Here is a 144,179-nt window from a genome sequence, read left to right on the forward strand (position 1 = left end):
TGAACACAGCACATTTTTTGACAGAAAACAGAGGTGTTTTTTGCAAAGTGCCTACCTGTAGATTTTCGCCTCTAGCTCAGCCTGCACCTAGAGAAACCTACCAATCCTGTGCATTTTTTAAAACTAGAGACCTAGGGGAATCCAAGATGGGGTGACTTGTGGGGCTCTGACCAGGTTCTGCTACCCAGAATCCTTTGCAAACCTCAAACTTTGGCTAAAAAAACACATTTTCCTTACATTTCGGTGACAGAAAGTACTGGAATCTGAGAGGAGCCACGAATTTCCTTCCACCCAGCGTTCCCCCAAGTCTCCCGATAAAAATGATACCTCACTTGTGTGGGTATGCCTAGCGCCCGCGACAAGAAATGCCCCAAAACACAACGTGGACACATCACATTTTTTTACAGAAAACAGAGGTGTTTTTTGCAAAGTGCCTACCTGTAGATTTTGGCCTCTAGCTCAGCTGGCACCTAGGGAAACCTACCAAACCTGCACATTTGTGAAAACTAGAGACCTAGGGGAATCGAAGATGGGGTGACTTGTGGGGCTCTGACCATGTTCTGTTACCCAGAATCCTTTGCAAACCTCAAAATTTGGCTAAAAAAACACGTTTTCCTCACATTTCGGTGACCGAAAGTTCTGGAATCTGAGAGGAGCCACAATTTTCCTTCCACCCAGCGTTCCCCCAAGTCTCCCGATACAAATGATACCACACTTGTTTGGGTAGGCCTAGCGCCCGCGACAGGAAATGCCCCTAAACACAATGTGGACACATCACATTTTTTTACAGAAAACAGAGGTGTTTTTTGCAAAGTGCCTACCTGTAGATTTTGGCCTCTAGCTCAGCTGGCACCTAGGGAAACCTACCAAACCTGCACATTTGTGAAAACTAGAGACCTAGGGGAATCGAAGATGGGGTGACTTGTGGGGCTCTGACCATGTTCTGTTACCCAGAATTCTTTGCAAACCTCAAAATTTGGCTAAAAAAACACGTTTTCCTCACATTTCGGTGACAGAAAGTACTGGAATCTGAGAGGAGCCATGAATTTCCTTCCACCCAGCGTTCCCCCAAGTCTCCCGATAAAAATGATACCTCACTTGTGTGGGTATGCCTAGCGCCCGCGACAAGAAATGCCCCAAAACACAACGTGGACACATCACATTTTTTTACAGAAAACAGAGGTGTTTTTTGCAAAGTGCCTACCTGTAGATTTTGGCCTCTAGCTCAGCTGGCACCTAGGGAAACCTACCAAACCTGCACATTTGTGAAAACTAGAGACCTAGGGGAATCGAAGATGGGGTGACTTGTGGGGCTCTGACCATGTTCTGTTACCCAGAATCCTTTGCAAACCTCAAAATTTGGCTAAAAAAAACACGTTTTCCTCACATTTCGGTGACCGAAAGTTCTGGAATCTGAGAGGAGCCACAAATTTCCTTCCACCCAGCGTTCCCCCAAGTCTCCCGATACAAATGATACCACACTTGTTTGGGTAGGCCTAGCGCCCGCGACAGGAAATGCCCCTAAACACAATGTGGACACATCACATTTTTTTACAGAAAACAGAGGTGTTTTTTGCAAAGTGCCTACCTGTAGATTTTGGCCTCTAGCTCAGCTGGCACCTAGGGAAACCTACCAAACCTGCACATTTGTGAAAACTAGAGACCTAGGGGAATCGAAGATGGGGTGACTTGTGGGGCTCTGACCATGTTCTGTTACCCAGAATCCTTTGCAAACCTCAAAATTTGGCTAAAAAAACACGTTTTCCTCACATTTCGGTGACAGAAAGTACTGGAATCTGAGAGGAGCCACGAATTTCCTTCCACCCAGCGTTCCCCCAAGTCTCCCGATAAAAATGATACCTCACTTGTGTGGGTATGCCTAGCGCCCGCGACAAGAAATGCCCCAAAACACAACGTGGACACATCACATTTTTTTACAGAAAACAGAGGTGTTTTTTGCAAAGTGCCTACCTGTAGATTTTGGCCTCTAGCTCAGCTGGCACCTAGGGAAACCTACCAAACCTGCACATTTGTGAAAACTAGAGACCTAGGGGAATCGAAGATGGGGTGACTGGTGGGGCTCTGACCATGTTCTGTTACCCAGAATCCTTTGCAAACCTCAAAATTTGGCTAAAAAAACACGTTTTCCTCACATTTCGGTGACCGAAAGTTCTGGAATCTGAGAGGAGCCACAAATTTCCTTCCACCCAGCGTTCCCCCAAGTCTCCCGATACAAATGATACCACACTTGTTTGGGTAGGCCTAGCGCCCGCGACAGGAAATGCCCCTAAACACAATGTGGACACATCCCATTTTTTGACAGAAAACAGAGGTGTTTTTTGCAAAGTGCCTGCCTGTAGATTTTGGCCACTTGCTCAGCCGGAACCTAGGGAAACCTACCAAACCTGTGCATTTTTTAAAACTAGAGACATAGGGGAATCCAAGATGGGGTGACTTGTGGGGCTCTGCCCAGGTTCTGTTACCCAGAATCCTTTGCAAACCTCAAAATGTGTCTAAAAAACACGTTTTCCTCACATTTCGGTGACAGAAAGTTCAGGAATCTGAGAGGAGCCACAAATTTCCTTCCACCCAGCGTTCCCCCAAGTCTCCTGATAAAAATGATACCTCACTTGAGTGGGTAGGCCTAGCGCCCGCGGCAGGAAATGCCCGAAAACACAACGTGAACACAGCACCTTTTTTGACAGAAAACAGAGGTGTTTTTTGCAAAGTTCCTACCTGTAGATTTTGGCCTCTAGCTCAGCCGGAACCTAAGGAAACCTACCAAACCTGTGTATTTTTTAAAACTAGAGACCTAGGGGAATCCAAGGTGGGGTGACTTGTGGGGCTCTGACCAGGTTCTGCTACCCAGAATTCTTTGCAAACCTCAAAGTTTGGCTAAAAAAACACATTTTCCTTACATTTCGGTGACAGAACGTTCTGGAATCTGAGAGGAGCCACAAATTTCCTTCCACCCAGCGTTCCCCCAAGTCTCTCGATGATACCTCACTTGTGTGGGTATGCCTAGCGCCCGCGACAGGAAATGCCCCAAAACACAACGTGGACACATCACATTTTTTTACAGAAAACAGAGGTGTTTTTTGCAAAGTGCCTACCTGTAGATTTTGGCCTCTAGCTCAGCTGGCACCCAGGTAAACCTACCAACCCTGCGCATTTGTGAAAACTAGAGACCTAGGGGAATCTACAATGGGGTGACATGTGGGGCTGTGACCAGGTTCTGTTACCCAGAATCCTTTGCAAACCTCAAAATTTGCCTAAAAATACATGTTTTCCTCACATTTCAGTGACAGAAAGTTCTGGAATCTGAGAGGAGCCACAAATTTCCTTCCACCCAGCGTTCCCCCAAGTCTCCTGATACAAATGATACCACACTTGTGTGGGTAGGCCTAGCGCCCGCGAAAGGAAATGCCCCAAAACACAACGTGGACACATCCCATTTTTTGACAGAAAACAGAGGTGTTTTTTGCAAAGTGCCTACCTGTAGATTTTGGCCACTAGCTCAGCCGGAACCTAGGGAAACCTACCAAACCTGTGCATTTTTTAAAACTAGAGACCTAGGGGAATCCAAGATGGGGTGACTTGTGGGGCTCTGCCCAGGTTCTGTTACCCAGAATCCTTTGCAAACCTCAAAATTTGTCTAAAAAACACGTTTTCCTCACATTTCGGTGACAGAAAGTTCTGGAATCTGAGAGGAGCCACAAATTTCCTTCCACCCAGCGTTCCCCCAAGTCTCCCGATAAAAATGATACCTCACTTGTGTGGGTAGGACTAGTGCCCGCGACAGGAAATGCCCGAAAACACAACGTGAACACACCACATTTTTTTACAGAAAACAGAGGTGTTTTTTGCAAAGTGCCTACCTGTAGATTTTGGCCTCTAGCTCAGCCTGCACCTAGAGAAACCTACCAATCCTGTGCATTTTTTAAAACTAAAGACCTAGGGGAATCCAAGATGGGGTGACTTGTGGGGCTCTGACCATGTTCTGTTACCCAGAATCCTTTGCAAACCTCAAAATTTGGCTAAAAAAACACGTTTTCCGCACATTTCGGTGACAGAAAGTTCTGGAATCTGAGAGGAGCCACAAATTTCCTTCCACCCAGCGTTCCCCCAAGTCTCCCGATACAAATGATACCACACTTGTGTGGGTAGGCCTAGCGCCCGCGAAAGGAAATGCCCCAAAACACAACTTGGACACATCCCATTTTTTGACAGAAAATAGAGGTGTTTTTTGCAAAGTGCCTACCTGTAGATTTTGGCCACTAGCTCAGCCGGAACCTAGGGAAACCTACCAAACCTGTGCATTTTTCAAAACTAGAGACCTAGGGGAATCCAAGATGGGGTGACTTGTGGGGCTCTGCCCAGGTTCTGTTACCCAGAATCCTTTGCAAACCTCAAAATTTGTCTAAAAAACACGTTTCCTCACATTTCGGTGACAGAAAGTTCTGGAATCTGAGAGGAGCCACAAATTTCCTTCCACCCAGCGTTCCCCCAAGTCTCCCGATAAAAATGATACCTCACTTGTGTGGGTAGGACAAGCGCCCGCAACAGGAAATGCCCGAAATAACAACGTGAACACAGCACATTTTTTGCCAGAAAACAGAGGTGTTTTTTGCAAAGTTCCTACCTGTAGATTTTGGCCTCTAGCTCAACCTGCACCTAGAGAAACCTACCAATCCTGTGCATTTTTTAAAACTAGAGACCTAGGGGAATCCAAGGTGGGGTGACTTGTGGGGCTCTGACCAGGTTCTGCTACCCAGAATCCTTTCCAAACCTCAAACTTTGGCTAAAAAAACACATTTTCCTTACATTTCGGTGACAGAAAGTTCTGGAATCTGAGAGGAGCCACACATTTCCTTCCACCCAGCATTCCCCCAAGTCTCCCGATACAAATGATACCAGACTTGTGTGGGTAGGCCTAGCGCCCGCGACAGGAAATGCCCCAAAACACAACGTGGACACATCCCATTTTTTGACAGAAAACAGAGGTGTTTTTTGCAAAGTGCCTACCTGCAGATTTTGGCCTCTAGCTCAGCCTGCACCTAGAGAAACCTACCAATCCTGTGTTTTTTTTTAAACTAGAGACCTAGGGGAATCCAAGATGGGGTGACTTGTGGGGCTCTGACCATGTTCTGCTACCCAGAATCCTTTGCAAACCTCAAACTTTGGCTAAAAAAACACATTTTCCTTACATTTCGGTGACAGAAAGTTCTGGAATCTGAGAGGAGCCACAAATATCCTTCCACCCAGCGTTCCCCCAAGTCTCCCGATAAAAATGATACCTCACTTGTGTGTGTATGTCTAGCGCCCGCGACAGGAGATGCCCCAAAACACAACGTGGACACATCAAATTTTTTTTACAGAAAACAGAGGTGTTTTTTGCAAAGGGCCTACCTGTAGATTTTGGCCTCTAGCTCAGCCTGCACCTAGAGAAACCTACCAATCCTGTGCCTTTTTTAAAACTAGAGACCTAGGGGAATCCAAGATGGGGTGACTTGTGGGGCTCTGACCAGGTTCTGCTACCCAGAATCCTTTGCAAACCTCAAACTTTGGTTAAAAAAACACATTTTCCTTACATTTCGGTGACAGAAAGTTCTGCAATCTGAGAGGAGTCACAAATTTCCTTCCACCCAGCGTTCCCCCAAGTCTCCCGATACAAATGATACCACACTTGTGTGGGTAGGCCTAGCGCCCGCGAAACGAATTGCCCCAAAACACAACGTGGACACATCCCATTTTTTTACAGAAAACAGAGGTGTTTTTTGCAAAGTGCCTACCTGTAGATTTTGGCCACTAGCTCAGCCGGAACCTAGGGAAACCTACCAAACCTGTGCATTTTTTAAAACTAGCGACCTAGGGGAATCCAAGATGGGGTGACTTGTGGGGCTTTGACCAGGTTCTGTTACCCAGAATCCTTTGCAAACCTCAAAATTTGGCTAAAAAAACACGTTTTCCTCACATTTCGGTGACAGAAAGTTCTGGAATCTGAGAGGAGCCACAAATTTCCTTCCACCCAGCGTTCCCCCAAGCCTCCCGAAACAAATGATACCTCACTTGTGTGGGTAGGCCTAGCGCCCTCGACAGGAAATGCCCGAAAACACAACGTGAACACAGCACATTTTTTGACAGAAAACAGAGGTGTTTTTTGCAAAGTGCCTACCTGTAGATTTTGGCCTCTAGCTCAGCCTGCACCTAGAGAAACCTACCAATCCTGTGCATTTTTTAAAACTAGAGACCTAGGGGAATCCAAGATGGGGTGACTTGTGGGGCTCTGACCAGGTTCTGCTACCCAGAATCCTTTGCAAACCTCAAACATTGGCTAAAAAAACACATTTTCCTTACATTTCGGTGACAGAAAGTACTGGAATCTGAGAGGAGCCACGAATTTCCTTCCACCCAGCGTTCCCCCAAGTCTCCCGATAAAAATGATACCTCACTTGTGTGGGTATGCCTAGCGCCCACGACAGGAAATGCCCTAAAACACAACGTGGACACATCACATTTTTTTACAGAAAACAGAGGTGTTTTTTGTAAAGTGCCTACCTGTAGATTTTGGCCTCTAGCTCAGCTGGCACCTAGGGAAACCTACCAAACCTGCACATTTGTGAAAACTAGAGACCTAGGGGAATCCAAGATGGGGTGACTTGTGGGGCTCTGACCATGTTCTGTTACCCAGAATCCTTTGCAAACCTCAAAATTTGGCTAAAAAAACAAGTTTTCCTCACATTTCAGTGACAGAAAATTCTGGAATCTGAGAGGAGCCACAAATTTCCTTCCACCCAGCGTTCCCCCAAGTCTCCCGATACAAATGATACCACACTTGTTTGGGTAGGCCTAGCGCCCGCGACAGGAAATGCCCCAAAACACAATGTGGACACATCCCATTTTTTGACAGAAAACAGAGGTGTTTTTTGCAAAGTGCCTACCTGTAGATTTTGGCCACTAGCTCAGCCGGAACCTAGGGAAACCTACCAAACCTGTGCATTTTTTAAAACTAGAGACCTAGGGGAATCCAAGATGGGGTGACTTGTGGGGCTCTGCCCAGGTTCTGTTACCCAGAATCCTTTGCAAACCTCAAAATTTGTCTAAAAAACAAGTTTTCCTCACATTTCGGTGACAGAAAGTTCTGGAATCTGAGAGGAGCCACAAATTTCCTTCCACCCAGCGTTCCCCCAAGTCTCCCGATAAAAATGATACCTCACTTGTGTGGTTAGGACTAGCGCCCGCGACAGGAAATGCCCGAAAACACAACGTGAACACAGCACATTTTTTGACAGAAAACAGAGGTGTTTTTTGCAAAGTGCCTACCTGTAGATTTTGGCCTCTAGCTCAGCCTGCACCTAGTGAAACCTACCAATTCTGTGCATTTTTTAAAACTAGAGACCTAGGGGAATCCAAGGTGGGGTGACTTGTGGGGCTCTGACCAGGTTCTGCTACCCAGAATCCTTTGCAAACCTCAAAGTTTGGCTAAAAAAACACATTTTCCTTACATTTCGGTGACAGAAAGTTCTGGAATCTGAGAGGAGCCACAAATTTCCTTCTACCCAGCGTTCCCCCAAGTCTCCCGATACAAATGATACCACACTTGTGTGGGTAGGCCTAGCGCCCGCGACAGGAAATGCCCCAAAACACAACGTGGACACATCCCATTTTTTGACAGAAAACAGAGGTGTTTTTTGCAAAGTGCCTACCTGTAGATTTTGGCCTCTAGCTCAGCCTGCACCTAGAGAAACCTACCAATCCTGTGCATTTTTTAAAACTAGCGACCTAGGGGAATCCAATATGGGGTGACTTGTGGGGCTCTGACCAGGTTCTGCTACCCAGAATCCTTTGCAAACCTCAAAATTTGGCTAAAAAACCACATTTCACTTACATTTCGGTGACAGAACGTTCTGGAATCTGAGAGGAGCCACAAATTTCCTTCCACCCAGCGTTCCCCCAAGTCTCTCGATGATACCTCACTTGTGTGGGTATGCCTAGCGCCCGCGACAGGAAATGCCCCAAAACACAACGTGGACACATCACATTTTTTTACAGAAAACAGAGGTGTTTTTTGCAAAGTGCCTACCTGTAGATTTTGGCCTCTAGCTCAGCTGGCACCCAGGTAAACCTACCAACCCTGCGCATTTGTGAAAACTAGAGACCTAGGGGAATCTACAATGGGGTGACATGTGGGGCTGTGACCAGGTTCTGTTACCCAGAATCCTTTGCAAACCTCAAAATTTGCCTAAAAAAACACGTTTTCCTCACATTTCAGTGACAGAAAGTTCTGGAATCTGAGAGGAGCCACAAATTTCCTTCCACCCAGCGTTCCCCCAAGTCTCCTGATACAAATGATACCACACTTGTGTGGGTAGGCCTAGCGCCCGCGAAAGGAAATGCCCCAAAACACGTGGACACATCCCATTTTTTGACAGAAAACAGAGGTGTTTTTTGCAAAGTGCCTACCTGTAGATTTTGGCCACTAGCTCAGCCGGAACCTAGGGAAACCTACCAAACCTGTGCATTTTTTAAAACTAGAGACCTAGGGGAATCCAAGATGGGGTGACTTGTGGGGCTCTGCCCAGGTTCTGTTACCCAGAATCCTTTGCAAACCTCAAAATTTGTCTAAAAAACACGTTTTCCTCACATTTCGGTGACAGAAAGTTCTGGAATCTGAGAGGAGCCACAAATTTCTTTCCACCCAGCGTTCCCCCAAGTCTCCCGATAAAAATGATACCTCACTTGTGTGGGTAGGACTAGCGCCCGCGACAGGAAATGCCCGAAAACACAACGTGAACACACCACATTTTTTTACAGAAAACAGAGGTGTTTTTTGCAAAGTGCCTACCTGTAGATTTTGGCCTCTAGCTCAGCCTGCACCTAGAGAAACCTACCAATCCTGTGCATTTTTTAAAACTAGCGACCTAGGGGAATCCAAGATGGGGTGACTTGTGGGGCTCTGACCAGGTTCTGTTACCCAGAATCCTTTGCAAACCTCAAAATTTGGCTAAAAAAACACGTTTTCCTCACATTTCGGTGACAGAAAGTTCTGGAATCTGAGAGGAGCCACAAATTTCCTTTAACCCAGCGTTCCCCCAAGCCTCTCGAAAGAAATGATACCTCACTTGTGTGGAAAGGCCTAGCGCCCGCGACAGGAAATGCCCCAAAACACAACGTGAACACATCACATTTTTTTACAGAAAACAGAGGTGTTTTTTGCAAAGTGCCTACCTGTAGATTTTGGCCTCTAGCTCAGCCTGCACCTAGAGAAACCTACCAATCCTGTGCATTTTTTAAAACTAGAGACCTAGGGGAATCCAAGATGGGGTGACTTGTGGGGCTCTGACCATGTTCTGTTACCCAGAATCCTTTGCAAACCTCAAAATTTGGCTAAAAAAACACGTTTTCCGCACATTTCGGTGACAGAAAGTTCTGGAATCTGAGAGGAGCCACAAATTTCCTTCCACCCATCGTTCCCCCAAGTCTCCCGATACAAATGATACCACACTTGTTTGGGTAGGCCTAGCGCCCGCGACAGGAAATGCCCCAAAACACAATGTGGACACATCCCATTTTTTGACAGAAAACAGAGTTGTTTTTTGCAAAGTGCCTACCTGTAGATTTTGACCACTAGCTCAGCCGGAACCTAGGGAAACCTACCAAACCTGTGCATTTTTTAAAACTAGAGACCTAGGGGAATCCAAGATGGGGTGACTTGTGGGGCTCTGCCCAGGTTCTGTTACCCAGAATCCTTTGCAAACCTCAAAATTTGTCTAAAAAACACGTTTTCCTCACATTTCGGTGACAGAAAGTTCTGGAATCTGAGAGGAGCCACAAATTTCCTTCCACCCAGCGTTCCCCCAAGTCTCCCGATAAAAATGATACCTCACTTGTGTGGGTAGGCCTAGCGCCCGCGGCAGGAAATGCCCGAAAACACAACGTGAACACAGCACATTTTTTGACAGAAAACAGAGGTGTTTTTTGCAAAGTGCCTACCTGTAGATTTTCGCCTCTAGCTCAGCCTGCACCTAGAGAAACCTACCAATCCTGTGCATTTTTTAAAACTAGAGACCTAGGGGAATCCAAGATGGGGTGACTTGTGGGGCTCTGACCAGGTTCTGTTACCCAGAATCCTTTGCAAACCTCAAAATTTGACTAAAAAACACGTTTTCCTCACATTTCGGTGACAGAAAGTTCTGGAATCTGAGAGGAGCCACACATTTCCTTCCACCCAGCGTTCCCCCAAGTCTCCCGATAAAAATGATACCTCACTTGTGTGGGTAGGACTAGCGCCCGCGACAGGAAATGCCCGAAAACACAACGTGAACACACCACATTTTTTTACAGAAAACAGAGGTGTTTTTTGCAAAGTGCCTACCTGTAGATTTTGGCCTCTAGCTCAGCCTGCACCTAGAGAAACCTACCAATCCTGTGCATTTTTTAAAACTAGCGACCTAGGGGAATCCAAGATGGGGTGACTTGTGGGGCTCTGACCAGGTTCTGTTACCCAGAATCCTTTGCAAACCTCAAAATTTGGCTAAAAAAACACGTTTTCCTCACATTTCGGTGACAGAAAGTTCTGGAATCTGAGAGGAGCCACAAATTTCCTTTAACCCAGCGTTCCCCCAAGCCTCTCGAAAGAAATGATACCTCACTTGTGTGGGAAGGCCTAGCGCCCGCGACAGGAAATTCCCCAAAACACAACGTGAACACATCACATTTTTTTACAGAAAACAGAGGTGTTTTTTGCAAAGTGCCTACCTGTAGATTTTGTCCTCTAGCTCAGCCTGCACCTAGAGAAACCTACCAATCCTGTGCATTTTTTAAAACTAGAGACCTAGGGGAATCCAGGATGGGGTGACTTGTGGGGCTCTGACCATGTTCTGTTACCCAGAATCCTTTGCAAACCTCAAAATTTGTCTAAAAAACACGTTTTCCTCACATTTCGGTGATAGAAAGTTCTGGAATCTGAGAGGAGCCACAAATTTCCTTCCACCCAGCGTTCCCCCAAGTCTCCCGATAAAAATGATACCTCACTTGTGTGGGTATGCCTAGCGCCCGCGGCAGGAAATGCCCGAAAACACAACGTGAACACAGCACATTTTTTGACAGAAAACAGAGGTGTTTTTTGCAAAGTGCCTACCTGTAGATTTTCGCCTCTAGCTCAGCCTGCACCTAGAGAAACCTACCAATCCTGTGCATTTTTTAAAACTAGAGACCTAGGGGAATCCAAGATGGGGTGACTTGTGGGGCTCTGACCAGGTTCTGCTACCCAGAATCCTTTGCAAACCTCAAACTTTGGCTAAAAAAACACATTTTCCTTACATTTCGGTGACAGAAAGTACTGGAATCTGAGAGGAGCCACGAATTTCCTTCCACCCAGCGTTCCCCCAAGTCTCCCGATAAAAATGATACCTCACTTGTGTGGGTAGGCCTAGCGCCCGCGGCAGGAAATGCCCGAAAACACAACGTGAACACAGCACATTTTTTGACAGAAAACAGAGGTGTTTTTTGCAAAGTGCCTACCTGTAGATTTTCGCCTCTAGCTCAGCCTGCACCTAGAGAAACCTACCAATCCTGTGCATTTTTTAAAACTAGAGACCTAGGGGAATCCAAGATGGGGTGACTTGTGGGGCTCTGACCAGGTTCTGTTACCCAGAATCCTTTGCAAACCTCAAAATTTGACTAAAAAACACGTTTTCCTCACATTTCGGTGACAGAAAGTTCTGGAATCTGAGAGGAGCCACAAATTTCCTTCCACCCAGCGTTCCCCCAAGTCTCCCGATAAAAATGATACCTCACTTGTGTGGGTAGGACTAGCGCCCGCGACAGGAAATGCCCGAAAACACAACGTGAACACACCACATTTTTTTACAGAAAACAGAGGTGTTTTTTGCAAAGTGCCTACCTGTAGATTTTGGCCTCTAGCTCAGCCTGCACCTAGAGAAACCTACCAATCCTGTGCATTTTTTAAAACTAGCGACCTAGGGGAATCCAAGATGGGGTGACTTGTGGGGCTCTGACCAGGTTCTGTTACCCAGAATCCTTTGCAAACCTCAAAATTTGGCTAAAAAAACACGTTTTCCTCACATTTCGGTGACAGAAAGTTCTGGAATCTGAGAGGAGCCACAAATTTCCTTTAACCCAGCGTTCCCCCAAGCCTCTCGAAAGAAATGATACCTCACTTGTGTGGGAAGGCCTAGCGCTCGCGACAGGAAATTCCCCAAAACACAACGTGAACACATCACATTTTTTTACAGAAAACAGAGGTGTTTTTTGCAAAGTGCCTACCTGTAGATTTTGGCCTCTAGCTCAGCCTGCACCTAGAGAAACCTACCAATCCTGTGCATTTTTTAAAACTAGAGACCTAGGGGAATCCAGGATGGGGTGACTTGTGGGGCTCTGACCATGTTCTGTTACCCAGAATCCTTTGCAAACCTCAAAATTTGTCTAAAAAACACGTTTTCCTCACATTTCGGTGATAGAAAGTTCTGGAATCTGAGAGGAGCCACAAATTTCCTTCCACCCAGCGTTCCCCCAAGTCTCCTGATAAAAATGATACCTCACTTGTGTGGGTATGCCTAGCGCCCGCGGCAGGAAATGCCCGAAAACACAACGTGAACACAGCACATTTTTTGACAGAAAACAGAGGTGTTTTTTGCAAAGTGCCTACCTGTAGATTTTCGCCTCTAGCTCAGCCTGCACCTAGAGAAACCTACCAATCCTGTGCATTTTTTAAAACTAGAGACCTAGGGGAATCCAAGATGGGGTGACTTGTGGGGCTCTGACCAGGTTCTGCTACCCAGAATCCTTTGCAAACCTCAAACTTTGGCTAAAAAAACACATTTTCCTTACATTTCGGTGACAGAAAGTACTGGAATCTGAGAGGAGCCACGAATTTCCTTCCACCCAGCGTTCCCCCAAGTCTCCCGATAAAAATGATACCTCACTTGTGTTGGTATGCCTAGCGCCCGCGACAAGAAATGCCCCAAAACACAACGTGGACACATCACATTTTTTTACAGAAAACAGAGGTGTTTTTTGCAAAGTGCCTACCTGTAGATTTTGGCCTCTAGCTCAGCTGGCACCTAGGGAAACCTACCAAACCTGCACATTTGTGAAAACTAGAGACCTAGGGGAATCGAAGATGGGGTGACTTGTGGGGCTCTGACCATGTTCTGTTACCCAGAATCCTTTGCAAACCTCAAAATTTGGCTAAAAAAACACGTTTTCCTCACATTTCGGTGACCGAAAGTTCTGGAATCTGAGAGGAGCCACAAATTTCCTTCCACCCAGCGTTCCCCCAAGTCTCCCGATACAAATGATACCACACTTGTTTGGGTAGGCCTAGCGCCCGCGACAGGAAATGCCCCGAAACACAACTTGGACACATCCCATTTTTTGACAGAAAACAGAGGTGTTTTTTGCAAAGTGCCTACCTGTAGATTTTGGCCACTAGCTCAGCCGGAACCTAGGGAAACCTACCAAACCTGTGCATTTTTTAAAACTAGAGACATAGGGGAATCCAAGATGGGGTGACTTGTGGGGCTCTGCCCAGGTTCTGTTACCCAGAATCCTTTGCAAACCTCAAAATTTGTCTAAAAAACACGTTTTCCTCACATTTCGGTGACAGAAAGTTCAGGACCCTGAGAGGAGCCACAAATTTCCTTCCACCCAGCGTTCCCCCAAGTCTCCCGATAAAAATGATACCTCACTTGTGTGGGTAGGCCTAGCGCCCGCGGCAGGAAATGCCCGAAAACACAACGTGAACACAGCACATTTTTTGACAGAAAACAGAGGTGTTTTTTGCAAAGTGCCTACCTGTAGATTTTGGCCTCTAGCTCAGCCTGCACCTAGAGAAACCTACCAATCCTGTGCATTTTTTAAAACTAGAGACCTAGGGGAATCCAAGATGGGGTGACTTGTGGGGCTCTGACCAGGTTCTGCTACCCAGAATCCTTTGCAAACCTCAAACTTTGGCTAAAAAAACACATTTTCCTTACATTTCGGTGACAGAAAGTACTGGAATCTGAGAGGAGCCACGAATTTCCTTCCACCCAGCGTTCCCCCAAGTCTCCCGATAAAAAGGATACCTCACTTGTGTGGGTATGCCTAGCGCCCGCGACAGGAAATGCCCCAAAACACAACGTGGACACATCACATTTTTTTTACAGAAAACAGAGGTGTTTTTTGCAAAGTGCCTACCTGTAGATTTTGGCCTCTAGCTCAGCTGGCACCTAGGGAAACCTACCAAACCTGCACATTTGTGAAAACTAGAGACCTAGGGGAATCCAAGATGGGGTGACTTGTGGGGCTCTGACCATGTTCTGTTACCCAGAATCCTTTGCAAACCTCAAAATTTGGCTAAAAAAACACGTTTTCCTCACATTTCGGTGACAGAAAGTTCTGGAATCTGAGAGGAGCCACAAATTTCCTTCCACCCAGCGTTCCCCCAAGTCTCCCGATGAAAATGATACCTCACTTGTGTGGGTAGGCCTAGCGCCCGCGGCAGGAAATGCCCGAAAACACAACGTGAACACAGCACATTTTTTGACAGAAAACAGAGGTGTTTTTTGCAAAGTGCCTACCTGTAGATTTTGGCCTCTAGCTCAGCCTGCACCTAGAGAAACCTACCAATCCTGTGCATTTTTTAAAACTAGAGACCTAGGGGAATCCAAGATGGGGTGACTTGTGGGGCTCTGACCAGGTTCTGCTACCCAAAATCCTTTGCAAACCTCAAACTTTGGCTAAAAAAACACATTTTCCTTACATTTCGGTGACAGAAAGTACTGGAATCTGAGAGGAGCCACGAATTTCCTTCCACCCAGCGTTCCCCCAAGTCTCCCGATAAAAATGATACCTCACTTGTGTGGGTATGCCTAGCGCCCGCAACAGGAAATGCCCCAAAACACAACGTGGACACATCACATTTTTTGACAGAAAACAGAGGTGTTTTTTGCAAAGTGCCTACCTGTAGATTTTGGCCTCTAGCTCAGCTGGCACCTAGGGAAACCTACCAAACCTGCACATTTGTGAAAACTAGAGACCTAGGGGAATCCAAGATGGGGTGACTTTTGGGGCTCTGACCATGTTCTGTTACCCAGAATCCTTTGCAAACCTCAAAATTTGGCAAAAAAAACACGTTTTCTTCACATTTCGGTGACAGAAAGTTCTGGAATCTGAGAGGAGCCACAAATTTCCTTCCACCCAGCGTTCCCCCAAGTCTCCCGATACAAATGATACCACACTTGTTTGGGTAGGCCTAGCGCCCGCGACAGGAAATGCCCCAAAACACAATGTGGACACATCCCATTTTTTGACAGAAAACAGAGGTGTTTTTTGCAAAGTGCCTACCTGTAGATTTTGGCCACTAGCTCAGCCGGAACCTAGGGAAACCTACCAAACCTGTGCATTTTTTTAAACTAGAGACCTAGGGGAATCCAAGATGGGGTGACTTGTGGGGCTCTGACCAGGTTCTGTTACCCAGAATCCTTTGCAAACCTCAAAATTTGTCTAAAAAACACGTTTTCCTCACATTTCGGTGACAGAAAGTTCTGGAATCTGAGAGGAGCCACAAATTTCCTTCCACCCAGCGTTCCCCCAAGTCTCCCGATAAAAATGATACCTCACTTGTGTGGGTAGGACTAGCGCCCGCGACAGGAAATGCCCGAAAACACAACGTGAACACAGCACATTTTTTGACAGAAAACAGAGGTGTTTTTTGCAAAGTGCCTACCTGTAGATTTTGGCCTCTAGCTCAGCCTGCACCTAGAGAAACCTACCAATCCTGTGCATTTTTTAAAACTAGAGACCTAGGGGAATCCAAGGTGGGGTGACTTGTGGGGCTCTGACCAGGTTCTGCTACCCAGAATCCTTTGCAAACCTCAAAGTTTGGCTAAAAAAAACACATTTTCCTTACATTTCGGTGACAGAAAGTTCTGGAATCTGAGAGGAGCCACAAATTTCCTTCTACCCAGCGTTCCCCCAAGTCTCCCGATACAAATGATACCACACTTGTGTGGGTAGGCCTAGCGCCCGCGACAGGAAATGCCCCAAAACACAACGTGGACACATCCCATTTTTTGACAGAAAACAGAGGTGTTTTTTGCAAATTGCCTACCTGTAGATTTTGGCCTCTAGCTCAGCCTGCACCTAGAGAAACCTACCAATCCTGTGCATTTTTTAAAACTAGAGACCTAGGGGAATCCAATATGGGGTGACTTGTGGGGCTCTGACCAGGTTCTGCTACCCAGAATCCTTTGCAAACCTCAAAATGTGGCTAAAAAAACACATTTCACTTACATTTCGGTGACAGAACGTTCTGGAATCTGAGAGGAGCCACAAATTTCATTCCACCCAGCGTTCCCCCAAGTCTCTCGATGATACCTCACTTGTGTGGGTATGCCTAGCGCCCGCGACAGGAAATGCCCCAAAACACAACGTGGACACATCACATTTTTTTACAGAAAACAGAGGTGTTTTTTGCAAAGTGCCTACCTGTAGATTTTGGCCTCTAGCTCAGCTGGCACCCAGGTAAACCTACCAACCCTGCGCATTTGTGAAAACTAGAGACCTAGGGGAATCTACAATGGGGTGACATGTGGGGCTGTGACCAGGTTCTGTTACCCAGAATCCTTTGCAAACCTCAAAATTTGCCTAAAAAAACACGTTTTCCTCACATTTCAGTGACAGAAAGTTCTGGAATCTGAGAGGAGCCACAAATTTCCTTCCACCCAGCGTTCCCCCAAGTCTCCTGATACAAATGATACCACACTTGTGTGGGTAGGCCTAGCGCCCGCGAAAGAGAATGCCCCAAAACACAACGTGGACACATCCCATTTTTAGACAGAAAACAGAGGTGTTTTTTGCAAAGTGCCTACCTGTAGATTTTGGCCACTAGCTCAGCCGGAACCTAGGGAAACCTACCAAACCTGTGCATTTTTTAAAACTAGAGACCTAGGGGAATCCAAGATGGGGTGACTTGTGGGGCTCTGCCCAGGTTCTGTTACCCAGAATCCTTTGCAAACCTCAAAATTTGTCTAAAAAAACACATTTTCCTCACATTTCGGTGACAGAAAGTTCTGGAATCTGAGAGGAGCCACAAATTTCCTTCCACCCAGCGTTCCCCCAAGTCTCCCGATACAAATGATACCACACTTGTTTGGGTAGGCCTAGCGCCCGCGACAGGAAATGCCCCAAAACACAATGTGGACACATCCCATTTTTTGACAGAAAACAGAGGTGTTTTTTGCAAAGTGCCTACCTGTAGATTTTGGCCACTAGCTCAGCCGGAACCTAGGGAAACCTACCAAACCTGTGCATTTTTTTAAACTAGAGACCTAGGGGAATCCAAGATGGGGTGACTTGTGGGGCTCTGACCAGGTTCTGTTACCCAGAATCCTTTGCAAACCTCAAAATTTGTCTAAAAAACACGTTTTCCTCACATTTCGGTGACAGAAAGTTCTGGAATCTGAGAGGAGCCACAAATTTCCTTCCACCCAGCGTTCCCCCAAGTCTCCCGATAAAAATGATACCTCACTTGTGTGGGTAGGACTAGCGCCCGCGACAGGAAATGCCCGAAAACACAACGTGAACACAGCACATTTTTTGACAGAAAACAGAGGTGTTTTTTGCAAAGTGCCTACCTGTAGATTTTGGCCTCTAGCTCAGCCTGCACCTAGAGAAACCTACCAATCCTGTGCATTTTTTAAAACTAGAGACCTAGGGGAATCCAAGGTGGGGTGACTTGTGGGGCTCTGACCAGGTTCTTATACCTAGAATCCTTTGCAAACCTCAAAGTTTGGCTAAAAAAACACATTTTCCTTACATTTCGGTGACAGAAAGTTCTGGAATCTGAGAGGAGCCACAAATTTCCTTCTACCCAGCGTTCCCCCAAGTCTCCCGATACAAATGATACCACACTTGTGTGGGTAGGCCTAGCGCCCGCGACAGGAAATGCCCCAAAAACACAACGTGGACACATCCCATTTTTTGACAGAAAACAGAGGTGTTTTTTGCAAAGTGCCTACCTGTAGATTTTGGCCTCTAGCTCAGCCTGCACCTAGAGAAACCTACCAATCCTGTGCATTTTTAAAACTAGAGACCTAGGGGAATCCAATATGGGGTGACTTGTGGGGCTCTGACCAGGTTCTGCTACCCAGAATCCTTTGCAAACCTCAAAATTTGGCTAAAAAAACACATTTCACTTACATTTCGGTGACAGAACGTTCTGGAATCTGAGAGGAGCCACAAATTTCCTTCCACCCAGCGTTCCCCCAAGTCTCTCGATGATACCTCACTTGTGTGGGTATGCCTAGCGCCCGCGACAGGAAATGCCCCAAAACACAACGTGGACACATCACATTTTTTTACAGAAAACAGAGGTGTTTTTTGCAAAGTGCCTACCTGTAGATTTTGGCCTCTAGCTCAGCTGGCACCCAGGTAAACCTACCAACCCTGCGCATTTGTGAAAACTAGAGACCTAGGGGAATCTACAATGGGGTGACATGTGGGGCTGTGACCAGGTTCTGTTACCCAGAATCCTTTGCAAACCTCAAAATTTGCCTAAAAAAACACGTTTTCCTCACATTTCAGTGACAGAAAGTTCTGGAATCTGAGAGGAGCCACAAATTTCCTTCCACCCAGCGTTCCCCCAAGTCTCCTGATACAAATGATACCACACTTGTGTGGGTAGGCCTAGCGCCCGCGAAAGGAAATGCCCCAAAACACAACGTGGACACATCCCATTTTTTGACAGAAAACAGAGGTGTTTTTTGCAAAGTGCCTACCTGTAGATTTTGGCCACTAGCTCAGCCGGAACCTAGGGAAACCTACCAAACCTGTGCATTTTTTAAAACTAGAGACCTAGGGGAATCCAAGATGGGGTGACTTGTGGGACTCTGCCCAGGTTCTGTTACCCAGAATCCTTTGCAAACCTCAAAATTTGTCTAAAAAACACATTTTCCTCACATTTCGGTGACAGAAAGTTCTGGAATCGGAGAGGAGCCACAAATTTCCTTCCACCCAGCGTTCCCCCAAGTCTCCCGATAAAAATGATACCTCACTTGTGTGGGTAGGACTAGCGCCCGCGACAGGAAATGCCCGAAAACACAACGTGAACACAGCACATTTTTTGACAGAAAACAGAGGTGTTTTTTGCAAAGTGCCTACCTGTAGATTTTGGCCTCTAGCTCAGCCTGCACCTAGAGAAACCTACCAATCCTGTGCATTTTTTAAAACTAGAGACCTAGGGGAATTCAAGGTGGGGTGACTTGTGGGGCTCTGACCAGGTTCTGCTACCCAGAATCCTTTGCAAACCTCAAACTTTGGCTAAAAAAACACATTTTCCTTACATTTCGGTGACAGAAAGTTCTGGAATCTGAGAGGAACCACAAATTTCCTTCCACCCAGCGTTCCCCCAAGTCTCCAGATACAAATGATACCACACTTGTGTGGGTAGGCCTAGCGCCCGCGACAGGAAATGCCCCAAAACACAACGTGGACACATCCCATTTTTTGACAGAAAACAGAGGTGTTTTTTGCAAAGGGCCTACCTGTAGATTTTGGCCTCTAGCTCAGCCTGCACCTAGAGAAACCTACCAATCCTGTGCATTTTTTAAAACTAGAGACCTAGGGGAATCCAATATGGGGTGACTTGTGGGGCTCTGACCAGGTTCTGCTACCCAGAATCCTTTGCAAACCTCAAAATTTGGCTAAAAAAAACACATTTCACTTACATTTCGGTGACAGAACGTTCTGGAATCTGAGAGGAGCCACAAATTTCCTTCCACCCAGCGTTCCCCCAAGTCTCTTGATGATACCTCACTTGTGTGGGTATGCCTAGCGCCCGCGACAGGAAATGCCCCAAAACAGAACGTGGACACATCACATTTTTTTACAGAAAACAGAGGTGTTTTTTGCAAAGTGCCTACCTGTAGATTTTGGCCTCTAGCTCAGCTGGCACCCAGGTAAACCTACCAACCCTGCGCATTTGTGAAAACTAGAGTCCTAGGGGAATCTAAAATGGGGTGACTTGTGGGGCTGTGACCAGGTTCTGTTACCCAGAATCCTTTGCAAACCTCAAAATGTGCCTAAAAAAACACGTTTTCCTCACATTTCAGTGACAGAAAGTTCTGGAATCTGAGAGGAGCCACAAATTTCCTTCCACCCAGCGTTCCCCCAAGTCTCCCGATAAAAATGATACCTCAGTTGTGTGGGTAGGACTAGCGCCCGCGACAGGAAATGCCCGAAAACACAACGTGAACACACCACATTTTTTTACAGAAAACAGAGGTGTTTTTTGCAAAGTGCCTACCTGTAGATTTTGGCCTCTAGCTCAGCCTGCACCTAGAGAAACCTACCAATCCTGTGCATTTTTTAAAAATAGAGACCTAGGGGAATCCAAGGTGGGGTGACTTGTGGGGCTCTGACCAGGTTCTGCTACCCAGAATCCTTTGCAAACCTCAAACTTTGGCTAAAAAAACAAATTTTCCTTACATTTCGGTGACAGAAAGTTCTGGAATCTGAGAGGAGCCACAAATTTCCTTCCACCCAGCGTTCCCCCCAAGTCTCCCGATACAAATGATACCACACTTGTGTGGGAAGGCCTAGCGCCCGCGACAGGAAATGCCCCAAAACACAACGTGGACACATCCCATTTTTTGACAGAAAACAGAGGTGTTTTTTGCAAAGTGCCTACCTGTAGATTTTGGCCTCTAGCTCAGCCTGCACCTAGAGAAACCTACCAATCCTGTGCATTTTTTAAAACTAGAGACCTAGGGGAATCCAATATGGGGTGACTTGTGGGGCTCTGACCAGGTTCTGCTACCCAGAATCCTTTGCAAACCTCAAAATTTGGCAAAAAAAACACATTTCACTTACATTTCGGTGACAGAACGTTCTGGAATCTGAGAGGAGCCACAAATTTCCTTCCACCCAGCGTTCCCCCAAGTCTCTTGATGATACCTCACTTGTGTGGGTATGCCTAGCGCCCGCGACAGGAAATGCCCCAAAACAGAACGTGGACACATCACATTTTTTTACAGAAAACAGAGTTGTTTTTTGCAAAGTGCCTACCTGTAGATTTTGGCCTCTAGCTCAGCTGGCACCCAGGTAAACCTACCAACCCTGCGCATTTGTGACAACTAGAGACCTAGGGGAATCTAAAATGGGGTGACTTGTGGGGCTGTGACCAGGTTCTGTTACCCAGAATCCTTTGCAAACCTCAAAATGTGCCTAAAAAAACACGTTTTCCTCACATTTCAGTGACAGAAAGTTCTGGAATCTGAGAGGAGCCACAAATTTCCTTCCACCCAGCGTTCCCCCAAGTCTCCCGATAAAAATGATACCTCACTTGTGTGTGTATGTCTAGCGCCCGCGACAGGAGATGCCCCAAAACACAACGTGGACACATCAAATTTTTTTTACAGAAAACAGAGGTGTTTTTTGCAAAGTGCCTACCTGTAGATTTTGACCACTAGCTCAGCCGGAACCTAGGGAAACCTACCAAACCTGTGCATTTTTTAAAACTAGAGACCTAGGGGAATCCAAGATGGGGTGACTTGTGGGGCTCTGCCCAGGTTCTGTTACCCAGAATCCTTTGCAAACCTCAAAATTTGACTAAAAAACAAGTTTTCCTCACATTTCGGTGACAGAAAGTTCTGGAATCTGAGAGGAGCCACAAATTTCCTTCCACCCAGCGTTCCCCCAAGTCTCCCGATAAAAATGATACCTCACTTGTGTGGGTAGGCCTAGCGCCCGCGGCAGGAAATGCCCGAAAACACAACGTGAACACAGCACATTTTTTTACAGAAAACAGAGGTGTTTTTTGCAAAGTGCCTACCTGTAGATTTTGGCCTCTAGCTCAGCCTGCACCTAGAGAAACCTACCAATCCTGTGTTTTTTTTAAAACTAGAGACCTAGGGGAATTCAAGATGGGGTGACTTGTGGGGCTCTGACCATGTTCTGCTACCCAGAATCCTTTGCAAACCTCAAACTTTGGCTAAAAAAACACATTTTCCTTACATTTCGGTGACAGAAAGTTCTGCAATCTGAGAGGAGCCACAAATTTCCTTCCACACAGCGTTCCCCCAAGTCTCCCGATAAAAATGATGCCTCACTTGTGTGGGTATGTCTAGCGCTCGCGACAGGAGATGCCCCAAAACACAACGTGGACACATCACATTTTTTTTACAGAAAACAGAGGTGTTTTTAGCAAAGTGCCTACCTGTAGATTTTGGCCACTAGCTCAGCCGGAACCTAGGGAAACCTACCAAACCTGTGCATTTTTTAAAACTAGCGACCTAGGGGAATCCAAGATGGGGTGACTTGTGGGGCTCTGACCAGGTTCTGTTACCCAGAAAGCTTTGCAAACCTCAAAATTTGGCTAAAAAAACACGTTTTCCTCACATTTCGGTGACAGAAAGTTCTGGAATCTAAAAGGAGCCACAAATTTCCTTCCACCCAGCGTTCCCCAAAGCCTCCCGAAAAAAATGATACCTCACTTGTGTGGGTAGACCTAGCGCCCGCGACAGGAAATGCCCGAAAACACAACGTGAACACAGCACATTTTTTTACAGAAAACAGAGGTGTTTTTTGCAAAGTGCCTACCTGTAGATTTTGGCCTCTAGCTCAGCTGGCACCTAGGGAAACCTACCAAACCTGCACATTTGTGAAAACTAGAGACCTAGGGGAATCCAAGATGGGGTGACTTGTGGGGCTCTGACCATGTTCTGTTACCCAGAATCCTTTGCAAACCTCAAAATTTGGCTAAAAAAACACGTTTTCCTCACATTTCGGTGACAGAAAGTTCTGGAATCTGAGAGGAGCCACAAATTTCCTTCCACCCAGCGTTCCCCCAAGTCTCCCGATACAAATGATACCACACTTGTTTGGGTAGGCCTAGCGCCCGCGACAGGAAATGCCCCAAAACACAATGTGGACACATCCCATTTTTTTACAGAAAACAGAGGTGTTTTTTGCAAAGTGCCTACCTGTAGATTTTGGCCACTAGCTCAGCCGGAACCTAGGGAAACCTTCCAAACCTGTGCATTTTTTAAAACTAGAGACCTAGGGGAATCCAAGATGGGGTGACTTGTGGGGCTCTGCCCAGGTTCTGTTACCCAGAATCCTTTGCAAACCTCAAAATTTGTCTAAAAAACACGTTTTCCTCACATTTCGGTGACAGAAAGTTCTGGAATCTGAGAGGAGCCACAAATTCCCTTCCACCCAGCGTTCCCCCAAGTCTCCCGATAAAAATGATACCTCACTTGTGTGGGTAGGACTAGCGCCCGCGACAGGAAATGCCCGAAAACACAACGTGAACACAGCACATTTTTTGACAGAAAACAGAGGTGTTTTTTGCAAAGTGCCTACCTGTAGATTTTGGCCTCTAGCTCAGCCTGCACCTAGAGAAACCTACCAATCCTGTGCATTTTTTAAAACTAGAGACCTAGGGGAATCCAAGGTGGGGTGACTTGTGGGGCTCTGACCAGGTTCTGCTACCCAGAATCCTTTGCAAACCTCAAACTTTGGCTAAAAAAACACATTTTCCTTACATTTCGGTGACAGAAAGTTCTGGAATCTGAGAGGAGCCACAAATTTCCTTCCACCCAGCGTTCCCCCAAGTCTCCCGATAAAAATGATACCTCACTTGTGTGGGTAGGACTAGCGCCCGCGACAGGAAATGCCCCAAAACACAATGTGGACACATCCCATTTTTTTACAGAAAACAGAGGTGTTTTTTGCAAAGTGCCTACCTCTAGATTTTGGCCACTAGCTCAGCCGGAACCTAGGGAAACCTACCAAACCTGTGCATTTTTTAAAACTAGAGACCTAGGGGAATCCAAGATGGGGTGACTTGTGGGGCTCTGCCCAGGTTCTGTTACCCAGAATCCTTTGCAAACCTCAAAATTTGTCTAAAAAACACGTTTTCCTCACATTTCGGTGACAGAAAGTTCTGGAATCTGAGAGGAGCCACAAATTTCCTTCCACCCAGCGTTCCCCCAAGTCTCCCGATACAAATGATACCACACTTGTGTGGGTAGGCCTAGCGCCCGCAACAGGAAATGCCCCAAAACACAACGTGGACACATCCCATTTTTTGACAGAAAACAGAGGTGTTTTTTGCAAAGTGCCTACCTGTAGATTTTGGCCACTAGCTCAGCCGGAACCTAGGGAAACCTACCAAACCTGTGCATTTTTTTAAACTAGAGACCTAGGGGAATCCAAGATGGGGTGACTTGTGGGGCTCTGACCAGGTTCTGTTACCCAGAATCCTTTGCAAACCTCAAAATTTGTCTAAAAAACACGTTTTCCTCACATTTCGGTGACAGAAAGTTCTGGAATCTGAGAGGAGCCACAAATTTCCTTCCACCCAGCGTTCCCCCAAGTCTCCCGATAAAAATGATACCTCACTTGTGTGGGTAGGACTAGCGCCCGCGACAGGAAATGCCCGAAAACACAACGTGAACACAGCACATTTTTTGACAGAAAACAGAGGTGTTTTTTGCAAAGTGCCTACCTGTAGATTTTGGCCTCTAGCTCAGCCTGCACCTAGAGAAACCTACCAATCCTGTGCATTTTTTAAAACTAGAGACCTAGGGGAATCCAAGGTGGGGTGACTTGTGGGGCTCTGACCAGGTTCTTATACCTAGAATCCTTTGCAAACCTCAAAGTTTGGCTAAAAAAACACATTTTCCTTACATTTCGGTGACAGAAAGTTCTGGAATCTGAGAGGAGCCACAAATTTCCTTCTACCCAGCGTTCCCCCAAGTCTCCCGATACAAATGATACCACACTTGTGTGGGTAGGCCTAGCGCCCGCGACAGGAAATGCCCCAAAACACAACGTGGACACATCCCATTTTTTGACAGAAAACAGAGGTGTTTTTTGCAAAGTGCCTACCTGTAGATTTTGGCCTCTAGCTCAGCCTGCACCTAGAGAAATCTACCAATCCTGTGCATTTTTTAAAACTAGAGACCTAGGGGAATCCAATATGGGGTGACTTGTGGGGCTCTGACCAGGTTCTGCTACCCAGAATCCTTTGCAAACCTCAAAATTTGGCTAAAAAAACACATTTCACTTACATTTCGGTGACAGAACGTTCTGGAATCTGAGAGGAGCCACAAATTTCCTTCCACCCAGCGTTCCCCCAAGTCTCTCGATGATACCTCACTTGTGTGGGTATGCCTAGCGCCCGCGACAGGAAATGCCCCAAAACACAACGTGGACACATCACATTTTTTTACAGAAAACAGAGGTGTTTTTTGCAAAGTGCCTACCTGTAGATTTTGGCCTCTAGCTCAGCTGGCACCCAGGTAAACCTACCAACCCTGCGCATTTGTGAAAACTAGAGACCTAGGGGAATCTACAATGGGGTGACATGTGGGGCTGTGACCAGGTTCTGTTACCCAGAATCCTTTGCAAACCTCAAAATTTGCCTAAAAAAACACGTTTTCCTCACATTTCAGTGACAGAAAGTTCTGGAATCTGAGAGGAGCCACAAATTTCCTTCCACCCAGCGTTCCCCCAAGTCTCCTGATACAAATGATACCACACTTGTGTGGGTAGGCCTAGCGCCCGCGAAAGGAAATGCCCCAAAACACAACGTGGACACATCCCATTTTTTGACAGAAAACAGAGGTGTTTTTTGCAAAGTGCCTACCTGTAGATTTTGGCCACTAGCTCAGCCGGAACCTAGGGAAACCTACCAAACCTGTGCATTTTTTAAAACTAGAGACCTAGGGGAATCCAAGATGGGGTGACTTGTGGGGCTCTGCCCAGGTTCTGTTACCCAGAATCCTTTGCAAACCTCAAAATTTGTCTAAAAAACACATTTTCCTCACATTTCGGTGACAGAAAGTTCTGGAATCGGAGAGGAGCCACAAATTTCCTTCCACCCAGCGTTCCCCCAAGTCTCCCGATAAAAATGATACCTCACTTGTGTGGGTAGGACTAGCGCCCGCGACAGGAAATGCCCGAAAACACAACGTGAACACAGCACATTTTTTGACAGAAAACAGAGGTGTTTTTTGCAAAGTGCCTACCTGTAGATTTTGGCCTCTAGCTCAGCCTGCACCTAGAGAAACCTACCAATCCTGTGCATTTTTTAAAACTAGAGACCTAGGGGAATTCAAGGTGGGGTGACTTGTGGGGCTCTGACCAGGTTCTGCTACCCAGAATCCTTTGCAAACCTCAAACTTTGGCTAAAAAAACACATTTTCCTTACATTTCGGTGACAGAAAGTTCTGGAATCTGAGAGGAACCACAAATTTCCTTCCACCCAGCGTTCCCCCAAGTCTCCCGATACAAATGATACCACACTTGTGTGGGTAGGCCTAGCGCCCGCGACAGGAAATGCCCCAAAACACAACGTGGACACATCCCATTTTTTGACAGAAAACAGAGGTGTTTTTTGCAAAGGGCCTACCTGTAGATTTTGGCCTCTAGCTCAGCCTGCACCTAGAGAAACCTACCAATCCTGTGCATTTTTTAAAACTAGAGACCTAGGGGAATCCAATATGGGGTGACTTGTGGGGCTCTGACCAGGTTCTGCTACCCAGAATCCTTTGCAAACCTCAAAATTTGGCTAAAAAAACACATTTCACTTACATTTCGGTGACAGAACGTTCTGGAATCTGAGAGGAGCCACAAATTTCCTTCCACCCAGCGTTCCCCCAAGTCTCTTGATGATACCTCACTTGTGTGGGTATGCCTAGCGCCCGCGACAGGAAATGCCCCAAAACAGAACGTGGACACATCACATTTTTTTACAGAAAACAGAGGTGTTTTTTGCAAAGTGCCTACCTGTAGATTTTGGCCTCTAGCTCAGCTGGCACCCAGGTAAACCTACCAACCCTGCGCATTTGTGAAAACTAGAGTCCTAGGGGAATCTAAAATGGGGTGACTTGTGGGGCTGTGACCAGGTTCTGTTACCCAGAATCCTTTGCAAACCTCAAAATGTGCCTAAAAAAACACGTTTTCCTCACATTTCAGTGACAGAAAGTTCTGGAATCTGAGAGGAGCCACAAATTTCCTTCCACCCAGCGTTCCCCCAAGTCTCCCGATAAAAATGATACCTCAGTTGTGTGGGTAGGACTAGCGCCCGCGACAGGAAATGCCCGAAAACACAACGTGAACACACCACATTTTTTTACAGAAAACAGAGGTGTTTTTTGCAAAGTGCCTACCTGTAGATTTTGGCCTCTAGCTCAGCCTGCACCTAGAGAAACCTACCAATCCTGTGCATTTTTTAAAACTAGAGACCTAGGGGAATCCAAGGTGGGGTGACTTGTGGGGCTCTGACCAGGTTCTGCTACCCAGAATCCTTTGCAAACCTCAAACTTTGGCTAAAAAAACAAATTTTCCTTACATTTCGGTGACAGAAAGTTCTGGAATCTGAGAGGAGCCACAAATTTCCTTCCACCCAGCGTTCCCCCAAGTCTCCCGATACAAATGATACCACACTTGTGTGGGAAGGCCTAGCGCCCGCGACAGGAAATGCCCCAAAACACAACGTGGACACATCCCATTTTTTGACAGAAAACAGAGGTGTTTTTTGCAAAGTGCCTACCTGTAGATTTTGGCCTCTAGCTCAGCCTGCACCTAGAGAAACCTACCAATCCTGTGCATTTTTTAAAACTAGAGACCTAGGGGAATCCAATATGGGGTGACTTGTGGGGCTCTGACCAGGTTCTGCTACCCAGAATCCTTTGCAAACCTCAAAATTTGGCAAAAAAAACACATTTCACTTACATTTCGGTGACAGAACGTTCTGGAATCTGAGAGGAGCCACAAATTTCCTTCCACCCAGCGTTCCCCCAAGTCTCTTGATGATACCTCACTTGTGTGGGTATGCCTAGCGCCCGCGACAGGAAATGCCCCAAAACAGAACGTGGACACATCACATTTTTTTACAGAAAACAGAGTTGTTTTTTGCAAAGTGCCTACCTGTAGATTTTGGCCTCTAGCTCAGCTGGCACCCAGGTAAACCTACCAACCCTGCGCATTTGTGACAACTAGAGACCTAGGGGAATCTAAAATGGGGTGACTTGTGGGGCTGTGACCAGGTTCTGTTACCCAGAATCCTTTGCAAACCTCAAAATGTGCCTAAAAAAACACGTTTTCCTCACATTTCAGTGACAGAAAGTTCTGGAATCTGAGAGGAGCCACAAATTTCCTTCCACCCAGCGTTCCCCCAAGTCTCCCGATAAAAATGATACCTCACTTGTGTGTGTATGTCTAGCGCCCGCGACAGGAGATGCCCCAAAACACAACGTGGACACATCAAATTTTTTTTACAGAAAACAGAGGTGTTTTTTGCAAAGTGCCTACCTGTAGATTTTGACCACTAGCTCAGCCGGAACCTAGGGAAACCTACCAAACCTGTGCATTTTTTAAAACTAGAGACCTAGGGGAATCCAAGATGGGGTGACTTGTGGGGCTCTGCCCAGGTTCTGTTACCCAGAATCCTTTGCAAACCTCAAAATTTGACTAAAAAACAAGTTTTCCTCACATTTCGGTGACAGAAAGTTCTGGAATCTGAGAGGAGCCACAAATTTCCTTCCACCCAGCGTTCCCCCAAGTCTCCCGATAAAAATGATACCTCACTTGTGTGGGTAGGCCTAGCGCCCGCGGCAGGAAATGCCCGAAAACACAACGTGAACACAGCACATTTTTTTACAGAAAACAGAGGTGTTTTTTGCAAAGTGCCTACCTGTAGATTTTGGCCTCTAGCTCAGCCTGCACCTAGAGAAACCTACCAATCCTGTGTTTTTTTTAAAACTAGAGACCTAGGGGAATTCAAGATGGGGTGACTTGTGGGGCTCTGACCATGTTCTGCTACCCAGAATCCTTTGCAAACCTCAAACTTTGGCTAAAAAAACACATTTTCCTTACATTTCGGTGACAGAAAGTTCTGCAATCTGAGAGGAGCCACAAATTTCCTTCCACACAGCGTTCCCCCAAGTCTCCCGATAAAAATGATGCCTCACTTGTGTGGGTATGTCTAGCGCCCGCGACAGGAGATGCCCCAAAACACAACGTGGACACATCACATTTTTTTTACAGAAAACAGAGGTGTTTTTTGCAAAGAGCCTACCTGTAGATTTTGGCCTCTAGCTCAGCCTGCACCTAGAGAAACCTACCAATCCTGTGTTTTTTTTAAAACTAGAGACCTAGGGGAATCCAAGATGGGGTGACTTGTGGGGCTCTGACAAGGTTCTGCTACCCAGAATCCTTTGCAAACCTCAAACTTTGGTTAAAAAAAACACATTTTCCTTACATTTCGGTGACAGAAAGTTCTGGAATCTGAGAGGAGCCACAAATTTCCTTCCACCCAGCGTTCCCCCAAGTCTCCCGATACAAATGATACCACACTTGTGTGGGTAGGCCTAGCGCCCGCGAAAGGAAATGCCCCAAAACACAACGTGGACACATCCCATTTTTTGACAGAAAACAGAGGTGTTTTTAGCAAAGTGCCTACCTGTAGATTTTGGCCACTAGCTCAGCCGGAACCTAGGGAAACCTACCAAACCTGTGCATTTTTTAAAACTAGCGACCTAGGGGAATCCAAGATGGGGTGACTTGTGGGGCTCTGACCAGGTTCTGTTACCCAGAAAGCTTTGCAAACCTCAAAATTTGGCTAAAAAAACACGTTTTCCTCACATTTCGGTGACAGAAAGTTCTGGAATCTGAGAGGAGCCACAAATTTCCTTCCACCCAGCGTTCCCCAAAGCCTCCCGAAAAAAATGATACCTCACTTGTGTGGGTAGACCTAGCGCCCGCGACAGGAAATGCCCGAAAACACAACGTGAACACAGCACATTTTTTTACAGAAAACAGAGGTGTTTTTTGCAAAGTGCCTACCTGTAGATTTTGGCCTCTAGCTCAGCTGGCACCTAGGGAAACCTACCAAACCTGCACATTTGTGAAAACTAGAGACCTAGGGGAATCCAAGATGGGGTGACTTGTGGGGCTCTGACCATGTTCTGTTACCCAGAATCCTTTGCAAACCTCAAAATTTGGCTAAAAAAACACGTTTTCCTCACATTTCGGTGACAGAAAGTTCTGGAATCTGAGAGGAGCCACAAATTTCCTTCCATCCAGCGTTCCCCCAAGTCTCCCGATACAAATGATACCACACTTGTTTGGGTAGGCCTAGCGCCCGCGACAGGAAATGCCCCAAAACACAATGTGGACACATCCCATTTTTTTACAGAAAACAGAGGTGTTTTTTGCAAAGTGCCTACCTGTAGATTTTGGCCACTAGCTCAGCCGGAACCTAGGGAAACCTTCCAAACCTGTGCATTTTTTAAAACTAGAGACCTAGGGGAATCCAAGATGGGGTGACTTGTGGGGCTCTGCCCAGGTTCTGTTACCCAGAATCCTTTGCAAACCTCAAAATTTGTCTAAAAAACACGTTTTCCTCACATTTCGGTGACAGAAAGTTCTGGAATCTGAGAGGAGCCACAAATTCCCTTCCACCCAGCGTTCCCCCAAGTCTCCCGATAAAAATGATACCTCACTTGTGTGGGTAGGACTAGCGCCCGCGACAGGAAATGCCCGAAAACACAACGTGAACACAGCACATTTTTTGACAGAAAACAGAGGTGTTTTTTGCAAAGTGCCTACCTGTAGATTTTGGCCTCTAGCTCAGCCTGCACCTAGAGAAACCTACCAATCCTGTGCATTTTTTAAAACTAGAGACCTAGGGGAATCCAAGGTGGGGTGACTTGTGGGGCTCTGACCAGGTTCTGCTACCCAGAATCCTTTGCAAACCTCAAACTTTGGCTAAAAAAACACATTTTCCTTACATTTCGGTGACAGAAAGTTCTGGAATCTGAGAGGAGCCACAAATTTCCTTCCACCCAGCGTTCCCCCAAGTCTCCCGATAAAAATGATACCTCACTTGTGTGGGTAGGACTAGCGCCCGCGACAGGAAATGCCCCAAAACACAATGTGGACACATCCCATTTTTTTACAGAAAACAGAGGTGTTTTTTGCAAAGTGCCTACCTCTAGATTTTGGCCACTAGCTCAGCCGGAACCTAGGGAAACCTACCAAACCTGTGCATTTTTTAAAACTAGAGACCTAGGGGAATCCAAGATGGGGTGACTTGTGGGGCTCTGCCCAGGTTCTGTTACCCAGAATCCTTTGCAAACCTCAAAATTTGTCTAAAAAACACGTTTTCCTCACATTTCGGTGACAGAAAGTTCTGGAATCTGAGAGGAGCCACAAATTTCCTTCCACCCAGCGTTCCCCCAAGTCTCCCGATACAAATGATACCACACTTGTGTGGGTAGGCCTAGCGCCCGCAACAGGAAATGCCCCAAAACACAACGTGGACACATCCCATTTTTTGACAGAAAACAGAGGTGTTTTTTGCAAAGTGCCTACCTGTAGATTTTGGCCTCTAGCTCAGCTGGCACCCAGGTAAACCTACCAACCCTGCGCATTTGTGAAAACTAGAGACCTAGGGGAATCTAAAATGGGGTGACATGTGGGGCTGTGACCAGGTTCTGTTACCCAGAATCCTTTGCAAACCTCAAAATTTGCCTAAAAAAACACGTTTTCCTCACATTTCAGTGACAGAAAGTTCTGGAATCTGAGATGAGCCTCAAATTTCCTTCCACCCAGCGTTCCCCCAAGTCTCCCGATACAAATGATACCACACTTGTGTGGGTAGGCCTACCGTCCGTGAAAGGAAATGCCCCAAAACACAACGTGAACACACCACATTTTTTGACAGAAAACAGAGGTGTTTTTTGCAAAGTGCCTACCTGTAGATTTTGGCCACTAGCTGAGCCGGAACCTAGGGAAACCTACCAAACCTGTGCATTTTTTAAAACTAGAGACCTAGGGGAATCCAAGATGGGGTGACTTGTGGGGCTCTGCCCAGGTTCTGTTACCCAGAATCCTTTGCAAACCTCAAAATTTGTCTAAAAAACACGTTTTCCTCACATTTCGGTGACAGAAAGTTCTGGAATCTGAGAGGAGCCACAAATTTCCTTCCACCCAGCGTTCCCCCAAGTCCCCCGATAAAAATGATACCTCACTTGTGTGGGTAGGACTAGCGCTCGCGACAGGAAATGCCCGAAAACACAACGTGAACACACCACATTTTTTTACAGAAAACAGAGGTGTTTTTTGCAAAGTGCCTACCTGTAGATTTTGGCCTCTAGCTCAGCCTGCACCTAGAGAAACCTACCAATCCTGTGCATTTTTTAAAACTAGCGACCTTGGGGAATCCAAGATGGGGTGACTTGTGGGGCTCTGACCAGGTTCTGTTATCCAGAATCCTTTGCAAACCTCAAAATTTGGCTACAAAAACACGTTTTCCTCACATTTCGGTGACAGAAAGTTCTGGAATCTGAGAGGAGCCACAAATTTCCTTCCACCCAGCGTTCCCCCAAGCCTCTCGAAAAAAATGATACCTCACTTGTGTGGGTAGGCCTAGCGCCCGCGACAGGAAATGCCCGAAAACACAACGTGAACACAGCACATTTTTTGACAGAAAACAGAGGTGTTTTTTGCAAAGTGCCTACCTGTAGATTTTGGCCTCTAGCTCAGCCTGCACCTAGAGAAACCTACCAGTTCTGTGCATTTTTTAAAACTAGAGACCTAGGGGAATCCAAGATGGGGTGACTTGTGGGGCTCTGACCAGGTTCTGCTACCCAGAATCCTTTGCAAACCTCAAACTTTGGCGAAAAAAAAAATTTTTTACTTACATTTCGGTGACAGAAAGTACTGGAATCTGAGAGGAGCCACAAATTTCCTTCCACCCAGCGTTCCCCCAAGTCTCCCGATAAAAATGATACCTCACTTGAGTGGGTATGCCTAGCGCCCGCGACAGGAAATGCCCCAAAACACAACGTGGACACATCACATTTTTTTACAGAAAACAGAGGTGTTTTTTGCAAAGTGCCTACCTGTAGATTTTGGCCTCTAGCTCAGCTGGCACCTAGGGAAACCTACCAAACCTGCACATTTGTGAAAACTAGAGACCTAGGGGAATCCAAGATGGGGTGACTTGTGGGGCTCTGACCATGTTCTGTTACCCAGAATCCTTTGCAAACCTCAACATTTGGCTAAAAAAAACACGTTTTCCTCACATTTCGGTGACAGAAAGTTCTGGAATCTGAGAGGAGCTACAAATTTCCTTCCACCCAGCGTTCCCCCAAGTCTCCCGATACAAATGATACCACACTTGTTTGGGTAGGCCTAGCGCCCGCGACAGGAAATGCCCCAAAACACAATGTGGACACATCCCATTTTTTGACAGAAAACAGAGGTGTTTTTTGCAAAGTGCCTACCTGTAGATTTTGGCCACTAGCTCAGCCGGAACCTAGGGAAACCTACCAAACCTGTGCATTTTTTAAAACTAGAGACCTAGGGGAATCCAAGATGGGGTGACTTGTGGGGCTCTGCCCAGGTTCTGTTACCCAGAATGCTTTGCAAACTTCAAAATGTGTCTAAAAAACACGTTTTCCTCACATTTCGGTGACAGAAAGTTCTGGAATCTGAGAGGAGCCACAAATTTCCTTCCACCCAGCGTTCCCCCAATCCTCCCGAAAAAAATGATACCTCACTTGTGTGAGTAGGCCTAGCGCCCGCGACAGGAAATGCCCGAAAACACAACGTGAACACAGCACATTTTTTGACAGAAAACAGAGGTGTTTTTTGCAAAGTGCCTACCTGTAGATTTTGGCCTCTAGCTCAGCCTGCACCTAGAGAAACCTACCAATCCTGTGCATTTTTTAAAACTAGAGACCTAGGGGAATCCAAGATGGGGTGACTTGTGGGGCTCTGACCAGGTTCTGCTACCCAGAAACCTTTGCAAACCTCAAACTTTGGCTAAAAAAACACATTTTCCTTACATTTCGGTGACAGAAAGTACTGGAATCTGAGAGGACCCACGAATTTCCTTCCACCCAGCGTTCCCCCAAGCCTCCCGAAAAAAATGATACCTCACTTGTGTGGGTAGACCTAGCGCCCGCGACAGGAAATGCCCGAAAACACAACGTGAACACAGCACATTTTTTGACAGAAAACAGAGGTGTTTTTTGCAAAGTGCCTACCTGTAGATTTTGGCCTCTAGCTCAGCTGGCACCTAGGGAAACCTACCACACCTGCACATTTGTGAAAACTAGAGACCTAGGGGAATCCAAGATGGGGTGACTTGTGGGGCTCTGACCATGTTCTGTTACCCAGAATCCTTTGCAAACCTCAAAATTTGGCTAAAAAAACACGTTTTCCTCACATTTCGGTGACAGAAAGTTCTGGAATCTGAGAGGAGCCACAAAAATCCTTCCACCCAGCGTTCCCCCAAGTCTCCCGATACAAATGATACCACACTTGTTTGGGTAGGCCTAGCGCCCGCGACAGGAAATGCCCCAAAACACAATGTGGACACATCCCATTTTTTTACAGAAAACAGAGGTGTTTTTTGCAAAGTGCCTACCTGTAGATTTTGGCCACTAGCTCAGCCGGAACCTAGGGAAACCTACCAAACCTGTGCATTTTATAAAACTAGAGACCTAGGGGAATCCAAGATGGGGTGACTTGTGGGGCTCTGCCCAGGTTCTGTTACCCAGAATCCTTTGCAAACCTCAAAATGTGTCTAAAAAACACGTTTTCCTCACATTTCGGTGACAGAAAGTTCTGGAATCTGAGAGGAGCCACAAATTTCCTTCCACCCAGCGTTCCCCCAAGCCTCCCGAAAAAAATGATACCTCACTTGTGTGGGTAGGCCTAGCGCCCGCGACAGGAAATGCCCGAAAACACAACGTGAACACAGCACATTTTTTGACAGAAAACAGAGGTGTTTTTTGCAAAGTGCCTACCTGTAGATTTTGGCCTCTAGCTCAGCCTGCACCTAGAGAAACCTACCAATCCTGTGCATTTTTTAAAACTAGAGACCTAGGGGAATCCAAGATGGGGTGACTTGTGGGGCTCTGACCAGGTTCTGCTACCCAGAATCCTTTGCAAACCTCAAACTTTGGCTAAAAAAACACATTTTCCTCACATTTCGGTGACAGAAAGTACTGGAATCTGAGAGGACCCACGAATTTCCTTCCACCCAGCGTTCCCCCAAGTCTCCCGATAAAAATGATACCTCACTTGTGTGGGTATGCCTAGCGCCCGCGACAGGAAATGCCCCAAAACACAACGTGGACACATCACATTTTTTTACAGAAAACAGAGGTGTTTTTTTCAAAGTGCCTACCTGTAGATTTTGGCCTCTAGCTCAGCTGGCACCTAGGGAAACCTACCAAACCTGCACATTTGTGAAAACTAGAGACCTAGGGGAATCCAAGATGGGGTGACTTGTGGGGCTCTGACCATGTTCTGTTACCCAGAATCCTTTGCAAACCTCAAAATTTGGCAAAAAAACATGTTTTCCTCACATTTCGGTGACAGAAAGTTCTGGAATCTGAGAGGAGCCACAAATTTCCTTCCACCCAGCGTTCCCCCAAGTCTCCCGATACAAATGATACCACACTTGTTTGGGTAGGCCTAGCACCCGCGACAGGAAATGCCCCAAAACACAATGTGGACACATCCCATTTTTTGACAGAAAACAGAGGTGTTTTTAGCAAAGTGCCTACCTGTAGATTTTGGCCACTAGCTCAGCCGGAACCTAGGGAAACCTACCAAACCTGTGCATTTTTTAAAACTAGCGACCTAGGGGAATCCAAGATGGGGTGACTTGTGGGGCTCTGACCAGGTTCTGTTACCCAGAATCCTTTGCAAACCTCAAAATTTGGCTAAAAAAACACGTTTTCCTCACATTTCGGTGACAGAAAGTTCTGGAATCTGAGAGGAGCCACAAATTTCCTTCCACCCAGCGTTCCCCCAAGCCTCCCGAAAAAAATGATACCTCACTTGTGTGGGTAGACCTAGCGCCCGCGACAGGAAATGCCCGAAAACACAACGTGAACACAGCACATTTTTTGACAGAAAACAGAGGTGTTTTTTGCAAAGTGCCTACCTGTAGATTTTGGCCTCTAGCTCAGCTGGCACCTAGGGAAACCTACCAAACCTGCACATTTGTGAAAACTAGAGACCTAGGGGAATCCAAGATGGGGTGACTTGTGGGGCTCTGACCATGTTCTGTTACCCAGAATCCTTTGCAAACCTCAAAATGTGGCTAAAAAAACACGTTTTCCTCACATTTCGGTGACAGAAAGTTCTGGAATCTGAGAGGAGCCACAAATTTCCTTCCACCCAGCGTTCCCCCAAGTCTCCCGATACAAATGATACCACACTTGTTTGGGTAGGCCTAGCGCCCGCGACAGGAAATGCCCCAAAACACAATGTGGACACATCACATTTTTTTACAGAAAACAGAGGTGTTTTTTGCAAAGTGCCTACCTGTAGATTTTGGCCACTAGCTCAGCCGGAACCTAGGGAAACCTACCAAACCTGTGCATTTTTTAAAACTAGAGACCTAGGGGAATCCAAGATGGGGTGACTTGTGGGGCTCTGCCCAGGTTCTGTTACCCAGAATCCTTTGCAAACCTCAAAATTTGTCTAAAAAACACGTTTTCCTCACATTTCGGTGACAGAAAGTTCTAGAATCTGAGAGGAGCCACAAATTTCCTTCCACCCAGCGTTCCCCCAAGTCTCCTGATAAAAATGATACCTCACTTGTGTGGGTAGGACTAGCGCCCGCGACAGGAAATGCCCCCAAAACACAATGTGGACACATCCCATTTTTTTACAGAAAACAGAGGTGTTTTTAGCAAAGTGCCTACCTGTAGATTTTGGCCACTAGCTCAGCTGGCGCCTAGGGAAACCTACCAAACCTGCACATTTGTGAAAACTAGAGACCTAGGGGAATCCAAGATGGGGTGACTTGTGGGGCTCTGACCATGTTCTGTTACCCAGAATCCTTTGCAAACCTCAAAATTTGGCTAAAAAAACATGTTTTCCTCACATTTCGGTGACAGAAAGTTCTGGAATCTGAGAGGAGCCACAAATTTCCTTCCACCCAGCGTTCCCCCAAGTCTCCCGATACAAATGATACCACACTTGTTTGGGTAGGCCTAGCGCCCGCGACAGGAAATGCCCCAAAACACAATGTGGACACATCCCATTTTTTGACAGAAAACACAGGTGTTTTTAGCAAAGTGCCTACCTGTAGATTTTGGCCACTAGCTCAGCCGGAACCTAGGGAAACCTACCAAACCTGTGCATTTTTTAAAACTAGCGACCTAGGGGAATCCAAGATGGGGTGACTTGTGGGGCTCTGACCAGGTTCTGTTACCCAGAATCCTTTGCAAACCTCAAAATTTGGCTAAAAAAACACGTTTTCCTCACATTTCGGTGACAGAAAGTTCTGGAATCTGAGAGGAGCAACAAATTTCCTTCCACCCAGCGTTCCCCCAAGCCTCCCGAAAAAAATGATACCTCACTTGTGTGGGTAGACCTAGCGCCCGCGACAGGAAATGCCTGAAAACACAACGTGAACACAGCACATTTTTTGACAGAAAACAGAGGTGTTTTTTGCAAAGTGCCTACCTGTAGATTTTGGCCTCTAGCTCAGCTGGCACCTAGGGAAACCTACCAAACCTGCACATTTGTGAAAACTAGAGACCTAGGGGAATCCAAGATGGGGTGACTTGTGGGGCTCTGACCATGTTCTGTTACCCAGAATCCTTTGCAAACCTCAAAATTTGGCTAAAAAAACACGTTTTCCTCACATTTCGGTGACAGAAAGTTCTGGAATCTGAGAGGAGCCACAAATTTCCTTCCACCCAGCGTTCACCCAAGTCTCCCGATACAAATGATACCACACTTGTTTGGGTAGGCCTACGCCCGCGACAGGAAATGCCCCAAAACACAATGTGGACACATCCCATTTTTTGACAGAAAACAGAGGTGTTTTTTGCAAAGTGCCTACCTGTATATTTTGGCCACTAGCTCAGCCGGAACCTAGGGAAACCTACCAAACCTTTGCATTTTTTAAAACTAGAGACCTAGGGGAATCCAAGATGGGGTGACTTGTGGGGCTCTGCCCAGGTTCTGTTACCCAGAATCCTTTGCAAACCTCAAAATGTGTCTAAAAAACAAGTTTTCCTCACATTTCGGTGACAGAAAGTTCTGGAATCTGAGAGGAGCCACAAATTTCCTTCCACCCAGCGTTCCCCCAAGCCTCCCGAAAAAAATGATACCTCACTTGTGTGGGTAGGCCTAGCGCCCGCGACAGGAAATGCCCGAAAACACAACGTGAACACAGCACATTTTTTGACAGAAAACAGAGGTGTTTTTTGCAAAGTGCCTACCTGTAGATTTTGGCCTCTAGCTCAGCCTGCACCTAGAGAAACCTACCAATCCTGTGCATTTTTTAAAACTAAAGACCTAGGGGAATCCAAGATGGGGTGACTTGTGGGGCTCTGACCAGGTTCTGCTACCCAGAATCCTTTGCTAACCTCAAACTTTGGCTAAAAAAACACATTTTCCTTACATTTCGGTGACAGAAAGTACTGGAATCTGAGAGGACCCACGAATTTCCTTCCACCCAGCGTTCCCCCAAGTCTCCCGATAAAAATGATACCTCACTTGTGTGGGTATGCCTAGTGCCCGCGACAGGAAATGCCCCAAAACACAACGTGGACACATCACATTTTTTTACAGAAAACAGAGGTGTTTTTTGCAAAGTGCCTACCTGTAGATTTTGGCCTCTAGCTCAGCTGGCACCTAGGGAAACCTACCAAACCTGCCCATTTGTGAAAACTAGAGACCTAGGGGAATCCAAGATGGGGTGACTTGTGGGGCTCTGACCATGTTCTGTTACCCAGAATCCTTTGCAAACCTCAAAATTTGGCTAAAAAAACATGTTTTCCTCACATTTCGGTGACAGAAAGTTCTGGAATCTGAGAGGAGCCACAAATTTCCTTCCACCCAGCGTTCCCCCAAGTCTCCCGATACAAATGATACCACACTTGTTTGGGTAGGCCTAGCGCCCGCGACAGGAAATGCCCCAAAACACAATGTGGACACATCCCATTTTTTGACAGAAAACACAGGTGTTTTTAGCAAAGTGCCTACCTGTAGATTTTGGCCACTAGCTCAGCCGGAACCTAGGGAAACCTACCAAACCTGTGCATTTTTTAAAACTAGCGACCTAGGGGAATCCAAGATGGGGTGACTTGTGGGGCTCTGACCAGGTTCTGTTACCCAGAATCCTTTGCAAACCTCAAAATTTGGCTAAAAAAACACGTTTTCCTCACATTTCGGTGACAGATAGTTCTGGAATCTGAGAGGAGCCACAAATTTCCTTCCACCCAGCGTTCCCCCAAGCCTCCCGAAAAAAATGATACCTCACTTGTGTGGGTAGACCTAGCGCCCGAGACAGGAAATGCCCGAAAACACAACGTGAACACAGCACATTTTTTGACAGAAAACAGAGGTGTTTTTTGCAAAGTGCCTACCTGTAGATTTTGGCCTCTAGCTCAGCTGGCACCTAGGGAAACCTACCAAACCTGCACATTTGTGAAAACTAGAGACCTAGGGGAATCCAAGATGGGGTGACATGTGGGGCTCTGACCATGTTCTGTTACCCAGAATCCTTTGCAAACCTCAAAATTTGGCTAAAAAAACACGTTTTCCTCACATTTCGGTGACAGAAAGTTCTGGAATCTGAGAGGAGCCACAAATTTCCTTCCACCCAGCGTTCCCCCAAGTCTCCCGATACAAATGATACCACACTTGTTTGGGTAGGCCTAGCGCCCGCGACAGGAAATGCCCCAAAACACAATGTGGACACATCCCATTTTTTTACAGAAAACAGAGGTGTTTTTTGCAAAGTGCCTACCTGTAGATTTTGGCCACTAGCTCAGCCGGAACCTAGGGAAACCTACCAAACCTGTGCATTTTTTAAAACTAGAGACCTAGGGGAATCCAAGATGGGGTGACTTGTGGGGCTCTGCCCAGGTTCTGTTACCCAGAATCCTTTGCAAACCTCAAAATTTGTCTAAAAAACAAGTTTTCCTCACATTTCGGTGACAGAAAGTTCTAGAATCTGAGAGGAGCCACAAATTTCCTTCCACCCAGCGTTCCCCCAAGTCTCCCGATAAAAATGATACCTCACTTGTGTGGGTAGGACTAGCGCTCGCGACAGGAAATGCCCGAAAACACAACGTGAACACAGCAAATTTTTTGACAGAAAACAGAGGTGTTTTTTGCAAAGTGCCTACCTGTAGATTTTGGCCTCTAGCTCAGCCTGCACCTAGAGAAACCTACCAATCCTGTGCATTTTTTAAAATTAGAGACCTAGGGGAATCCAAGGTGGGGTGACTTGTGGGGCTCTGACCAGGTTCTGCTACGCAGAATCCTTTGCAAACCTCAAACTTTGGCTAAAAAAACACATTTTCCTTACATTTCGGTGACAGAAAGTTCTGGAATCTGAGAGGAGCCACAAATTTCCTTCCACCCAGCGTTCCCCCAAGTCTCCCGATACAAATGATACCACACTTGAGTGGGTAGGCCTAGCGCCCGCGACAGGAAATGCCCCAAAACACAACGTGGACACATCCCATTTTTTGCCAGAAAACAGAGGTGTTTTTTGCAAAGTGCCTACCTGTAGATTTTGGCCTCTAGCTCAGCTGGCACCCAGGTAAACCTACCAACCCTGCGCATTTGTGAAAACTAGAGACCTAGGGGAATCTAAAATGGGGTGACATGTGGGGCTGTGACCAGGTTCTGTTACCCAGAATCCTTTGCAAACCTCAAAATTTGCCTAAAAAAACACGTTTTCCTCACATTTCAGTGACAGAAAGTTCTGGAATCTGAGAGGAGCCACAAATTTCCTTCCACCCAGCGTTCCCCCAAGTCTCCCGATACAAATGATACCACACTTGTATGGGTAGGCCTAGCGTCCGTGAAAGGAAATGCCCCAAAACACAACGTGGACACATCCCATTTTTTGACAGAAAACAGAGGTGTTTTTTGCAAAGTGCCTACCTGTAGATTTTGGCCACTAGCTCAGCCGGAACCTAGGGAAACCTACCAAACCTGTGCATTTTTTAAAACTAGAGACCTAGGGGAATCCAAGATGGGGTGACTTGTGGGGCTCTGCCCAGGTTCTGTTACCAAGAATCCTTTGCAAACCTCAAAATTTGTCTAAAAAACACGTTTTCCTCACATTTCGGTGACAGAAAGTTCTGGAATCTGAGAGGAGCCACAAATTTCCTTCCACCCAGCGTTCCCCCAAGTCTCCCGATAAAAATGATACCTCACTTGTGTGGGTAGGACTAGCGCTCGCGACAGGAAATGCCCGAAAACACAACGTGAACAGACCACATTTTTTTACAGAAAACAGAGGTGTTTTTTGCAAAGTGCCTACCTGTAGATTTTGGCCTCTAGCTCAGCCTGCACCTAGAGAAACCTACCAATCCTGTGCATTTTTTAAAACTAGCGACCTAGGGGAATCCAAGGTGGGGTGACTTGTGGGGCTCTGACCAGGTTCTGCTACCCAGAATCCTTTGCAAACCTCAAACTTTGGCTAAAAAAACAAATTTTCCTCACATTTCGGTGACAGAAAGTTCTGGAATCTGAGAGGAGCCACAGATTTCCTTCCACCCAGCGTTCCCCCAAGTCTCCCGATACAAATGATACCACACTTGTGTGGGTAGGCCTAGCGCCCGCGACAGGAAATGCCCCCAAAACACAACGTGGACACATCCCATTTTTTGACAGAAAACAGAGGTGTTTTTTGCAAAGTGCCTACCTGTAGATTTTGGCCTCTAGCTCAGCTGGCACCCAGGTAAACCTACCAACCCTGCGCATTTGTGAAAACTAGAGACCTAGGGGAATCTAAAATGGGGTGACATGTGGGGCTGTGACCAGGTTCTGTTACCCAGAATCCTTTGCAAACCTCAAAATTTGCCTAAAAAAACACGTTTTCCTCACATTTCAGTGACAGAAAGTTCTGGAATCTGAGAGGAGCCACAAATTTCCTTCCACCCAGCGTTCCCCCAAGTCTCCCGATACAAATGATACCACACTTGTGTGGGTAGGCCTAGCGTCCGTGAAAGGAAATGCCCCAAAACACAACGTGGACACATCCCATTTTTTGACTGAAAACAGAGGTGTTTTTTGCAAAGTGCCTACCTGTAGATTTTGGCCACTAGCTCAGCCGGAACCTAGGGAAACCTACCAAACCTGTGCATTTTTTAAAACTAGAGACCTAGGGGAATCCAAGATGGGGTGACTTGTGGGGCTCTGCCCAGGTTCTGTTACCCAGAATCCTTTGCAAACCTCAAAATTTGTCTAAAAAACACGTTTTCCTCACATTTCGGTGACAGAAAGTTCTGGAATCTGAGAGGAGCCACAAATTTCCTTCCACCCAGCGTTCCCCCAAGTCTCCCGATAAAAATGATACCTCACTTGTGTGGGTAGGACTAGCGCTCGCGACAGGAAATGCCCGAAAACACAATGTGAACACACCACATTTTTTTACAGAAAACAGAGGTGTTTTTTGCAAAGTGCCTACCTGTAGATTTTGGCCTCTAGCTCAGCCTGCACCTAGAGAAACCTACCAATCCTGTGCATTTTTTAAAACTAGCGACCTAGTGGAATCCAAGATGGGGTGACTTGTGGGGCTCTGACCAGGTTCTGTTACCCAGAATCCTTTGCAAACCTCAACATTTGGCTAAAAAAACACGTTTTCCTCACATTTCGGTGACAGATAGTTCTGGAATCTGAGAGGAGCCACAAATTTCCTTCCACCCAGCGTTCCCCCAAGCCTCCCGAAAAAAATGATACCTCACTTGTGTGGGTAGACCTAGCGCCCGAGACAGGAAATGCCCGAAAACACAACGTGAACACAGCACATTTTTTGACAGAAAACAGAGGTGTTTTTTGCAAAGTGCCTACCTGTAGATTTTGGCCTCTAGCTCAGCTGGCACCTAGGGAAACCTACCAAACCTGCACATTTGTGAAAACTAGAGACCTAGGGGAATCCAAGATGGGGTGACATGTGGGGCTCTGACCATGTTCTGTTACCCAGAATCCTTTGCAAACCTCAAAATTTGGCTAAAAAAACACGTTTTCCTCACATTTCGGTGACAGAAAGTTCTGGAATCTGAGAGGAGCCACAAATTTCCTTCCACCCAGCGTTCCCCCAAGTCTCCCGATACAAATGATACCACACTTGTTTGGGTAGGCCTAGCGCCCGCGACAGGAAATGCCCCAAAACACAATGTGGACACATCCCATTTTTTTACAGAAAACAGAGGTGTTTTTTGCAAAGTGCCTACCTGTAGATTTTGGCCACTAGCTCAGCCGGAACCTAGGGAAACCTACCAAACCTGTGCATTTTTTAAAACTAGAGACCTAGGGGAATCCAAGATGGGGTGACTTGTGGGGCTCTGCCCAGGTTCTGTTACCCAGAATCCTTTGCAAACCTCAAAATTTGTCTAAAAAACACGTTTTCCTCACATTTCGGTGACAGAAAGTTCTAGAATCTGAGAGGAGCCACAAATTTCCTTCCACCCAGCGTTCCCCCAAGTCTCCCGATAAAAATGATACCTCACTTGTGTGGGTAGGACTAGCGCTCGCGACAGGAAATGCCCGAAAACACAACGTGAACACAGCAAATTTTTTGACAGAAAACAGAGGTGTTTTTTGCAAAGTGCCTACCTGTAGATTTTGGCCTCTAGCTCAGCCTGCACCTAGAGAAACCTACCAATCCTGTGCATTTTTTAAAATTAGAGACCTAGGGGAATCCAAGGTGGGGTGACTTGTGGGGCTCTGACCAGGTTCTGCTACGCAGAATCCTTTGCAAACCTCAAACTTTGGCTAAAAAAACACATTTTCCTTACATTTCGGTGACAGAAAGTTCTGGAATCTGAGAGGAGCCACAAATTTCCTTCCACCCAGCGTTCCCCCAAGTCTCCCGATACAAATGATACCACACTTGAGTGGGTAGGCCTAGCGCCCGCGACAGGAAATGCCCCAAAACACAACGTGGACACATCCCATTTTTTGCCAGAAAACAGAGGTGTTTTTTGCAAAGTGCCTACCTGTAGATTTTGGCCTCTAGCTCAGCTGGCACCCAGGTAAACCTACCAACCCTGCGCATTTGTGAAAACTAGAGACCTAGGGGAATCTAAAATGGGGTGACATGTGGGTCTGTGACCAGGTTCTGTTACCCAGAATCCTTTGCAAACCTCAAAATTTGCCTAAAAAAACACGTTTTCCTCACATTTCAGTGACAGAAAGTTCTGGAATCTGAGAGGAGCCACAAATTTCCTTCCACCCAGCGTTCCCCCAAGTCTCCCGATACAAATGATACCACACTTGTGTGGGTAGGCCTAGCGTCCGTGAAAGGAAATGCCCCAAAACACAACGTGGACACATCCCATTTTTTGACAGAAAACAGAGGTGTTTTTTGCAAAGTGCCTACCTGTAGATTTTGGCCACTAGCTCAGCCGGAACCTAGGGAAACCTACCAAACCTGTGCATTTTTTAAAACTAGAGACCTAGGGGAATCCAAGATGGGGTGACTTGTGGGGCTCTGCCCAGGTTCTGTTACCAAGAATCCTTTGCAAACCTCAAAATTTGTCTAAAAAACACGTTTTCCTCACATTTCGGTGACAGAAAGTTCTGGAATCTGAGAGGAGCCACAAATTTCCTTCCACCCAGCGTTCCCCCAAATCTCCCGATAAAAATGATACCTCACTTGTGTGGGTAGGACTAGCGCTCGCGACAGGAAATGCCCGAAAACACAACGTGAACAGACCACATTTTTTTACAGAAAACAGAGGTGTTTTTTGCAAAGTGCCTACCTGTAGATTTTGGCCTCTAGCTCAGCCTGCACCTAGAGAAACCTACCAATCCTGTGCATTTTTTAAAACTAGCGACCTAGGGGAATCCAAGGTGGGGTGACTTGTGGGGCTCTGACCAGGTTCTGCTACCCAGAATCCTTTGCAAACCTCAAACTTTGGCTAAAAAAACAAATTTTCCTCACATTTCGGTGACAGAAAGTTCTGGAATCTGAGAGGAGCCACAGATTTCCTTCCACCCAGCGTTCCCCCAAGTCTCCCGATACAAATGATACCACACTTGTGTGGGTAGGCCTAGCGCCCGCGACAGGAAATGCCCCAAAACACAACGTGGACACATCCCATTTTTTGACAGAAAACAGAGGTGTTTTTTGCAAAGTGCCTACCTGTAGATTTTGGCCTCTAGCTCAGCTGGCACCCAGGTAAACCTACCAACCCTGCGCATTTGTGAAAACTAGAGACCTAGGGGAATCTAAAATGGGGTGACATGTGGGGCTGTGACCAGGTTCTGTTACCCAGAATCCTTTGCAAACCTCAAAATTTGCCTAAAAAAACACGTTTTCCTCACATTTCAGTGACAGAAAGTTCTGGAATCTGAGAGGAGCCACAAATTTCCTTCCACCCAGCGTTCCCCCAAGTCTCCCGATACAAATGATACCACACTTGTGTGGGTAGGCCTAGCGTCCGTGAAAGGAAATGCCCCAAAACACAACGTGGACACATCCCATTTTTTGACTGAAAACAGAGGTGTTTTTTGCAAAGTGCCTACCTGTAGATTTTGGCCACTAGCTCAGCCGGAACCTAGGGAAACCTACCAAACCTGTGCATTTTTTAAAACTAGAGACCTAGGGGAATCCAAGATGGGGTGACTTGTGGGGCTCTGCCCAGGTTCTGTTACCCAGAATCCTTTGCAAACCTCAAAATTTGTCTAAAAAACACGTTTTCCTCACATTTCGGTGACAGAAAGTTCTGGAATCTGAGAGGAGCCACAAATTTCCTTCCACCCAGCGTTCCCCCAAGTCTCCCGATAAAAATGATACCTCACTTGTGTGGGTAGGACTAGCGCTCGCGACAGGAAATGCCCGAAAACACAATGTGAACACACCACATTTTTTTACAGAAAACAGAGGTGTTTTTTGCAAAGTGCCTACCTGTAGATTTTGGCCTCTAGCTCAGCCTGCACCTAGAGAAACCTACCAATCCTGTGCATTTTTTAAAACTAGCGACCTAGTGGAATCCAAGATGGGGTGACTTGTGGGGCTCTGACCAGGTTCTGTTACCCAGAATCCTTTGCAAACCTCAACATTTGGCTAAAAAAACACGTTTTCCTCACATTTCGGTGACAGATAGTTCTGGAATCTGAGAGGAGCCACAAATTTCCTTCCACCCAGCGTTCCCCCAAGCCTCCCGAAAAAAATGATACCTCACTTGTGTGGGTAGACCTAGCGCCCGAGACAGGAAATGCCCGAAAACACAACGTGAACACAGCACATTTTTTGACAGAAAACAGAGGTGTTTTTTGCAAAGTGCCTACCTGTAGATTTTGGCCTCTAGCTCAGCTGGCACCTAGGGAAACCTACCAAACCTGCACATTTGTGAAAACTAGAGACCTAGGGGAATCCAAGATGGGGTGACATGTGGGGCTCTGACCATGTTCTGTTACCCAGAATCCTTTGCAAACCTCAAAATTTGGCTAAAAAAACACGTTTTCCTCACATTTCGGTGACAGAAAGTTCTGGAATCTGAGAGGAGCCACAAATTTCCTTCCACCCAGCGTTCCCCCAAGTCTCCCGATACAAATGATACCACACTTGTTTGGGTAGGCCTAGCGCCCGCGACAGGAAATGCCCCAAAACACAATGTGGACACATCCCATTTTTTTACAGAAAACAGAGGTGTTTTTTGCAAAGTGCCTACCTGTAGATTTTGGCCACTAGCTCAGCCGGAACCTAGGGAAACCTACCAAACCTGTGCATTTTTTAAAACTAGAGACCTAGGGGAATCCAAGATGGGGTGACTTGTGGGGCTCTGCCCAGGTTCTGTTACCCAGAATCCTTTGCAAACCTCAAAATTTGTCTAAAAAACACGTTTTCCTCACATTTCGGTGACAGAAAGTTCTAGAATCTGAGAGGAGCCACAAATTTCCTTCCACCCAGCGTTCCCCCAAGTCTCCCGATAAAAATGATACCTCACTTGTGTGGGTAGGACTAGCGCTCGCGACAGGAAATGCCCGAAAACACAACGTGAACACAGCAAATTTTTTGACAGAAAACAGAGGTGTTTTTTGCAAAGTGCCTACCTGTAGATTTTGGCCTCTAGCTCAGCCTGCACCTAGAGAAACCTACCAATCCTGTGCATTTTTTAAAACTAGCGACCTAGGGGAATCCAAGGTGGGGTGACTTGTGGGGCTCTGACCAGGTTCTGCTACCCAGAATCCTTTGCAAACCTCAAACTTTGGCTAAAAAAACAAATTTTCCTCACATTTCGGTGACAGAAAGTTCTGGAATCTGAGAGGAGCCACAGATTTCCTTCCACCCAGCGTTCCCCCAAGTCTCCCGATACAAATGATACCACACTTGTGTGGGTAGGCCTAGCGCCCGCGACAGGAAATGCCCCAAAACACAACGTGGACACATCCCATTTTTTGACAGAAAACAGAGGTGTTTTTTGCAAAGTGCCTACCTGTAGATTTTGGCCTCTAGCTCAGCTGGCACCCAGGTAAACCTACCAACCCTGCGCATTTGTGAAAACTAGAGACCTAGGGGAATCTAAAATGGGGTGACATGTGGGGCTGTGACCAGGTTCTGTTACCCAGAATCCTTTGCAAACCTCAAAATTTGCCTAAAAAAACACGTTTTCCTCACATTTCAGTGACAGAAAGTTCTGGAATCTGAGAGGAGCCACAAATTTCCTTCCACCCAGCGTTCCCCCAAGTCTCCCGATACAAATGATACCACACTTGTGTGGGTAGGCCTAGCGTCCGTGAAAGGAAATGCCCCAAAACACAACGTGGACACATCCCATTTTTTGACTGAAAACAGAGGTGTTTTTTGCAAAGTGCCTACCTGTAGATTTTGGCCACTAGCTCAGCCGGAACCTAGGGAAACCTACCAAACCTGTGCATTTTTTAAAACTAGAGACCTAGGGGAATCCAAGATGGGGTGACTTGTGGGGCTCTGCCCAGGTTCTGTTACCCAGAATCCTTTGCAAACCTCAAAATTTGTCTAAAAAACACGTTTTCCTCACATTTCGGTGACAGAAAGTTCTGGAATCTGAGAGGAGCCACAAATTTCCTTCCACCCAGCGTTCCCCCAAGTCTCCCGATAAAAATGATACCTCACTTGTGTGGGTAGGACTAGCGCTCGCGACAGGAAATGCCCGAAAACACAATGTGAACACACCACATTTTTTTACAGAAAACAGAGGTGTTTTTTGCAAAGTGCCTACCTGTAGATTTTGGCCTCTAGCTCAGCCTGCACCTAGAGAAACCTACCAATCCTGTGCATTTTTTAAAACTAGCGACCTAGTGGAATCCAAGATGGGGTGACTTGTGGGGCTCTGACCAGGTTCTGTTACCCAGAATCCTTTGCAAACCTCAACATTTGGCTAAAAAAACACGTTTTCCTCACATTTCGGTGACAGATAGTTCTGGAATCTGAGAGGAGCCACAAATTTCCTTCCACCCAGCGTTCCCCCAAGCCTCCCGAAAAAAATGATACCTCACTTGTGTGGGTAGACCTAGCGCCCGAGACAGGAAATGCCCGAAAACACAACGTGAACACAGCACATTTTTTGACAGAAAACAGAGGTGTTTTTTGCAAAGTGCCTACCTGTAGATTTTGGCCTCTAGCTCAGCTGGCACCTAGGGAAACCTACCAAACCTGCACATTTGTGAAAACTAGAGACCTAGGGGAATCCAAGATGGGGTGACATGTGGGGCTCTGACCATGTTCTGTTACCCAGAATCCTTTGCAAACCTCAAAATTTGGCTAAAAAAACACGTTTTCCTCACATTTCGGTGACAGAAAGTTCTGGAATCTGAGAGGAGCCACAAATTTCCTTCCACCCAGCGTTCCCCCAAGTCTCCCGATACAAATGATACCACACTTGTTTGGGTAGGCCTAGCGCCCGCGACAGGAAATGCCCCAAAACACAATGTGGACACATCCCATTTTTTTACAGAAAACAGAGGTGTTTTTTGCAAAGTGCCTACCTGTAGATTTTGGCCACTAGCTCAGCCGGAACCTAGGGAAACCTACCAAACCTGTGCATTTTTTAAAACTAGAGACCTAGGGGAATCCAAGATGGGGTGACTTGTGGGGCTCTGCCCAGGTTCTGTTACCCAGAATCCTTTGCAAACCTCAAAATTTGTCTAAAAAACACGTTTTCCTCACATTTCGGTGACAGAAAGTTCTAGAATCTGAGAGGAGCCACAAATTTCCTTCCACCCAGCGTTCCCCCAAGTCTCCCGATAAAAATGATACCTCACTTGTGTGGGTAGGACTAGCGCTCGCGACAGGAAATGCCCGAAAACACAACGTGAACACAGCAAATTTTTTGACAGAAAACAGAGGTGTTTTTTGCAAAGTGCCTACCTGTAGATTTTGGCCTCTAGCTCAGCCTGCACCTAGAGAAACCTACCAATCCTGTGCATTTTTTAAAATTAGAGACCTAGGGGAATCCAAGGTGGGGTGACTTGTGGGGCTCTGACCAGGTTCTGCTACGCAGAATCCTTTGCAAACCTCAAACTTTGGCTAAAAAAACACATTTTCCTTACATTTCGGTGACAGAAAGTTCTGGAATCTGAGAGGAGCCACAAATTTCCTTCCACCCAGCGTTCCCCCAAGTCTCCCGATACAAATGATACCACACTTGAGTGGGTAGGCCTAGCGCCCGCGACAGGAAATGCCCCAAAACACAACGTGGACACATCCCATTTTTTGCCAGAAAACAGAGGTGTTTTTTGCAAAGTGCCTACCTGTAGATTTTGGCCTCTAGCTCAGCTGGCACCCAGGTAAACCTACCAACCCTGCGCATTTGTGAAAACTAGAGACCTAGGGGAATCTAAAATGGGGTGACATGTGGGGCTGTGACCAGGTTCTGTTACCCAGAATCCTTTGCAAACCTCAAAATTTGCCTAAAAAAACACGTTTTCCTCACATTTCAGTGACAGAAAGTTCTGGAATCTGAGAGGAGCCACAAATTTCCTTCCACCCAGCGTTCCCCCAAGTCTCCCGATACAAATGATACCACACTTGTGTGGGTAGGCCTAGCGTCCGTGAAAGGAAATGCCCCAAAACACAACGTGGACACATCCCATTTTTTGACAGAAAACAGAGGTGTTTTTTGCAAAGTGCCTACCTGTAGATTTTGGCCACTAGCTCAGCCGGAACCTAGGGAAACCTACCAAACCTGTGCATTTTTTAAAACTAGAGACCTAGGGGAATCCAAGATGGGGTGACTTGTGGGGCTCTGCCCAGGTTCTGTTACCAAGAATCCTTTGCAAACCTCAAAATTTGTCTAAAAAACACGTTTTCCTCACATTTCGGTGACAGAAAGTTCTGGAATCTGAGAGGAGCCACAAATTTCCTTCCACCCAGCGTTCCCCCAAATCTCCCGATAAAAATGATACCTCACTTGTGTGGGTAGGACTAGCGCTCGCGACAGGAAATGCCCGAAAACACAACGTGAACAGACCACATTTTTTTACAGAAAACAGAGGTGTTTTTTGCAAAGTGCCTACCTGTAGATTTTGGCCTCTAGCTCAGCCTGCACCTAGAGAAACCTACCAATCCTGTGCATTTTTTAAAACTAGCGACCTAGGGGAATCCAAGGTGGGGTGACTTGTGGGGCTCTGACCAGGTTCTGCTACCCAGAATCCTTTGCAAACCTCAAACTTTGGCTAAAAAAACAAATTTTCCTCACATTTTGGTGACAGAAAGTTCTGGAATCTGAGAGGAGCCACAGATTTCCTTCCACCCAGCGTTCCCCCAAGTCTCCCGATACAAATGATACCACACTTGTGTGGGTAGGCCTAGCGCCCGCGACAGGAAATGCCCCAAAACACAACGTGGACACATCCCATTTTTTGACAGAAAACAGAGGTGTTTTTTGCAAAGTGCCTACCTGTAGATTTTGGCCTCTAGCTCAGCTGGCACCCAGGTAAACCTACCAACCCTGCGCATTTGTGAAAACTAGAGACCTAGGGGAATCTAAAATGGGGTGACATGTGGGGCTGTGACCAGGTTCTGTTACCCAGAATCCTTTGCAAACCTCAAAATTTGCCTAAAAAAACACGTTTTCCTCACATTTCAGTGACAGAAAGTTCTGGAATCTGAGAGGAGCCACAAATTTCCTTCCACCCAGCGTTCCCCCAAGTCTCCCGATACAAATGATACCACACTTGTGTGGGTAGGCCTAGCGTCCGTGAAAGGAAATGCCCCAAAACACAACGTGGACACATCCCATTTTTTGACTGAAAACAGAGGTGTTTTTTGCAAAGTGCCTACCTGTAGATTTTGGCCACTAGCTCAGCCGGAACCTAGGGAAACCTACCAAACCTGTGCATTTTTTAAAACTAGAGACCTAGTGGAATCCAAGATGGGGTGACTTGTGGGGCTCTGCCCAGGTTCTGTTACCCAGAATCCTTTGCAAACCTCAAAATTTGTCTAAAAAACACGTTTTCCTCACATTTCGGTGACAGAAAGTTCTGGAATCTGAGAGGAGCCACAAATTTCCTTCCACCCAGCGTTCCCCCAAGTCTCCCGATAAAAATGATACCTCACTTGTGTGGGTAGGACTAGCGCTCGCGACAGGAAATGCCCGAAAACACAATGTGAACACACCACATTTTTTTACAGAAAACAGAGGTGTTTTTTGCAAAGTGCCTACCTGTAGATTTTGGCCTCTAGCTCAGCCTGCACCTAGAGAAACCTACCAATCCTGTGCATTTTTTAAAACTAGCGACCTAGTGGAATCCAAGATGGGGTGACTTGTGGGGCTCTGACCAGGTTCTGTTACCCAGAATCCTTTGCAAACCTCAACATTTGGCTAAAAAAACACGTTTTCCTCACATTTCGGTGACAGAAAGTTCTGGAATCTGAGAGGAGCCACAAATTTCCTTGCACCCAGCGTTCCCCCAAGCCTCTCGAAAAAAATTATACCTCACTTGTGTGGGTAGGCCTAGCGCCCGCGACAGGAAATGCCCGAAAACACAACGTGAACACAGCACATTTTTTGACAGAAAACAGAGGTGTTTTTTGCAAAGTGCCTACCTGTAGATTTTGGCCTCTAGCTCAGCCTGCACCTAGAGAAACCTACCAATTCTGTGCATTTTTTAAAACTAGAGACCTAGGGGAATCCAAGATGGGGTGAATGGGGGGCTCTGACCAGGTTCTGCTACCTAGAATCCTTTGCAAACCTCAAACTTTGGCTAAAAAAACACATTTTCCTTACATTTCGGTGACAGAAAGTACTGGAATCTGAGAGGAGCCACAAATTTCCTTCCACCCAGCGTTCCCCCAAGTCTCCCGATAAAAATGATACCTCACTTGTGTGGGTATGCCTAGCGCCCGCGACAGGAAATGCCCCAAAACAGAACGTGGACACATCACATTTTTTTACAGAAAACAGAGGTGTTTTTTGCAAAGTGCCTACCTGTAGATTTTGGCCTCTAGCTCAGCTGGCACCCAGGTAAACCTACCAACCCTGCGCATTTGTGACAACTAGAGACCTAGGGGAATCTAAAATGGGGTGACTTGTGGGGCTGTGACTAGGTTCTGTTACCCAGAATCCTTTGCAAACCTCAAAATGTGCCTAAAAAAACACGTTTTCCTCACATTTCAGTGACAGAAAGTTCTGGAATCTGAGAGGAGCCACAAATTTCCTTCCACCCAGCGTTCCCCCAAGTCTCCTGATACAAATGATACCACACTTGTGTGGGTAGGCCTAGCGCCCGCGAAAGGAAATGCCCCAAAACACAACGTGGACACATCCCATTTTTTTACAGAAAACAGAGGTGTTTTTTGCAAAGTGCCTACCTGTAGATTTTGGCCTCTAGCTCAGCTGGCACCTAGGGAAACCTACCAAACCTGCACATTTGTGAAAACTAGAGACCTAGGGGAATCCAAGATGGGGTGACTTGTGGGGCTCTGACCATGTTCTGTTACCCAGAATCCTTTGCAAACCTCAAAATTTGGCTAAAAAAAACACGTTTTCCTCACATTTCGGTGACAGAAAGTTCTGGAATCTGAGAGGAGCTACAAATTTCCTTCCACCCAGCGTTCCCCCAAGTCTCCCGATACAAATGATACCACACTTGTTTGGGTAGGCCTAGCGCCCGCGACAGGAAATGCCCCAAAACACAATGTGGACACATCCCATTTTTTGACAGAAAACAGAGGTGTTTTTTGCAAAGTGCCTACCTGTAGATTTTGGCCACTAGCTCAGCCGGAACCTAGGGAAACCTACCAAACCTGTGCATTTTTTAAAACTAGAGACCTAGGGGAATCCAAGATGGGGTGACTTGTGGGGCTCTGCCCAGGTTCTGTTACCCAGAATCCTTTGCAAACCTCAAAATGTGTCTAAAAAACACGTTTTCCTCACATTTCGGTGACAGAAAGTTCTGGAATCTGAGAGGAGCCACAAATTTCCTTCCACCCAGCGTTCCCCCAAGCCTCCCGAAAAAAATGATACCTCACTTGTGTGGGTAGGCCTAGCGCCCGCGACAGGAAATGCCCGAAAACACAATGTGAACACAGCACATTTTTTGACAGAAAACAGAGGTGTTTTTTGCAAAGTGCCTACCTGTAGATTTTGGCCTCTAGCTCAGCCTGCACCTAGAGAAACCTACCAATCCTGTGCATTTTTTAAAACTAGAGACCTAGGGGAATCCAAGATGGGGTGACTTGTGGGGCTCTGACCAGGTTCTGCTACCCAGAATCCTTTGCAAACCTCAAACTTTGGCTAAAAAAACACATTTTCCTTACATTTCGGTGACAGAAAGTACTGGAATCTGAGAGGACCCACGAATTTCCTTCCACCCAGCGTTCCCCCAAGTCTCCCGATACAAATGATACCACACTTGTGTGGGTAGGCCTAGCGTCCGTGAAAGGAAATGCCCCAAAACACAACGTGGACACATCCCATTTTTTGACAGAAAACAGAGGTGTTTTTTGCAAAGTGCCTACCTGTAGATTTTGGCCACTAGCTCAGCCGGAACCTAGGAAAACCTACCAATCCTGTGCATTTTTTAAAACTAGAGACCTAGGGGAATCCAAGATGGGGTGACTTGTGGGGCTCTGCCCAGGTTCTGTTACCCAGAATCCTTTGCAAACCTCAAAATTTGTCTAAAAAACACGTTTTCCTCACATTTCGGTGACAGAAAGTTCTGGAATCTGAGAGGAGCCACAAATTTCCTTCCACCCAGCGTTCCCCCAAGCCTCCCGAAAAAAATGATACTTCACTTGTGTGGGTAGACCTAGCGCCCGCGACAGGAAATGCCCGAAAACACAACGTGAACACAGCACATTTTTTGACAGAAAACAGAGGTGTTTTTTGCAAAGTGCCTACCTGTAGATTTTGGCCTCTAGCTCAGCCTGCACCTAGAGAAACCTACCAATCCTGTGCATTTTTTAAAACTAGAGACCTAGGGGAATCCAAAATGGGGTGACTTGTGGGGCTCTGACCAGGTTCTGCTACCCAGAATCCTTTGCAAACCTCAAACTTTGGCTAAAAAAACACATTTTCCTTACATTTCGGTGACAGAAAGTACTGGAATCTGAGAGGACCCACGAATTTCCTTCCACCCAGCGTTCCCCCAAGTCTCCCGATACAAATGATACCACACTTGTGTGGGTAGGCCTAGCGTCCGTGAAAGGAAATGCCCCAAAACACAACGTGGACACATCCCATTTTTTGACAGAAAACAGAGGTGTTTTTTGCAAAGTGCCTACCTGTAGATTTTGGCCACTAGCTCAGCCGGAACCTAGGAAAACCTACCAATCCTGTGCATTTTTTTAAACTAGAGACCTAGGGGAATCCAAGATGGGGTGACTTGTGGGGCTCTGCCCAGGTTCTGTTACCCAGAATCCTTTGCAAACCTCAAAATTTGTCTAAAAAACACGTTTTCCTCACATTTCGGTGACAGAAAGTTCTGGAATCTGAGAGGAGCCACAAATTTCCTTCCACCCAGCGTTCCCCCAAGCCTCCCGAAAAAAATGATACTTCACTTGTGTGGGTAGACCTAGCGCCCGCGACAGGAAATGCCCGAAAACACAACGTGAACACAGCACATTTTTTGACAGAAAACAGAGGTGTTTTTTGCAAAGTGCCTACCTGTAGATTTTGGCCTCTAGCTCAGCTGGCACCTAGGGAAACCTACCAAACCTGCACATTTGTGAAAACTAGAGACCTAGGGGAATCCAAGATGGGGTGACTTGTGGGGCTCTGACCATGTTCTGTTACCCAGAATCCTTTGCAAACCTCAAAATTTGGCAAAAAAACATGTTTTCCTCACATTTCGGTGACAGAAAGTTCTGGAATCTGAGAGGAGCCACAAATTTCCTTCCACCCAGCGTTCCCCCAAGTCTCCCGATAAAAATGATACCTCACTTGTGTGGGTATGCCTAGCGCCCGCGACAGGAAATGCCCCAAAACACAACGTGGACACATCACATTTTTTTACAGAAAACAGAGGTGTTTTTTGCAAAGTGCCTACCTGTAGATTTTGGCCTCTAGCTCAGCTGGCACCTAGGGAAACCTACCAAACCTGCACATTTGTGAAAACTAGAGACCTAGGGGAATCTAAGATGGGGTGACTTGTGGGGCTCTGACCATGTTCTGTTACCCAGAATCCTTTGCAAACATCAAAATTTGGCTAAAAATACATGTTTTCCTCCCATTTCGGTGACAGAAAGTTCTGGAATCTGAGAGGAGCCACAAATTTCCTTCCACCCAGCGTTCCCCCAAGTCTCCCGATACAAATGATACCACACTTGTTTGGGTAGGCCTAGCGCCCGCGACAGGAAATGCCCCAAAACACAATGTGGACACATCCCATTTTTTGACAGAAAACAGAGGTGTTTTTAGCAAAGTGCCTACCTGTAGATTTTGGCCACTAGCTCAGCCGGAACCTAGGGAAACCTACCAAACCTGTGCATTTTTTAAAACTAGCGACCTAGGGGAATCCAAGATGGGGTGACTTGTGGGGCTCTGACCAGGTTCTGTTACCCAGAATCCTTTGCAAACCTCAAAATTTGGCTAAAAAAACACGTTTTCCTCACATTTCGGTGACAGAAAGTTCTGGAATCTGAGAGGAGCCACAAATTTCCTTCCACCCAGCGTTCCCCCAAGCCTCCCGAAAAAAATGATACCTCACTTGTGGGGTAGACCTAGCGCCCGCGACAGGAAATGCCCGAAAACACAACGTGAACACAGCACATTTTTTGACAGAAAACAGAGGTGTTTTTTGCAAAGTGCCTACCTGTAGATTTTGGCCTCTAGCTCAGCTGGCACCTAGGGAAACCTACCAAACCTGCACATTTGTGAAAACTAGAGACCTAGGGGAATCCAAGATGGGGTGACTTGTGGGGCTCTGACCATGTTCTGTTACCCAGAATCCTTTGCAAACCTCAAAATTTGGCTAAAAAAACATGTTTTCCTCACATTTCGGTGACAGAAAGTTCTGGAATCTGAGAGGAGCCACAAATTTCCTTCCACCCAGCGTTCCCCCAAGTCTCCCGATACAAATGATACCACACTTGTTTGGGTAGGCCTAGCGCCCGCGACAGGAAATGCCCCAAAACACAATGTGGACACATCCCATTTTTTTACAGAAAACAGAGGTGTTTTTTGCAAAGTGCCTACCTGTAGATTTTGGCCACTAGCTCAGCCGGAACCTAGGGAAACCTACCAAACCTGTGCATTTTTTAAAACTAGAGACCTAGGGGAATCCAAGAAGGGGTGACTTGTGGGGCTCTGCCCAGGTTCTGTTACCCAGAATCCTTTGCAAACCTCAAAATGTGTCTAAAAAACACGTTTTCCTCACATTTCGGTGACAGAAAGTTCTGGAATCTGAGAGGAGCCACAAATTTCCTTCCACCCAGCGTTCCCCCAAGCCTCCCGAAAAAAATGATACCTCACTTGTGTGGGTAGGCCTAGCACCCGCGACAGGAAATGCCCGAAAACACAACGTGAACACAGCACATTTTTTGACAGAAAACAGAGGTGTTTTTTGCAAAGTGCCTACCTGTAGATTTTGGCCTCTAGCTCAGCCTGCACCTAGAGAAACCTACCAATCCTGTGCATTTTTTAAAACTAGAGACCTAGGGGAATCCAAGATGGGGTGACTTGTGGGGCTCTGACCAGGTTCTGCTACCCAGAATCCTTTGCAAACCTCAAACTTTGGCTAAAAAAACACATTTTCCTTACATTTCGGTGACAGAAAGTACTGGAATCTGAGAGGACCCACGAATTTCCTTCCACCCAGCGTTCCCCCAAGTCTCCCGATAAAAATGATACCTCACTTGTGTGGGTATGCCTAGCGCCCGCGACAGGAAATGCCCCAAAACACAACGTGGACACATTACATTTTTTTACAGAAAACAGAGGTGTTTTTTGCAAAGTGCCTACCTGTAGATTTTGGCCTCTAGCTCAGCTGGCACCTAGGGAAACCTACCAAACCTGCACATTTGTGAAAACTAGAGACCTAGGGGAATCTAAGATGGGGTGACTTGTGGGGCTCTGACCATGTTCTGTTACCCAGAATCCTTTGCAAACCTCAAAATTTGGCAAAAAAACATGTTTTCCTCACATTTCGGTGACAGAAAGTTCTGGAATCTGAGAGGAGCCACAAATTTCCTTCCACCCAGCGTTCCCCCAAGTCTCCCGATACAAATGATACCACACTTGTTTGGGTAGGCCTAGCGCCCGCGACAGGAAATGCCCCAAAACACAATGTGGACACATCCCATTTTTTGACAGAAAACAGAGGTGTTTTTAGCAAAGTGCCTACCTGTAGATTTTGGCCACTAGCTCAGCCGGAACCTAGGGAAACCTACCAAACCTGTGCATTTTTTAAAACTAGCGACCTAGGGGAATCCAAGATGGGGTGACTTGTGGGGCTCTGACCAGGTTCTGTTACCCAGAATCCTTTGCAAACCTCAAAATTTGGCTAAAAAAACACGTTTTCCTCACATTTCGGTGACAGAAAGTTCTGGAATCTGAGAGGAGCCACAAATTTCCTTCCACCCAGCGTTCCCCCAAGCCTCCCGAAAAAAATGATACCTCACTTGTGTGGGTAGACCTAGCGCCCGCGACAGGAAATGCCCGAAAACACAACGTGAACACAGCACATTTTTTGACAGAAAACAGAGGTGTTTTTTGCAAAGTGCCTACCTGTAGATTTTGGCCTCTAGCTCAGCTGGCACCTAGGGAAACCTACCAAACCTGCACATTTGTGAAAACTAGAGACCTAGGGGAATCCAAGATGGGGTGACTTGTGGGGCTCTGACCATGTTCTGTTACCCAGAATCCTTTGCAAACCTCAAAATTTGGCTAAAAAACACGTTTTCCTCACATTTCGGTGACAGAAAGTTCTGGAATCTGAGAGGAGACACAAATTTCCTTCCACCCAGCGTTCCCCCAAGTCTCCCGATACAAATGATACCACACTTGTTTGGGTAGGCCTAGCGCCCGCGACAGGAAATGCCCCAAAACACAATGTGGACACATCCCATTTTTTTACAGAAAACAGAGGTGTTTTTTGCAAAGTGCCTACCTGTAGATTTTGGCCACTAGCTCAGCCGGAACCTAGGGAAACCTACCAAACCTGAGCATTTTTTAAAACTAGAGACCTAGGGGAATCCAAGATGGGGTGACTTGTGGGGCTCTGCCCAGGTTCTGTTACCCAGAATCCTTTGCAAACCTCAAAATGTGTCTAAAAAACACGTTTTCCTCACATTTCGGTGACAGAAAGTTCTGGAATCTGAGAGGAGCCACAAATTTCCTTCCACCCAGCGTTCCCCCAAGCCTCCCGAAAAAAATGATACCTCACTTGTGTGGGTAGGCCTAGCGCCCGCGACAGGAAATGCCCGAAAACACAACGTGAACACAGCACATTTTTTGACAGAAAACAGAGGTGTTTTTTGCAAAGTGCCTACCTGTAGATTTTGGCCTCTAGCTCAGCCTGCACCTAGAGAAACCTACCAATCCTGTGCATTTTTTAAAACTAGAGACCTAGGGGAATCCAAGATGGGGTGACTTGTGGGGCTCTGACCAGGTTCTGCTACCCAGAATCCTTTGCAAACCTCAAACTTTGGCTAAAAAAACACATTTTCCTTACATTTCGGTGACAGAAAGTACTGGAATCTGAGAGGACCCACGAATTTCCTTCCACCCAGCGTTCCCCCAAGTCTCCCGATAAAAATGATACCTCACTTGTGTGGGTATGCCTAGCGCCCGCGACAGGAAATGCCCCAAAACACAATGTGGACACATTACATTTTTTTTACAGAAAACAGAGGTGTTTTTTGCAAAGTGCCTACCTGTAGATTTTGGCCTCTAGCTCAGCTGGCACCTAGGGAAACCTACCAAACCTGCACATTTGTGAAAACTAGAGACCTAGGGGAATCCAAGATGGGGTGACTTGTGGGGCTCTGACCATGTTCTGTTACCCAGAATCCTTTGCAAACCTCAAAATTTGGCAAAAAAACATGTTTTCCTCACATTTCGGTGACAGAAAGTTCTGGAATCTGAGAGGAGCCACAAATTTCCTTCCACCCAGCGTTCCCCCAAGTCTCCCGATACAAATGATACCACACTTGTTTGGGTAGGCCTAGCGCCCGCGACAGGAAATGCCCCAAAACACAATGTGGACACATCCCGTTTTTTGACAGAAAACAGAGGTGTTTTTAGCAAAATGCCTACCTGTAGATTTTGGCCACTAGCTCAGCCGGAACCTAGGGAAACCTACCAAACCTGTGCATTTTTTAAAACTAGCGACCTAGGGGAATCCAAGATGGGGTGACTTGTGGGGCTCTGACCAGGTTCTGTTACCCAGAATCCTTTGCAAACCTCAAAATCTGGCTAAAAAAACACGTTTTCCTCACATTTCGGTGACAGAAAGTTCTGGAATCTGAGAGGAGCCACAAATTTCCTTCCACCCAGCGTTCCCCCAATCCTCCCGAAAAAAATGATACCTCACTTGTGTGGGTAGACCTAGCGCCCACGACAGGAAATGCCCGAAAACACAACGTGAACACAGCACATTTTTTGACAGAAAACAGAGGTGTTTTTTGCAAAGTGCCTACCTGTAGATTTTGGCCTCTAGCTCAGCTGGCACCTAGGGAAACCTACCAAACCTGCACATTTGTGAAAACTAGAGACCTAGGGGAATCCAAGATGGGGTGACTTGTGGGGCTCTGACCATGTTCTGTTACCCAGAATCCTTTGCAAACCTCAAAATTTGGCTAAAAAAAACACGTTTTCCTCACATTTCGGTGACAGAAAGTTCTGGAATCTGAGAGGAGCTACAAATTTCCTTCCACCCAGCGTTCCCCCAAGTCTCCCGATACAAATGATACCACACTTGTTTGGGTAGGCCTAGCGCCCGCGACAGGAAATGCCCCAAAACACAATGTGGACACATCCCATTTTTTGACAGAAAACAGAGGTGTTTTTTGCAAAGTGCCTACCTGTAGGTTTTGGCCACTAGCTCAGCCGGAACCTAGGGAAACCTACCAAACCTGTGCATTTTTTAAAACTAGAGACCTAGGGGAATCCAAGATGGGGTGACTTGTGGGGCTCTGCCCAGGTTCTGTTACCCAGAATCCTTTGCAAACCTCAAAATGTGTCTAAAAAACACGTTTTCCTCACATTTCGGTGACAGAAAGTTCTGGAATCTGAGAGGAGCCACAAATTTCCTTCCACCCAGCGTTCCCCCAAGCCTCCCGAAAAAAATGATACCTCACTTGTGTGGGTAGGCCTAGCGCCCGCGACAGGAAATGCCCGAAAACACAACGTGAACACAGCACATTTTTTGACAGAAAACAGAGGTGTTTTTTGCAAAGTGCCTACCTGTAGATTTTGGCCTCTAGCTCAGCTGGCACCTAGGGAAACCTACCAAACCTGCACATTTGTGAAAACTAGAGACCTAGGGGAATCCAAGATGGGGTGACTTGTGGGGCTCTGACCATGTTCTGTTACCCAGAATCCTTTGCAAACCTCAAAATTTGGCAAAAAAACATGTTTTCCTCACATTTCGGTGACAGAAAGTTCTGGAATCTGAGAGGAGCCACAAATTTCCTTCCACCCAGCGTTCCCCCAAGTCTCCCGATAAAAATTATACCTCACTTGTGTGGGTATGCCTAGCGCCCGCGACAGGAAATGCCCCAAAACACAACGTGGACACATCACATTTTTTTACAGAAAACAGAGGTGTTTTTTGCAAAGTGCCTACCTGTAGATTTTGGCCTCTAGCTCAGCTGGCACCTAGGGAAACCTACCAAACCTGCACATTTGTGAAAACTAGAGACCTAGGGGAATCTAAGATGGGGTGACTTGTGGGGCTCTGACCATGTTCTGTTACCCAGAATCCTTTGCAAACATCAAAATTTGGCTAAAAAAACATGTTTTCCTCCCATTTCGGTGACAGAAAGTTCTGGAATCTGAGAGGAGCCACAAATTTCCTTCCACCCAGCGTTCCCCCAAGTCTCCCGATACAAATGATACCACACTTGTTTGGGTAGGCCTAGCGCCCGCGACAGGAAATGCCCCAAAACACAATGTGGACACATCCCATTTTTTGACAGAAAACAGAGGTGTTTTTAGCAAAGTGCCTACCTGTAGATTTTGGCCACTAGCTCAGCCGGAACCTAGGGAAACCTACCAAACCTGTGCATTTTTTAAAACTAGCGACCTAGGGGAATCCAAGATGGGGTGACTTGTGGGGCTCTGACCAGGTTCTGTTACCCAGAATCCTTTGCAAACCTCAAAATTTGGCTAAAAAAACACGTTTTCCTCACATTTCGGTGACAGAAAGTTCTGGAATCTGAGAGGAGCCACAAATTTCCTTCCACCCAGCGTTCCCCCAAGCCTCCCGAAAAAAATGATACCTCACTTGTGTGGGTAGACCTAGCGCCCGCGACAGGAAATGCCCGAAAACACAACGTGAACACAGCACATTTTTTGACAGAAAACAGAGGTGTTTTTTGCAAAGTGCCTACCTGTAGATTTTGGCCTCTAGCTCAGCTGGCACCTAGGGAAACCTACCAAACCTGCACATTTGTGAAAACTAGAGACCTAGGGGAATCCAAGATGGGGTGACTTGTGGGGCTCTGACCATGTTCTGTTACCCAGAATCCTTTGCAAACCTCAAAATTTGGCTAAAAAAACATGTTTTCTTCACATTTCGGTGACAGAAAGTTCTGGAATCTGAGAGGAGCCACAAATTTCCTTCCACCCAGCGTTCCCCCAAGTCTCCCGATACAAATGATACCACACTTGTTTGGGTAGGCCTAGCGCCCGCGACAGGAAATGCCCCAAAACACAATGTGGACACATCCCATTTTTTTACAGAAAACAGAGGTGTTTTTTGCAAAGTGCCTACCTGTAGATTTTGGCCACTAGCTCAGCCGGAACCTAGGGAAACCTACCAAACCTGTGCATTTTTTAAAACTAGAGACCTAGGGGAATCCAAGATGGGGTGACTTGTGGGGCTCTGCCCAGGTTCTGTTACCCAGAATCCTTTGCAAACCTCAAAATGTGTCTAAAAAACACGTTTTCCTCACATTTCGGTGACAGAAAGTTCTGGAATCTGAGAGGAGCCACAAATTTCCTTCCACCCAGCGTTCCCCCAAGCCTCCCGAAAAAAATGATACCTCACTTGTGTGGGTAGGCCTAGCGCCCGCGACAGGAAATGCCCGAAAACACAACGTGAACACAGCACATTTTTTGACAGAAAACAGAGGTGTTTTTTGCAAAGTGCCTACCTGTAGATTTTGGCCTCTAGCTCAGCCTGCACCTAGAGAAACCTACCAATCCTGTGCATTTTTTAAAACTAGAGACCTAGGGGAATCCAAGATGGGGTGACTTGTGGGGCTCTGACCAGGTTCTGCTACCCAGAATCCTTTGCAAACCTCAAACTTTGGCTAAAAAAACACATTTTCCTTACATTTCGGTGACAGAAAGTACTGGAATCTGAGAGGACCCACGAATTTCCTTCCACCCAGCGTTCCCCCAAGTCTCCCGATAAAAATGATACCTCACTTGTGTGGGTATGCCTAGCGCCCGCGACAGGAAATGCCCCAAAACACAACGTGGACACATTACATTTTTTTACAGAAAACAGAGGTGTTTTTTGCAAAGTGCCTACCTGTAGATTTTGGCCTCTAGCTCAGCTGGCACCTAGGGAAACCTACCAAACCTGCACATTTGTGAAAACTAGAGACCTAGGGGAATCCAAGATGGGGTGACTTGTGGGGCTCTGACCATGTTCTGTTACCCAGAATCCTTTGCAAACCTCAAAATTTGGCAAAAAAACATGTTTTCCTCACATTTCGGTGACAGAAAGTTCTGGAATCTGAGAGGAGCCACAAATTTCCTTCCACCCAGCGTTCCCCCAAGTCTCCCGATACAAATGATACCACACTTGTTTGGGTAGGCCTAGCGCCCGCGACAGGAAATGCCCCAAAACACAATGTGGACACATCCCATTTTTTGACAGAAAACAGAGGTGTTTTTAGCAAAGTGCCTACCTGTAGATTTTGGCCACTAGCTCAGCCGGAACCTAGGGAAACCTACCAAACCTGTGCATTTTTTAAAACTAGCGACCTAGGGGAATCCAAGATGGGGTGACTTGTGGGGCTCTGACCAGGTTCTGTTACCCAGAATCCTTTGCAAACCTCAAAATTTGGCTAAAAAAACACGTTTTCCTCACATTTCGGTGACAGAAAGTTCTGGAATCTGAGAGGAGCCACAAATTTCCTTCCACCCAGCGTTCCCCCAAGCCTCCCGAAAAAAATGATACCTCACTTGTGTGGGTAGACCTAGCGCCCGCGACAGGAAATGCCCGAAAACACAACGTGAACACAGCACATTTTTTGACAGAAAACAGAGGTGTTTTTTGCAAAGTGCCTACCTGTAGATTTTGGCCTCTAGCTCAGCTGGCACCTAGGGAAACCTACCAAACCTGCACATTTGTGAAAACTAGAGACCTAGGGGAATCCAAGATGGGGTGACTTGTGGGGCTCTGACCATGTTCTGTTACCCAGAATCCTTTGCAAACCTCAAAATTTGGCTAAAAAAACACGTTTTCCTCACATTTCGGTGACAGAAAGTTCTGGAATCTGAGAGGATCCACAAATTTCCTTCCACCCAGCGTTCCCCCAAGTCTCCCGATACAAATGATACCACACTTGTTTGGGTAGGCCTAGCGCCCGCGACAGGAAATGCCCCAAAACACAATGTGGACACATCACATTTTTTTACAGAAAACAGAGGTGTTTTTTGCAAAGTGCCTACCTGTAGATTTTGGCCACTAGCTCAGCCGGAACCTAGGGAAACCTACCAAACCTGCACATTTGTGAAAACTAGATACCTAGGGGAATCCAAGATGGGGTGACTTGTGGGGCTCTGACCATGTTCTGTTACCCAGAATCCTTTGCAAACCTCAAAATTTGGCTAAAAAAACATGTTTTCCTCTCATTTCGGTGACAGAAAGTTCTGGAATCTGAGAGGAGCCACAAATTTCCTTCCACCCAGCGTTCCCCCAAGTCTCCCGATACAAATGATACCACACTTGTTTGGGTAGGCCTAGCGCCCGCGACAGGAAATGCCCCAAAACACAATGTGGACACATCCCATTTTTTGACAGAAAACAGAGGTGTTTTTAGCAAAGTGCCTACCTGTAGATTTTGGCCACTAGCTCAGCCGGAACCTAGGGAAACCTACCAAACCTGTGCATTTTTTAAAACTAGCGACCTAGGGGAATCCAAGATGGGGTGACTTGTGGGGCTCTGACCAGGTTCTGTTACCCAGAATCCTTTGCAAACCTCAAAATTTGGCTAAAAAAACACGTTTTCCTCACATTTCGGTGACAGAAAGTTCTGGAATCTGAGAGGAGCCACAAATTTCCTTCCACCCAGCGTTCCCCCAAGCCTCCCGAAAAAAATGATACCTCACTTGTGTGGGTAGACCTAGCGCCCGCGACAGGAAATGCCCGAAAACACAACGTGAACACAGCACATTTTTTGACAGAAAACAGAGGTGTTTTTTGCAAAGTGCCTACCTGTAGATTTTGGCCTCTAGCTCAGCTGGCACCTAGGGAAACCTACCAAACCTGCACATTTGTGAAAACTAGAGACCTAGGGGAATCCAAGATGGGGTGACTTGTGGGGCTCTGACCATGTTCTGTTACCCAGAATCCTTTGCAAACCTCAAAATTTGGCTAAAAAACACGTTTTCCTCACATTTCGGTGACAGAAAGTTCTGGAATCTGAGAGGAGACACAAATTTCCTTCCACCCAGCGTTCCCTCAAGTCTCCCGATACAAATGATACCACACTTGTTTGGGTAGGCCTAGCGCCCGCGACAGGAAATGCCCCGAAACACAATGTGGACACATCCCATTTTTTTACAGAAAACAGAGGTGTTTTTTGCAAAGTGCCTACCTGTAGATTTTGGCCACTAGCTCAGCCGGAACCTAGGGAAACCTACCAAACCTGTGCATTTTTTAAAACTAGAGACCTAGGGGAATCCAAGATGGGGTGACTTGTGGGGCTCTGCCCAGGTTCTGTTACCCAGAATCCTTTGCAAACCTCAAAATGTGTCTAAAAAACACGTTTTCCTCACATTTCGGTGACAGAAAGTTCTGGAATCTGAGAGGAGCCACAAATTTCCTTCCACCCAGCGTTCCCCCAAGCCTCCCGAAAAAAATGATACCTCACTTGTGTGGGTAGGCCTAGCGCCCGCGACAGGAAATGCCCGAAAACACAACGTGAACACAGCACATTTTTTGACAGAAAACAGAGGTGTTTTTTGCAAAGTGCCTACCTGTAGATTTTGGCCTCTAGCTCAGCCTGCACCTAGAGAAACCTACCAATCCTGTGCATTTTTTAAAACTAGAGACCTAGGGGAATCCAAGATGGGGTGACTTGTGGGGCTCTGACCAGGTTCTGCTACCTAGAATCCTTTGCAAACCTCAAACTTTGGCTAAAAAAACACATTTTCCTTACATTTCGGTTACAGAAAGTACTGGAATCTGAGAGGACCCACGAATTTCCTTCCACCCAGCGTTCCCCCAAGTCTTCCGATAAAAATGATACCTCACTTGTGTGGGTATGCCTAGCGCCCGCGACAGGAAATGCCCCAAAACACAATGTGGACACATTACATTTTTTTACAGAAAACAGAGGTGTTTTTTGCAAAGTGCCTACCTGTAGATTTTGGCCTCTAGCTCAGCTGGCACCTAGGGAAACCTACCAAACCTGCACATTTGTGAAAACTAGAGACCTAGGGGAATCCAAGATGGGGTGACTTGTGGGGCTCTGACCATGTTCTGTTACCCAGAATCCTTTGCAAACCTCAAAATTTGGCAAAAAAACATGTTTTCCTCACATTTCGGTGACAGAAAGTTCTGGAATCTGAGAGGAGCCACAAATTTCCTTCCATCCAGCGTTCCCCCAAGTCTCCCGATACAAATGATACCACACTTGTTTGGGTAGGCCTAGCGCCCGCGACAGGAAATGCCCCAAAACACAATGTGGACACATCCCGTTTTTTGACAGAAAACAGAGGTGTTTTTAGCAAAATGCCTACCTGTAGATTTTGGCCACTAGCTCAGCCGGAACCTAGGGAAACCTACCAAACCTGTGCATTTTTTAAAACTAGCGACCTAGGGGAATCCAAGATGGGGTGACTTGTGGGGCTCTGACCAGGTTCTGTTACCCAGAATCCTTTGCAAACCTCAAAATTTGGCTAAAAAAACACGTTTTCCTCACATTTCGGTGACAGAAAGTTCTGGAATCTGAGAGGAGCCACAAATTTCCTTCCACCCAGCGTTCCCCCAAGCCTCCCGAAAAAAATGATACCTCACTTGTGTGGGTAGACCTAGCGCCCGCAACAGGAAATGCCCGAAAACACAACGTGAACACAGCACATTTTTTGACAGAAAACAGAGGTGTTTTTTGCAAAGTGCCTACCTGTAGATTTTGGCCTCTAGCTCAGCTGGCACCTAGGGAAACCTACCAAACCTGCACATTTGTGAAAACTAGAGACCTAGGGGAATCCAAGATGGGGTGACTTGTGGGGCTCTGACCATGTTCTGTTACCCAGAATCCTTTGCAAACCTCAAAATTTGGCTAAAAAAACACGTTTTCCTCACATTTCGGTGACAGAAAGTTCTGGAATCTGAGAGGAGCCACAAATTTCCTTCCACCCAGCGTTCCCCCAAGTCTCCCGATACAAATGATACCACACTTGTTTGGGTAGGCCTAGCGCCCGCGACAGGAAATGCCCCAAAACACAATGTGGACACATCACATTTTTTTACAGAAAACAGAGGTGTTTTTTGCAAAGTGCCTACCTGTAGATTTTGGCCACTAGCTCAGCCGGAACCTAGGGAAACCTACCAAACCTGTGCATTTTTAAAACTAGAGACCTAGGGGAATCCAAGATGGGGTGACTTGTGGGGCTCTGCCCAGGTTCTGTTACCCAGAATCCTTTGCAAACCTCAAAATTTGTCTAAAAAACACGTTTTCCTCACATTTCGGTGACAGAAAGTTCTAGAATCTGAGAGGAGCCACAAATTTCCTTTCACCCAGCGTTCCCCCAAGTCTCCCGATAAAAATGATACCTCACTTGTGTGGGTAGGACTAGCGCCCGCGACAGGAAATGCCCCAAAACACAATGTGGACACATCCCATTTTTTTTACAGAAAACAGAGGTGTTTTTAGCAAAGTGCCTACCTGTAGATTTTGGCCACTAGCTCAGCTGGCACCTAGGGAAACCTACCAAACCTGCACATTTGTGAAAACTAGAGACCTAGGGGAATCCAAGATGGGGTGACTTGTGGGGCTCTGACCATGTTCTGTTACCCAGAATCCTTTGCAAACCTCAAAATTTGGCTAAAAAAACATGTTTTCCTCACATTTCGGTGACAGAAAGTTCTGGAATCTGAGAGGAGCCACAAATTTCCTTCCACCCAGCGTTCCCCCAAGTCTCCCGATACAAATGATACCACATTTGTTTGGGTAGGCCTAGCGCCCGCGACAGGAAATGCCCCAAAACACAATGTGGACACATCCCATTTTTTGACAGAAAACAGAGGTGTTTTTAGCAAAGTGCCTACCTGTAGATTTTGGCCACTAGCTCAGCCGGAACCTAGGGAAACCTACCAAACCTGTGCATTTTTTAAAACTAGCGACCTAGGGGAATCCAAGATGGGGTGACTTGTGGGGCTCTGACCAGGTGCTGTTACCCAGAATCCTTTGCAAACCTCAAAATTTGGCTAAAAAAACACGTTTTCCTCACATTTCGGTGACAGAAAGTTCTGGAATCTGAGAGGAGCCACAAATTTCCTTCCACCCAGCGTTCCCCCAAGCCTCCCGAAAAAAATGATACCTCACTTGTGTGGGTAGACCTAGCGCCCGCGACAGGAAATGCCCGAAAACACAACGTGAACACAGCACATTTTTTGACAGAAAACAGAGGTGTTTTTTGCAAAGTGCCTACCTGTAGATTTTGGCCTCTAGCTCAGCTGGCACCTAGGGAAACCTACCAAACCTGCACATTTGTGAAAACTAGAGACCTAGGGGAATCCAAGATGGGGTGACTTGTGGGGCTCTGACCATGTTCTGTTACCCAGAATCCTTTGCAAACCTCAAAATTTGGCTAAAAAAACACGTTTTCCTCACATTTCGGTGACAGAAAGTTCTGGAATCTGAGAGGAGACACAAATTTCCTTCCACCCAGCGTTCCCCCAAGTCTCCCGATACAAATGATACCACACTTGTTTGGGTAGGCCTAGCGCCCGCGACAGGAAATGCCCCAAAACACAATGTGGACACATCCCATTTTTTTACAGAAAACAGAGGTGTTTTTAGCAAAGTGCCTACCTGTAGATTTTGGCCACTAGCTCAGCCGGAACCTAGGGAAACCTACCAAACCTGTGCATTTTTTAAAACTAGAGACCTAGGGGAATCCAAGATGGGGTGACTTGTGGGGCTCTGCCCAGGTTCTGTTACCCAGAATCCTTTGCAAACCTCAAAATGTGTCTAAAAAACACGTTTTCCTCACATTTCGGTGACAGAAAGTTCTGGAATCTGAGAGGAGCCACAAATTTCCTTCCACCCAGCGTTCCCCCAAGCCTCCCGAAAAAAATGATACCTCACTTGTGTGGGTAGGCCTAGCGCCCGCGACAGGAAATGCTCGAAAACACAACGTGAACACAGCACATTTTTTTACAGAAAACAGAGGTGTTTTTTGCAAAGTGCCTACCTGTAGATTTTGGCCTCTAGCTCAGCCTGCACCTAGAGAAACCTACCAATCCTGTGCATTTTTTAAAACTAGAGACCTAGGGGAATCCAAGATGGGGTGACTTGTGGGGCTCTGACCAGGTTCTGCTACCCAGAATCCTTTGCAAACCTCAAACTTTGGCTAAAAAAACACATTTTCCTCACATTTCGGTGACAGAAAGTTCTGGAATCTGAGAGGAGCCACAAATTTCCTTCCACCCAGCGTTCCCCCAAGTCTCCCGATACAAATGATACCACACTTGTGTGGGTAGGCCTAGCGCCCGCGACAGGAAATGCCCCAAAACACAACGTGGACACATCCCATTTTTTGACAGAAAACAGAGGTGTTTTTTGCAAAGTGCCTACCTGTAGATTTTGGCCTCTAGCTCAGCTGGCACCCAGGTAAACCTACCAACCCTGCGCATTTGTGAAAACTAGAGACCTAGGGGAATCTAAAATGGGGTGACATGTGGGGCTGTGACCAGGTTCTGTTACGCAGAATCCTTTGCAAACCTCAAAATTTGCCTAAAAAAACACGTTTTCCTCACATTTCAGTGACAGAAAGTTCTGGAATCTGAGAGGAGCCACAAATTTCCTTCCACCCAGCGTTCCCCCAAGTCTCCCGATACAAATGATACCACACTTGTTTGGGTAGGCCTAGCGCCCGCGACAGGAAATGCCCCAAAACACAATGTGGACACATCCCATTTTTTTACAGAAAACAGAGGTGTTTTTTGCAAAGTGCCTACCTGTAGATTTTGGCCACTAGCTCAGCCGGAACCTAGGGAAACCTACCAAACCTGTGCATTTTTTAAAACTAGAGACCTAGGGGAATCCAAGATGGGGTGACTTGTGGGGCTCTGCCCAGGTTCTGTTACCCAGAATCCTTTGCAAACCTCAAAATGTGTCTAAAAAACACGTTTTCCTCACATTTCGGTGACAGAAAGTTCTGGAATCTGAGAGGAGCCACAAATTTCCTTCCACCCAGCGTTCCCCCAAGCCTCCCGAAAAAAATGATACCTCACTTGTGTGGGTAGGCCTAGCGCCCGCGACAGGAAATGCCCGAAAACACAACGTGAACACAGCACATTTTTTTACAGAAAACAGAGGTGTTTTTTGCAAAGTGCCTACCTGTAGATTTTGGCCTCTAGCTCAGCCTGCACCTAGAGAAACCTACCAATCCTGTGCATTTTTTAAAACTAGAGACCTAGGGGAATCCAAGATGGGGTGACTTGTGGGGCTCTGACCAGGTTCTGCTACCCAGAATCCTTTGCAAACCTCAAACTTTGGCTAAAAAAACACATTTTCCTCACATTTCGGTGACAGAAAGTTCTGGAATCTGAGAGGAGCCACAAATTTCCTTTCAACCAGCGTTCCCCCAAGTCTCCCGATACAAATGATACCACACTTGTGTGGGTAGGCCTAGCGCCCGCGACAGGAAATGCCCCAAAACACAACGTGGACACATCCCATTTTTTGACAGAAAACAGAGGTGTTTTTTGCAAAGTGCCTACCTGTAGATTTTGGCCTCTAGCTCAGCTGGCACCCAGGTAAACCTACCAACCCTGCGCATTTGTGAAAACTAGAGACCTAGGGGAATCTAAAATGGGGTGACATGTGGGGCTGTGACCAGGTTCTGTTACGCAGAATCCTTTGCAAACCTCAAAATTTGCCTAAAAAAACACGTTTTCCTCACATTTCAGTGACAGAAAGTTCTGGAATCTGAGAGGAGCCACAAATTTCCTTCCACCCAGCGTTCCCCCAAGTCTCCCGATACAAATGATACCACACTTGTGTGGGTAGGCCTAGCGTCCGTGAAAGGAAATGCCCCAAAACACAACGTGGACACATCCCATTTTTTGACAGAAAACAGAGGTGTTTTTTGCAAAGTGCCTACCTGTAGATTTTGGCCACTAGCTCAGCTGGAACCTAGGGAAACCTACCAAACCTGTGCATTTTTTAAAACTAGAGACCTAGGGGAATCCAAGATGGGGTGACTTGTGGGGCTCTGCCCAAGTTCTGTTACCCAGAATCCTTTGCAAACCTCAAAATTTGTCTAAAAAACACGTTTTCCTCACATTTCGGTGACAGAAAGTTCTGGAATCTGAGAGGAGCCACAAATTTCCTTCCACCCAGCGTTCCCCCAAGTCTCCCGATAAAAATGATACCTCACTTGTGTGGGTAGGACTAGCGCTCGCGACAGGAAATGCCCGAAAACACAACGTGAACACACCACATTTTTTTACAGAAAACAGAGGAGTTTTTTGCAAAGTGACTACCTGTAGATTTTGACCTCTAGCTCAGCCTGCACCTAGAGAAACCTACCAATCCTGTGCATTTTTTAAAACTAGTGACCTAGGGGAATCCAAGATGGGGTGACTTGTGGGGCTCTGACCAGGTTCTGTTACCCAGAATCCTTTGCAAACCTCAAAATTTGGCTAAAAAAACACGTTTTCCTCACATTTCGGTGACAGAAAGTTCTGGAATCTGAAAGGAGCCACAAATTTCCTTCCACCCAGCGTTCACCCAAGCCTCTCGAAAAAAATGATACCTCACTTGTGTGGGTAGGCCTAGCGCCCGCGACAGGAAATGCCCGAAAACACAACGTGAACACAGCACATTTTTTGACAGAAAACAGAGGTGTTTTTTGCAAAGTGCCTACCTGTAGATTTTGGCCTCTAGCTCAGCCTGCACCTAGAGAAACCTACCAATTCTGTGCATTTTTTAAAACTAGAGACCTAGGGGAATCCAAGATGGGGTGACTTGTGGGGCTCTGACCAGGTTCTGCTACCCAGAATCCTTTGCAAACCTCAAACTTTGGCTAAAAAAACACATTTTCCTTACATTTCGGTGACAGAAAGTACTGGAATCTGAGAGGAGCCACAAATTTCCTTCCACCCAGCGTTCCCCCAAGTCTCCCGATAAAAATGATACCTCACTTGTGTGGGTAGGACTAGCGCCCGCGACAGGAAATGCCCCAAAACACAATGTGGACACATCACATTTTTTTACAGAAAACAGAGGTGTTTTTTGCAAAGTGCCAACCTGTAGATTTTGGCCTCTAGCTCAGCTGGCACCTAGGGAAACCTACCAAACCTGCACATTTGTGAAAACTAGAGACCTAGGGGAATCCAAGATGGGGTGACTTGTGGGGCTCTGCCCAGGTTCTGTTACCCAGAATCCTTTGCAAACCTCAAAATGTGTCTAAAAAACACGTTTTCCTCACATTTCGGTGACAGAAAGTTCTGGAATCTGAGAGGAGCCACAAATGTCCTTCCACCCAGCGTTCCCCCAAGCCTCCCGAAAAAAATGATACCTCACTTGTGTGGGTAGGCCTAGCGCCCGCGACAGGAAATGCCCGAAAACACAACGTGAACACAGCACATTTTTTGACAGAAAACAGAGGTGTTTTTTGCAAAGTGCCTACCTGTAGATTTTGGCCTCTAGCTCAGCCTGCACCTAGAGAAACCTACCAATCCTGTGCATTTTTTAAAACTAGAGACCTAGGGGAATCCAAGATGGGGTGACTTGTGGGGCTCTGACCAGGTTCTGCTACCCAGAATCCTTTGCAAACCTCAAACTTTGGCTAAAAAAACACATTTTCCTTACATTTCGGTGACAGAAAGTACTGGAATCTGAGAGGACCCACGAATTTCCTTCCACCCAGCGTTCCCCCAAGTCTCCCGATAAAAATGATACCTCACTTGTGTGGGTATGCCTAGCGCCCGCGACAGGAAATGCCCCAAAACACAACGTGGACACATCACATTTTTTTACAGAAAACAGAGGTGTTTTTTGCAAAGTGCCTACCTGTAGATTTTGGCCTCTAGCTCAGCTGGCACCTAGGGAAACCTACCAAACCTGCCCATTTGTGAAAACTAGAGACCTAGGGGAATCCAAGATGGGGTGACATGTGGGGCTCTGACCATGTTCTGTTACCCAGAATCCTTTGCAAACCTCAACATTTGGCTAAAAAAACATGTTTTCCTCACATTTCGGTGACAGAAAGTTCTGGAATCTGAGAGGAGCCACAAATTTCCTTCCACCCAGCGTTCCCCCAAGTCTCCCGATACAAATGATACCACACTTCTTTGGGTAGGCCTAGCGCCCGCGACAGGAAATGCCCCAAAACACAATGTGGACACATCCCATTTTTTGACAGAAAACAGAGGTGTTTTTAGCAAAGTGCCTACCTGTAGATTTTGGCCACTAGCTCAGCCGGAACCTAGGGAAACCTACCAAACCTGTGCATTTTTTAAAACTAGCGACCTAGGGGAATCCAAGATGGGGTGACTTGTGGGGCTCTGACCAGGTTCTGTTACCCAGAATCCTTTGCAAACCTCAAAATTTGGCTAAAAAAACACGTTTTCCTCACATTTCGGTGACAGAAAGTTCTGGAATCTGAGAGGAGCCACAAATTTCCTTCCACCCAGCGTTCCCCCAAGCCTCCCGAAAAAAATGATACCTCACTTGTGTGGGTAGACCTAGCGCCCGCGACAAGAAATGCCCGAAAACACAACGTGAACACAGCACATTTTTTGACAGAAAACAGAGGTGTTTTTTGCAAAGTGCCTACCTGTAGATTTTGGCCTCTAGCTCAGCTGGCACCCAGGTAAACCTACCAACCCTGCGCATTCGTGAAAACTAGAGACCTAGGGGAATCTAAAATGGGGTGACATGTGGGGCTGTGACCAGGTTCTGTTACCCAGAATCCTTTGCAAACCTCAAAATTTGCCTAAAAAAACACGTTTTCCTCACATTTCAGTGACAGAAAGTTCTGGAATCTGAGAGGAGCCACACATTTCCTTCCACCCAGCGTTCCCCCAAGTCTCCCGATACAAATGATACCACACTTGTGTGGGTAGGCCTAGCGTCCGTGAAAGGAAATGCCCCAAAACACAACGTGGACACATCCCATTTTTTGACAGAAAACAGAGGTGTTTTTTGCAAAGTGCCTACCTGTAGATTTTGGCCACTAGCTCAGCTGGAACCTAGGGAAACGTACCAAACCTGTGCATTTTTTAAAACTAGAGACCTAGGGGAATCCAAGATGGGGTGACTTGTGGGGCTCTGCCCAGGTTCTGTTACCAGAATCCTTTGCAAACCTCAAAATTTGTCTAAAAAACACGTTTTCCTAACATTTCGGTGACAGAAAGTTCTGGAATCTGAGAGGAGCCACAAATTTCCTTCCACCCAGCGTTCCCCCAAGTCTCCCGATAACAATGATACCTCACTTGTGTGGGTAGGACTAGCGCTTGCGACAGGAAATGCCCGAAAACACAACGTGAACACACCACATTTTTTTACAGAAAACAGAGGTGTTTTTTGCAAAGTGCCTACCTGTAGATTTTGGCCTCTAGCTCAGCCTGCACCTAGAGAAACCTACCAATCCTGTGCATTTTTTAAAACTAGCGACCTAGGGGAATCCAAGGTGGGGTGACTTGTGGGGCTCTGACCAGGTTCTGCTACCCAGAATCCTTTGCAAACCTCAAACTTTGGCTAAAAAAACACATTTTCCTCACATTTCGGTGACAGAAAGTTCTGGAATCTGAGAGGAGCCACAAATTTCCTTCCACCCAGCGTTCCCCCAAGTCTCCCGATACAAATGATACCACACTTGTGTGGGTAGGCCTAGCGCCCGCGATAGGAAGTGCCCCAAAACACAACGTGGACACATCCCATTTTTTGACAGAAAACAGAGGTGTTTTTTGCAAAGTGCCTACCTGTAGATTTTGGCCTCTAGCTCAGCTGGCACCCAGGTAAACCTACCAACCCTGCGCATTTGTTAAAACTAGAGACCTAGGGGAATCTAAAATGGGGTGACATGTGGGGCTGTGACCAGGTTCTGTTACCCAGAATCCTTTGCAAACCTCAAAATTTGCCTAAAAAAACACGTTTTCCTCACATTTCAGTGACAGAAAGTTCTGGAATCTGAGAGGAGCCACAAATTTCCTTCCACCCAGCGTTCCCCCAAGTCTCCCGATACAAATGATACCACACTTGTGTGGGTAGGCCTAGCGTCCGTGAAAGGAAATGCCCCAAAACACAACGTGGACACATCCCATTTTTTGACAGAAAACAGAGGTGTTTTTTGCAAAGTGCCTACCTGTAGATTTTGGCCACTAGCTCAGCCGGAACCTAGGGAAACCTACCAAACCTGTGCATTTTTTAAAACTAGAGACCTAGGGGAATCCAAGATGGGGTGACTTGTGGGGCTCTGCCCAGGTTCTGTTACCCAGAATCCTTTGCAAACCTCAAAATTTGTCTAAAAAACACGTTTTCCTCACATTTCGGTGACAGAAAGTTCTGGAATCTGAGAGGAGCCACAAATTTCCTTCCACCCAGCGTTCCCCCAAGTCTCCCGATAAAAATTATACCTCACTTGTGTGGGTAGGACTAGCGCTCGCGACAGGAAATGCCCGAAAACACAACGTGAACACACCACATTTTTTTACAGAAAACAGAGGAGTTTTTTGCAAAGTGCCTACCTGTAGATTTTGACCTCTAGCTCAGCCTGCACCTAGAGAAACCTACCAATCCTGTGCATTTTTTAAAACTAGCGACCTAGGGGAATCCAAGATGGGGTGACTTGTGGGGCTCTGACCAGGTTCTGTTACCCAGAATCCTTTGCAAACCTCAAAATTTGGCTAAAAAAACACGTTTTCCTCACATTTCGGTGACAGAAAGTTCTGGAATCTGAGAGGAGCCACAAATTTCCTTCCACCCAGCGTTCACCCAAGCCTCTCGAAAAAAATGATACCTCACTTGTGTGGGTAGGCCTAGCGCCCGCGACAGGAAATGCCCGAAAACACAACGTGAACACAGCAAATTTTTTGACAGAAAACAGAGGTGTTTTTTGCAAAGTGCCTACCTGTAGATTTTGGCCTCTAGCTCAGCCTGCACCTAGAGAAACCTACCAATTCTGTGCATTTTTTAAAACTAGAGACCTAGGGGAATCCAAGATGGGGTGACTTGTGGGGCTCTGACCAGGTTCTGCTACCCAGAATCCTTTGCAAACCTCAAACTTTGGCTAAAAAAACACATTTTCCTTACATTTCGGTGACAGAAAGTACTGGAATCTGAGAGGAGCCACAAATTTCCTTCCACCCAGCGTTCCCCCAAGTCTCCCGATAAAAATGATACCTCACTTGTGTGGGTATGCCTAGCGCCCGCGACAGGAAATGCCCCAAAACACAACGTGGACACATCACATTTTTTTACAGAAAACAGAGGTGTTTTTTGCAAAGTGCCAACCTGTAGATTTTGGCCTCTAGCTCAGCTGGCACCTAAGGAAACCTACCAAACCTGCACATTTGTGAAAACTAGAGACCTAGGGGAATCCAAGATGGGGTGACTTGTGGGGCTCTGACCATGTTCTGTTACCCAGAATCCTTTGCAAACCTCAAAATTTGGCTAAAAAAAACACGTTTTCCTCACATTTCGGTGACAGAAAGTTCTGGAATCTGAGAGGAGCTACAAATTTCCTTCCACCCAGCGTTCCCCCAAGTCTCCCGATACAAATGATACCACACTTGTTTGGGTAGGCCTAGCGCCCGCGACAGGAAATGCCCCAAAACACAATGTGGACACATCCCATTTTTTGACAGAAAACAGAGGTGTTTTTTGCAAAGTGCCTACCTGTAGATTTTGGCCTCTAGCTCAGCCTGCACCTAGAGAAACCTACCAATCCTGTGCATTTTTTAAAACTAGCGACCTAGGGGAATCCAAGATAGGGTGACTTGTGGGGCTCTGACCAGGTTCTGTTACCCAGAATCCTTTGCAAACCTCAAAATTTGGCTAAAAAAACACGTTTTCCTCACATTTCGGTGACAGAAAGTTCTGGAATCTGAGAGGAGCCACAAATTTCCTTCCACCTACCGTTCCCCCAAGCCTCTCGAAAAAAATGATACCTCACTTGTGTGGGTAGGCCTAGCGCCCGCGACAGGAAATGCCCGAAAACACAACGTGAACACAGCACATTTTTTGACAGAAAACAGAGGTGTTTTTTGCAAAGTGCCTACCTGTAGATTTTGGCCTCTAGCTCAGCCTGCACCTAGAGAAACCTACCAATTCTGTGCATTTTTTAAAACTAGAGACCTAGGGGAATCCAAGATGGGGTGACTTGTGGGGCTCTGACCAGGTTCTGCTACCCAGAATCCTTTGCAAACCTCAAACTTTGGCTAAAAAAACACATTTTCCTTACATTTCGGTGACAGAAAGTACTGGAATCTGAGAGGAGCCACAAATTTCCTTCCACCCAGCGTTCCCCCAAGTCTCCCGATAAAAATGATACCTCACTTGTGTGGGTATGCCTAGCGCCCGCGACAGGAAATGCCCCAAAACACAACGTGGACACATCACATTTTTTTACAGAAAACAGAGGTGTTTTTTGCAAAGTGCCTACCTGTAGATTTTGGCCTCTAGCTCAGCTGGCACCTAGGGAAACCTACCAAACCTGCACATTTGTGAAAACTAGAGACCTAGGGGAATCCAAGATGGGGTGACTTGTGGGGCTCTGACCATGTTCTGTTACCCAGAATCCTTTGCAAACCTCAAAATTTGGCTAAAAAAAACACGTTTTCCTCACATTTCGGTGACAGAAAGTTCTGGAATCTGAGAGGAGCTACAAATTTCCTTCCACCCAGCGTTCCCCCAAGTCTCCCGATACAAATGATACCACACTTGTTTGGGTAGGCCTAGCGCCCGCGACAGGAAATGCCCCAAAACACAATGTGGACACATCCCATTTTTTGACAGAAAACAGAGGTGTTTTTTGCAAAGTGCCTACCTGTAGATTTTGGCCACTAGCTCAGCCGGAACCTAGGGAAACCTACCAAACCTGTGCATTTTTTAAACTAGAGACCTAGGGGAATCCAAGATGGGGTGACTTGTGGGGCTCTGCCCAGGTTCTGTTACCCAGAATCCTTTGCAAACCTCAAAATGTGTCTAAAAAACACGTTTTCCTCACATTGCGGTGACAGAAAGTTCTGGAATCTGAGAGGAGCCACAAATGTCCTTCCACCCAGCGTTCCCCCAAGCCTCCCGAAAAAAATGATACCTCACTTGTGTGGGTAGGCCTAGCGCCCGCGACAGGAAATGCCCGAAAACACAACGTGAACACAGCACATTTTTTGACAGAAAACAGAGGTGTTTTTTGCAAAGTGCCTACCTGTAGATTTTGGCCTCTAGCTCAGCCTGCACCTAGAGAAACCTACCAATCCTGTGCATTTTTTAAAACTAGAGACCTAGGGGAATCCAAGATGGGGTGACTTGTGGGGCTCTGACCAGGTTCTGCTACCCAGAATCCTTTGCAAACCTCAAACTTTGGCTAAAAAAACACATTTTCCTTACATTTCGGTGACAGAAAGTACTGGAATCTGAGAGGACCCACGAATTTCCTTCCACCCAGCGTTCCCCCAAGTCTCCCGATAAAAATGATACCTCACTTGTTTGGGTAGGCCTAGCGCCCGCGACAGGAAATGCCCCAAAACACAATGTGGACACATCCCATTTTTTGACAGAAAACAGAGGTGTTTTTTGCAAAGTGCCTACCTGTAGATTTTGGCCACTAGCTCAGCCGGAACCTAGGGGGAAACCTACCAAACCTGTGCATTTTTTTAAACTAGAGACCTAAGGGAATCCAAGATGGGGTGACTTGTGGGGCTCTGCCCAGGTTCTGTTATCCAGAATCCTTTGCAAACCTCAAAATTTGTCTAAAAAACAAGTTTCCTCACATTTCGGTGACAGAAAGTTCTGGAATCTGAGAGGAGCCACAAATTTCCTTCCACCCAGCGTTCCCCCAAGTCTCCCGATAAAAATGATACCTCACTTGTGAGGGTAGGACTAGCACCCGCGACAAGAAATGCCGAAAACACAACGTGAACACACCAATTTTTTTTTCAGAAAACAGAGGTGTTTTTTGCAAAGTGCCTACCTTTAGATTTTGGCCTCTAGCTCAGCCTGCACCTAGAGAAACCTACCAATCCTGTGCATTTTTTAAAACTAGAGACCTAGGGGAATCCAAGGTGGGGTGACTTGTGGGGCTCTGACCAGGTTCTGCTACCCAGAATCCTTTGCAAACCTCAAACTTTGGCTAAAAAAACACATTTTCCTCACATTTCGGTGACAGAAAGTTCTGGAATCTGAGAGGAGCCACAAATTTCCTTCCACCCAGCGTTCCCCCAAGTCTCCCGATACAAATGATACCACACTTGTGTGGGTAGGCCTAGCGCCCGCGACAGGAAATGCTCCAAAACACAACGTGGACACATCCCATTTTTTGACAGAAAACAGAGGTGTTTTTTGCAAAGTGCCTACCTGTAGATTTTGGCCTCTAGCTCAGCTGGCACCCAGGTAAACCTACCAACCCTGCGCATTTGTGAAAACTAGAGACCTAGGGGAATCTAAAATGGGGTGACATGTGGGGCTGTGACCAGGTTCTGTTACCCAGAATCCTTTGCAAACCTCAAAATTTGCCTAAAAAAACACGTTTTCCTCACATTTCAGTGACAGAAAGTTCTGGAATCTGAGAGGAGCCACAAATTTCCTTCCACCCAGCGTTCCCCCAAGTCTCCCGATACAAATGATACCACACTTGTGTGGGTAGGCCTAGCGTCCGTGAAAGGAAATGCCCCAAAACACAACGTGGACACATCCCATTTTTTGACAGAAAACAGAGGTGTTTTTTGCAAAGTGCCTACCTGTAGATTTTGGCCACTAGCTCAGCCGGAACCTAGGGAAACCTACCAAACCTGTGCATTTTTTAAAACTAGAGACCTAGGGGAATCCAAGATGGGGTGACTTGTGGGGCTCTGCCCAGGTTCTGTTACCCAGAATCCTTTGCAAACCTCAAAATTTGTCTAAAAAACACGTTTTCCTCACATTTCGGTGACAGAAAGTTCTGGAATCTGAGAGGAGCCACAAATTTCCTTCCACCCAGCGTTCCCCCAAGTCTCCCGATAAAAATGATACCTCACTTGTGTGGGTAGGACTAGCGCTCGCGACAGGAAATGCCCGAAAACACAACGTGAACACACCACATTTTTTTACAGAAAACAGAGGTGTTTTTTGCAAAGTGCCTACCTGTAGATTTTGGCCTCTAGCTCAGCCTGCACCTAGAGAAACCTCCCAATCCTGTGTATTTTTTAAAACTAGCGACCTAGGGGAATCCAAGATGGGGTGACTTGTGGGGCTCTGACCAGGTTCTGTTACCCAGAATCCTTTGCAAACCTCAAAATTTGGCTAAAAAAACACGTTTTCCTCACATTTCGGTGACAGCAAGTTCTGGAATCTGAGAGGAGCCACAAATTTCCTTCCACCCAGCGTTCCCCCAAGCCTCTCGAAAAAAATGATACCTCACTTGTGTGGGTAGGCCTAGCGCCCATGACAGGAAATGCCCGAAAACACAACGTGAACACAGCACATTTTTTGACAGAAAACAGAGGTGTTTTTTGCAAAGTGCCTACCTGTAGATTTTGGCCTCTAGCTCAGCCTGCACCTAGAGAAACCTACCAATTCTGTGCATTTTTTAAAACTAGAGACCTAGGGGAATCCAAGATGGGGTGACTTGTGGGGCTCTGACCAGGTTCTGCTACCCAGAATCCTTTGCAAACCTCAAACTTTGGCTAAAAAAACAAATTTTCCTTACATTTCGGTGACAGAAAGTACTGGAATCTGAGAGGAGCCACAAATTTCCTTCCACCCAGCGTTCCCCCAAGTCTCCCGATAAAAATGATACCTCTCTTGTGTGGGTATGCCTAGCGCCCGCGACAGGAAATGCCCCAAAACACAACGTGGACACATCACATTTTTTTACAGAAAACAGAGGTGTTTTTTGCAAAGTGCCTACCTGTAGATTTTGACCTCTAGCTCAGCTGGCACCTAGGGAAACCTACCAAACCTGCACATTTGTGAAAACTAGAGACCTAGGGGAATCCAAGATGGGGTGACTTGTGGGGCTCTGACCATGTTCTGTTACCCAGAATCCTTTGCAAACCTTAAAATTTGGCTTAAAAAAACACGTTTTCCTCACATTTCGGTGACAGAAAGTTCTGGAATCTGAGAGGAGCTACAAATTTCCTTCCACCCAGCGTTCCCCCAAGTCTCCCGATACAAATGATACCACACTTGTTTGGGTAGGCCTAGCGCCCGCGACAGGAAATGCCCCAAAACACAATGTGGACACATCCCATTTTTTGACAGAAAACAGAGGTGTTTTTTGCAAAGTGCCTACCTGTAGATTTTGGCCTCTAACTCAGCCGGAACCTAGGGAAACCTACCAAACCTGTGCATTTTTTAAAACTAGAGACCTAGGGGAATCCAAGATGGGGTGACTTGTGGGGCTCTGCCCAGGTTCTGTTACCCAGAATCCTTTGCAAACCTCAAAATGTGTCTAAAAAACACGTTTTCCTCACATTTCGGTGACAGAAAGTTCTGGAATCTGAGAGGAGCCACAAATTTCCTTCCACCCAGCGTTCCCCCAAGCCTCCCGAAAAAAATGATACCTCACTTGTGTGGGTAGGCCTAGCGCCCGCGACAGGAAATGCCCGAAAACACAACGTGAACACAGCACATTTTTTGACAGAAAACAGAGGTGTTTTTTGCAAAGTGCCTACCTGTAGATTTTGGCCTCTAGCTCAGCCTGCACCTAGAGAAACCTACCAATCCTGTGCATTTTTTAAAACTAGAGACCTAGGGGAATCCAAGATGGGGTGACTTGTGAGGCTCTGACCATGTTCTGTTACCCAGAATCCTTTGCAAACCTCAAAATTTGGCTAAAAAAACATGTTTTCCTCACATTTCGGTGACAGAAAGTTCTGGAATCTGAGAGGAGCCACAAATTTCCTTCCACCCAGCGTTCCCCCAAGTCTCCCGATACAAATGATACCACACTTGTTTGGGTAGGCCTAGCGCCCGCGACAGGAAATGCCCCAAAACACAATGTGGACACATCCCATTTTTTGACAGAAAACAGAGGTGTTTTTTGCAAAGTGCCTACCTGTAGATTTTGGCCACTAGCTCAGCCGGAACCTAGGGGGAAACCTACCAAACCTGTGCATTTTTTAAAACTAGAGACCTAAGGGAATCCAAGATGGGGTGACTTGTGGGGCTCTGCCCAGGTTCTGTTACCCAGAATCCTTTGCAAACCTCAAAATTTGTCTAAAAAACAAGTTTTCCTCACATTTCGGTGACAGAAAGTTCTGGAATCTGAGAGGAGCCACAAATTTCCTTCCACCCAGCGTTCCCCCAAGTCTCCCGATAAAAATGATACCTCACTTGTGTGGGTAGGACTAGCGCCCGCGACAGGAAATGCCCGAAAACACAACGTGAACACACCACATTTTTTTACAGAAAACAGAGTTGTTTTTTGCAAAGTGCCTACCTTTAGATTTTGGCCTCTAGCTCAGCCTGCACCTAGAGAAACCTACCAATCCTGTGCATTTCTTAAAACTAGAGACCTAGGGGAATCCAAGGTGGGGTGACTTGTCGGGCTCTGACCAGGTTCTGCTACTCAGAATCCTTTGCAAACCTCAAACTTTGGCTAAAAAAACACATTTTCCTTACATTTCGGTGACAGAAAGTTCTGGAATCTGAGAGGGGCCACAAATTTCCTTCCACCCAGCGGTCCCCCAAGTCTCCCGATAAAAATGATACCTCACTTGTGTGGGTATGCCTAGCGCCCGCGACAGGAAATGCCCCAAAACACAACGTGAACACATCACATTTTTTTACAGAAAACAGAGGTGTTTTTTGCAAAGTGCCTACCTGTAGATTTTGGCCTCTATCTCAGCTGGCACCTAGGGAAACCTACCAAACCTGCACATTTGTGAAAACTAGAGACCTAGGGGAATCCAAGATGGGGTGACTTGTGGGGCTCTGACCATGTTCTGTTACCCAGAATCCTTTGCAAACCTCAAAATTTGGCTAAAAAAACACGTTTTCCTCACATTTCGGTGACAGAAAGTTCTGGAATCTGAGAGGAGCCACAAATTTCCTTCCACCCAGCGTTCCCCCAAGTCTCCCGATACAAATGATACCACACTTGTTTGGGTAGGCCTAGCGCCCGCGACAGGAAATGCCCCAAAACACAATGTGGACACATCCCATTTTTTGACAGAAAACTGAGGTGTTTTTTGCAAAGTGCTTACCTGTAGATTTTGGCCACTAGCTCAGCCGGAACCTAGTGAAACCTACCAAACCTGTGCATTTTTTAAAACTAGAGACCTAGGGGAATCCAAGATGGGATGACTTGTGGGGCTCTGCCCAGGTTCTGTTACCCAGAATCCTTTGCAAACCTCAAAATTTGTCTAAAAAACACGTTTTCCTCACATTTCGGTGACAGAAAGTTCTTGAATCTGAGAGGAGCCACAAATTTCCTTCCACCCAGCGTTCCCCCAAGTCTCCCGATAAAAATGATACCTCACTTGTGTGGGTAGGACTAGCGCCCGCGACAGGAAATGCCCGAAAACACAACGTGAACACAGCACATTTTTTGACAGAAAACAGAGGTGTTTTTTGCAAAGTGCCTACCTGTAGATTTTGGCGTCTAGCTCAGCCTGCACCTAGAGAAACCTACCAATCCTGTGCATTTTTTAAAACTAGAGACCTAGGGGAATCCAAGATGGGGTGACTTGTGGGGCTCTGCCCAGGTTCTGTTACCCAGAATCCTTTGCAAACCTCAAAATTTGTCTAAAAAACACATTTTCCTCACATTTCGGTGACAGAAAGTTCTGGAATCTGAGAGGAGCCACAAATTTCCTTCCACCCAGCGTTCCCCCAAGTCTCCCGATACAAATGATACCACACTTGTGTGGGTAGGCCTAGCACCCGCGACAGGAAATGCCCCAAAACACAACGTGGACACATCCCATTTTTTGACAGAAAACAGAGGTGTTTTTTGCAAAGTGCCTACCTGTAGATTTTGGCCTCTAGCTCACCTGGCACCCAGGTAAACCTACCAACCCTGCGCATTTGTGAAAACTAGAGACTTAGGGGAATCTAAAATGGGGTGACATGTGGGGCTGTGACCAGGTTCTGTTACCCAGAATCCTTTGCAAACCTCAAAATTTGCCTAAAAAAACACGTTTTCCTCACATTTCAGTGACAGAAAGTTCTGGAATCTGAGAGGAGCCACAAATTTCCTTCCACCCAGCGTTCCCCCAAGTCTCCCGATACAAATGATACCACACTTGTGTGGGTAGGCCTAGCGTCCGTGAAAGGAAATGCCCCAAAACACAACGTGGACACATCCCATTTTTTGACAGAAAACAGAGGTGTTTTTTGCAAAGTGCCTACCTGTAGATTTTGGCCACTAGCTCAGCCGGAACCTAGGAAAACCTACCAATCCTGTGCATTTTTTAAAACTAGAGACCTAGGGGAATCCAAGATGGGGTGACTTGTGGGGCTCTGCCCAGGTTCTGTTACCCAGAATCCTTTGCAAACCTCAAAATTTGTCTAAAAAACACGTTTTCCTCACATTTCGGTGACAGAAAGTTCTGGAATCTGAGAGGAGCCACAAATTTCCTTCCACCCAGCGTTCCCCCAAGCCTCCCGAAAAAAATGATACCTCACTTGTGTGGGTAGACCTAGCGCCCGCGACAGGAAATGCCCGAAAACACAACGTGAACACAGCACATTTTTTGACAGAAAACAGAGGTGTTTTTTGCAAAGTGCCTACCTGTAGATTTTGGCCTCTAGCTCAGCTGGCACCTAGGGAAACCTACCAAACCTGCACATTTGTGAAAACTAGAGACCTAGGGGAATCCAAGATGGGGTGACTTGTGGGGCTCTGACCATGTTCTGTTACCCAGAATCCTTTGCAAACCTCAAAATTTGGCTAAAAAAACACGTTTTCCTCACATATCGGTGACAGAAAGTTCTGGAATCTGAGAGGAGCCACAAATTTCCTTCCACCCAGCGTTCCCCCAAGTCTCCCGATACAAATGATACCACACTTGTTTGGGTAGGCCTAGCGCCCGCGACAGGAAATGCCCCAAAACACAATGTGGACACATCCCATTTTTTGACAGAAAACAGAGGTGTTTTTTGCAAAGTGCCTACCTGTAGATTTTGGCCTCTAGCTCAGCCTGCACCTAGAGAAACCTACCAATCCTGTGCATTTTTTAAAACTAGAGACCTAGGGGAATCCAAGGTGGGGTGACTTGTGGGGCTCTGACCAGGTTCTGCTACCCAGAATCCTTTGCAAACCTCAAACTTTGGCTAAAAAAACACATTTTCCTTACATTTCGGTGACAGAAAGTTCTGGAATCTGAGAGGAGGCACAAATTTCCTTCCACCCAGCGTTTCCCCAAGTCTCCCGATACAAATGATACCACACTTGTGTGGGTAGGCCTAGCGCCCGCGACAGGAAATGCCCCAAAACACAACGTGGACACATCCCATTTTTTGACAGAAAACAGAGGTGTTTTTTGCAAAGTGCCTACCTGTAGATTTTGGCCTCTAGCTCAGCTGGCACCCAGGTAAACCTACCAACCCTGCGCATTTGTGAAAACTAGAGACCTAGGGGAATCTAAAATGGGGTGACATTTGGGGCTGTGACCAGGTTCTGTTACCCAGAATCCTTTGCAAACCTCAAAATTTGCCTAAAAAAACACGTTTTCCTCACATTTCAGTGACAGAAAGTTCTGGAATCTGAGAGGAGCCACAAATTTCCTTCCACCCAGCGTTCCCCCAAGTCTCCCGATACAAATGATACCACACTTGTGTGGGTAGGCCTAGCGTCCGTGAAAGGAAATGCCCCAAAACACAACGTGGACACATCCCATTTTTTGACAGAAAACAGAGGTGTTTTTTGCAAAGTGCCTACCTGTAGATTTTGGCCTCTAGCTCAGCCTGCACCTTGAGAAACCTACCAATCCTGTGCATTTTTTAAAACTAGCGACCTAGGGGAATCCAAGGTGGGGTGACTTGTGGGGCTCTGACCAGGTTCTGCTACCCAGAATCCTTTGCAAACCTCAAACATTGGCTAAAAAAACACATTTTCCTCACATTTCGGTGACAGAAAGTTCTGGAATCTGAGAGGAGCCACAAATTTCCTTCCACCCAGCGTTCCCCCAAGTCTCCCGATACAAATGATACCACACTTGTGTGGGTAGGCCTAGCGCCCGCGACAGGAAATGCCCCAAAACACAACGTGGACACATCCCATTTTTTGACAGAAAACAGAGGTGTTTTTTGCAAAGTGCCTACCTGTAGATTTTGGCCTCTAGCTCAGCTGGCACCCAGGTAAACCTACCAACCCTGCACATTTGTGAAAACTAGAGACCTAGGGGAATCTAAAATGGGGTGACATGTGGGGCTGTGACCAGGTTCTGTTACCCAGAATCCTTTGCAAACCTCAAAATTTGCCTAAAAAAACACGTTTTCCTCACATTTCAGTGACAGAAAGTTCTGGAATCTGAGAGGAGCCACAAATTTCTTTCCACCCAGCGTTCCCCCAAGTCTCCCGATACAAATGATACCACACTTGTGTGGGTAGGCCTAGCGTCCGTGAAAGGAAATGCCCCAAAACACAACGTGGACACATCCCATTTTTTGACAGAAAACAGAGGTGTTTTTTGCAAAGTGCCTACCTGTAGATTTTGGCCACTAGCTCAGCCGGAACCTAGGAAAACCTACCAATCCTGTGCATTTTTTAAAACTAGAGACCTAGGGGAATCCAAGATGGGGTGACTTGTGGGGCTCTGCCCAGGTTCTGTTACCCAGAATCCTTTGCAAACCTCAAAATTTGTCTAAAAAACACGTTTTCCTCACATTTCGGTGACAGAAAGTTCTGGAATCTGAGAGGAGCCACAAATTTCCTTCCACCCAGCGTTCCCCCAAGCCTCCCGAAAAAAATGATACTTCACTTGTGTGGGTAGACCTAGCGCCCGCGACAGGAAATGCCCGAAAACACAACGTGAACACAGCACATTTTTTGACAGAAAACAGAGGTGTTTTTTGCAAAGTGCCTACCTGTAGATTTTGGCCTCTAGCTCAGCTGGCACCTAGGGAAACCTACCAAACCTGCACATTTGTGAAAACTAGAGACCTAGGGGAATCCAAGATGGGGTGACTTGTGGGGCTCTGACCATGTTCTGTTACCCAGAATCCTTTGCAAACCTCAACATTTGGCTAAAAAAACACGTTTTCCTCACATTTCGGTGACAGAAAGTTCTGGAATCTGAGGAGCCACAAATTTCCTTCCACCCAGCGTTCCCCCAAGTCTCCCGATACAAATGATACCACACTTGTTTGGGTAGGCCTAGCGCCCGCGACAGGAAATGCCCCAAAACACAATGTGGACACATCCCATTTTTTGACAGAAAACTGAGGTGTTTTTTGCAAAGTGCTTACCTGTAGATTTTGGCCACTAGCTCAGCCGGAACCTAGTGAAACCTACCAAACCTGTGCATTTTTTAAAACTAGAGACCTAGGGGAATCCAAGATGGGGTGACTTGTGGGGCTCTGCCCAGGTTCTGTTACCCAGAATCCTTTGCAAACCTCAAAATTTGTCTAAAAAACACGTTTTCCTCACATTTCGGTGACAGAAAGTTCTTGAATCTGAGAGGAGCCACAAATTTCCTTCCACCCAGCGTTCCCCCAAGTCTCCCGATAAAAATGATACCTCACTTGTGTGGGTAGGACTAGCGCCCGCGACAGGAAATGCCCGAAAACACAACGTGAACACAGCACATTTTTTGACAGAAAACAGAGGTGTTTTTTGCAAAGTGCCTACCTGTAGATTTTGGCCTCTAGCTCAGCCTGCACCTAGAGAAACCTACCAATCCTGTGCATTTTTTAAAACTAGAGACCTAGGGGAATCCAAGGTGGGGTGACTTGTGGGGCTCTGACCAGGTTCTGCTACCCAGAATCCTTTGCAAACCTCAAACTTTGGCTAAAAAAACACATTTTCCTTACATTTCGGTGACAGAAAGTTCTGGAATCTGAGAGGAGGCACAAATTTACTTCCACCCAGCGTTCCCCCAAGTCTCCCGATACAAATGATACCACACTTGTGTGGGTAGGCCTAGCGCCCGCGACAGGAGATGCCCCAAAACACAACGTGGACACATCCCATTTTTTGACAGAAAACAGAGGTGTTTTTTGCAAAGTGCCTACCTGTAGATTTTGGCCTGTAGCTCAGCTGGCACCCAGGTAAACCTACCAACCCTGCGCATTTGTGAAAACTAGAGACTTAGGGGAATCTAAAATGGGGTGACATGTGGGGCTGTGACCAGGTTCTGTTACCCAGAATCCTTTGCAAACCTCAAAATTTGCCTAAAAAAACACGTTTTCCTCACATTTCAGTGACAGAAAGTTCTGGAATCTGAGAGGAGCCACAAATTTCCTTCCACCCAGCGTTCCCCCAAGTCTCCCGATACAAATGATACCACACTTGTGTGGGTAGGCCTAGCGTCCGTGAAAGGAAATGCCCCAAAACACAACGTGGACACATCCCATTTTTTGACAGAAAACAGAGGTGTTTTTTGCAAAGTGCCTACCTGTAGATTTTGGCCACTAGCTCAGCCGGAACCTAGGAAAACCTACCAATCCTGTGCATTTTTTAAAACTAGAGACCTAGGGGAATCCAAGATGGGGTGACTTGTGGGGCTCTGCCCAGGTTCTGTTACCCAGAATCCTTTGCAAACCTCAAAATTTGTCTAAAAAACACGTTTTCCTCACATTTCGGTGACAGAAAGTTCTGGAATCTGAGAGGAGCCACAAATTTCCTTCCACCCAGCGTTCCCCCAAGCCTCCCGAAAAAAATGATACCTCACTTGTGTGGGTAGACCTAGCGCCCGCGACAGGAAATGCCCGAAAACACAACGTGAACACAGCACATTTTTTGACAGAAAACAGAGGTGTTTTTTGCAAAGTGCCTACCTGTAGATTTTGGCCTCTAGCTCAGCTGGCACCTAGGGAAACCTACCAAACCTGCACATTTGTGAAAACTAGAGACCTAGGGGAATCCAAGATGGGGTGACTTGTGGGGCTCTGACCATGTTCTGTTACCCAGAATCCTTTGCAAACCTCAAAATTTGGCTAAAAAAACACGTTTTCCTCACATATCGGTGACAGAAAGTTCTGGAATCTGAGAGGAGCCACAAATTTCCTTCCACCCAGCGTTCCCCCAAGTCTCCCGATACAAATGATACCACACTTGTTTGGGTAGGCCTAGCGCCCGCGACAGGAAATGCCCCAAAACACAATGTGGACACATCCCATTTTTTGACAGAAAACAGAGGTGTTTTTTGCAAAGTGCCTACCTGTAGATTTTGGCCTCTAGCTCAGCCTGCACCTAGAGAAACCTACCAATCCTGTGCATTTTTTAAAACTAGAGACCTAGGGGAATCCAAGGTGGGGTGACTTGTGGGGCTCTGACCAGGTTCTGCTACCCAGAATCCTTTGCAAACCTCAAACTTTGGCTAAAAAAACACATTTTCCTTACATTTCGGTGACAGAAAGTTCTGGAATCTGAGAGGAGGCACAAATTTCCTTCCACCCAGCGTTTCCCCAAGTCTCCCGATACAAATGATACCACACTTGTGTGGGTAGGCCTAGCGCCCGCGACAGGAAATGCCCCAAAACACAACGTGGACACATCCCATTTTTTGACAGAAAACAGAGGTGTTTTTTGCAAAGTGCCTACCTGTAGATTTTGGCCTCTAGCTCAGCTGGCACCCAGGTAAACCTACCAACCCTGCGCATTTGTGAAAACTAGAGACCTAGGGGAATCTAAAATGGGGTGACATTTGGGGCTGTGACCAGGTTCTGTTACCCAGAATCCTTTGCAAACCTCAAAATTTGCCTAAAAAAACACGTTTTCCTCACATTTCAGTGACAGAAAGTTCTGGAATCTGAGAGGAGCCACAAATTTCCTTCCACCCAGCGTTCCCCCAAGTCTCCCGATACAAATGATACCACACTTGTGTGGGTAGGCCTAGCGTCCGTGAAAGGAAATGCCCCAAAACACAACGTGGACACATCCCATTTTTTGACAGAAAACAGAGGTGTTTTTTGCAAAGTGCCTACCTGTAGATTTTGGCCTCTAGCTCAGCCTGCACCTTGAGAAACCTACCAATCCTGTGCATTTTTTAAAACTAGCGACCTAGGGGAATCCAAGGTGGGGTGACTTGTGGGGCTCTGACCAGGTTCTGCTACCCAGAATCCTTTGCAAACCTCAAACATTGGCTAAAAAAACACATTTTCCTCACATTTCGGTGACAGAAAGTTCTGGAATCTGAGAGGAGCCACAAATTTCCTTCCACCCAGCGTTCCCCCAAGTCTCCCGATACAAATGATACCACACTTGTGTGGGTAGGCCTAGCGCCCGCGACAGGAAATGCCCCAAAACACAACGTGGACACATCCCATTTTTTGACAGAAAACAGAGGTGTTTTTTGCAAAGTGCCTACCTGTAGATTTTGGCCTCTAGCTCAGCTGGCACCCAGGTAAACCTACCAACCCTGCACATTTGTGAAAACTAGAGACCTAGGGGAATCTAAAATGGGGTGACATGTGGGGCTGTGACCAGGTTCTGTTACCCAGAATCCTTTGCAAACCTCAAAATTTGCCTAAAAAAACACGTTTTCCTCACATTTCAGTGACAGAAAGTTCTGGAATCTGAGAGGAGCCACAAATTTCTTTCCACCCAGCGTTCCCCCAAGTCTCCCGATACAAATGATACCACACTTGTGTGGGTAGGCCTAGCGTCCGTGAAAGGAAATGCCCCAAAACACAACGTGGACACATCCCATTTTTTGACAGAAAACAGAGGTGTTTTTTGCAAAGTGCCTACCTGTAGATTTTGGCCACTAGCTCAGCCGGAACCTAGGAAAACCTACCAATCCTGTGCATTTTTTAAAACTAGAGACCTAGGGGAATCCAAGATGGGGTGACTTGTGGGGCTCTGCCCAGGTTCTGTTACCCAGAATCCTTTGCAAACCTCAAAATTTGTCTAAAAAACACGTTTTCCTCACATTTCGGTGACAGAAAGTTCTGGAATCTGAGAGGAGCCACAAATTTCCTTCCACCCAGCGTTCCCCCAAGCCTCCCGAAAAAAATGATACTTCACTTGTGTGGGTAGACCTAGCGCCCGCGACAGGAAATGCCCGAAAACACAACGTGAACACAGCACATTTTTTGACAGAAAACAGAGGTGTTTTTTGCAAAGTGCCTACCTGTAGATTTTGGCCTCTAGCTCAGCTGGCACCTAGGGAAACCTACCAAACCTGCACATTTGTGAAAACTAGAGACCTAGGGGAATCCAAGATGGGGTGACTTGTGGGGCTCTGACCATGTTCTGTTACCCAGAATCCTTTGCAAACCTCAAAATTTGGCTAAAAAAACACGTTTTCCTCACATTTCGGTGACAGAAAGTTCTGGAATCTGAGGAGCCACAAATTTCCTTCCACCCAGCGTTCCCCCAAGTCTCCCGATACAAATGATACCACACTTGTTTGGGTAGGCCTAGCGCCCGCGACAGGAAATGCCCCAAAACACAATGTGGACACATCCCATTTTTTGACAGAAAACTGAGGTGTTTTTTGCAAAGTGCTTACCTGTAGATTTTGGCCACTAGCTCAGCCGGAACCTAGTGAAACCTACCAAACCTGTGCATTTTTTAAAACTAGAGACCTAGGGGAATCCAAGATGGGGTGACTTGTGGGGCTCTGCCCAGGTTCTGTTACCCAGAATCCTTTGCAAACCTCAAAATTTGTCTAAAAAACACGTTTTCCTCACATTTCGGTGACAGAAAGTTCTTGAATCTGAGAGGAGCCACAAATTTCCTTCCACCCAGCGTTCCCCCAAGTCTCCCGATAAAAATGATACCTCACTTGTGTGGGTAGGACTAGCGCCCGCGACAGGAAATGCCCGAAAACACAACGTGAACACAGCACATTTTTTGACAGAAAACAGAGGTGTTTTTTGCAAAGTGCCTACCTGTAGATTTTGGCCTCTAGCTCAGCCTGCACCTAGAGAAACCTACCAATCCTGTGCATTTTTTAAAACTAGAGACCTAGGGGAATCCAAGGTGGGGTGACTTGTGGGGCTCTGACCAGGTTCTGCTACCCAGAATCCTTTGCAAACCTCAAACTTTGGCTAAAAAAACACATTTTCCTTACATTTCGGTGACAGAAAGTTCTGGAATCTGAGAGGAGGCACAAATTTACTTCCACCCAGCGTTCCCCCAAGTCTCCCGATACAAATGATACCACACTTGTGTGGGTAGGCCTAGCGCCCGCGACAGGAGATGCCCCAAAACACAACGTGGACACATCCCATTTTTTGACAGAAAACAGAGGTGTTTTTTGCAAAGTGCCTACCTGTAGATTTTGGCCTGTAGCTCAGCTGGCACCCAGGTAAACCTACCAACCCTGTGCATTTGTGAAAACTAGAGACCTAGGGGAATCTAAAATGGGGTGACATGTGGGGCTGTGACCAGGTTCTGTTACCCAGAATCCTTTGCAAACCTCAAAATTTGCCTAAAAAAACACGTTTTCCTCACATTTCAGTGACAGAAAGTTCTGGAATCTGAGAGGAGCCACAAATTTCCTTCCACCCAGCGTTCCCCCAAGTCTCCCGATACAAATGATACCACACTTGTGTGGGTAGGCCTAGCGTCCGTGAAAGGAAATGCCCCAAAACACAACGTGGACACATCCCATTTTTTGACAGAAAACAGAGGTGTTTTTTGCAAAGTGCCTACCTGTACATTTTGGCCACTAGCTCAGCCGGAACCTAGGGAAACCTACCAAACCTGTGCATTTTTTAAAACTAGAGACCTAGGGGAATCCAAGATGGGGTGACTTGTGGGGCTCTGCCCAGGTTCTGTTACCCAGAATCCTTTGCAAACCTCAAAATTTGTCTAAAAAACACGTTTTCCTCACATTTCGGTGACAGATAGTTCTGGAATCTGAAAGGAGCCACAAATTTCCTTCCACCCAGCGTTCCCCCAAGTCTCCCGATAAAAATTATACCTCACTTGTGTGGGTAGGACTAGCGCTCGCGACAGGAAATGCCCGAAAACACAACGTGAACACACCACATTTTTTTACAGAAAACAGAGGTGTTTTTTGCAAAGTGCCTACCTGTAGATTTTGGCCTCGAGCTCAGCCTGCACCTTGAGAAACCTACCAATCCTGTGCATTTTTTAAAACTAGCGACCTAGGGGAATCCAAGGTGGGGTGACTTGTGGGGCTCTGACCAGATTCTGCTACCCAGAATCCTTTGCAAACCTCAAACTTTGGCTAAAAAAACACATTTTCCTCACATTTCGGTGACAGAAAGTTCTGGTATCTGAGAGGAGCCACAAATTTCCTTCCACCCAGCGTTCCCCCAAGTCTCCCGATACAAATGATACCACACTTGTGTGGGTAGGCCTAGCGCCCGCGACAGGAAATGCCCCAAAACACAACGTGGACACATCCCATTTTTTGACAGAAAACAGAGGTGTTTTTTGCAAAGTGCCTACCTGTAGATTTTGGCGTCTAGCTCAGCTGGCACCCAGGTAAACCTACCAACCCTGCGCATTTGTGAAAACTAGAGACCTAGGGGAATCTAAAATGGGGTGACATGTGGGGCTGTGACCAGGTTCAGTTACCCAGAATCCTTTGCAAACCTCAAAATTTGCCTAAAAAAACACGTTTTCCTCACATTTCAGTGACAGAAAGTTCTGGAATCTGAGAGGAGCCACAAATGTCCTTCCACCCAGCGTTCCCCCAAGTCTCCCGATACAAATGATACCACACTTGTGTGGGTAGGCCTAGCGTCCGTGAAAGGAAATGCCCCAAAACACAACGTGGACACATCCCATTTTTTGACAGAAAACAGAGGTGTTTTTTGCAAAGTGCCTACCTGTAGATTTTGGCCACTAGCTCAGCCGGAACCTAGGAAAACCTACCAATTCTGTGCATTTTTTAAAACTAGAGACCTAGGGGAATCCAAGATGGGGTGACTTGTGGGGCTCTGCCCAGGTTCTGTTACCCAGAATCCTTTGCAAACCTCAAAATTTGTCTAAAAAACACGTTTTCCTCACATTTCGGTGACAGAAAGTTCTGGAATCTGAGAGGAGCCACAAATTTCCTTCCACACAGCGTTCCCCCAATTCTCCCGATAAAAATGATACCTCACTTGTGTGGGTAGGACTAGCGCCCGTGACAGGAAATGCCCGAAAACACAACGTGAACACAGCACATTTTTTGACTGAAAACAGAGGTGTTTTTTGCAAAGTGCTTACCTGTAGATTTTGGCCTCTAGCTCAGCCTGCACCTAGAGAAACCTACCAATCCTGTGCATTTTTTAAAACTAGAGACCTAGGGGAATCCAAGGTGGGGTGACTTGTGGGGCTCTGACCAGGTTCTGCTACCCAGAATCCTTTGCAAACCTCAAACTTTGGCTAAAAAAACACATTTTCCTTACATTTCGGTGACAGAAAGTTCTGGAATCTGAGAGGAGCCACAAATTTCCTTCCACCCAGCGTTCCCCCAAGTCTCCCGATACAAATGATACCACACTTGTGTGGGTAGGCCTAGCGCCCGCGACAGGAAATGCCCCAAAAACACAACGTGGACACATCCCATTTTTTGACAGAAAACAGAGGTGTTTTTTGCAAAGTGCCTACCTGTAGATTTTGGCCTCTAGCTCAGCTGGCACCCAGGTAAACCTACCAACCCTGCGCATTTGTGAAAACTAGAGACCTAGGGGAATCTAAAATGGGGTGACATGTGGGGCTGTGACCAGGTTCTGTTACCCAGAATCCTTTGCAAACCTCAAAATTTGCCTAAAAAAACACGTTTTCCTCACATTTCAGTGACAAAAAGTTCTGGAATCTGAGAGGAGCCACAAATTTCCTTCCACCCAGCGTTCCCCCAAGTATCCCGATACAAATGATACCACACTTGTGTGGGTAGGCCTAGCGTCCGTGAAAGGAAATGCCCCAAAACACAACTTGGACACATCCCATTTTTTGACAGAAAACAGAGGTGTTTTTTGCAAAGTGCCTACCTGTAGATTTTGGCCACTAGCTCAGCCGGAACCTAGGGAAACCTACCAAACCTGTGCATTTTTTAAAACTAGAGACCTAGGGGAATCCAAGATGGGGTGACTTGTGGGGCTCTGCCCAGGTTCTGTTACCCAGAATCCTTTGCAAACCTCAAAATTTGTCTAAAAAACACGTTTTCCTCACATTTCGGTGACAGAAAGTTCTGGAATCTGAGAGGAGCCACAAATTTCCTTCCACCCAGCGTTCCCCCAAGTCTCCCGATAAAAATGATACCTCACTTGTGTGGGTAGGACTAGCGCTCGCGACAGGAAATGCCCGAAAAGACAACGTGAACACACCACATTTTTTTACAGAAAACAGAGGTGTTTTTTGCAAAGTGCCTACCTGTAGATTTTGGCCTCTAGCTCAGCCTGCACCTAGAGAAACCTACCAATCCTGTGCATTTTTTAAAACTAGCGACCTTGGGGAATCCAAGGTGGGGTGACTTGTGGGGCTCTGACCAGGTTCTGTTACCCAGAATCATTTGCAAACCTCAAAATTTGGATAAAAAAACACGTTTTCCTCACATTTCGGTGACAGAAAGTTCTGGAATCTGAGAGGAGCCACAAATTTCCTTCCACCCAGCGTTCCCCCAAGCCTCTCGAAAAAAATGATACCTCACTTGTGTGGGTAGGCCTAGCGCCCGCGACAGGAAATGCCCGAAAACACAACGTGAACACAGCACATTTTTTGACAGAAAACAGAGGTGTTTTTTGCAAAGTGCCTACCTGTAGATTTTGGCCTCTAGCTCAGCCTGCACCTAGAGAAACCTACCAATCCTGTGCATTTTTTAAAACTAGAGACCTAGGGGAATCCAAGATGGGGTGACTTGTGGGGCTCTGACCAGGTTCTGCTACCCAGAATCCTTTGCAAACCTCAAACTTTGGCTAAAAAAACACATTTTCCTTACATTTCGGTGACAGAAAGTACTGGAATCTGAGAGGAGCCACAAATTTCCTTCCACCCAGCGTTCCCCCAAGTCTCCCGATAAAAATGATACCTCACTTGTGTGGGTATGCCTAGCGCCCGCGACAGGAAATGCCCCAAAACACAACGTGGACACATCACATTTTTTTACAGAAAACAGAGGTGTTTTTTGCAAGGTGCCTACCTGTAGATTTTGGCCTCTAGCTCAGCTGGCACCTAGGGAAACCTACCAAACCTGCACATTTGTGAAAACTAGAGACCTAGGGGAATCCAAGATGGGGTGACTTGTGGGGCTCTGACCATGTTCTGTTACCCAGAATCCTTTGCAAACCTCAAAATTTGGCTAAAAAAAACACGTTTTCCTCACATTTCGGTGACAGAAAGTTCTGGAATCTGAGAGGAGCTACAAATTTCCTTCCACCCAGCGTTCCCCCAAGTCTCCCGATACAAATGATACCACACTTGTTTGGGTAGGCCTAGCGCCCGCGACAGGAAATGCCCCAAAACACAATGTGGACACATCCCATTTTTTGACTGAAAACAGAGGTGTTTTTTGCAAAGTGCCTACCTGTAGATTTTGGCCACTAGCTCAGCCGGAACCTAGGGAAACCTACCAAACCTGTGCATTTTTTAAAACTAGAGACCTAGGGGAATCCAAGATGGGGTGACTTGTGGGGCTCTGCCCAGGTTCTGTTACCCAGAATCCTTTGCAAACCTCAAAATGTGTCTAAAAAACACGTTTTCCTCACATTTCGGTGACAGAAAGTTCTGGAATCTGAGAGGAGCCACAAATTTCCTTCCACCCAGCGTTCCCCCAAGCCTCCCGAAAAAAATTATACCTCACTTGTGTGGGTAGGCCTAGCGCCCGTGACAGGAAATGCCCGAAAACACAACGTGAACACAGCACATTTTTTGACAGAAAACAGAGGTGTTTTTTGCAAAGTGCCTACCTGTAGATTTTGGCCCGTAGCTCAGCCTGCACCTAGAGAAACCTACCAATCCTGTGCATTTTTTAAAACTAGAGACCTAGGGGAATCCAAGATGGGGTGACTTGTGGGGCTCTGACCAGGTTCTGCTACCCAGAATCCTTTGCAAACCTCAATCTTTGGCTAAAAAAACACATTTTCCTTACATTTCGGTGACAGAAAGTTCTGGAATCTGAGAGGAGGCACAAATTTCCTTCCACCCAGCGTTCCCCCAAGTCTCCCGATACAAATGATACCACACTTGTGTGGGTAGGACTAGCGCTCGCGACAGGAAATGCCCGAAAAGACAACGTGAACACACCACATTTTTTTACAGAAAACAGAGGTGTTTTTTGCAAAGTGCCTACCTGTAGATTTTGGCCTCTAGCTCAGCCTGCACCTAGAGAAACCTACCAATCCTGTGCATTTTTTAAAACTAGCGACCTTGGGGAATCCAAGATGGGGTGACTTGTGGGGCTCTGACCAGGTTCTGTTACCCAGAATCCTTTGCAAACCTCAAAATTTGGATAAAAAAACACGTTTTCCTCACATTTCGGTGACAGAAAGTTCTGGAATCTGAGAGGAGCCACAAATTTCCTTCCACCCAGCGTTCCCCCAAGCCTCTCGAAAAAAATGATACCTCACTTGTTTGGGTAGGCCTAGCGCCCGCGACAGGAAATGCCCGAAAACACAACGTGAACACAGCACATTTTTTGACAGAAAACAGAGGTGTTTTTTGCAAAGTGCCTACCTGTAGATTTTGGCCTCTAGCTCAGCCTGCACCTAGAGAAACCTACCAATCCTGTGCATTTTTTAAAACTAGAGACCTAGGGGAATCCAAGATGGGGTGACTTGTGGGGCTCTGACCAGGTTCTGCTACTCAGAATCCTTTGCAAACCTCAAACTTTGGCTAAAAAAACACATTTTCCTTACATTTCGGTGACAGAAAGTACTGGAATCTGAGAGGAGCCACAAATTTCCTTCCACCCAGCGTTCCCCCAAGTCTCCCGATAAAAATGATACCTCACTTGTGTGGGTATGCCTAGCGCCCGTGACAGGAAATGCCCCAAAACACAACGTGGACACATCACATTTTTTTACAGAAAACAGAGGTGTTTTTTGCAAAGTGCCTACCTGTAGATTTTGGCCTCTAGCTCAGCTGGCACCTAGGGAAACCTACCAAACCTGCACATTTGTGAAAACTAGAGACCTAGGGGAATCCAAGATGGGGTGACTTGTGGGGCTCTGACCATGTTCTGTTACCCAGAATCCTTAGCAAACCTCAAAATTTGGCTAAAAAAAACACGTTTTCCTCTCATTTCGGTGACAGAAAGTTCTGGAATCTGAGAGGAGCTACAAATTTCCTTCCACCCAGCGTTCCCCCAAGTCTCCCGATACAAATGATACCACACTTGTTTGGGTAGGCCTAGCGCCCGCGACAGGAAATGCCCCAAAACACAATGTGGACACATCCCATTTTTTGACAGAAAACAGAGGTGTTTTTTGCAAAGTGCCTACCTGTAGATTTTGGCCACTAGCTCAGCCGGAACCTAGGGAAACCTACCAAACCTGTGCATTTTTTAAAACTAGAGACCTAGGGGAATCCAAGATGGGGTGACTTGTGGGGCTCTGCCCAGGTTCTGTTACCCAGAATCCTTTGCAAACCTCAAAATGTGTCTAAAAAACACGTTTTCCTCACATTTCGGTGACAGAAAGTTCTGGAATCTGAGAGGAGCCACAAATTTCCTTCCACCCAGCGTTCCCCCAAGCCTCCCGAAAAAAATTATACCTCACTTGTGTGGGTAGGCCTAGCGCCCGTGACAGGAAATGCCCGAAAACACAACGTGAACACAGCACATTTTTTGACAGAAAACAGAGGTGTTTTTTGCAAAGTGCCTACCTGTAGATTTTGGCCCGTAGCTCAGCCTGCACCTAGAGAAACCTACCAATCCTGTGCATTTTTTAAAACTAGAGACCTAGGGGAATCCAAGATGGGGTGACTTGTGGGGCTCTGACCAGGTTCTGCTACCCAGAATCCTTTGCAAACCTCAATCTTTGGCTAAAAAAACACATTTTCCTTACATTTCGGTGACAGAAAGTTCTGGAATCTGAGAGGAGGCACAAATTTCCTTCCACCCAGCGTTCCCCCAAGTCTCCCGATACAAATGATACCACACTTGTGTGGGTAGGACTAGCGCTCGCGACAGGAAATGCCCGAAAAGACAACGTGAACACACCCCATTTTTTTACAGAAAACAGAGGTGTTTTTTGCAAAGTGCCTACCTGTAGATTTTGGCCTCTAGCTCAGCCTGCACCTAGAGAAACCTACCAATCCTGTGCATTTTTTAAAACTAGCGACCTTGGGGAATCCAAGGTGGGGTGACTTGTGGGGCTCTGACCAGGTTCTGTTACCCAGAATCCTTTGCAAACCTCAAAATTTGGATAAAAAAACACGTTTTCCTCACATTTCGGTGACAGAAAGTTCTGGAATCTGAGAGGAGCCACAAATTTCCTTCCACCCAGCGTTCCCCCAAGCCTCTCGAAAAAAATGATACCTCACTTGTGTGGGTAGGCCTAGCGCCCGCGACAGGAAATGCCCGAAAACACAACGTGAACACAGCACATTTTTTGACAGAAAACAGAGGTGTTTTTTGCAAAGTGCCTACCTGTAGATTTTGGCCTCTAGCTCAGCCTGCACCTAGAGAAACCTACCAATCCTGTGCATTTTTTAAAACTAGAGACCTAGGGGAATCCAAGATGGGGTGACTTGTGGGGCTCTGACCAGGTTCTGCTACCCAGAATCCTTTGCAAACCTCAAACTTTGGCTAAAAAAACACATTTTCCTTACATTTCGGTGACAGAAAGTACTGGAATCTGAGAGGAGCCACAAATTTCCTTCCACCCAGCGTTCCCCCAAGTCTCCCGATAAAAATGATACCTCACTTGTGTGGGTATGCCTAGCGCCCGCGACAGGAAATGCCCCAAAACACAACGTGGACACATCACATTTTTTTACAGAAAACAGAGGTGTTTTTTGCAAAGTGCCTACCTGTAGATTTTGGCCTCTAGCTCAGCTGGCACATAGGGAAACCTACCAAACCTGCACATTTGTGAAAACTAGAGACCTAGGGGAATCCAAGATGGGGTGACTTGTGGGGCTCTGACCATGTTCTGTTACCCAGAATCCTTTGCAAACCTCAAAATTTGGCTAAAAAAAACACGTTTTCCTCACATTTCGGTGACAGAAAGTTCTGGAATCTGAGAGGAGCTACAAATTTCCTTCCACCCAGCGTTCCCCCAAGTCTCCCGATACAAATGATACCACACTTGTTTGGGTAGGCCTAGCGCCCGCGACAGGAAATGCCCCAAAACACAATGTGGACACATCCCATTTTTTGACAGAAAACAGAGGTGTTTTTTGCAAAGTGCCTACCTGTAGATTTTGGCCACTAGCTCAGCCGGAACCTAGGGAAACCTACCAAACCTGTGCATTTTTTAAAACTAGAGACCTAGGGGAATCCAAGATGGGGTGACTTGTGGGGCTCTGCCCAGGTTCTGTTACCCAGAATCCTTTGCAAACCTCAAAATGTGTCTAAAAAACACGTTTTCCTCACATTTCGGTGACAGAAAGTTCTGGAATCTGAGAGGAGCCACAAATTTCCTTCCACCCAGCGTTCCCCCAAGCCTCCCGAAAAAAATTATACCTCACTTGTGTGGGTAGGCCTAGCGCCCGTGACAGGAAATGCCCGAAAACACAACGTGAACACAGCACATTTTTTGACAGAAAACAGAGGTGTTTTTTGCAAAGTGCCTACCTGTAGATTTTGGCCCGTAGCTCAGCCTGCACCTAGAGAAACCTACCAATCCTGTGCATTTTTTAAAACTAGAGACCTAGGGGAATCCAAGATGGGGTGACTTGTGGGGCTCTGACCATGTTCTGTTACCCAGAATCCTTTGCAAACCTCAAAATTTGGCTAAAAAAAACACGTTTTCCTCACATTTCGGTGAAAGAAAGTTCTGGAATCTGAGAGGAGCTACAAATTTCCTTCCACCCAGCGTTCCCCCAAGTCTCCCGATACAAATGATACCACACTTGTTTGGGTAGGCCTAGCGCCCGCGACATGAAATGACCCAAAACACAATGTGGACACATCCCATTTTTTGACAGAAAACAGAGGTGTTTTTTGCAAAGTGCCTACCTGTAGATTTTGGCCACTAGCTCAGCCGGAACCTAGGGAAACCTACCAAACCTGTGCATTTTTTAAAACTAGAGACCTAGGGGAATCCAAGATGGGGTGACTTGTGGGGCTCTGCCCAGGTTCTGTTACCCAGAATCCTTTGCAAACCTCAAAATGTGTCTAAAAAACACGTTTTCCTCACATTTCGGTGACAGAAAGTTCTGGAATCTGAGAGGAGCCACAAATTTCCTTCCACCCAGCGTTCCCCCAAGCCTCCCGAAAAAAATTATACCTCACTTGTGTGGGTAGGCCTAGCGCCCGTGACAGGAAATGCCCGAAAACACAACGTGAACACAGCACATTTTTTGACAGAAAACAGAGGTGTTTTTTGCAAAGTGCCTACCTGTAGATTTTGGCCCGTAGCTCAGCCTGCACCTAGAGAAACCTACCAATCCTGTGCATTTTTAAAAACTAGAGACCTAGGGGAATCCAAGATGGGGTGACTTGTGGGGCTCTGACCAGGTTCTGCTACCCAGAATCCTTTGCAAACCTCAATCTTTGGCTAAAAAAACACATTTTCCTTACATTTCGGTGACAGAAAGTACTGGAATCTGAGAGGACCCACGAATTTCCTTCCACCCAGCGTTCCCCCAAGTCTCCCGATAAAAATGATACCTCACTTGTGTGGGTATGCCTAGCGCCCGCGACAGGAAATGCCCCAAAACACAACGTGGACACATCACATTTTTTTACAGAAAACAGAGGTGTTTTTTGCAAAGTGCCTACCTGTAGATTTTGGCCTCTAGCTCAGCTGGCACCTAGGGAAACCTACCAAACCTGCACATTTGTGAAAACTAGAGACCTAGGGGAATCCAAGATGGGGTGACTTGTGGGGCTCTGACCATGTTCTGTTACCCAGAATCCTTTGCAAACCTCAAAATTTGGCTAAAAAAACATGTTTTCCTCACATTTCGGTGACAGAAAGTTCTGGAATCTGAGAGGAGCCACAAATTTCCTTCCACCCAGCGTTCCCCCAAGTCTCCCGATACAAATGATACCACACTTGTTTGGGTAGGCCTAGCGCCCGCGACAGGAAATGCCCCAAAACACAATGTGGACACATCCCATTTTTTGACAGAAAACAGAGGTGTTTTTTGCAAAGTGCCTACCTGTAGATTTTGGCCACTAGCTCAGCCGGAACCTAGGGGGAAACCTACCAAACCTGTGCATTTTTTAAAACTAGAGACCTAAGGGAATCCAAGATGGGGTGACTTGTGGGGCTCTGCCCAGGTTCTGTTACCCAGAATCCTTTGCAAACCTCAAAATTTGTCTAAAAAACAAGTTTTCCTCACATTTCGGTGACAGAAAGTTCTGGAATCTGAGAGGAGCCACAAATTTCCTTCCACCCAGCGTTCCCCCAAGTCTCCCGATAAAAATGATACCTCACTTGTGTGGGTAGGACTAGCGCCCGCGACAGGAAATGCCAGAAAACACAACGTGAACACACCACATTTTTTTACAGAAAACAGAGGTGTTTTTTGCAAAGTGCCTACCTTTAGATTTTGGCCTCTAGCTCAGCCTGCACCTAGAGAAACCTACCAATCCTGTGCATATTTTAAAACTAGAGACCTAGGGGAATCCAAGGTGGGGTGACTTGTGGGGCTCTGACCAGGTTCTGCTACCCAGAATCCTTTGCAAACCTCAAACTTTGGCTAAAAAAACACATTTTCCTTACATTTCGGTGACAGAAAGTTCTGGAATCTGAGAGGAGCCACAAATTTCCTTCCACCCAGCATTCCCCCAAGTCTCCCGATACAAATGATACCACACTTGTGTGGGTAGGCCTAGCGCCCGCGACAGGAAATACCCCAAACCACAACGTGGACACATCCCATTTTTTGACAGAAAACAGAGGTGTTTTTTGCAAAGTGCCTACCTGTAGATTTTGGCCTCTAGCTCAGCCTGCACCTAGAGAAACCTACCAATCCTGCGCATTTTTTTAAAACTAGAGACCTAGGGGAATCCAATATGGGGTGACTTGTGGGGCTCTGACCAGGTTCTGCTACCCAGAATCCTTTGCAAACCTCAAAATTTGGCTAAAAAAACACATTTCACTTACATTTCGGTGACAGAACGTTCTGGAATCTGAGAGGAGCCACAAATTTCCTTCCACCCAGCGTTCCCCCAAGTCTCTCGATAAAAATGATACCTCACTTGTGTGGGTATGCCTAGCGCCCGCGACAGGAAATGCCCCAAAACACAACGTGGACACATCACATTTTTTTACAGAAAACAGAGGTGTTTTTTGCAAAGTGCCTACCTGTAGATTTTGGCCTCTAGCTCAGCTGGCACCCAGGTAAACCTACCAACCCTGCGCATTTGTGAAAACTAGAGACCTAGGGGAATCTAAAATGGGGTGACATGTGGGGCTCTGCCCAGGTTCTGTTACCCAGAATCCTTTGCAAACCTCAAAATGTGTCTAAAAAACACGTTTTCCTCACATTTCGGTGACAGAAAGTTCTGGAATCTGAGAGGAGCCACAAATTTCCTTCCACCCAGCGTTCCCCCAAGCCTCCCGAAAAAAATTATACCTCACTTGTGTGGGTAGGCCTAGCGCCCGTGACAGGAAATGCCCGAAAACACAACGTGAACACAGCACATTTTTTGACAGAAAACAGAGGTGTTTTTTGCAAAGTGCCTACCTGTAGATTTTGGCCCGTAGCTCAGCCTGCACCTAGAGAAACCTACCAATCCTGTGCATTTTTTAAAACTAGAGACCTAGGGGAATCCAAGATGGGGTGACTTGTGGGGCTCTGACCAGGTTCTGCTACCCAGAATCCTTTGCAAACCTCAAACTTTGGCTAAAAAAACACATTTTCCTTACATTTCGGTGACAGAAAGTACTGGAATCTGAGAGGACCCACGAATTTCCTTCCACCCAGCGTTCCCCCAAGTCTCCCGATAAAAATGATACCTCACTTGTGTGGGTATGCCTAGCGCCCGCGACAGGAAATGCCCCAAAACACAACGTGGACACATCACATTTTTTTACAGAAAACAGAGGTGCTTTTTGCAAAGTGCCTACCTGTAGATTTTGGCCTCTAGCTCAGCTGGCACCTAGGGAAACCTACCAAACCTGCACATTTGTTAAAACTAGAGACCTAGGGGAATCCAAGATGGGGTGACTTGTGGGGCTCTGTCCATGTTCTGTTACCCAGAATCCTTTGCAAACCTCAAAATTTGGCTAAAAAAACATGTTTTCCTCACATTTCGGTGACAGAAAGTTCTGGAATCTGAGAGGAGCCACAAATTTCCTTCCACCCAGCGTTCCCCCAAGTCTCCCGATACAAATGATACCACACTTGTTTGGGTAGGCCTAGCGCCCGCGACAGGAAATGCCCCAAAACACAATGTGGACACATCCCATTTTTTGACAGAAAACAGAGGTGTTTTTTGCAAAGTGCCTACCTGTAGATTTTGGCCACTAGCTCAGCCGGAACCTAGGGGGAAACCTACCAAACCTGTGCATTTTTTAAAACTAGAGACCTAAGGGAATCCAAGATGGGGTGACTTGTGGGGCTCTGCCCAGGTTCTGTTACCCAGAATCCTTTGCAAACCTCAAAATTTGTCTAAAAAACAAGTTTTCCTCACATTTCGGTGACAGAAAGTTCTGGAATCTGAGAGGAGCCACAAATTTCCTTCCACCCAGCGTTCCCCCAAGTCTCCCGATAAAAATGATACCTCACTTGTGTGGGTAGGACTAGCGCCCGCGACAGGAAATGCCCGAAAACATAACGTGAACACACCACATTTTTTTACAGAAAACAGAGGTGTTTTTTGCAAAGTGCCTACCTTTAGATTTTGGCCTCTAGCTCAGCCTGCACCTAGAGAAACCTACCAATCCTGTGCATTTTTTAAAACTAGCGACCTTGGGGAATCCAAGGTGGGGTGACTTGTGGGGCTCTGACCAGGTTCTGTTACCCAGAATCCTTTGCAAACCTCAAAATTTGGATAAAAAAACACGTTTTCCTCACATTTCGGTGACAGAAAGTTCTGGAATCTGAGAGGAGCCACAAATTTCCTTCCACCCAGCGTTCCCCCAAGCCTCTCGAAAAAAATGATACCTCACTTGTGTGGGTAGGCCTAGCGCCCGCGACAGGAAATGCCCGAAAACACAACGTGAACACAGCACATTTTTTGACAGAAAACAGAGGTGTTTTTTGCAAAGTGCCTACCTGTAGATTTTGGCCTCTAGCTCAGCCTGCACCTAGAGAAACCTACCAATCCTGTGCATTTTTTAAAACTAGAGACCTAGGGGAATCCAAGATGGCGTGACTTGTGGGGCTCTGACCAGGTTCTGCTACCCAGAATCCTTTGCAAACCTCAAACTTTGGCTAAAAAAACACATTTTCCTTACATTTCGGTGACAGAAAGTACTGGAATCTGAGAGGAGCCACAAATTTCCTTCCACCCAGCGTTCCCCCAAGTCTCCCGATAAAAATGATACCTCACTTGTGTGGGTATGCCTAGCGCCCGCGACAGGAAATGCCCCAAAACACAACGTGGACACATCACATTTTTTTACAGAAAACAGAGGTGTTTTTTGCAAAGTGCCTACCTGTAGATTTTGGCCTCTAGCTCAGCTGGCACCTAGGGAAACCTACCAAACCTGCACATTTGTGAAAACTAGAGACCTAGGGGAATCCAAGATGGGGTGACTTGTGGGGCTCTGACCATGTTCTGTTACCCAGAATCCTTTGCAAACCTCAAAATTTGGCTAAAAAAAACACGTTTTCCTCACATTTCGGTGACAGAAAGTTCTGGAATCTGAGAGGAGCTACAAATTTCCTTCCACCCAGCGTTCCCCCAAGTCTCCCGATACAAATGATACGACACTTGTTTGGGTAGGCCTAGCGCCCGCGACAGGAAATGACCCAAAACACAATGTGGACACATCCCATTTTTTGACAGAAAACAGAGGTGTTTTTTGCAAAGTGCCTACCTGTAGATTTTGGCCACTAGCTCAGCCGGAACCTAGGGAAACCTACCAAACCTGTGCATTTTTTAAAACTAGAGACCTAGGGGAATCCAAGATGGGGTGACTTGTGGGGCTCTGCCCAGGTTCTGTTACCCAGAATCCTTTGCAAACCTCAAAATGTGTCTAAAAAACACGTTTTCCTCACATTTCGGTGACAGAAAGTTCTGGAATCTGAGAGGAGCCACAAATTTCCTTCCACCCAGCGTTCCCCCAAGCCTCCCGAAAAAAATTATACCTCACTTGTGTGGGTAGGCCTAGCGCCCGTGACAGGAAATGCCCGAAAACACAACGTGAACACAGCACATTTTTTGACAGAAAACAGAGGTGTTTTTTGCAAAGTGCCTACCTGTAGATTTTGGCCCGTAGCTCAGCCTGCACCTAGAGAAACCTACCAATCCTGTGCATTTTTTAAAACTAGAGACCTAGGGGAATCCAAGATGGGGTGACTTGTGGGGCTCTGACCAGGTTCTGCTACCCAGAATCCTTTGCAAACCTCAATCTTTGGCTAAAAAAACACATTTTCCTTACATTTCGGTGACAGAAAGTACTGGAATCTGAGAGGACCCACGAATTTCCTTCCACCCAGCGTTCCCCCAAGTCTCCCGATAAAAATGATACCTCACTTGTGTGGGTATGCCTAGCGCCCGCGACAGGAAATGCCCCAAAACACAACGTGGACACATCACATTTTTTTACAGAAAACAGAGGTGTTTTTTGCAAAGTGCCTACCTGTAGATTTTGGCCTCTAGCTCAGCTGGCACCTAGGGAAACCTACCAAACCTGCACATTTGTGAAAACTAGAGACCTAGGGGAATCCAAGATGGGGTGACTTGTGGGGCTCTGACCATGTTCTGTTACCCAGAATCCTTTGCAAACCTCAAAATTTGGCTAAAAAAACATGTTTTCCTCACATTTCGGTGACAGAAAGTTCTGGAATCTGAGAGGAGCCACAAATTTCCTTCCACCCAGCGTTCCCCCAAGTCTCCCGATACAAATGATACCACACTTGTTTGGGTAGGCCTAGCGCCCGCGACAGGAAATGCCCCAAAACACAATGTGGACACATCCCATTTTTTGACAGAAAACAGAGGTGTTTTTTGCAAAGTGCCTACCTGTAGATTTTGGCCACTAGCTCAGCCGGAACCTAGGGGGAAACCTACCAAACCTGTGCATTTTTTAAAACTAGAGACCTAAGGGAATCCAAGATGGGGTGACTTGTGGGGCTCTGCCCAGGTTCTGTTACCCAGAATCCTTTGCAAACCTCAAAATTTGTCTAAAAAACAAGTTTTCCTCACATTTCGGTGACAGAAAGTTCTGGAATCTGAGAGGAGCCACAAATTTCCTTCCACCCAGCGTTCCCCCAAGTCTCCCGATAAAAATGATACCTCACTTGTGTGGGTAGGACTAGCGCCCGCGACAGGAAATGCCAGAAAACACAACGTGAACACACCACATTTTTTGACAGAAAACAGAGGTGTTTTTTGCAAAGTGCCTACCTGTAGATTTTGGCCTCTAGCTCAGCCTGCACCTAGAGAAACCTACCAATCCTGTGCATTTTTTAAAACTAGAGACCTAGGGGAATCCAAGATGGGGTGACTTGTGGGGCTCTGACCAGGTTCTGCTACCCAGAATCCTTTGCAAACCTCAAACTTTGGCTAAAAAAACACATTTTCCTTACATTTCTGTGACAGAAAGTACTGGAATCTGAGAGGACCCACGAATTTCCTTCCACCCAGCGTTCCCCCAAGTCTCCCGATAAAAATGATACCTCACTTGTGTGGGTATGCCTAGCGCCCGCGACAGGAAATGCCCCAAAACACAACGTGGACACATCACATTTTTTTACAGAAAACAGAGGTGTTTTTTGCAAAGTGCCTACCTGTAGATTTTGGCCTCTAGCTCAGCTGGCACCTAGGAAAACCTACCAAACCTGCACATTTGTGAAAACTAGAGACCTAGGGGAATCCAAGATGGGGTGACTTGTGAGGCTCTGACCATGTTCTGTTACCCAGAATCCTTTGCAAACCTCAAAATTTGGCTAAAAAAACATGTTTTCCTCACATTTCGGTGACAGAAAGTTCTGGAATCTGAGAGGAGCCACAAATTTCCTTCCACCCAGCGTTCCCCCAAGTCTCCCGATACAAATGATACCACACTTGTTTGGGTAGGCCTAGCGCCCGCGACAGGAAATGCCCCAAAACACAATGTGGACACATCCCATTTTTTGACAGAAAACAGAGGTGTTTTTTGCAAAGTGCCTACCTGTAGATTTTGGCCACTAGCTCAGCCGGAACCTAGGGGGAAACCTACCAAACCTGTGCATTTTTTAAAACTAGAGACCTAAGGGAATCCAAGATGGGGTGACTTGTGGGGCTCTGCCCAGGTTCTGTTACCCAGAATCCTTTGCAAACCTCAAAATTTGTCTAAAAAACAAGTTTTCCTCACATTTCGGTGACAGAAAGTTCTGGAATCTGAGAGGAGCCACAAATTTCCTTCCACCCAGCGTTCCCCCAAGTCTCCCGATAAAAATGATACCTCACTTGTGTGGGTAGGACTAGCGCCCGCGACAGGAAATGCCAGAAAACACAACGTGAACACACCACATTTTTTTACAGAAAACAGAGGTGTTTTTTGCAAAGTGCCTACCTTTAGATTTTGGCCTCTAGCTCAGCCTGCACCTAGAGAAACCTACCAATCCTGTGCATATTTTAAAACTAGAGACCTAGGGGAATCCAAGGTGGGGTGACTTGTGGGGCTCTGACCAGGTTCTGCTACCCAGAATCCTTTGCAAACCTCAAACTTTGGCTAAAAAAACACATTTTCCTTACATTTCGGTGACAGAAAGTTCTGGAATCTGAGAGGAGCCACAAATTTCCTTCCACCCAGCATTCCCCCAAGTCTCCCGATACAAATGATACCACACTTGTGTGGGTAGGCCTAGCGCCCGCGACAGGAAATACCCCAAACCACAACGTGGACACATCCCATTTTTTGACAGAAAACAGAGGTGTTTTTTGCAAAGTGCCTACCTGTAGATTTTGGCCTCTAGCTCAGCCTGCACCTAGAGAAACCTACCAATCCTGCGCATTTTTTAAAACTAGAGACCTAGGGGAATCCAATATGGGGTGACTTGTGGGGCTCTGACCAGGTTCTGCTACCCAGAATCCTTTGCAAACCTCAAAATTTGGCTAAAAAAACACATTTCACTTACATTTCGGTGACAGAACGTTCTGGAATCTGAGAGGAGCCACAAATTTCCTTCCACCCAGCGTTCCCCCAAGTCTCTCGATAAAAATGATACCTCACTTGTGTGGGTATGCCTAGCGCCCGCGACAGGAAATGCCCCAAAACACAACGTGGACACATCACATTTTTTTACAGAAAACAGAGGTGTTTTTTGCAAAGTGCCTACCTGTAGATTTTGGCTTCTAGCTCAGCTGGCACCCAGGTAAACCTACCAACCCTGCGCATTTGTGAAAACTAGAGACCTAGGGGAATCTAAAATGGGGTGACATGTGGGGCTCTGCCCAGGTTCTGTTACCCAGAATCCTTTGCAAACCTCAAAATGTGTCTAAAAAACACGTTTTCCTCACATTTCGGTGACAGAAAGTTCTGGAATCTGAGAGGAGCCACAAATTTCCTTCCACCCAGCGTTCCCCCAAGCCTCCCGAAAAAAATTATACCTCACTTGTGTGGGTAGGCCTAGCGCCCGTGACAGGAAATGCCCGAAAACACAACGTGAACACAACACATTTTTTGACAGAAAACAGAGGTGTTTTTTGCAAAGTGCCTACCTGTAGATTTTGGCCCGTAGCTCAGCCTGCACCTAGAGAAACCTACCAATTCTGTGCATTTTTTAAAACTAGAGACCTAGGGGAATCCAAGATGGGGTGACTTGTGGGGCTCTGACCAGGTTCTGCTACCCAGAATCCTTTGCAAACCTCAAACTTTGGCTAAAAAAACACATTTTCCTTACATTTCGGTGACAGAAAGTACTGGAATCTGAGAGGACCCACGAATTTCCTTCCACCCAGCGTTCCCCCAAGTCTCCCGATAAAAATGATACCTCCCTTGTGTGGGTATGCCTAGCGCCCGCGACAGGAAATGCCCCAAAACACAACGTGGACACATCACATTTTTTTACAGAAAACAGAGGTGTTTTTTGCAAAGTGCCTACCTGTAGATTTTGGCCTCTAGCTCAGCTGGCACCTAGGGAAACCTACCAAACCTGCACATTTGTTAAAACTAGAGACCTAGGGGAATCCAAGATGGGGTGACTTGTGGGGCTCTGTCCATGTTCTGTTACCCAGAATCCTTTGCAAACCTCAAAATTTGGCTAAAAAAACATGTTTTCCTCACATTTCGGTGACAGAAAGTTCTGGAATCTGAGAGGAGCCACAAATTTCCTTCCACCCAGCGTTCCCCCAAGCCTCCCGAAAAAAATGATACCTCACTTGTGTGGGTAGACCTAGCGCCCGCGACAGGAAATGCCCGAAAACACAACGTGAACACAGCACATTTTTTGACAGAAAACAGAGGTGTTTTTTGCAAAGTGCCTACCTGTAGATTTTGGCCTCTAGCTCAGCTGGCACCTAGGGAAACCTACCACACCTGCACATTTGTGAAAACTAGAGACCTAGGGGAATCCAAGATGGGGTGACTTGTGGGGCTCTGACCATGTTCTGTTACCCAGAATCCTTTGCAAACCTCAAAATTTGGCTAAAAAAACACGTTTTCCTCACATTTCGGTGACAGAAAGTTCTGGAATCTGAGAGGAGCCACAAATTTCCTTCCACCCAGCGTTCCCCCAAGTCTCCCCATACAAATGATACCACACTTGTTTGGGTAGGCCTAGCGCCCGCGACAGGAAATGCCCCAAAACACAATGTGGACACATCCCATTTTTTGACAGAAAATAGAGGTGTTTTTTGCAAAGTGCCTACCTGTAGATTTTGGCCTCTAGCTCAGCCTGCACCTAGAGAAACCTACCAATCCTGTGCATTTTTTAAAACTAGAGACCTAGGGGAATCCAAGGTGGGGTGACTTGTGGGGCTCTGACCAGGTTCTGCTACCCAGAATCCTTTGCAAACCTCAAACTTTGTCTAAAAAAACACATTTTCCTTACATTTCGGTGACAGAAAGTTCTGGAATCTGAGAGGAGGCACAAATTTCCTTCCACCCAGCGTTCCCCCAAGTCTCCCGATACAAATGATACCACACTTGTGTGGGTAGGCCTAGCGCCCGCGACAGGAAATGCCCCAAAACACAACGTGGACACATCCCATTTTTTGACAGAAAACAGAGGTGTTTTTTGCAAAGTGCCTACCTGTAGATTTTGGCCTCTAGCTCAGCTGGCACCCAGGTAAACCTACCAACCCTGCGCATTTGTGAAAACTAAAGACCTAGGGGAATCTAAAATGGGGTGACATTTGGGGCTGTGACCAGGTTCTGTTACCCAGAATCCTTTGCAAACCTCAAAATTTGCCTAAAAAAACACGTTTTCCTCACATTTCAGTGACAGAAAGTTCTGGAATCTGAGAGGAGCCACAAATTTCCTTCCACCCAGCGTTCCCCCAAGTCTCCCGATACAAATGATACCACACTTGTGTGGGTAGGCCTAGCGTCCGTGAAAGGAAATGCCCCAAAACACAACGTGGACACATCCCATTTTTTGACAGAAAACAGAGGTGTTTTTTGCAAAGTGCCTACCTGTAGATTTTGGCCTCTAGCTCAGCCTGCACCTTGAGAAACCTACCAATCCTGTGCATTTTTTAAAACTAGCGACCTAGGGGAATCCAAGGTGGGGTGACTTGTGGGGCTCTGACCAGGTTCTGCTACCCAGAATCCTTTGCAAACCTCAAACATTGGCTAAAAAAACACATTTTCCTCACATTTCGGTGACAGAAAGTTCTGGAATCTGAGAGGAGCCACAAATTTCCTTCCACCCAGCGTTCCCCCAAGTCTCCCGATACAAATGATACCACACTTGTGTGGGTAGGCCTAGCGCCCGCGACAGGAAATGCCCCAAAACACAACGTGGACACATCCCACTTTTTGACAGAAAACAGAGGTGTTTTTTGCAAAGTGCCTACCTGTAGATTTTGGCCTCTAGCTCAGCTGGCACCCAGGTAAACCTACCAACCCTGCGCATTTGTGAAAACTAGAGACCTAGGGGAATCTAAAATGGGGTGACATGTGGGGCTGTGACCAGGTTCTGTTACCCAGAATCCTTTGCAAACCTCAAAATTTGCCTAAAAAAACACGTTTTCCTCACATTTCAGTGACAGAAAGTTCTGGAATCTGAGAGGAGCCACAAATTTCTTTCCACCCAGCGTTCCCCCAAGTCTCCCGATTCAAATGATACCACACTTGTGTGGGTAGGCCTAGCGTCCGTGAAAGGAAATGCCCCAAAACACAACGTGGACACATCCCATTTTTTGACAGAAAACAGAGGTGTTTTTTGCAAAGTGCCTACCTGTAGATTTTGGCCTCTATCTCAGCCTGCACCTAGAGAAACCTACCAATCCTGTGCATTTTTTAAAACTAGAGACCTAGGGGAATCCAAGATGGGGTGACTTGTGGGGCTCTGCCCAGGTTCTGTTACCCAGAATCCTTTGCAAACCTCAAAATTTGTCTAAAAAACACGTTTTCCTCACATTTCGGTGACAGAAAGTTCTGGAATCTGAGAGGAGCCACAAATTTCCTTCCACCCAGCGTTCCCCCAAGCCTCCCGAAAAAAATGATACTTCACTTGTGTGGGTAGACCTAGCGCCCGCGACAGGAAATGCCCGAAAACACAACGTGAACACAGCACATTTTTTGACAGAAAACAGAGGTGTTTTTTGCAAAGTGCCTACCTGTAGATTTTGGCCTCTAGCTCAGCTGGCACCCAGGTAAACCTACCAACCCTGCGCATTTGTTAAAACTAGAGACCTAGGGGAATCTAAAATGGGGTGACATGTGGGGCTGTGACCAGGTTCTGTTACCCAGAATCCTTTGCAAACCTCAAAATTTGCCTAAAAAAACACGTTTTCCTCACATTTCAGTGACAGAAAGTTCTGGAATCTGAGAGGAGCCACAAATTTCCTTCCACCCAGCGTTCCCCCAAGTCTCCCGATACAAATGATACCACACTTGTGTGGGTAGGCCTAGCGTCCGTGAAAGGAAATGCCCCAAAACACAATGTGGACACATCCCATTTTTTGACAGAAAACAGAGGTGTTTTTTGCAAAGTGCCTACCTGTAGATTTTGGCCACTAGCTCAGCCGGAACCTAGGGAAACCTACCAAACCTGTGCATTTTTTAAAACTAGAGACCTAGGGGAATCCAAGATGGGGTGACTTGTGGGGCTCTGCCCAGGTTCTGTTACCCAGAATCCTTTGCAAACTACAAAATTTGTCTAAAAAACACGTTTTCCTCACATTTCGGTGACAGAAAGTTCTGGAATCTGAGAGGAGCCACAAATTTCCTTCCACCCAGCGTTCCCCCAAGTCTCCCGATAAAAATGATACCTCACTTGTGTGGGTAGGACTAGCGCTCGCGACAGGAAATGCCCGAAAACACAACGTGAACACACCACATTTTTTTACAGAAAACAGAGGTGTTTTTTGCAAAGTGCCTACCTGTAGATTTTGGCCTCTAGCTCAGCCTGCACCTTGAGAAACCTACCAATCCTGTGCATTTTTTAAAACTAGCGACCTAGGGGAATCCAAGGTGGGGTGACTTGTGGGGCTCTGACCAGGTTCTGCTACCCAGAATCCTTTGCAAACCTCAAACTTTGGCTAAAAAAACACATTTTCCTCACATTTCGGTGACAGAAAGTTCTGGAATCTGAGAGGAGCCACAAATTTCCTTCCACCCAGCGTTCCCCCAAGTCTCCCGATACAAATGATACCACACTTGTGTGGGTAGGCCTAGCGCCCGCGACAGGAAATGCCCCAAAACACAACGTGGACACATCCCATTTTTTGACAGAAAACAGAGGTGTTTTTTGCAAAGTGCCTACCTGTAGATTTTGGCCTCTAGCTCAGCTGGCACCCAGGTAAACCTACCAACCCTGCGCATTTGTGAAAACTAGAGACCTAGGGGAATCTAAAATGGGGTGACATGTGGGGCTGTGACCAGGTTCTGTTACCCAGAATCCTTTGCAAACCTCAAAATTTGCCTAAAAAAACACGTTTTCCTCACATTTCAGTGTCAGAAAGTTCTGGAATCTGAGAGGAGCCACAAATTTCCTTCCACCCAGCGTTCCCCCAAGTCTCCCGATACAAATGATACCACACTTGTGTGGGTAGGCCTAGCGTCCGTGAAAGGAAATGCCCCAAAACACAACGTGGACACATCCCATTTTTTGACAGAAAACAGAGGTGTTTTTTGCAAAGTGCCTACCTGTAGATTTTGGCCACTAGCTCAGCCGGAACCTAGGGAAACCTACCAATCCTGTGCATTTTTTAAAACTAGAGACCTAGGGGAATCCAAGATGGGGTGACTTGTGGGGCTCTGCCCAGGTTCTGTTACCCAGAATCCTTTGCAAACCTCAAAATTTGTCTAAAAAACACGTTTTCCTCACATTTCGGTGACAGAAAGTTCTGGAATCTGAGAGGAGCCACAAATTTCCTTCCACCCAGCGTTCCCCCAAGTCTCCCGATAAAAATGATACCTCACTTGTGTGGGTAGGACTAGCGCTCGCGACAGGAAATGCCCGAAAAGACAACGTGAACACACGACATTTTTTTACAGAAAACAGAGGTGTTTTTTGCAAAGTGCCTACCTGTAGATTTTGGCCTCTAGCTCAGCCTGCACCTAGAGAAACCTACCAATCCTGTGCATTTTTTAAAACTAGCGACCTTGGGGAATCCAAGATGGGGTGACTTGTGGGGCTCTGACCAGGTTCTGTTACCCAGAATCCTTTGCAAACCTCAAAATTTGGATAAAAAAACACGTTTTCCTCACATTTCGGTGACAGAAAGTTCTGGAATCTGAGAGGAGCCACAAATTTCCTTCCACCCAGCGTTCCCCCAAGCCTCTCGAAAAAAATGATACCTCACTTGTATGGGTAGGCCTAGCGCCCGCGACAGGAAATGCCCGAAAACACAACGTGAACACAGCACATTTTTTGACAGAAAACAGAGGTGTTTTTTGCAAAGTGCCTACCTGTAGATTTTGGCCTCTAGCTCAGCCTGCACCTAGAGAAACCTACCAATCCTGTGCATTTTTTAAAACTAGAGACCTAGGGGAATCCAAGATGGGGTGACTTGTGGGGCTCTGACCAGGTTCTGCTACCCAGAATCCTTTGCAAACCTCAAACTTTGGCTAAAAAAACACATTTTCCTTACATTTCGGTGACAGAAAGTACTGGAATCTGAGAGGACCCACGAATTTCCTTCCACCCAGCGTTCCCCCAAGCCTCCCGAAAAAAATTATACCTCACTTGTGTGGGTAGGCCTAGCGCCCGTGACAGGAAATGCCCGAAAACACAACGTGAACACAGCACATTTTTTGACAGAAAACAGAGGTGTTTTTTGCAAAGTGCCTACCTGTAGATTTTGCCCCGTAGCTCAGCCTGCACCTAGAGAAACCTACCAATCCTGTGCATTTTTTAAAACTAGAGACCTAGGGGAATCCAAGATGGGGTGACTTGTGGGGCTCTGACCAGGTTCTGCTACCCAGAATCCTTTGCAAACCTCAAACTTTGGCTAAAAAAACACATTTTCCTTACATTTCGGTGACAGAAAGTACTGGAATCTGAGAGGACCCACGAATTTCCTTCCACCCAGCGTTCCCCCAAGTCTCCCGATAAAAATGATACCTCACTTGTGTGGGTATGCCTAGCGCCCGCGACAGGAAATGCCCCAAAACACAACGTGGACACATCACATTTTTTTACAGAAAACAGAGGTGTTTTTTGCAAAGTGCCTACCTGTAGATTTTGGCCTCTAGCTCAGCTGGCACCTAGGGAAACCTACCAAACCTGCACATTTGTGAAAACTAGAGACCTAGGGGAATCCAAGATGGGGTGACTTGTGGGGCTCTGACCATGTTCTGTTACCCAGAATCCTTTGCAAACCTCAAAATTTGGCTAAAAAAACATGTTTTCCTCACATTTCGGTGACAGAAAGTTCTGGAATCTGAGAGGAGCCACAAATTTCCTTCCACCCAGCGTTCCCCCAAGTCTCCCGATACAAATGATACCACACTTGTTTGGGTAGGCCTAGCGCCCGCGACAGGAAATGCCCCAAAACACAATGTGGACACATCCCATTTTTTGACAGAAAACAGAGGTGTTTTTTGCAAAGTGCCTACCTGTAGATTTTGGCCACTAGCTCAGCCGGAACCTAGGGGGAAACCTACCAAACCTGTGCATTTTTTAAAACTAGAGACCTAAGGGAATCCAAGATGGGGTAACTTGTGGGGCTCTGCCCAGGTTCTGTTACCCAGAATCCTTTGCAAACCTCAAAATTTGTCTAAAAAACAAGTTTTCCTCACATTTCGGTGACAGAAAGTTCTGGAATCTGAGAGGAGCCACAAATTTCCTTCCACCCAGCGTTCCCCCAAGTCTCCCGATAAAAATGATACCTCACTTGTGTGGGTAGGACTAGCGCCCGCGACAGGAAATGCCAGAAAACACAACGTGAACACACCACATTTTTTTACAGAAAACAGAGGTGTTTCTTGCAAAGTGCCTACCTTTAGATTTTGGCCTCTAGCTCAGCCTGCACCTAGAGAAACCTACCAATCCTGTGCATTTTTTAAAACTAGAGACCTAGGGGAATCCAAGGTGGGGTGACTTGTGGGGCTCTGACCAGGTTCTGCTACCCAGAATCCTTTGCAAACCTCAAACTTTGGCTAAAAAAACACATTTTCCTTTCATTTCGGTGACAGAAAGTTCTGGAATCTGAGAGGAGCCACAAATTTCCTTCCACCCAGCATTCCCCCAAGTCTCCCGATACAAATGATACCACACTTGTGTGGGTAGGCCTAGCGCCCGCGACAGGAAATACCCCAAACCACAACGTGGACACATCCCATTTTTTGACAGAAAACAGAGGTGTTTTTTGCAAAGTGCCTACCTGTAGATTTTGGCCTCTAGCTCAGCCTGCACCTAGAGAAACCTACCAATCCTGCGCATTTTTTAAAACTAGAGACCTAGGGGAATCCAATATGGGGTGACTTGTGGGGCTCTGACCAGGTTCTGCTACCCAGAATCCTTTGCAAACCTCAAAATTTGGCTAAAAAAACACATTTCACTTACATTTCGGTGACAGAACGTTCTGGAATCTGAGAGGAGCCACAAATTTCCTTCCACCCAGCGTTCCCCCAAGTCTCTCGATAAAAATGATACCTCACTTGTGTGGGTATGCCTAGCGCCCGCGACAGGAAATGCCCCAAAACACAACGTGGACACATCACATTTTTTTACAGAAAACAGAGGTGTTTTTTGCAAAGTGCCTACCTGTAGATTTTGGCCTCTAGCTCAGCTGGCACCCAGGTAAACCTACCAACCCTGCGCATTTGTGAAAACTAGAGACCTAGGGGAATCTAAAATGGGGTGACATGTGGGGCTCTGACCATGTTCTGTTACCCAGAATCCTTTGCAAACCTCAAAATTTGGCTAAAAAAACACGTTTTCCTCACATTTCGGTGACAGAAAGTTCTGGAATCTGAGAGGAGCCACAAATTTCCTTCCACCCAGCGTTCCCCCAAGTCTCCCGATAAAAATGATACCTCACTTGTGTGGGTATGCCTAGCGCCCGCGACAGGAAATGCCCCAAAACACAACGTGGACACATCACATTTTTTTACAGAAAACCGAGGTGTTTTTTGCAAAGTGCCTACCTGTATATTTTGGCCTCTAGCTCAGCTGGCACCTAGGGAAACCTACCAAACCTGCACATTTGTGAAAACTAGAGACCTAGGGGAATCCAAGATGGGGTGACTTGTGGGGCTCTGACCATGTTCTGTTACCCAGAATCCTTTGCAAACCTCAAAATTTGGCTAAAAAAACATGTTTTCCTCACATTTCGGTGACAGAAAGTTCTGGAATCTGAGAGGAGCCACAAATTTCCTTCCACCCAGCGTTCCCCCAAGTCTCCCGATACAAATGATACCACACTTGTTTGGGTAGGCCTAGCGCCCACGACAGGAAATGCCCCAAAACACAATGTGGACACATCCCATTTTTTGACAGAAAACAGAGGTGTTTTTTGCAAAGTGCATACCTGTAGATTTTGGCCACTAGCTCAGCTGGAACCTAGGGGGAAACCTACCAAACCTGTGCATTTTTTAAAACTAGAGACCTAAGGGAATCCAAGATGGGGTGACTTGTGGGGCTCTGCCCAGGTTCTGTTACCCAGAATCCTTTGCAAACCTCAAAATTTGTCTAAAAAACAAGTTTTCCTCACATTTCGGTGACAGAAAGTTCTGGAATCTGAGAGGAGCCACAAATTTCCTTCCACCCAGCTTTCCCCCAAGTCTCCCGATAAAAATGATACCTCACTTGTGTGGGTAGGACTAGCGCCCGCGACAGGAAATGCCCGAAAACACAACGTGAACACACCACATTTTTTTACAGAAAACAGAGGTGTTTTTTGCAAAGTGCCTACCTTTAGATTTTGGCCTCTAGCTCAGCCTGCACCTAGAGAAACCTACCAATCCTGTGCATTTTTTAAAACTAGAGACCTAGGGGAATCCAAGGTGGGGTGACTTGTGGGGCTCTGACCAGGTTCTGCTACCCAGAATCCTTTGCAAACCTCAAACTTTGGCTAAAAAAACACATTTTCCTTACATTTCGGTGACAGAAAGTTCTGGAATCTGAGAGGAGCCACAAATTTCCTTCCACCCAGCGTTCCCCCAAGTCTCCCGATACAAATGATACCACACTTGTATGGGTAGGCCTAGCGCCCGCGACAGGAAATACCCCAAACCACAACGTGGACACATCCCATTTTTTGACAGAAAACAGAGGTGTTTTTTGCAAAGTGCCTACCTGTAGATTTTGGCCTCTAGCTCAGCCTGCACCTAGAGAAACCTACCAATCCTGTGCATTTTTTAAAACTAGAGACCTAGGGGAATCCAATATGGGGTGACTTGTGGGGCTCTGACCAGGTTCTGCTACCCAGAATCCTTTGCAAACCTCAAAATTTGGCTAAAAAAACACATTTCACTTACATTTCGGTGACAGAACGTTCTGGAATCTGAGAGGAGCCACAAATTTCCTTCCACCCTGCGTTCCCCCAAGTCTCTCGATAAAAATGATACCTCACTTGTGTGGGTATGCCTAGCGCCCGCGACAGGAAATGCCCCAAAACACAACGTGGACACATCACATTTTTTTACAGAAAACAGAGGTGTTTTTTGCAAAGTGCCTACCTGTAGATTTTGGCCTCTAGCTCAGCTGGCACCCAGGTAAACCTACCAACCCTGCGCATTTGTGAAAACTAGAGACCTAGGGGAATCTAAAATGGGGTGACATGTGGGGCTCTGACCATGTTCTGTTTCCCAGAATCCTTTGCAAACCTCAAAATTTGGCTAAAAAAACACGTTTTCCTCACATTTCGGTGACAGAAAGTTCTGGAATCTGAGAGGAGCCACAAATTTCCTTCCACCCAGCGTTCCCCCAAGTCTCCCGATAAAAATGATACCTCACTTGTGTGGGTAGGCCTAGCGCACGCGGCAGGAAATGCCCGAAAACACAACGTGAACACAGCACATTTTTTTACAGAAAACAGAGGTGTTTTTTGCAAAGTGCCTACCTGTAGATTTTGGCCTCTAGCTCAGCCTGCACCTAGAGAAACCTACCAATCCTGTGCCTTTTTTAAAACTAGAGACCTAGGGGAATCCAAGAATGGGTGACTTGTGGGGCTCTGACCAGGTTCTGCTACCCAGAATCCTTTGCAAACCTCAAACTTTGGTTAAAAAAACACATTTTCCTTACATTTCGGTGACAGAAAGTTCTGGAATCTGAGAGGAGCCACAAATTTCCTTCCACCCAGCGTTCCCCCAAGTCTCCCGATACAAATGATACCACACTTGTGTGGGTAGGCATAGCGCCCGCGACAGGAAATGCCCACAACACAACGTGGACACATCACATTTTTTTACAGAAAACAGAGGTGTTTTTTGCAAAATGCCTACCTGTAGATTTTGGCCTCTAGCTCAGCCGGCACCTAGGGAAATCTACCAAACCTGCGCATTTTTGAAAACTAGAGACCTAGGGGAATCCAAGATAGGGTGACTTGTGGGGCTCTGACCAGGTTCTGTTACCCAGAATCCTTTGCAAACCTCAAAATGTGGCTAAAAGAACACATTTTCCACACATTTCGGTGACAGTAAGTTCTGGAATCTGAGAGGAGCCACAAATTTCCTTCCACCCAGCGTTCCCCCAAGTCTCCCGAAAAAAATGATACCTCACTTGTGTGGGTAGGCCTAGCGCCCGTGACAGGAAATGCCCGAAAACACAACGTGGACACATCACATTTTTTGACAGAAAACAGAGGTGTTTTTTGCACAGTGCCTACCTGTAGATTTTGGCCACTAGCTCAGCCGGAACCTAGAGAAACCTACCAAACCTGTGCATTTTTTAAAACTAGAGGCCTAGGGGAATCCAAGATGGGGTGACTTTTGGGGCTCTGACCAGGTTCTGTTACCCAGAATCCTTTGCAAACCTCCAAATTTGGCCCCCAAAAAATTTTTTCCTTACATTTCAGTGACAGAAAGTTCTGGAATCTGGGAGAAGCCACAAATTTCCTTCCGCCCAGCGTTCCCCTAAGTCTCCCGAAAAAAATGATACCTCACTTGTGTGGGTAGGCCTAGCGCCCGCGACAGGATATGCCCCAAAACACAACGTGAACACAGCACATTTTTTTACAGAAAACAGAGGTGTTTTTTGCAAAGTGCCTATCTGTAGATTCTGGCCTCTAGCTCAGCCGGCACCTAGGGAAACCTACCAAACCTGCGCATTTTTGAAAACTAGAGACCTAGTGGAATCCAAGATAGGGTGACTTGTGGGGCTCTGACCAGGTTCTGTTACCCAGAATCCTTTGCAAACCTCACAATTTGGCTAAAAGAACACATTTTCCTCACAATTCGGTGACAGAAAGTTCTGGAATCTGAGAGGAGCCACAAATTCCCTTCTACCCAGCGTTCCTCCATGTCTCCTGATAAAAATGATACCTCACTTGTGTGGGCAGGCCTAGCGCCCACGAAAGGAAATGGCCCAAAACATAACGTGGACACATCACATTTTTTCACAGAAAACAGAGGTGTTTTTTACAAAGTGCCTACCTGTGGATTTTGGCTTCTAGCTCAGCTGGCACCAGGGGGGGCAGAAATGGCCTAAAATAAATTTGCCCCCCCAAGCCCCCTGGGAGCGACCCTTGCCTACGGGGTCGCTCCCTTTGAGTGACATTGGCGCAAAAAAAAAAATCCCCGGTGCCTAGTGGTTTCTGCCCCCTTTGGGAGCAGATTGACCTAAAATTGGCCGATCTGCCCCCAAAGGCGGCAGAAATGGCCTACATACAATTTGCCCCTCCAAGGGAGCCACCCTTGCCTAAGGGGTCGCTCACCATCTGTAAAAAAAAAAAAAAAAATCCCGGTGCCTAGTGGTTTCTACCCTCCTTGGGGGAAGATCGGCCTAATTTAAATCGGCTGATCTGCCCCCCAGGGGTGCAGAAATGGCCTAAAAAAATGTCCCCCCCCGGATGCGACCCTTTGAATGAAATTTGGGGAAAAAAAATACCTGGGGACATATTTATACTCCGTTTGCGCCAAATTTGCGTGGTTTTTTTCGACGCAAATTCGGCGCTAAACTAACGCCATATTTATACTTTGGCCTAGACACGTCTAGCGCCAAAGTATGAGGAAAGAGCGTCATTTTTTTGCGTGGACGCCTTCCTTGCGTTAATGAGATGCAAGGTAGGTGTTCCCGTCCAAAAAAATGACTGCGACACAAATGCGTCGTATTTATACTCCCGGGCAAAAATCACGCCCGGGAGTGGGCGGGGCAAAAAACCCCGCATTTGCGCCTCTTTTTAACGCCTGGGTCAGGGCAGGCATTAAGGGACATGTGGGCTCAATGAGCCCACAGCTGCCCTCCCATGCCCTCAGGGACCCCCCCTGCCACCCTTGCCCACCCCAGGAGGACACCCAAGGATGGAGGGACCCATCCCAGGGACATTCATGTAAGTTCAGGTAAGTATAATTTTTTTTTTTTTATATAATTTTTTTTGGCATAGGGGGGCCTGATTTGTGCCCCCCTACATGCCACAATGACCATGCCCAGGGGACATAAGTCCCCTGGGCATGGCCATTGGGCAAGGGGCCATGACTCCTGTCTTTACTAAGACAGGAGTCATGTAAATGGCGTCTGGGCGTCGTTAAAAATGGCGCAAATCGGGTGGAGGCGATTTTTTTACGTCAACCTGACTTGCCCCATTTTAAGACGCCCTAACGCCATTTTTCCCTACGCCGGCGCTGCCTGGTGTACGTGGTTTTTTTCCACGCACACCAGGCAGCGCCGGTCTGCTAGCGCCGGCTAACGCCATTCAATAAATACGGCGCCCGCATGGCGCTTCAGAATGGCGTTAGCCGGCGCTAAACTTTTTGACGCTAAACTGCGTTAGCGCAGTTTAGCGTCAAAAAGAATAAATACGGGCCCTGGTGTCTAGTGGTTTCTGTCCCCCTTGGGGGCAGATTGGCCTCATAAAAATAGGCCAATCTGCCCCCAAGGGGGGCAGAAATGGGCTAAATGTAAGTTGCCCCCTAGGGCAGCGAACCTTGCCTAAAGGGTCGCTCCCCACCTCGAAAAGAAAAAACAAAACAAAAGCAAAACAAAAACAAAAAATGATCCCTAGTGCCTAGAGGTTTTTGCCCCCCCTGGGGGCAGAAAATGCCTTCCCAAAAAAATGCCCCCCCTGGGAGCGACCCTTGCCCAAGGGATTACTCCCTTATGCCAATTTCCATATTCCATGGTGTCTAGTGGGCGTTTCAAAAGCCGGATTGCTTTGCAATCCGGCTTTTGAAACGCTGGGAGAATCTTTCAAAGGGAAGGAAATACATTTCTCTTCCGAGCGCCATGGAAGCTGAGCTGCCAGCGCAAAGGAGGAGGCCTCTGTGACAATCAGCGCGCGATGTGCGCTGATGTCACATGGGGGTGGAAGGGATTCCCCTTCCATCCACGACCGGGGGTGTGAGGCACATGGGTGGAGTGCTAGCGCTCCCCCGGTTCCCGGGTGCAGGATGAGGTGATCTCGCCCAAGGCACCCGGGAACCGGTGCCTTGGACGAGATCACCTCGTCCAAGGCACCGTAGGGGTTAAAGCTGTAAATCTGCACCAGTATTAAATCACTTGGAGTGCCTGTGCACTTTGTAACATTTGTTTTATTTATTTTTTCCACATTACCTCTAAGGTTGATTATAGTGTTTTTTGCACTGATTCTTATTATCAATACTGTTGTTGTCACTTTCACCGCCACCACCATCCCCACTACTTGTTTTATTAAATTATGCAGTAGAGAAATGGTAGTTGAAGTTGGTGATAGCTCAGAAACCCGGCCAGTAAATTTTGTGTGTTATTTTTTAAAATGCAAATATTATTTGGGTATGTTTTATTTTGAAAACAGACACCTAACTTTCATCCATTTTTCTCCATGTATTGCATATAATGAGGAATCATCCCAAGTGCATTATAAATAGCCACACTAGATAATTCGAAGACCTGCACATTTTCTTAATATTGGAACTACTGTCAGTAGTGGACACTGAGCTTACTGCCTGTTGTATTTACCTTAAACACTTACCCTGTTAGTAAAGGCTCTGCATTAATGAATCATAAATACAGATTTGAGCATCTTATACAAATAGATGTAGACATGAAAATCTATTGCTCTTGCCCCTAAACAACATGCTCTGAGCATCTGGCAGTAGGAATCTTCCTCCTGTGTAAGAGTTGGAAAACTGTTAGTTTATCAGTAAGGTTATATCTCAATATATATTGATATTGCTGTTGATATCTATATCTACATCTATATCTGTATCTGTTTCTATAGCTATATTTATATCTATATCAATATCAATATCAATATCTGTATGACTCAACAACCCCACACGTCTCCTTCCTCATGGAGACTTGGATCACCCCCACCGCTGTCCCAGAAATCGCCACCTCGAAATCTACAAAACCATCCACAAGGACAAAGCCAACAGGCCTGGAGGATGCATTGCCATAATCTACAAAAACTACTTCCACCTGAATATCACCACTGAGCCCCAGTCTCAGTCAATGTACAAGCGCCTACATTTCCAGATCCAGACCGACCCAAACACCTCCTTACATGTCATCCTCATCAACAGGCCACCTGGACCCAGACCCCAGTTCTGCGAAGACACTGCTGACCTCGACGCCCACCCAACACTGACCTCCTCTGACTACATCCTACTTCGCGACCTCAGTTTTCATCTTGATACCCTTGATGAGCCCAACAACTCATGCCTGCTGGACAACCTCACAACTCTCAACCTCAAATAACTTGTCAACATCCCCACCCTCAGAGCCGGACACAATCTTGACCCCGTTTTCTCAGCAGGGGACAACATTACCCTATCCCACACCTCTGAACACCATTAGACGGATCACAAGTGCATGCACTTTACCTACACAAAGAATACCATATGCTACCACACCCTCAACCCCTGGGAGACGCTGGGGCAAAGTTACAGAAGCACAGCTCATCAATGCTCTCAACTACTCCTTCCCACTGGACACTGCAGACGCGAATTAATCTGCAAGCAACCTACACTGCTGGCTCTCAAACTGAGCTGACAACGTAGCCTGCTAAGGAAATCAGGAGGGAGTCGGCAGAACAAAACACCCAGGTGGTTTATCCCAGACCTACAGGAATCCAAGCATGCCTGCAGATGATTGGTACATAAATGGAGGCTGAGCAAATCCACCAAAGACAGCACAGCCTACAGAAATATAGTCACACTGCACCACCCAAACATCAGAGCCGCCAAAAAAATACCTTTCAAGCATGCCTCAACACCAGCACTCATAATAGCAAAGAGCTCTTCACCATCATCAAGGAGTTCACGAACCCCAGGGCAGACACCTCATCCATCCCTCCCTCCCAAGACAACTGCAATAACCTTGCCACCTTCTTTCACTGTAGGACATCTACGAAGGCTTCAGGAACCAAAGCCCGCCAGCACTGCTCACCACCACAGACCTAGCACCTAACCAGATTCTGAATTCCTGGCCCACCATCAACATAGATGATATCCAAAGACAGATGAACTCCATCCACTGTGGAACACCCTCGGATCAATGCCTTCATCACATCCTGAACCTGGCCAGCGACACCATAGTATGAGAGCTCTGCCGAACCATCAACCTATCCTTTGAGACCACCACATTCCCCTCTGGAAACACACGGGAATCAGGGTGCTACTCAAGAAACCCTCTTCCAACCCTAGGGAGCTGAAGAGCTACAGACCCATCTCTCTGCTCCCTTTCCCAGCCAAGGTAATGGAGAAAGCCATCAACCAGCAACTCATCGACGTCCTCAAGACACACCATACACTATACCCTTCCCAGCACGGATTCAGAAGCAACACAGCACCAAAACCACACTCTTAGCAGCCACTGATGACATATGTATCATACTGGACCGCAGAGGCACTGCCGCACTCATCCAATTCGACCTCTCCACCACATTTGACACCATCTCCCACTCCACCGATCTGTGACAGACTACACAACACTGGCATCTGAGACAAAGCCCTGAACTGCTTCAGGTCCTTTCTTAACCGGAAGAACACAGATGGTCAGACTACCACTGTTCACATCAGAACCTAAAGATACTTGCTGCGGAGTGCCCCAAGGATCCTCACTTACCCCAAAGCTTTTCAACACCTACCTGGCCCCTCTTGCTTAGATCACCAAACAACATGAGCTAAACATAGTCTCCTATGCTGACGACACCCAACTGATTCTCTCCCTGTCCAAGGAGTCTGCTCAAGCCAAGAGGAATTTCCACAACAGGATGAGAGCAGTCACTGCCTGGATGGAGGCCAGCTGCCTCAAGCTCAAATCGGATGAGACAGAGATCCTCATGATCAGCTCCACTCCTTCTGTCTGCAATGACTCCTGGCAGCCCACTGCTCTGGGTAACACTCCCACCACCACTGACCATGCACACAACCTGGGCATCATCCAGGACTCCTTTCAAGCTTCCACACCCTCCATCTCCTGCTGAAGATTTTCAAATGGATTCCATGCAACATCTCTGTTTCTCCAGCTCGCCCTTGCAGCCGTCCCCAAGTTCTGGAAAATTAGAGGAGGAGGAAGATTCTTCTCCTGCCTAACATCCTGGACATGTAACACACTTCCCCTCAAGCTCAGGCAGACCGGAGCACTGAAGCAGTTCAGGAAGGACCTCAAATCCTGGCTCTTTGACTTAGCGGCATGCCTACATTCAGCGCCTTGAGACCCTATGGGTGATTAGCCACGCTTTGAAAATCCATGATTGATTGATTGATTGATTGACTGAGGTAGTATGTATGAATGCACCTAATCCAAAGTGTTTTTTTCTTCTATTTGAAATAGGAGTAACAAATTCACTGAATTGACTAGCATCACCTGGAAAGCGATCCAGCAGATTATGATGCATGACCATTCTTTAACCAGACAGTTGGCCTTGGGAGGATGATCAAAACACTACAGTGAAAGAGAAGAGGCACTAACCATTCAGTTTAATGGAGGTAGAGAAATTATCTCAAAGATAAGCACTTTGAAGAATCAAGGGAGTTGAGCAGTTTGCTGATTATTAAGCATAAATACCGTTTCGAGTGAATTGCTTTCTTGCAGGACTTATTAAATTGTCAGTCTCTGAATAAATATTTTTAGGAAATCTGGCTTTTCTTTTCAAAACATGCACTGCAAACTGTCAAAACAACACTTTTTGACAGGTAAAAACCTTTCTTTTCATTATTAATAAGTTACCCCATGTAGGCCTTTTGGCCCACATGGGAGGATGCATAGTATTGAAAAGTAGGGCATGTAGAAATATAAAGTTAACATGTCCTAACAGTGACCAGCACCTCAAAGATATTTTCAGTGTAGGAAGGCTCGCTGGCACATAGAGAAAACCAGAATGCAGATTAAAATGTTAATACTGTGTTTTGGGATTGGAAGAAGCTAGAACAATAATTGAACAGCTATTTTTACAATGTAATAAAACTATTAAGAATAGGTAACTTTTAGAAAGTTACCTTTTCCCCACCTGAAATTCTTGAGGGCTAGTTTTTCAGCTGTTTTTCAGCATCTCCCAGCTAGTGATTAACATTTGAATATATGTGAACTTCTTCCTAGGAGCTACACAATAGGTCACTGTGATTTTCACCCAGACCTAGTCAGTGAACTGCTCTCCCTCCCTTAGCTCCACCGGCAGGTAGGGCTCTTCGTTCCTCTGAACTCTGACCTCTGTCAGGAGTTCGAAGCCCTCCTCCACCAGCAGGCTTCTGCCTGTGCCTCATTCCTGGTGTCTAGTGGGAGAGCTCTGCTCTTCTACTAGGCCACAGTCTGCCCCGCTTCTTCTTTTTTCCTCTTTTGCCTCTGTTTCTCTCTTTGTGTGCTTTTCCTTCCATGTTCTGTCCCTTTTGTGTTCCTTTTGTCTCTCGCTTTCTGTGTTTCACTCTCTCCTCCCTGTTTCCTTCTCCTCTCACTCCACTCTCTCTCTCACTCTTGCTCTCCCCTCTCTCTGTCTTCCCTGCCGCTGCTCCCTCTGCGGCCCGCCCCTCCTCTCTCTCACACTGCATCCCCGCCGTTGCTGTCCCCATGGCCCCACCCCCTTTTTTTCACGCTGTTTTCCATCCCCGCTCTCACCTCCCAGCTGTCCTCTCCTCCCCCTTCATACTTAATGGCAGCCGCTGTGGGGTAGGAAGAGCAATATCACTGACCTAGTTAGTAAACTGCTCTGCCTCACGTAGCTCCACCGGCAAGTAGAGCCCTTCGCTCCTCTGAACTCTGACCTCTGTCAGGAGTTCGAGGCCCTCCTCCACCCGCAGGCCTCTGCCCGTGCCTCATCAGTGGTGTTTAATGGGAGAGCTCTGCTCTACTAGGCTGCCCTCTGCCTCTCTTCTCCTTTTTTCCTCTTTTGCCTCTGTTTCACTCTTTGTGTGCTTTTCCTTCCATGTACTGACCCTTTTGTGTTCCTTTTGTCTTTCGCTTTCTGTATTTCACTCTTTCCTCCCCATTTGTTTCTCCTCTCACTAAGCTCTCTCTCTCTCATTCTCGCTCTGCCCCCTCTCTCTCTTCCCTGCCGCTGCTGCTTCTGTGGCCCCGCCCCCATCCTTTCTCTCGTGCTGCATCCCCACAGCTGCTGCCCCCGCGGCCCGACCCTTTTTTGCCACCGTTTTCCACCCCCACTCCCGCCTCACAGCTGTTCTCTCCTCCCCCCTCCCTACTCCCAAAGGCGCGCCTTATACAAGTCTGTCTGCCCCATACGCACATGGACCGCGTCCAGCGCCAGAACCCCTTGTTCTCACTCCCCCCACTGCTGCAACGTACAACGCCGCTACAATGCCATCACCATCCACGCGCTCAACGCTGGCCGTTCATCCGTATGCCACCAGGCCGCCCCATGACTCACCCATGGACCCTTCTCCTCACGGAGCTGCACTTTCACCAGCTTCCATACCAGCAACCTGCCCGCCAAGGCAGGACGCAACCATCTCAGATGCATCCTACTCAACACCCGCTCCGTCCACAAACAAGCCATAGAACTCTGGAACCTACTCCAGTCAGCCTCCCCAGACATCGCCTTTCTGACCAAGACCTGGATGAACCCCTCCTCAGTGCCCGACATCGCCATAGCCATCCTGGACGGCTACAAGATCACCCATAGGGGAAGCACCAACGGACCAGGAGGAGGCTTCGCCATCGTCCACAGGAATACCCTCAGAATCAGGACCAGCACTAAAGGCACCTTCAACGCCACTGAACACCTACATTTCCAGATCCACACCGATCCAAACACCACCCTTGGAGGGACCCTCGTTTACACATCCCCCGGACCCTGACAGCAGTTCAGTGACTCCATCACCGACGTCATCAGCACACACGCCCACTTATTCACAGACTACATACTCCTTGGGGACCTGAACTTCCATCTCGAGATCACCAACGACAACAACTCCACCACCCTGCTCGACAACCTCGACAACCTCGGACTCAAGCAGCTCATCATGACACCCACCCACTCCACTGGACACATGCTCAACCCCATCTTCTCCGCCAGCAAACATGTCTCCTACAGTCACACCACCAAACTCTACTGGGCAGACCATCGCTGCATCCACTTCACCTTCGAGAAACCCACAACACAGCACCACCCGCAGCGGATTCCACACCGCAGATGGAACAAGGTCACCAAAGACCAGCTGATCACCACCATCTCCTGGAACACATCAATCGACACCACCAACACAACCGCCCGCAACCTCAGGCAATGGATCAACAACTGTGCCAACACTCTCGCCCTAATCAAGAAACTTTCAGACAGATGCACCGACAGAAAGGCCTTCTGGTTCACTGCCGACCTCCAAGAATCCAAGCAAACATGCTGAAGACTCGAGAAGAAGTTGTGCCAAGAACAGACACCGATAACCACACAGCCTTCAAGAATGCCATCCGCAGACACCACCAACTCATCCAAACTGCCAAAAGAACCTCTGTGAAAGAACGCATTGACAACAATGCACACAGCTATAAAAAGCTCTTCAACATCGTGAAGGAACTCTCCAACCCCGGTTCCAACGCCAATGACATCCCGCCATTGCAAGACCTCTGCAACTCCCTAGCCACCTTCTTCTACCGCTAGATCCCAGACATCCATGACAGCTTCAATACCCAGAACCCCCGTCAACCACCGGAAATACAGACTCACTGTCCCCCAGCCACACCAACCTCTTGCTCTCCTGGACCCACATCAATGACAGTGACACCATTAAAATCATGAATACTATCCACTCCGGCTCCCCATTCGTCTCCTGCCCTCACCACTTCTTCAACAAAGCGAGCTCCGTCTTTGTACCCCAACTCATCAACAGCTCCTTCGAGACCGCCACCTTCCGGGAGAGCTAGAAACATGCCGAGATCAACACCTTCCTCAAGAAACCCAAGGTGGACCCAAAGGACCTCAAGTAGTTCCAGCCCATCTCCCTGCACCCCTTCCCGGCAGCAGTCATTGACAAGATTGTTAACAAACAACTGATCCTCTTCCTCAAGGAGAACAACACTCTAGGCTCATCTCAATCCAGATTCCACAGCAACCACAGCACCGAAAACACCCTCATTGCTGCCACCGACGACATCAGGACCCTATTTCACAACAGCAAAACCGCAGCCCTCATCCTCCTGGACCTCTCTGCCACCTTCAACACCGTCTGCCATCACAACCTACGCACACATCTCAACGAAGCAGGGATCCGTGACAGAGCCCTGGACTGGATCACCTCCTTCCTCACCGGCAGAACCCAGAGAGTCCGCCTGTCTCCATTCTGCTCTAAAGCCACCAAGTCATGTGTGGTGTACCCCAAGGGTCATCCCTCGGCCAGCCCTCTTTAACATTTACATGACTCCACTCGCAAACATCGTCCGATCACACAACCTCAATATCGTCTCACATGCTGATGACACTCAACTAATCCTCTCCCTCACCAAGGACCCCACCACTGCCAAAACCAACCTCCACAAAGGAATGAAGGCCATTGCCGAATGGATGAAAAACAACTACCTGAAACTGAACTCTGACAAGACTGAGGTCCTCATCCTCGGCTCCACCCCCTCCACTTGGGATGACTCCTAGTGGCCTGCCACACTGGGAACTGCACCGACACCCACCAACCACGCATGCAATCTGGGGTTCATCCTGGACTCATCACTATCAATGACCCAGCAAGTCAACGCAGTCTCTTCCTCCTGCTTCAACACCCTCTGCATGCTTCAAAAGATCTACAATGGATCCCCACCGGAAACAGAAGGACGGTCACCCAAGCCCTCGTAAGCAGCAGACTGGATTACGGCAATGCCCTCTACGCAGGAACCACGGCCAAGCTCCAGAAAAGACTGCAACGCATACAGAATGCTTCCGCATGCCTCATCGTGGACATCCCCCGCCACAGCCACATACCAGCCCACCTGAGAAACCTGCACTGGCTCCCCATCACCAAGAGAATAACGTTCAACCTTGTCACCCACGCTCTCAAAGCACTGCACAATGCCAGACCAGAATACCTCAACAGACAACTCACCATCTACACCCGACCCGCCAGCTTCACTCTGCTGACTTTGCCCTCACCACCGTTCCACGCATCCACAGAATGACCGCCAGGAACACTCTTCCTATCCACTTGCGACAGACACAGGACCTGCTAACCTTCAGGAGACTCCTCAAGACCTGTCTGTTCGAGCATTATTATCACTCCATTCCCAGCGCCTTGAGACCCTCACGGGTGAGTAGTGAACTTTACAAATGCTACAATTGATTGATTGATTGATTTAGGTTGACCTCAATAGGCAGGGATGACTCCTTTGAGCTGAGCACAAGGGGGGGGGGCTGTGAACATCCTATTTCTGCTTGAGTGTCAAATCCTACTTGCATGGTTTTCTGGGGTCACACAACAACTGGGGACACTTAAAAGAATGGTAACTGGAGGCCAAGACAATTGCTGTGAATCCATTGCCTGGTTGCTAAAGGACTTTGCTTTGTACTGTCAGATTTCTGTCTCTGGGTTTATTGCAGGTAAGGTCTGAAGTAGGATCCAAAGTAACCCTTGAAACCTTTGGGAGATTTTTACTCATTCTGCACTCATAGCAGTCTCTAATCATCCTATCAATTTGGATGTCCATTGCTGGCCACCAACAATTCATTCTTAGTCTTACCATAGTTTTATTTAAAAGTTGGTGTCCTTCAAGAGCAAGACAAAATTGTTAACCACCTATTATGACTCTCATATCCTGAGATGTGAGTATTAGTGATAACAGATTTATTGTCAGACATGACTAAATCACATACCTTAAACCATACATTATCTTTACTACTTTCCTCCAACCGCAAATCTCAAATACACTACTTTGTCTTACCCTATACCTCTCTCAAGCTATCCTCTATCTCCACTCTTTGACTCATCCAAAACCTAATTCTACTACTATGATCTTCAAATTAACTCTTTCTATGCTCCTCCTTCCTCAAGCCCTCCTGGCTCACACCAAACTTAATTTTACTTCTATGATCTCCCAAATAACCATTCTAAATTATTCCCTCATGTATCTTTCCTTTCACTGTCCTAAATTTGTTTTTGCTCCTATATTTTCCCTTATGCCTTTATACAAACTCTTGCCTCCTACATCTCTCGTTTTACTCATCCCAAACCTTATCTTACTATTATGATCTCCAAATTAACACCTTTTAGATTCTTCCCTCTTCTATTGCTCCATTATTCTATTCAATCCAACTAACAGACTCAAATGTACACAGCTCGAATTAACTTGTGTATCCCTATATTAATCTACCACAAATCCTTTTGGGTTCCAGAGTAGCGTGGTACTTGCCAAAAAGCACTTTAACACCTTTTAAGGGGTAAACGTGCTGTAAAATACACATCCAATCACAATTAAAAATACAATTACCATACTGGACAAACAGAGGGACAGTTGCAGCATACAAGATCATGAAAGGCAGGAATGAGGGGGTAGGGGCCTGAGAATGGACCAGACAAGGCAGTAGGGAGGGGTAGATGCCTGAATATGGAAAATGGAGGGCAGCGGGCAATAGGGCAGGGCAGGAGAAGCAAGCTGACTTTAGAGGGCAGGTAGAATTGGCACTGGAAACACAACACACCATGGAGGGCAACATCAAGATTATAATGGCATATACACAGAGAAAGGAGGGAAGGTGGGAGGTAGTCAGGGGCAGAAGCTGACCACACATGTCAGGTGGGGGGGCTGTGGTAGCACAAAAGACCATGCAAGGCAAGCAGGAAAGTTAGTGGCATCACAACTGTCATGGTCGGCAAGAGGGAGGGGCAGGGGCATTCATAAAGGAAAATGAAAGATAGAAGGGAGGGGTAGGGGCTGAATGCAGACAAGACAGTACAGGGCAGTGGCTTTACAAAGGACCACACAGGGCAGGCAGGAGGAACATTTTCATCTCAACAGAGCATGGAGGGCATATGGGAGTGGCAGCAAAATGTACCATGTAGGACAAGAGGGAGATGAGGGGAGCATGGCACTAGAACAGGCACAGTAGAGGTGGCAGGGACAGGTGGCAGCCATTCTTCCATGCTGGGCAGGTGGGAGGGTCAGAGGCAGCTCAACAGAACACTCAGAGTAGATAGGAGGGGCAGTGGCAGGCCAAAGAAACATGGTGGGCAAAAGGGGAGAACCGGGACATGCAAACAGGCATCAGCACAGACATGAGAGGATGGGGAAGGTGGGCAGGGGCAGCAATCTAAGCACAGAGGCTAAGCAGGAGGGCAATAATGGGACATACAGTAGGAGGAGTGAGCAGGGACATCAAACTAATTGGAGTGCAGTGGCAGCACTTCAGGCCATGCAGGGCAGGAAGGAGGGGGGGCTAGTACCTGGGCTCAGACAACAGATGATAGGGAGAAGGTGGAAAGGGCAGCAAGCTAACTTTTGAGGGCAGACAGGAAATCAGTGGGCGAACAATTAATACACATGGCTGTAATAAGGGAGCAGGGACATGGACTTGAACAATGGATGACAAGAAGAAGAGGGTTAGGAGCAGCAAGCTTGGGTAAGGGCAGCACAATGCCTGGCCAGGCCCTACATCCAACCACCTCCCACTGTGCACTGCAATGGGCATCTAATGCTAAAACAACCCCAGAAATTCACTGCAAACACCTCAGCTTAAAGGGACGTTATAGTTAGGAAATAGAATTTAAAAGAGAATAAAATGCACTTAAAAAACAATGGTTACAGGGACATTATAACTAGGCTCACATTTTATTCCTATAAACCCATAAGGTAACTATAGCTCATGCCCTCGCAGTGCGCTGTCAATTACCTGAGATGTTACATCACTCATGACATCTTCTATGATGTTGTTGAAAATAGCACTGTAACATTAGCACTAACATCTAATGATGCTAAATGTTCAGCAGTTTTCAACTTTTAGAAACAGGTAAAATGAAATGTTTTTTTTTTTTACCATATATTTCTAAGAACAAAAAATTGCAGCAAATGTGGAACTGTGGCCCTTTAATCCGGTCAGGCTGCAATATAGAACAAAATGCAGGAATAGGCATTTTATTTTTCATTTCAGACTTTAAAATGCAAAAGGTACAACATGTAGTTAAAGGGAGACTACTATGTGTGGATGGAACATGGCATGGACATGAATTTATTACATTAATGTGTATTGCCCTACCTCCCTATCATACAGAAAGAATTATATGAGCTTTCTGCCACAGCTCCTTTAATGCAACAGGAATTAGTTTTTTGGATGGATTTCTTAACTGTTTATTAGATGTTAAAGACAGATCATCTTCTTCTACAGTGTACGTTGACAGTATTTCCAACTTACTGCTGAATATCATTGCTGATTTCCATTTACAGGATATTTACAACGTGTTGCAGCCTAATGATCCAGGACACAATTGGATTAGTTCTAACTCTTCTACTAAGTCTCGCAATGATTTTATCGTTGCAAGTCCATCAGAAAAGATAGTTTCACCAAGACTCTTTCTAGTTTTCTTTTCAAATCACAACCTCATTTCAGCTGGTGTGTCCATAGCTGAGATACCTCTAAGAGTGAAGGGACTGCGGAAATGAAATATTGATTTACTCCAAAACAAGGTCACTCATGAAAAGTTTAGATATCACTACCAGAACAGGCAATCCCTGAAAATTCCTTTCCCATCAATAAATGAGTGATGGGAGGACATTCAGATTCATATGCAGTTCTTCCTTATTTGTGGCTAACGAGAGAAGATGTGTGTGGGAGGCTGGCCTGGCTTATAGTGGGTACCTTGTGGTACTTACACCTTGTGCCAGGTCCAGTTATTCCTTTTTAGTAGATTAGTAGTGTTCTAGCAGCTTAGGCTGATAGAGGTAGCTATAGCAGAGAAGCTTAGGCTGAACTAGGAGACATGCAAAGCTCCTTCTATACCACTTATATCACTTAGCACTATATCATAAGAAAACACAATACTTAGAGTTACTAAAAATAAAGGTACTTTATTTTAGTGACAATATGCCAAAGTATCTCAGAGGATATACTCCCTTAGGAGGTAAGTAATACACACAAAATATACACACAAACCAAAATCAGGTAAGTAAACAGTTAGAAAAGTAGTGCAAACACTGTAGAACACAATAGAATGCAATAGGAGACAATAGACTCAGGGGCAACACAAACCATATACTCCAATAGTGGAATGCGAACCACAAATGGACCCCAGGCCTAGTGTAGTGTGTAGAGGGTCACTGGGAGTGTGAGAAAACACTAAGGGTGTCCAAGATACCCCACCCCAAGACCCTGAAAAGTAGGAATAAAGTTACCTTACTACCCCAGAAAGACAGTAAAGTTGAGATAAGGGATTCTGCAAAGACAACAACTGACTGAAAAGCACTGAAGACGGATCCCTGGACCTGAGGACCTGCAAAAGAAGGGGACCAAGTCCAAGAGACCCCAGATGAAGGTGCAAAAGGGCTGTCTCCTTGTGGGAGAAGCTAAAGATTCTGCAACAACGGAAGGTGCCAGGAACTTCTCCTTTGGTCAGAAGATGTCCCACGGCGTGCTGGAGGATGCAGAGTTGTTTCAAAACATAAAGACTGTAAACAAGCCTTGCTAGCTGCAAGAGTCGCAGTTGAAGGTTTTGGGTGCTGCCAGGGCCCAGGAAGGACCAGGAGGTCGCCCCTTGGAGGAGGAGACAGAGGGGGGCGCTCAGCAACACAGCGAGTCCACGCAAAAGCAGGCAGCACCCGCAGAAGAACCTGAACAGGCGTTCAAAATATCTGAGCATGACGGTTGACTCAGCACAACAAAAGAGGGTCCCACAAAGTCAGAGTCCAACTCAGCGAGTTGGGCAATGCAGGACAGAGTGCTGGGGACCTGGGCTAGATTGTGCACGAAGGAAGTCTTGCAAAAGTGCACAGAAGCCCTAGCAGCTGCAGTTCACAGAGTACACAGGATTACTGTCTGGCGTGGGGATGCAAGGACTTAGCTCCACCAAATTTGGACAGAAGGGCCACTGGACTGTCTTGGACACTTAAATCCAGCTCCTGTGTTCCAGGGACCACGCTCGTCAAGATGAGAGGGGACCCAGAGGACTGGTGATGCAGACCTTTGGAGCCTTTATCGGCAGGGGGAAGATTCCGTTGACCCACAGGAGATTTCTTCTTGGCTTCCAGTGCAGGGTGAAGGCAGACAGCCCTCAGAACATGCACCACCAGGAAACAGTTGCGAAAGCCAGCAGGATGAGGTGCTACAATGTTGCTGGTAGTCTTCTTGCTACTTTATTGCAGTTTTGCAGGCATCGTAGAGCAGACAGTGGTCGATCCTTGGCAGAAGTCAAAGAGAGAAGTGCAGAGGAACTCTGGTGAGCTCTTGCATTCATTATCTGAAGAGAAACCTACAGGAGAGACCCTAAATAGCCCTCAGAGGAGGACTGGCTACTGAGAAAGGTAAGCACTTGTCAGGAGGGGTCTCTGAGGTCACCTGGTGGCACTGGCCACTCAGAGGTCTCTATTGTGCCCTCATACCTCTGCATCCAAGATGGCAGAGGTCTGGTAAACACTGGAGAAGCTCTGGGCACCTCCCCTTGGGAGGTGATGGTCAGGGGAGTGGTCACTCCCCTTTCCTTTGTCCAGTTTAGTGCCAGGGCAGGTCTGGGGGGATCCCTGAACCGTTGTAGACTGGCTTATGCAAGGAGGGCACCATCTGTGCCCTTCAAAGAATTTCCAGAGGCCAGGAGAGGCTACTCCTCTCAGGTCCTTCACACCTATTTCCAAAGGGAGAGGGTGTAACACCATCTCTCAGAGGAAATCCTTTGTTCTGCCTTCCTGGGACTGGGCTGCCCAGGCCCCAGGGGGGCAGAAACCTTTCTGAGGGTTGGCAGCAGCGGTAGCTGCAGAGAAAACCCCAGAGAGTTAGTTTGGCAGCACCCAGGCTCTATGGTAGAGCCCCGGGAATGCATGGAATTGTCCCCCCAATACCAGAATAGTATTGGGGTGACAATTCCATGGTCCTAGACATGTTACATGGCCATCGTGAAATCAAAGGAAGGGGGGAAAGGGTTATAGGGATGGGCGCTCACAGATAATCACCAAAATTATTTTACAATCAAATATTAGTATACACGGTGCTCCCGGCAGGAGAGTCCTCCCAACTCCCCAACGTTTTTTCAAGGAAAAACAAACCAAAATACAAAGAGGGGCCAGAGCACTCGTCAAATAGTATATACTCTAGAATCTGTGTTAGGATAAAGTGAAGTCCTCTTTCAGTTGCTCGCTTCACAGTACATCATGTAGTCAGTAGACTCTGTATTTTAAATCCATTTCTGGTTAATTCTTGAACATGTTTTCACATTAGGTCATGGTAAAAAAAAAAACAGCCAACACGTGTTTTGTCTTATGAGAGGATAATCTCATTGACTTCCTCTTGGCTGAATCTATGATCCTCAAACTGTTAACAATAAGCAATGTAGAAGTATTCAGTATGATACTTTTAAAAGTAAGGTTACTTCTGATGAAATTCAATAAATTGAGGCTGTATAGGAGGCGTGTGTGTTTACACGTCCTAATCGGTGATCGAAATGTAAAAAGACACAGAGGGGGTCATTCCGACTCTGGCGGTCGGTGATAAAGTGGCGGCCAACCCGCCAACAGCCAGGCGGTCAAAAAAAAGGTATTCTGACCCTGGCGGGAACCGCCAACACAGACCGCCACTTTAACACTCCGACCGCCACGGCGGACAGACAAACAGCGCGGCGGTCACCGCCAACAGGCAGGCGGCAGACAATGTACCGCCCACCCTATCACAACTCACCAATCCGCCACCTTTTCCGGGGCGGGAGCCCCGCCGATAAAAACACGGCGGAAACAGACTACGAACGGGAAAACGCTCACCTCTACACACTCCACGAGGAAGGAGGACAGCATGGAACCCGAATTAAACATCCTACCAGCTGTTGTCTACCTGCTCATCTACCAGGAGTACGAACGCCGGAGCAGACGACAACAGTGAGTACTGCACCTACGACACAGGGGAGGGGGGAGGAGGAAAGCTTACGGGCACACACATGCGCCATACACCCACCCCCCCAACCCAAATACCTACACCCCAATGCAGAGCAACAAGTCAGAGTGACACCCCCCAAACCCACCGGACTAATGCAAAGACACAATTAAAATGATCTATAAAACATATGTATAAATAGCTCCACTGAAGGTATGGGAAATATGCTATATGAATGATACAAAATAAGGAATGAACATAGTCAAAAATATATACATAGGCAATAAGTCCTGCACAATCTGTCAAAGTTCCATAGTCCGTGGGCCAATGTGCACTAACACATGGGCAAAGCCCACACAGGAGACCAGATCCCATTGGAGAGAACACTGCTGGGGCATCAGATGATACAACTACAGGCACCTCAGGGGGAAGGGAAGGTGGGGCACCTCAGCCACATGAGTCCACGATGCCAGATCCACGAGGGGCCTCCATGCCCACTGTACCATCCTGGGGAGTGCAAAGCCACAGACTCACAAGTCTCTACAGTGGGTGGCTTGCCCACTGTGCCATCCTGGGGAGTGCAAAGCCACAGTCTCACAAGTCTCTACAGTGGGTGGCTTGCCCACTGTGCCATCCTGGGGAGTGCAAAGCCACAGTCTCTCAAGTCTCTACAGTGGGTGGCTTGCCCACTGTTCCATCCTGGGAAGTGCCAAGCCACAGTCCATCAGATGGATTACCGACTCCACTGTTAATGGAGGAGGCATGGTGCCCAGAGTGCTTCGTGAAGCCCTGCTCGACACAGAACCGGCACTGTCAATGGGCCAGCGGTGCTTGAGACGGCGTTGCCCAGCGGAGCGGTGCTTGAAAGGAAGGGCCCAGCGGAGCGGTGCTTGAGATGAAGGGCCCAGCGGAGCGGGGCAGAGACGGCGGGGCCCAGCGGAGCGGTGCTTGAGATGAAGGGCCCAGCGGAGCGGTGCTTGAGATGAATGGCCCAGCGGAGCAGTGCTTGAGATGAAGGGCCCAGCGGAGCGGTGCTTGACAGGAAGGGCCCAGCGGAGCGGTGCTTGAGATGAAGGGCCCAGCGGAGCAGTGCTTGAAAGGAAGGGCCCAGCGGAGCGGTTCTTGAGATGAAGGGCCCAGCGGAGCGGGGCAGAGACGGCGGGGCCAAGCGGAGCGGTGCATGAGATGAAAGGCCCAGCGGAGCGGTGCTTGAGATGAATGGCCCAGCGGAGCGGTGCTTGAGATGAAGGGCCCAGCGGAGCGGTGCTAGACAGGAAGGGCCCAGCGGAGCGGTGCTTGAGATGAAGGGCCCAGCGGAGCGGTGCTTGACAGGAAGGGCCCAGCGGAGCGATGCTTGACAGGAAGGGCCCAGCGGAGTGGTGCTTGACAGGAAGGGCCCAGCGGAGCGGTGCTTGACAGGAAGGGCCCAGCGGAGAGGTGCTTGAAAGGAAAGGCCCAGCGGAGCGGTGCTTGAGATGAAGGGCCCAGCGGAGAGGTGCTTGAGATGAATGGCCCAGCGGAGCGGTGCTTGAGATGAAGGGCCCAGCGGAGCGGTGCTTGACAGGAAGGGCCCAGCGGAGCGGTGCTTGAGATGAAGGGCCCAGCGGATCGGTGCTTGACAGGAAGGGCCAAGTGGAGCGGTGCTTGAGATGAATGGCCCAGCGGAGCGGTGCAGAGACGGCGGGGCCCAGCGGAGCGGTGCTTGAGATGAAGGGCCCAGCGGAGCGTTGCTTGACAGGAAGGGCCCAGCGGAGCGGTGCTTGAGATGAAGGGCCCAGCGGAGCGGTGCTTGACAGGAAGGGCCCAGCGGAGCGGTGCTTGAGAGGAAGGGCCCAGCGGAGCGGTGCTTGACAGGAAGGGCCCAGCGGAGCGGTGCTTGAGAGGAAGGGCCCAGCGGAGCGGTTCTTGTCACGGCGGGCCCCTGTTCAGCGGTTCTTGTCATGGCGGGCCCCTGTTCAGCGGTGCTTCTCCCGGCGGGGCCCTGTTCAGCGGTGCTTCTCCCGGCAGGGCCCTGTTCAGCGGTGCTTCTCCCGGCGGGGCCCTGTTCAGCGGTTCTTGTCACTACGGGCCCCTGTACAGCGGTGCTTCTCCCGGCGGGGCCCTGTTCAGCGGTGCTTCTCCCGGCGGGGCCCCGTTCAGCGGTGCTTCTCCCGGCGGGGCCCCGTTCAGCGGTGCTTCTCCCGGCGGGGCCCTGTTCAGCGGTGCTTCTCCCGGCGGGGCCCTGTTCAGCGGTGCTTGTCCTGTGTTTCTAGGGAGCCAGACCTGGCCAAGACTTCCCGCTCAGTCGCCATCCGACCTTGCGGTCGCAGGGCCCTCCTGTGATGGAGTCCTGGGCCCGTGGGTGTCGTCCATCACAACCGGAATGGGGCTGGTGGGGCCCTCCTGGGCAGCTCGCCTGTTGCCTGACTTCTCCGCCCTGCTGCCCTTGCCCTCCTTCGCTGAAGCTCTGTGGCCCTTGCCTCCCTTTGATGATGTGGTAGGTGACGGGGCAAGGCTACTGTCCTTGGTGGCAGCCGTCTCAGGCTTGTCGCGCCGGCCCTTATTTTTTTTTGTCCTCTTCCCAGGGGGTGGGCTGGCTGTCCCCTTGCTGCTGGCCGATGTTCCTGCCCTAGGAGCTGGTGGACTCCAATAGCCCTGCACTATGGTCACAGTAGATGCAGGGCTGGTGGTGGCTGAGGTGCTTTTTTTACTCTTACCAGATGGAGGGGGTGGGTCAGTGATTGAAACGAGCTCAAGGTTGGAAAGGAAAAGGACTTGGGAAGGACAGGGATGGGTAGGTGTAGTGGGTATGGGAGTGGAGGAAGAGGATGTGGTTGTAGGAGAGTCAAGTGTGCTGTCTTTGGGTGCAGGTGCTTGTGACGGAGGCTGTCGTGAGGTGGATGGCTGTTGGGTGGGTGGCTGCCTGCGTTTGTGTGCTTTGGAAGAGGGGGTGACAGACACACTGGGAGAGGACACAGGGGACGTGTAAATGGCAGTGGGGGTGGTGACTGCACGTGTGCGGACTGTAATGGAGGGTGTGCTGGTGATGGAAGTACTGGCTGATGGTGGTGTGCATGCAGGTGTGAGTGGAGACGTCACAGGGAGGGAGGAGGGAGATGAGGAGGTGGGGGACACAGAGGTGGTAGTGGCTGTTGGCATGTCTGCATCTGGATGTTGCTTGGGTGAATGCTTGTGGGATCTGTGGTGCTTATGTCTGGATGAGCTGGCCTTGGGTGTAGAGGTGTGTGCAGGCTGGTCTGATGGTGTGGATGGGATAGGCAGAGGAACAGGAGACTGGGACTGGGTGGAGGGAGTCAGAAGAGGGAGGCTGGAGACAGGGACAATGGCTGCCGTCAGTGCTGAGGCCAGAGCGTTGAACGATCGCTGATGGGCAGCCTGACCCGAATGAATGCCCTCCAGGTATGCATTGCTCCGATGCACCTCCCTTTCTACACCCTGGATGGCATTCAAAAGGGTAGACTGCCCAACAATGAGTGTCCTGAGGAGGTCAATGACCTCCTCACTGAGGGCAGCAGGGGTAACTGGGGCAGGGCCTGAGGTGCCTGGGGCGAAGGAGATGCCCGTCTTCCTGGGCGAGCGGGCATGGAGCGAAGGCTGAGGGGCTGCTGGAAGGGCAGGGCTGTTGCGCTGGGTGGCGGATGTACCTGTTGTGGCGGTGGGCACGGATGTTGCCGCCACCGCTAGGGAGCTCCCTTCCGAGGACGTGTGGGTGTCGCTGACGTCTTCACGGGTCCCCGTTGTGGAGCTCCACTCGCCCTCCGTCTCACTGGTGTACTCGGAGTCTGTTGTATGGCCCTCCGGGGCCATGTGAGATGCAGCTCCCTCATGCGCCGATGCCACTTCTCCTCCGCCTGATGATGCTAATGCCCACTTGAACAGGAAGACAAAGAAAATGGGGGGGGGGCAGAAATGAAGACAGTTTGAGTGCATGCATTGGCAACACCGTTGTCGGAGAGGACAGACACAGAAGCCCCCTGCACTAGGCCGCGCAATCGGGGTACACTACTCAGTTATTGTGACTAGGCCTACAGGTCTATGGACGACAAATGCACACATGGGTGAGGCCGGACCATGGATAGCTGTACTTGGCACCCTACAGAGGTGGGGGCACAGGGCCGTGTCTAACGGAGGGTCCTAGCCTACAGAATGCGCCCTGGCATAGAGATAGCCACAGCCCTCCTCCCCCACCCAGACACCTTCACTGCGCGCAAAGATAGCAGAATGTGCTGATATTCACCCCCTTGTGTCTGCTGTGATGTCCTCACGCGCCCATCCAAATCGGGGTAGGCACCGCCAGGATCCGGGACATCAGGGGGGTCAATTGGCAGCTGGCACCCCTCCTACGTTGGGAGGCCATCCCCAGCAGAGACTCGGCGGTCTTTCTGGTCCCGCAGCGGATGTCCTCCCACCTCTTTCGGCAGTGGGTGCCCCGTCTGTTGTGGACCCCCAGGGCCCGGAAGTCCTTGGCGATGGCATGCCAAATGTCGATGTTCTGATGGGCGCTGACCTATATGACATGTACAGGGTGGTAAAGGAAATCGCATCAGTTTTCTGCCTGGTCAATGTGAGTGGCCCCCCCTCCCCAACCTTGCCACGTGGCACATGCTCTCATCTTTCGTGCGTTGCACTCCTCATTCGCTCCCCTCCCCACCATTTTAAATACACCCCACTCAACACAGGCATAGCCCATTCAACGTGCACCCTGTGTACTAACCTGTTGGTGTGGAGGACCGTAGAGTAGCGCATACTGGGGGAGGACCCCATCAACAAGTTTCTCCAATTCTTCGGAAGTGAAGGCAGGGGCCCATTCCCCAGTCGCAGCAGCCATTGTATCTCCCAGACCGAGGTCACAGCAGCACTTGCAGTATAGGTCCTCTCCTGTGGATGATCAGGTCTCGAGTGATTAAGCAGTTAGAAAATGGCGGTCACGCCCGCGGCGGTGCGTACCGCGGCGGTGCGTACCGCGACCGCCGGCGCACATCGTCATTGGCTCCTGAGACCCATAGGGTTCAATGTTAAACAATGCTGCTTTGCGCCGCGGTCTTCGACCGCCTACCGCCACGGTGTGCCACGCCAGCACAGTGACCTCACATCCCACTGTCACACTTCACAGGTCAGGCAGCCGCCATTTCAAGGGCCCACATGGCATAATTTCTACTGCGTCACACAGGCCTAGGCCTTGCATTGCCACTCATACAAGCCTTTCAATGCATAGCGATTCGTGTACTGGTCAAGCTGTGTGTACGAACCTGTGGGTTGCTTGACTCTGTGCTCCATGTTGTCCTTCCTAGGCACCGTCCGCTGGGACTTGAGAGGAGAAGGATGAATCCTCCCGTGTACCGACCGATGGTGGACCTGTCGACAATGGAAGAACGACATATCATACTTACATACAGGCTTGACAGAGCAACTATACATGAACTATGTGCCCAGCTGGAGCCAGACCTGATGTCCCCCATCCGCCAACCCACAGG

Source organism: Pleurodeles waltl, chromosome 5 (assembly GCF_031143425.1).
Source record: "Pleurodeles waltl isolate 20211129_DDA chromosome 5, aPleWal1.hap1.20221129, whole genome shotgun sequence".
NCBI classification, from domain to species: Eukaryota; Metazoa; Chordata; class Amphibia; order Caudata; family Salamandridae; genus Pleurodeles; species Pleurodeles waltl.